The 123,531-nt window shown below is 39.9% G+C and overlaps 3 protein-coding genes across 3 annotated transcripts; 1 reads left to right on the top strand and 2 right to left on the bottom strand.

Moving 5' to 3' along the window:
• Positions 1–6,321: 6,321 nt before the first annotated feature.
• On the bottom strand, positions 6,322–11,998 carry LOC116722146 (annexin A13-like). The gene is made up of 11 exons (XM_032566327.1): positions 11,828–11,998; positions 11,163–11,238; positions 10,441–10,535; positions 10,176–10,346; positions 9,961–9,994; positions 9,666–9,745; positions 9,070–9,138; positions 8,495–8,596; positions 8,323–8,398; positions 8,131–8,243; positions 6,322–7,424 (listed from the first exon to the last, which is right to left on the bottom strand). Exons 1-11 carry the CDS (start codon positions 11,840–11,842, stop codon positions 7,305–7,307), a joined length of 951 nt encoding a protein of 316 aa, XP_032422218.1. The 5' UTR covers positions 11,843–11,998; the 3' UTR covers positions 6,322–7,304.
• An 8,657-nt stretch (positions 11,999–20,655) lies between these two features.
• Positions 20,656–99,630, bottom strand: gpr158b (G protein-coupled receptor 158b). The gene is made up of 13 exons (XM_032566265.1): positions 98,768–99,630; positions 88,961–89,066; positions 69,516–69,618; positions 63,555–63,766; positions 60,410–60,478; positions 47,168–47,277; positions 44,835–45,073; positions 38,251–38,389; positions 33,265–33,370; positions 27,198–27,344; positions 26,771–27,014; positions 25,024–25,580; positions 20,656–23,997 (listed from the first exon to the last, which is right to left on the bottom strand). The coding sequence occupies exons 1-13, from the start codon at positions 99,628–99,630 to the stop codon at positions 23,047–23,049; spliced, it is 3,846 nt and encodes a 1,281-aa protein (XP_032422156.1). The 3' UTR covers positions 20,656–23,046.
• Positions 99,631–105,819: 6,189 nt separating this feature from the next.
• dis3l2 (DIS3 like 3'-5' exoribonuclease 2) lies at positions 105,820–119,887 on the top strand. The gene is made up of 21 exons (XM_032566267.1): positions 105,820–105,923; positions 107,574–108,361; positions 108,464–108,588; positions 108,699–108,752; positions 108,868–108,969; positions 110,003–110,186; positions 110,297–110,361; positions 111,059–111,288; positions 111,396–111,569; positions 111,671–111,750; positions 112,581–112,693; positions 113,266–113,373; positions 113,470–113,703; positions 113,900–113,979; positions 114,104–114,287; positions 114,414–114,500; positions 115,172–115,319; positions 115,534–115,664; positions 116,323–116,427; positions 116,665–116,769; positions 118,617–119,887. The coding sequence occupies exons 2-21, from the start codon at positions 107,599–107,601 to the stop codon at positions 118,716–118,718; spliced, it is 3,174 nt and encodes a 1,057-aa protein (XP_032422158.1). The 5' UTR covers positions 105,820–105,923; positions 107,574–107,598; the 3' UTR covers positions 118,719–119,887.
• The last annotated feature ends 3,644 nt before the right edge of the window (positions 119,888–123,531 follow it).

Here is a 123,531-nt window from a genome sequence, read left to right on the forward strand (position 1 = left end):
AGAATGATTATTTTTTTAAGAAGGGGGAGAGAGAGAGGCATCCAGTCACCAGAAATTAAAAGCAATTAATTATTAAGGTCATAAATCACTCTATCGATTAAATTTTGACATATTGTGCTGTGGTAGCTGAAGGAGGAACAGCTTATCCTGCTCTCTCTCGTCCTTACTGATAACTTTGCCTGTGAGTTACTTTTTAAAGTGACAGTTTTTATAGTTATATTTACATTATCGACATGATAACTGGATTACTTCAAACCTACGGACTGGGGGATTTTCTTACTTTTACCTTTATTTTTTTTACCTTACTTTTCTTCATATCCAAGTTGAACCAGGGCAAAATGCCTCCAGCTAACCCCAAGGGACATTAGCAGTATTATACAACGACTTCAGTCTATAGAAATGAAGATCAAACAGCTGGAGGTGAACTTTGAGATCAACGCTACCTGTGGAAATCAGACAACTCTTCCTCAAATCAACGGAGAGGCCGTACGCCTCGCATCAAGCAGCTCACCCTGGAACGCTCTGGGTGCCAAGCCGAAGCAAAAGTCTCACACTGCAGATCCGTGGAGACAACTAACAGGGAGAAATCCCTCACCTGGACGAATCGGCGTGGCCGGCTCTGAGCCGAAACCCACCTTCAACTTCAACACCTGCTAAACCAAAAGAAAACAAACAAGCAGCTGCAACCAAAACGGTTCTACCGACCGCGCTCCCAAGGACAGAGCGACCCGCCGGGGCCTCAAGACATTCTGATTCTGTGGGAATCCCACTGAAAAACAGATTTTCTGCACTCCAGCCTGAGCCTCTGAGTGAAACCTCGCCTTCAAACATCAACAATGAGGCAATACCAACACATCCACCCCCCCAAACCCCAAAGGACAAAGCAGGTAAACCACCAGCTAAACGAAAAGTATCCCAAAAGTGCTTATTGTTGGAGATGAGGCAGTAAATGGAATCAGTCATGTTTGCAATCACAAGAAAATGAGAGTGATTTCTTCTCCTGGTGACACTGTATCTGATTTAACTCGCAAAGTTCTCTCTCTAACCGCTGATCAGCCAAATATTTATGTTACTTTAGTTGTGCATGTTGGAGCCAACAATCTGGCAAAGCAGAAACTTCTGAAAAAGGACTTTAATATTCTTCTGAACACTATGGGAAAGTTAAAAATGAAGTTATTTCTCAGTGGTCCAATTCCATCAGACAAAAAACACTCCAGGCTGGGCATGATAAACAAATGGCTGATTAAAACCTGCTCTGCCAGCTCAGTGACCTTCATCAATAACCTCTAGATCTATTGGCAGCGCTTTCACCTTTTTTGGAAGAGGCGGACGCAATCTTAATAAACATGGGACAAAGCTACTCACTGCAAATCCATCCATCCATCTTCTTCTGCTTATCCGGGATCGGGTCGCGGTGGTAGCAGCTTCAGAAGGGAGGCCCAGACTTCCCTCTCCCCAGCCACTTGTTCCAGCTCTCCCGGGGGAATCCCAAGGCGTTCCCAGGCCATAGTCATTGTTTATAGCCCCTCATATAGACATAGTCCCTCCAGCGTGTCCTGGTTCTTCCCTGGGGTCTCCTCCCGGTGGGACGTGCCCGAGCCACCTCACCAGGGAGGCATCCAGGAGGCATCCTGACCAGATGCCCGAGCCACCTCAACTGGCTCCTCTCGACGTGAAGCAGCAGCGGCTCTACTCTGAGTCCCTCCCGGATGACTGAGCTTCTCACCCTATCTCTAAGGGAGAGCCCAGCCACCCTACGGAGAAAACACATTTCGGCCGCTTGTATCCACGATCTCGTTCTTTCGGTCATGACCCAAAGCTCATGACCATAGATGAGGGTGGGAACGTAGATCAACCGGTAAATCGAGAGCTTCGCTTTTTGGCTCAGCTTTCTCTTCACCACGACGGACTGGTACAGCACCCGCTTAATGGCAGACGCTGTGCCAATCCACCTGTCGATCTCCCGCTCGCTTCTTCCCCCATTCGTGAACAAGATCCCGAGATACTTGAACTCCTCCACTTGGGGCAGGACAACGCCCCCCACCCCGACCCAAAGAAGGCACTCTACCCTTTTCCGGGGTAGAATCAGGCCATGATGAGAACCAATGTGCTCCTGGAACGGACACAGAAGACTTTAGAAATTAAAAGACAACCAGTTCCCTATCGTTCCCGACTCGTATATGTCCAGAAAAGTGCGCCCGATTCTCTGAAATATTGTTCTCTTTGGAGTTTCTTCCAACAACAAGATCTCATCCTCTGATTTTTTTGCTGTCCTGGATTTGGCTCTGTCCAGCTTCATTTTCAATACAACAATTTCTTTGTTAAGTTGATCATTTTCCCTTTCCAGCCATTCAATCTTTTCAGTCATCTTCCTCAGAGAATCCCGTGCGTTTTCTTTTATGGTTTTGTTTGTCCGTTCCTGGAGCACATTGGTTCTCATCACGGCCTCGTAGTCAGTTTGTAATCGTTGTGTCATATTCCTGGCTTCGTCCAAATCTGAATTGAGTCGTCTGATTTTATGTTCATAATGTTCATTGCGACATCGTAGCATCTCATTCACTGTTTGACAGTTTCTAACGTCGCTCTTGCTCTGGCTATGTTGGAGACACCCGATTTTTTTCCTCAACATTGCCACCATGTCTTTGAGCTGCTTGTTTTCGCGCTCGTATTTCATGCAGCTCCTCTCAAAACTGCTTGTTCTTTCCACCAGGAAAACGTTTCCTCCCATTGATGTAGTCTTTACTTTTGCCAAAAAATAATCCTTCTCTGCCATGGTACTTGTCTCTTCGTGTCGAACCTAAAACCGCAAATGAATTTTTCTGTGGAATCTGGGAATACAGAGACAGTGACCAGTGATGTCACAGACAGGATGAGTGACATCACTGCTTCACATCAAAGCCACAAGAAGTCTGTTGCGTGGGCGGGGGGGGGGGTGGGGGGGGAGGATGTTTTTTTTTAAACTTTATTCTCAGATACACTGTATAACGACAGAGTGAAACATTTGTTATGCCTCAAGAAAAACAAATACAGATAAACATATTCAAGAAAAAGCTAAGGGGCTTCGGTTCCCAACTCAAAGCAGTACAGATTTAAATTGTTTTAGTAGCTATTTTTTGTCAGAGTCTTTGATAGTCAGGATATAAAACTTAACTTCATTGTAAAATGCAGCAAGGCATGGCTTTCTTTACCTGGAACAATGAACATGATATTTAGCTAGTGGCAATAAAGGATTTATGAGAAACTCAGAATTGTTAAGCATGATTTTAGTGAGGCCAAGTAAGAAATCTTCCCATAACAGAATAAATTGTGCTTCTATGTTGTTGTGGATAAAGTCACACAGATTCTGCCAAAAGGCATCAACAAAGTTACAGCGCCAAAACAAGTGGACAACAGTTTAAGGATATGAATCACAAAATGTACAATTTACATCAAATTCTTTCTTGAATATAGAGTTCTCATAAAAGGATTAGTGCAAACATCTGCGATAGCTTTTCATTTTAAACGGGTAGGATATTCTGATGAAGTGATATTTTTGTGTTTTTGTCGTGTAAATTGTTCCAATGTTATGCTAAGCACAACTTCTAAGCTTCCACTTCAGTCTCGTCACATAAAGAAATGAGTGATCAGAAATGATCATATTTAACATTAAGACAGCCTGCTATAGTTTTCGTTTTGTAAACATCTTACACCGACTGAGCTATTTATCCCTGCTGCGGTAGGAAACGACGAGGCAGCACAGGTGGTCAGAACCACGGCTCATGTTAGATCCTTTTTTCTGGATACGGTGTGATTGATGATAAATTCTTGTTGAACTTCTGTCTTTTTTTTCTGTTTTGTTTTTTTTTTCCTCTTAAAATAGCCGAGGATTCTTCTGCAAGGCTGCTGGACGATTTGTTTCGCAACACTAAAACTGTTCCCTGCATTTACTGGCTGCCCTCACAGAGGAGCAGCTGAGAGACGCCACAGCTTTTACACTGATTTTAAATGGGTTTTTTTTCCTTTTTGTTGCCTTATAAACACAACCTTCAGCGTATTTTGTTTGAATTTTAATTAACATAATTGCAAAGTTTAAGCAGAAAGAATTTTTTGAACAGTTTTTCATTATAATTGTTTGAAAAGTGTGACATTCTAATATTCCAAAATAAAACTCAGCCAATTGCTTCTTTTTTTTTCTTTTCTTGATCTGTTAACATGTAATAAATGCACTGCAAAAACACAAACTCTGACCAAGTAGTTTTGGTCTAGTTTTTTAGTACATGAAGTAAGACAAAACTAACTTCATGTAGTTAGTTTTGTCTTACTAACTACAAGTTATTAAGACATTTTCATTTAAAAATGAATTTAAATTCATTTTTAAATTTTTTATTTAAAAATTATTTACTTTTCAAAGTAAATAATTCCTTAATATTAATTTTTAAAAAGTACTAGTTCCTCTGACGGATCAAACTTTTAACAAGATATTTTTCCCATAAGTGAAATAATCTGCCAGTCGAACTAATACTTCTTTAAAATCAATGCTAAGGAATTATTAACTTAAAACAATCTCCTCTGTTGTGTGTAAAAGTTACTTGTAACAGACAGAATACACATAAAAAGTAAAAGCAAAGTGCAGTACTAACTGGTGCATCAAACCAGAAGGATATCATAATTACCGGCAAAATAAAACACATTCAGATTTGTTCTATATAAAAAAAAAAGTTATTCAGAACTTGATTTAAATAACTGTAAATGTCCACATCTCGAATGAGTAAATCAAAAAGCTAATTTATTTCAATAATATTAAAAGTTGGCCTCCATATGGATTCCTTGCACACAATGTTATACATCTACAGCATTTATTTCTAATTATTTCACACCTGGGCTCCAACGCATGCCCCGATGAAGGAGGATTTGGTAACGTAATTAGATTAGATGTGTTGCCACCCCTTCGCCACTAGAGGCAGTAGCAGGCCCGAAAAGATGCGACTAAGGAGGAGATTTAGAAGTACACCGAAAGCTACACAATTTGTTAAAAAGTGTGAGCTCCTTCACCCGTTTCCATATAAGGTATGAGTCTGACAGTGGTCCGTCCCTGCCCCTTTCTGTTTGCTGCAGCGAGGTGTACTTGACGCTTTTAGCTCAAAATAGGTAGTACGATTAATCTGCATTATGCAACAGGAGCTGCTTTATATGCAAATGTCTGTAAAACCTTGTCAATTTGCCACTAATGTCGAAAAAACACAATTTGCATATGCGATGTTTCCATTAAATAAGGAATGGAATTAAAATCACATTGAAATGAGTTTGTTCAGTGATAAGTCATTAAAAAATATGCTGCGTGATCATCCTCCAACTACTTCCTGTTGTCTTCGTGGTTTCCACCAGCGACAACATCCTGCTGTTGATCATGTGACTGGTGTGATGCGAAAAATGTGTTTCCACTGCAGTTTTGCAAACTAAACCAATTTCGGTACGGTAAAAAAAAAAACATCATAGCGCCAAAACTATCGAAAAAAATGGTGTGGTTCCATTAAGTGAATTTATTTTCGAAATGTTAAATTGCACAATTATGGTAAATGGAAACGCAGCTACAGACGAGGTAAACGTTGTAGATTAATCACATGTGTTAGCACATAAACGTTGAAAGCTCGTTTTTAAACAAAAAGAACAGCAAAAGTGTTGATTCCCTTCAAAAAAACAAAGAATCCTGCACCAGACTGGTGTCTACAGACCCCGAACCTCTCTATTTATCTGCAGCCACATGTGGTGGGGCCAACACGTCTCAGCCAGACAAATAAATGGCCAGCCAGAGTCGGGGAGGCCACATATGGTGCACAGACTGGAAGCATATATACAGAAAGCACAGAAAACAGGTGCACACTGGTCTCTGAAACTGGTGAAATAAACCATGAGAAGTTTGGAGAGAAAGAGATGGGGGGGCGGGGGGAAATCTAGCGGCAGAGGGAGAGACACTGGCTGTTTATGTGACAGCGGCACATCTGGAATCATTTGATACTTGAATTTATTTTTTTTACTGTCCAGTTTCAACCCAGCCGGCAACATCACACAGGATTTTTACTCTGGTATAAATCAAAAGGTGATTGGGGTCAAACTTGTTGACGGAAACTTCTGTGCAAGCCTGAAATATAGACGTTAAACACACGTCACTTAGAAGAGCAACTAACATCATCTTCAAAACAATATTATCACCCTGTTATATTTTATATTACGTGGGGCTGAAAATATTTGACTTTACATCATTAGTGTCATTGGTTGTTTTTTTTCCCCCCCTCCATTACGGAAATGGTTCAACACTGCCCTCTACAGGAAAAATGAACTCAGTTCAGGTGGTTAAAATTTATTAATATCTATTACATACCAGTATTGTACAAACACTAACAGACATCAGCTAAATTTTGTTACATGTATACAGTTACATCAGTTATATTGTAATATGAAATATTTCAATTATGCCTCAAAGCGTTCGTACTAGTCTACTTAACAGAGCTCAGTCTCAGTGAGACTACTTTAGAACATTGCACTTCAAAAGTTACGTCCTGATCAGTGTCGTCTCAATCAACTAGGGCTATTTTTCAAGCAGTGAATGCAAGTACTCAATGCAACTCGGAAAAAAAAAAAAAATAGTCTAAGAGCGTCTAGAAATCTAACAAGGCAACATGTGAGCTTTTAAAAACGACTTGGAGCACTTGCACGTCTCGCTAGTCTTTTGAAATACGCGACCAAAAAGCCTGCAGCGAATCCCTTAAGCAACCGAGCCTTTCATAAAGACGTGCCAATATTTGAAGTTCTAAGAGAATGCTCAAATGTTTCCGGGTCTTAAAGGTAATCGGGCACTTCTGTGTTGCAGCGGAAAGTAACTTGCATCAATTAGTGACGTGAAGAATCGACGAGAGACGAACGCCCGTTATTCTGTTAGCAGACGCTTAACGATCGCAGCTGAAAGTAGAAAAACACCAGACGACGATGACTTCGCTGTAACTTTTAAGACGCACGAACGTGATGCTGTTGGTTCCGCTCTCCTGCCGTGTTGTTGAGTAACTGGGCAACAAGTTAAGCCGATTTTCTGAAAAGTCTCAAAGGTGTTAACAAAGCCTGTAAAAAAAAATTACCACACGCCGAAACACTGAACTGGATTACGTCGAGTTGGTTTTTTTTGGTCCGCGCTGTAAAGTGAACTCTCCGAGACGGAGAGAGGCTAGAGTAGAGAGTGAAGAGTGATAGAAAACAGAGCATGTAGTGGCATCCTGTTACGTCACAGCGGAATAAGGCCGGGTGAGGCGTGGACGTGAATGTAAATGTGTGATTCAGTGCAAGATCTCAATGAGCAGACGCTTAAAGTCTCCCCCACACTCCGAGTCCAGGGCGTCTTTCAGGGTGACGTCGTACTTCTCCAGGTACATGTCCTTCACCGTTTCCAGGTCGATCTGAGGGTTGGAAACAAGGACAGCGGTGCATACATAACATTTATATTCCATAATATTTATATTTTTATTGCTTGATGCATCATCAATGACTCAAAATACATAAATGTACCATCAAATGAATGGAAAATTCTTCAAGTCGGTGTAAAAAGTTATTGTCTTTTACTAGAGGGATGGCTAGAGAAGCCAAAAATTGTGCTCAAGTTCTACTTTAACTGTATTTTTACTCAAGTAAAAAGTAGCTGTCCAAGAAATGACTCAAGAGTAAAAATGCGTTTAGCAAAAAAGAAGAAAAAGAAGAAATCAAAGAATCAAACGTTTAATAATTAGAGATTACCTACCCTAGGCATGTATGACTAAAGTTCTGTACAGAAAGGCAGTAAACATTTATAGCACTGCACTTTTGCAAGAAGTGAAGCGTCGCAATCATACCTTTCACACACACACACGTTTGCGGGGCCATCTTTGTGGGGACTTTCCATTTACTTCCATTCATTTCTACAGCCTAAACCCTACCTGTATCCTAACCAAATCTCAATTCACAACTTGGTCCTAAATCTGACCCCTGACCCAAAAACAGCGTTTCCCCTTGTGGTGACCAGGCTTCGGTCCTCACAAAGAGCAGTTGGTCCCCACAACGTAGTATGTGTCAGGAAAATGGTCCCCATAAGGTATTACAAACAAACGCACACACACACACACACTTTACCTCGGAGCGGCCTACGATGATGCGTATGAGCGTGTCTTCATCAGTGCCAAGTCCCTTCATTGCAGCATTAAGGCGTCGAGCAAAATACAGCTGCGGGTTCTTGGCACACCTCACTGTCAGTCAAAACACACACACATGAAATCAGCAGGCGTCGGTCGTAATGAAATAAAGTGATCAAAAGCTTCTGCTTACCAAGAGTAACATAGCAATCCTTGAGGGTTCCCGTCGCCTCGGCGTCAATCGTGTCCAAAATGTCCGTCCCCGAAAGCTGCATGCGAACAAGGCAGCATGAACGTGCGTGAAATTGATGAAAGGAAGCGTACGGATTCTTTTTGGTGTAGGTGCGCTACGGTGCGGTACGTACGGACTCGTAGGCCTTAAAGGTGGCCTGAAGCTGCATGTAGTTCCTGTGCGTCAGGATGTAGGTGAAGGTCGACTCGTCCGTACCAAACCTGCCCTCACCTGCCTGTTGTGTACACAAAACGAAGACAATACGGCAACATATACGAGTGTCTGCAGTTGTATTGGATGTCTCTCTCGGACTGTTATTTGCTCACGGTTATTTGCTATCTCAGCCAGGCGTTGGAGAAATGAAGACATTATAGTTTTAGGAGTCTGGTTGTAAGTTCTTTGAGGACTAAGGAATGATCGTGAAGAGGTGATGAATTTCTATTTTTTTAAAAAGTAATGCATTTTTATGAAGAAGGAAAATTACACCGGCATCTGCCGAGTCGGTGACTTCTGAAAGCAGTTGGTGGAACCGGATTGTATTCAGGTGCGTCGGGGTTTGCGGGGGCCTAAATCTGATTGAATGCCTTTTGCTTTTCTGATTCTGTATTCGAAAGGAACTTTTGAAACCGTGAGCCCATTTCTTTCCACTTCACTCTCATGTTTTTCTTGAGCTGAATGTAACGTATATGAGTAGCCTGTGCTGGACACCTCAAAAAGAGACATGGCGTCCTGTTCGGCCAAACCCTCGTCCACCTCGTAGCCCTCGTCTCTGCTCGCCTGCGAAGGAAGACGTGGGAGAGCAAAGAGAGGGACGAGGATCAGAAAGATGGGTGGAAAGAGAAACAGAGAGAGAGAGAGAGAGAGAGCGTTAGGGGCAAGTCAAAGAGAGTGGACAACAAGAACAACACCAGGCGTTTAATGGGATAGCGGTCATCTGGAGCTCATAAATAGGAAACTGTTGGAGGCCACTGAAGTTCCCCAGAACGGCACTGCTGTAAAACGTGAGTCACTCTCTCTGTTTGTCCTGATTTTTATTTTTTTTAAATACCCGAGGGAAGGAAGGAAACAGACAGGAAGCCGAGTCGGAGGGGGCATGGAGGCCCGAGCGTGCCAAGCTATGTGACGAATGTGGCAGTGGGCGAGCCGAGGCACCGGCAATGACTCTGAGAAACAATCTGAGGGAGGAAGGACAAAAGCAGCGTTCTTCTCCCGCCTGGACTCTCCTTCCAGACTCAGGGGGGGCGGGACCGGAGGGAGCGCTTTCATTCGACAACCGAAACCCCAACAATGGTCGGTTTTTGTACCTGCAGCAGTGAGATCAGCAGGTTCCTAACGTCTCCGCTGGTATCGCCCTCTATGTCCGCCTCCAGGTCGCGCTCGTTCACTGAAAGGAAACAACACTTAGAAAACCAAACGCACGCTACCAAAAGACTTGAGCAGAAGTTCGCCTTCCAGCAGAATTTAGTTATTTATTTATTTTTGCTTTGTAGCAATTTTCGGAACCCAACCAAATGTGACAAAGTTCTTCCTGTCGTTAAGCTGGCTGTGTTTTTCAGAACAAACAGAAAACCAAAGCTGGTAGACAGTTTGAAAACCTACCCTGGACGTACGCCTCCTTGTAGCTCATGATATCCTGTGGGATAAACGAAGACGAGGCCGAGTGAAAGTCAACACCAACACACAGTTACAACACACCGGATCTCAGTTCTACAGTTTTGTTTGTTTTGTTGTTTTTTTTAATAAAAAAGGACAAAAGCTCAAACACAACGTACTCCTCCTTTTATTCAACACCACCAACCCAACTCGCTGCCCACCTCGTTCGTAGCCGTGCACAGGATCTCCACCAGGACAGCCTCGTCTGTTCCCGCCCCCTTCATCGCCTTCCTGAGCTCCTTGGCGAAGAACACCTGCGGCACGTCCAACATGGCCACCACGGCGTTTTCAAAGCTACCGGTGAGCTCCTTCTTCAGCACCTCCTCCAGCTCCTGACAGACAACACAGCTCAGCCGGGTTTGCGTCAGAGGGCAAACACACACACACACACACACAGAGCAGAACAGAGGAGGGCGGGGCACTCACATCGTCATACTTTTCAAAGTAGGCCTGTTTGATTGCCAGACGCTGAGCCGCAGAGCGGTTGGCCAGGATCTGGATGACAGCTTCCTCATCTGTGCCTGGAAAACATGAAGCAACACAGAAATTAGAAACTAGAGCGTCTCCCACGCAACTAATCATTAAAGGGGCGGTGTTATGGATTTTCCAGGCACAACGTGCTATTTTGTAGCACAATCAAGAAACTATGTTGCCTTCAGTTGTTATTTTTAAAAAAATGTTGTGAATATCGAACGAGACTTCAGGTCTCCGTCTCTTTAAGAAGCTCCTGCTCTGTCTGACGCTCCACCTTCAGGAAGTCGTCACAACGTTCCTCTTACATCGTTTACTTCGTTTTTACCAGCGTTTCACTGACAAGTAGCTCCTATAATGAGCTCAGCAGATGCTCATTTCCACCAGGTGTTTACTAATTGCTGCTGGCTAGTCTGAAGGAGCTCAGTGGGGAAGGCAGCCGCTCGTCTTCTGCATCCAGGGGAGATTAGTGGATTTCTCAAACATGCATGGAAGAGTCAAGGCAACACTGCTGGTGTGTTTTTGATGGGGGAATAAAAATATAACATGATATAAAGCTATAGAAAAGTTACTTTTATATAGTATTGCCCCTTTAGGAACGTTCCAGTTTTAAAAAGATTTTCTAACAATGTTCCTAAAGATTTTTTTTTTTTTTTTTTTGGTTTCTGTGTACTTACCTAAACCTTTACATGCTTTTCTAATGTCTTTGATGTCAGCCGTAACGTCAAAGTCCTCAAATGGGACTACGGTGGGCTGAGGGGAGAAAACACAGACAGATGATTGAAATATTTATTTGCAAAAAAAAAAAAAAAAAAAATCACAAAGTGACTACAGTTAAAAGGAGACGCTGCAGAGGATTTGTTATGGTGTTGCATCCAGGAAGTAGTCTCTCCCGCGGGAGCAGGGTGCTGCTGCCTGTGCTGAGTCATGGGCCAGCAGCAGCAGCAGCAGCAGCAGCAGCAGCCTCTTCCTCTGCTCTCTTCCTCCTCTCCTCTCCCTCCCTCTCGTCAACACAATGCAGCCTCATTGATCTGAAATTCCCTGATGTATCCGCTTCTGGCAGAGCACACTCCCTGTTTACTGCGCACTTGCGTTTCATGCGGTTTCCACTAATTGGAGAAAATGACAAAGCTGAGTTCTTTTTTTGTGTGAAATTTAGGCTTCTTATTTGTATTTTTACTCGTAAAACTGATCAAATTCCATTTTCTAAACAAACTATTAAAAAAAAAAAAAATCAAAAATGTTACTCCTCTCAAAGTAGTCACTTTAATTGGATTCTAACTCAGAGGTGCGTAAATTAGCAGAACAAGTTGGGGGATAAAAAAAAAAGATTACTACCTACCTGCACGTTGCCCATATTGTGCGCACGGATCCCTGCTGTGAAGCGGCTGGGGAATGAACTGGCTGCTTTTTGCGTCCTGATGTGTTGCTGCTGTGTGCTGTGATGTGTCACGCGTGGCGTGAGCAGCAGTCGGGATGGGCAGGACCGGACCGGACCGGACCGGACCGGGCTGGGCCGGATAGGGGCGGGGGCTGCCGAGGCGCAGCTCGGCAATGTCCGCTGGCTGGCTCAAGGATGGCGTCACATATGGAGGTATGTTAAAGTCACAATACTCAATATTCAAATTATGCTCCCGGCATAGAGGAGAAAATTTTATTTAAAAGATACAAAATTAGCTGAGAGGATTTAGTATGTATGTGTGTGCGAGTTTTTTTATTTTTTATTTTTTTGATTTGAAGATGTATAGTAAAAAAATTAATTTCTGAAGTTACATCTCCGTCCGGTTGATGGCGGTAATGCACAAAGTCTGTAAACTGCCATAAAACGCAACAGAAGAAGAAGAAGAAGATTTTTTTTTTGATTTTTAACAAAACATTTATTGCACAATATTTTAACAATAAAAACATTACATGATCAGGTCAAAGGACACTAAAACACCCAATAAATAGTTACAATAGCAGCTTATTATATTTTAGGTCTCCCTGATCGGAAATGGTGCACAGTACATTATGAAAACCCCACAGTTCTAAAAAACCCCTCAGATTCCTGGTGGCTCTGTAGAAACAAAACTCTAATCTCAACCTGGCCTTAATATTGACCTTCCACAGAGCCACCGCGTCGAGTTGAGGTCCAGCCTGCATTTTGTCTCGTCGAGTTATATAAATAGCCATTTTGGCTTCGGCTATTAAATAATTTAAAAGACGAGATTTAAAACTTGTGGATCGGCTGTGATGTACACCATTAATAAAAAGGGAATTGGTAAAAACCATGCCAAAAAGGCTAAAAACGCTCATTAAAAAATTAAAAAAACTAGTTAACCGTACACAATCTGTAAAAACATGAAACACACTCTCAGACAAACTGCAAAATGGACACTCGTTTAAAACCCCAGGACTGATGACCGATAAAAACGAGTTTGTGGCGATAGCGCCGTGCAAAATCCGCCACTGCAGATCACCAGTCCGTTTTTTGATTGGAGGCTTGTATAAAGTCCTCCATTGAGGTTTTTGTCCTCCGAGTCTGTCGCTCCACACGCTGACGGGTCTTTTGCAGAGAGTTCTCTTGTGTAGGATCTTTACACAGTATTTGTACAGCACTTTTGCGCTGCTGTTATTTAAGTCTGCCCCCGAGTCCGTAAAATGCAGCAAGGGACCACTGTCCTCCTCAACATCTGGGACCAGGGACACATCCGGGAACATGTCTTTTGAGTCAGGCAGGCACTCCTTCATGGCATACAGCTGCAACAGCCTCCTCTCCTCGGCCGTCATCCGCCCCTTTATCAGCTCCAGGAAGCGCTGTGTCAGTCTGGCGGACCGAACCCCAAGCAGCTGGCCGACTTCCTGGATGTTATTGAAGTCCGGTCCAGCCACCTCCACCAGCCGCCGCACGGTCACCGTCCCGGACCTGGACAGCACCTCAGCAAGGCCCGGCACGGTGCTATCCCGGACATCCATTTTTGCTCCACAGACCAACGGTTCCTCTAAAAGCCAATGCAGAGAATTATGCGTTTTCGATCTGTGCAGTTTAAAAAAAGCACACGATTTAAAAACACTCTGATAAAACTGAGGCAACCCTTTTAACTTTAAAAGACTAAAATCAGTTAAAAACAGAGCAGCATCCAACCCCATAGAATTCACACGTCTGAGGATGCAGCTGGCCACATCTTTCCATACAGGAGATCTTGTGAGAAACTTTTGCAGGAACTGTAAACGCACGGTAGCTGTTCTACTGGCCAGGTGGACAAGGCCCTGGCCCCCCTCCTCTCTCGGTAAAAATAAAACGGACTGTGGCACCCAGTGTCGACCATTCCAAAAAAAATCAACCATCTCTGACTGAATTTTTACCAGTAAGCCAGACGGTGGGTCTAAAACAGCGAGCTTGTGCCACAGCTGTGAAGCGACAAGGTTGTTTAATACCAACACTCTGCCCCGGTAGGACATTTGTGGGTGAAGCCACTTCCATTTTGACAGTTTATTTTTTATTTTTTGCTCAATGTCGTCCCAGTTCTTGTTCACAATATGTTTACTGCCTAAAAACACACCAAGATATTTAAAACCGTCCTTTTTCCATAAAAGACCCTGAGGGAGAACTGGGAGCCCTGCAGACCACTCGCCGACGGCCAGTGCTGCACTCTTTCCCCAGTTCACCCTCGCAGCAGACAGAGTAAAAAACTTTTCAGTGATCTTGGTTAAAACAGTGACATCTTGCTGATCTTTTACAAAAACAACAACATCGTCAGCGTAGGCAGATAAAACCATATTGTCTTTAAAACCAGGTAAAACCAGACCATAAACACTTGAGCGTATTTTCCGGAGGAGGGGTTCCAGGGAGAGTGCGTAGAGCATCCCCGAGAGCGCGCAGCCCTGTCGAACGCCTCTACACACCCTAAAAGGAGCACACAGGCTACCGTTGATCTTCAGCACACTCTCAATGCCACTGTACAGAGCCTGGATCTTGGCGATAAGACCCTCGCCGAACCCGAACCTCCTCATGGTTTCCCAGAGGAAGCCGTGTTCGACGCGGTCGAATGCCTTTTCTTGATCTAGTGAAATCAAGCCAATTTGCAAACCTAATGAACCGGAGACCTCCAAAACATCCCGAATTAGGTAGATGTTATCTACCATGGACCTGCTGGGGACGCAATAGGTCTGATCCCGGTGGATGACTTGCTCCATAGCCTTCCCCAGCCTCGTGGCCAGGGCCTTGGAGAGGATCTTATAGTCGGTGCAGAGGAGGGACACAGGGCGCCAGTTCTTTATCTCCTGCAAGTTCCCCTTCTTGGGCAGCAGGGTGATGACCGCCCTTCGGCAGGACAAGGGGAGTGAACCAGTGTGCAGACACTCGTTGTAGACGTCGAGCAAATCTTGGGCCAGAAGATCCCAGTAGGCCTTGTAAAACTCAACCGTGAGCCCGTCAATGCCCGGGGACTTCTGGCCCTGCATGCTGAGGAGGGCTGTGTGGAGTTCCTGGATCCCCAGGGGGCGCTCCAGGTCAGTGTTGGTCTCTTCGGAGACCTGAGGCAGTTCACAGCAGAACTCCTCTAAACGTTCCTCGTTCTCCTCATATTCGCTGTGGAACAGAGAACGGTAAAACTCCACAGCCCTCCTCCTGATCTGCACTGGTTCACTCAGTGGCTGCCCCGTGTCCGACAGCAGAGAGTGGATCTGCTTCCTCTGCCCGTGCTTCCTCTCCAAGCTGAAAAAGAAGCTAGAGGGAGCATCCATCTCCGTGATGTTCTGGACCCGGGACCTGACCAAAGCGCCTTGGACTTTATTCTCCAGCAGGTTTGCTAAAACTAGCCTTTTTGATCTGAGAGCTTCAATATACTCTCGATTTCCTGTGGATTCACTAAGTCGTTCTAATTCCACAATGTTCATCTCCAGATCTCTGATAGATCCGGTAATGTCACGGGTAACATTGAGAGTGTGCTGCTGACTCAGCAGTTTTATTTGAACTTTGCCATGGTCCCACCACTGTCTCAGACAAGTAAAATCAGCCTTTCTCTGTCTAAAACCAGTCCAAAAATAACCTAAAATCTCCTTAAAACCCTGATCATAAGTTAAAGCCGCGTTAAAATGCCAGTAAGCGCTCCTAGGTAAAATGTTTCTAATAAAAACACTACCTAAAAGCAAAGAGTGATCGGTAAAAGCCACCGGTAAAATCTGGCATGTTTTAAACACATTAAAATGGTGTTTAAAACAATAAAAACGATCAAGTCGAGCTAAAGAGATTCGGTTTTCTTTAATGTGGGACCATGTGTACTGCCTGGAGCCTGCATGCATCCTCCTCCATACGTCCACCAGGCCGTGAGATGAGACCAGCTGCCGCAGAGCATGTTGGGCCGCTGGATGCGGCTCTGCATGATTACGATCTAAAATCTCATTTTCTGTACAATTAAAATCCCCGCCTATAAAAACATAATCCTCAGACCCACAATCACCCAACCTTTCCCCAATTTGTTCAAAAAAACGCTTTTTCTCTGCATTGGTGGTCGGAGCATAAATATTAATAAAAACCAGACTAAAAATATCAAACTTTACTTTAACTAAAAGACACCTCCCTTGAACGACATGCTCTACTTCTGTGGAGTTCGGGGTGAAAGCCTTAGAGAACAGGAAGCCCACCCCTGCACTCTGGGAGGTGCCGTGGCTTAAAATGACCTCCCCCCTCCACTCTCTGCCCCAGTCCGTCTCAATTAAATGATCGCTATGAGTTTCCTGTAAATAAATAACATCGATTTTCTTTTGGTTCAGCGTTTGGTAAATCAAAGCCCGTTTCTCAGCCTCCCTCGCCCCGTTAAGATTCAAAGTTGCGATTTTAAAAGAATCCATATTGGGTAAGAAGCTAAAACCAACACACAAAAAGACTATAAAAAAAAAAAATAATAAAAATACTAAAAAATCACTGTGCATCATTTTTACTCAAAAAAGTTTTCTCGCTTTTGACATTGCTTTCTTTAATCTAAATATTTCCGTCTTTTCAAAACCCGATACCTCGTTGTTCCTAATATGATGTCTCGCAGAGGAGTAAAAGATTCTCAGATCTGGAAAATAACTTTCTATCTTTACTCCTTTCAGCCCTTTAGTTTGTTTTAAAAACGTTCTGTAAGACTCGACAGGGTATCTTGGTTCTTTACTACTTGTTTGAGTCACTGACGCCTCGCTGGCGTCAGAGAACCAGCTCTCAGCGTCGCTGCTGTCCGACACCTCCCTCCTCTCTCCAGCCAGCTTGCTGACCTGCCTGCTGGCCTGCACAGCAGCCACCACATTCCTCCTTTTGCTTCGCCTCTTTACCGGGGCAGAAGCCTCCACTTCCATCACCTCCTCTGTCTCTCCCTCCAATCCAGTTCCCAAAACCGACTCTACACTGTTCCTCCGTTCATTCTGTCCTCCTACCTCCACCTCACCTATCCCTCCCTGATCCCCACACACTAAATGCTCCTCACTGTCCTTCACCTCCTCCTCCTGTCCTACCTGCACACCGACATTCTCTCCATCCACACTTTCACCATTACCACCACTCACCCCTTCACCACACACCACCGTGCCCCCATCCTTTCTCACACACACACTCGTCACACTGTCCGCTACCGACACCTCCTCAACCAAACCATCTGCAGGCTCTTCCTCAGCGGGCTCTTCCGCATTGGCAGCGGATTCCTCCGCAGCGGCAGCGGGCTCCTCCGCAGCGGCAGCGGGCTCTTCCGCATTCGCCACCGCGGGTTCCTCCGCCGCTTCAGCCTCACTAGGTGGGTCCCCCACCTGCTTAGCAGCAGCGGGTTGCTGCTTCGCCGAGGCCGGCGGGGCCGGCCCGGCCCTGTCGGGACACATCTTTACGATATGGCCCTCCTTACCGCAACCAAAGCACTTCATGTTAGACGATGTGGCAAACAACATATAATCAAACTCATCTACCTTAACATGAAATCTTAGATTTAGCTCCTCGTCTTTACGATTTAAAATCATAAATAATTGTCTTCTATGAGAGACGACGTGTTTTAAAAGAGGTGACTTGCACCCCGTAGGAACTTTTCTTAATGGTGACACCACCTTACCGTGCCTCGACAGCTCTTTAACCAAGAAATCGTCGCTGATGAACGGTGGCACATTTGACAGCGTCACTTTAGTCGCTGGCAGTGTTAATGGCGACACTTGCAGAAACAACCCATTCACGGAAACGCCCGCCTCCACCAACTGTTGAGCCTGCTCAACCTTTTCAACAAACAACACCACCGCTCCATTCATTCGTGCCGCCGACCTAATATTCCCGTGCCCAATCACCTCACCCACAGCTAAACAAACTTCCTCCACGCTGCACGGAGAACCAGCACCCACCTTGATGCCGTTCTTCCGTGTCAGCGTGGAGAAAGACCCACCACCAACAACTACCATGGCGTCCTAAGACGCCGGCCTGACGGCCACACCCGAACCCACAAAAACCCCTTAAAACGCGACGAAGCTAACACGAAATTACAAATAAACAAGTAACACAAACACCCAGTGAAAAAAAACAGTAAGAAAAAAACAAAGATAGAAAAGATTCAATCACTCGCTCACTCGCTCTTCTTCCGCTCTTCCTCAAACACCCTCCTCTCACACGAAGAAGAAGAAGAAGAAGAAGAAGAAGAAGAAGAGGAGAAAATTCGCGGGGAACTTTTTTCTAGTTCTTGGACGTCATAGTCAATTTGAATGGAACATTTTAATACCAACGAGGCACCAGGAGCAATAAAGGGAATTTATGGAGCAACAGACAGTCAATTGAACGAGCAAACTGCGTTTTATTACCAACTAATCTGAGCTGATACTGATGTTTTAAGTTCCTTTAAATGAGTGTTTCTCAATCCGGTCCTCACGCCCTCCTGCCCTGCATGTTTTAGGTGTTTCCCTGCTGCCACACACCTGGATTGAATCTGTGGGTGATTAACAGGCTTCTGCAGAAGAAGGTCAAAAGGTCATTTGGATCAGCCGTTCTGGAATAGAGGCTCATCTAAAACACGCAGAACATGTGAAATCAAGGCTAAAAGCTCACCTGTTTGGAGTTCTTTTGAACCGTGATGAATGGAACATGGACCAACATGTTGTGACGCACTGATGATTTTGATGCTTAACAAAATGTAATGTTAGTTTCTCTATTTGTGACTGTGTGTTGTTTTTATGACATTTTATTATTTTTTTGTTTTCATGATGTAAAGCACGTTGACCTTGTTGCTAAATGTGCCATACAAATAAATCGATGTTGTTGTTTTTTTTTTAATTTAATGTCTTTAGCTGTAAGTTCAACCAAAATCAGATGGGGATTTACGGAAACTGGACATACATAAGACCCGATGATACATTCTGTCATCAGATAACTGATTAAGAAATACAATAAAGTTTGGATTAGTTTTTTGTTTCATTTTTTTAAAATTTTCATCTCTGTCCCTTTTTGTGTATATTGAAGAGGCAATTACACAAACTACTTTTTATTACAGGTGTCTCTTTACTATTTTTAAAAAAATCTTACTAAAGTACCAGTACCTTCACATAACTTTATATTTTCTCTGTTTATGTCATTTCCACAAACTAAATCAGAGCAGTACCGGCACATTAACACAGCACGGCGAGAATCAGACCACTAGAGGGAGCCATTTTTGTAGCACTCTTTAATCTAATTGTGGGTCCACAAGGCGAGGAAGGCCTTCTTGGAAGTTGTCCATAGTGACTGATGTGACTCTGTCCTTCAGTCTGACACGAGCTCTGTGCGTTCAGGTGCAGCAGAGTAGTGTTGTCTTTTTCAGGTCTGTTTCGTGCGAGGAATGAAACAGCTGTAGCTCCTGTCCTGGATCCTTCAGTAATCTTTCCACACGTTTTTATTCCCCATTAGTCTGCTTGTGTGCAGCATTGTCTGTGACTTACCCCGCTTGTACACAGAAACAGTGACTGTGACCCATGTGAAGTCAGCAGTTTTCACCATAATTGCACAGAACATGGACATGACATGTCTATTAAAAATCCTTTTAAAAACGAACACTGTCACAATCCTCTGGTGTTTGGGTTTCCGTTTTCTGCTGTGCTGCTATTCTGGTAATTTGCTGGGTGTTTACTTGTGTTCACTTTCTAAGTCGTTCTTGTGTTTCTTCTTCTTTTGGCTTTTATTGGCGGTTGGCAACCAACCTAGGGTGCACCGCCACCTATCGGACTGGAGTGTGGACATCGATGATAATCTTATTATATTGCTCTTGTCTGGGTTTTATTTCTCTTAAATTTGTGATGTTTTTTTTCCTGCTAGATTTACGGTGTCTTTAAATCCTTATTTTGCTCCCCTGTGTTAATTAATCAGTTACATTCAGCATCAGCTGTTAAACTTTAGCTTTTAATTAACCAAGATTCTTTGTCCAGCTCCTCCCTGCCCTGTAGGCTGAATTTCCCAGTTCCAGTTGCACTCGGAACTGGGAAATTCCGCCTTCCAAGTCAGAAAAATAAACTGGAAAATCTAACTAGGAGCAACTCTTACTACTCCCAGTTACGACTTACAAGGCGGACTTCACGTTTCAATATGGCCGCCTCTCGCATCAAGGGTAGTAAAATATTCTGCTACTTTTTCTTGCTGCTTGAAATATAAGCCTATCACTTTTTGCACCTAAAAATAAATGAGCTTTTCTCTTTTTTTAACCGAATTATTTAAATAAGTTCTTTTTAAATATGCAAACACCACTTTTACCTCATAACCAACATGTTTAAAAAGTACCTCATAAATCAATGTGATAACTAAATTCATCTTTGGTAAAGCGCCCCATCATTTTTACAGTAGAGTTCTGTCCCTTTAACAAATTATGAAATTCCGACTTTTAACTTACAAAATTATAAAAAATGAGTATTCAATGGACTTGCAGTTTTGGCAAGAGGGAACTTGCAAGTAAACAACATGCAATAAACCTGTTACACCACATGGTGGCAGTGTTGTCATGACAGTTCCAATTTAGTAGATTTAGTATATTTTATATAAAACAATTTTACTTGAAGAAGCAGCTTGAGCATGTAGTTTTGTACTGAGATATATATTTTTAACTCTGCGGCAAGCGACGGTTGTTTTAATTTTGAGTTTGTGATGGAGAAAGTCACATCCCAACGATGGCTAACTACAGATGCTTTACCATTACAGTCCTGAAAAGAGCTGAAAGTCGCTGCAAGTTGGCTTTTCTAGAAATCTTTAATTTCAAATTGAGAACATTATTTACTTTATTTACATGCAACACAATAAGAATACATTGTACAAATAACCGCATGTGGATGGCACAACCATTTTTAAGCTGCCGGAGCAACAATATACTGCATAAACAAGCATTAAATAACGTGTAGTGGGCAAACGATGGCATTCCGTTACAAAAAAAGGCCTCTGATTTATGAAGCCGTTCAGGTTACACATCAAAGTGCATGATAAATACAGTTAAAATTTAAATAAATGTGCTTGAAAGTATCCTTTTAAGTATTTTATAAGATATGCAATGATTATTTTATGCTTCCAGGGAACTTATGGGGTCATATTCTCACTGTCATGCACACACAACCGTCCTGAAGCTGAGCTGAATGCTGTGTGTGACACAGTGGCATGAGTTGTCAGTAGTGGGTGGCTGACCGCAGGACGGACAGGCTGACTGTTGTTGTTTATGTTGGAGACGATGCCAAAAATGATTAATTACTCTCTCTGTTAGAGAGAAAGAGAAAAAAATAGTCATGCGAAGGGATCTTAGCGACTGAATAAGTGTGCAGTTTTGAAGAGAGGTGCATCCAGGCAGATGAAATGAGCTAAGGAGGGGAGGAAATGTATTATTCACAACATCTGCGATAGGCAGATTCAGATTTGGTCCTTTTGTTTTTCACTGCATGTGTAGAAAAAGAACAAAAAAAAAACTACAGCCAATGATAGATAGAGTGTCTCTATCCATATAAAAATATGACACCCCAGCCAGGAGAGTAAACACCAAATAGATACCAACTTCAGTACTGCTCAACTTTAAACGGCATGCCATATGAAAATGCGGACTCTGACACAGCAATGCACGCCATTTCAAAAAGCATCGTGTGCTTTGTAAGTGGACAAATACCGGACGCAACAACATCGAAACACCCACTGTCATAGTTCACCAGTAAACATTTAGTTATTTGATGCTGGATAGTTTTACCACATGCGGTGGTTTTTGTAAAAATAAATAAATTAATGAATTAAGTAAAAAATAAAATAATACACAGAGCTTTGCAAAATGAATCATTCCCCTTGAGCATTTTCAGATTTTGTCATAAACTTTAATGCGTCTAATTATCTGGATTCTACATGACAGACCAACAGAAAGTAAGACATGTTTTTAAAGTGCAAGGGAAATGTATGGTTGAAATACTGACAGTTTTTTATTCATTATATACATTTTGCTGCATATTCAGCTTATTTGTATCTAGTTCTTCCTCTAGATACAAATAGGCTGATGTCTGAACAAAAGTTGACAGTTTTTCATTTAGGTTTAAATAAACCTTGGTGTCAGACGGTTTCAACAACTCAAATTTAAGACTTAAGACTATTTTGAATGGAATTTAAGACCTGTATCTCCACAGAAATGTATCAACTCTGTCCAACCAACAGCCAATAAATTTGCACTTATCCATGATAAATGCAAATAGGCTTGCTAGCTAGCAAGAGCTATGTCAGCAGCTAGCTAGCGGTATAGCCTCAACTGTCTTGAGTCACAGAAGGCAATGAAAAAGTCTGAGTGTGACTCGAACTTTTGCCTGACAGAAAAGTCTTGAGAGGGAAAAAAAACCAGTGATTACTAGATTTAAGACCAACTTACTTTTTAAATAAATTTAAGGTGTTTTAAGTCCTTAATTTAATTTAAGACTTGAATTTAAGACTTTTTAAAGATGCGCAGACACACTGATAAAGAAGGGCTAATACAAATGCATCAGTTTGTGGTAGTAACATGGAAAATGGTGAAAAAGTTTTAAGGGATATGACTAATTTTGCAAGGCGCTGTAAATGGAGAACCTTTGCCAAAAGACACAGCTTTCCTCATTTAGCTGTGCTGCAAACCTTTGTTATTCCCACGATTGGTTGATCGAACAGATCGTCTTCATGACATTAATTATGCATTCAGCCCAAAGACAAGCAGCTTTTCTCCTGCGTCTCAGAGCATCTCAGCCCATACTCTCCGTTCTTCTGAAGTTTATCTTTTTGTTCCTCGTGCGTCTTCGACATGCAGAGAACTCACTGGTGCATTCGTCTGCTGGGCTGGCCAGTGCAGGCGTGAATCGTTTACAAAATCTTCAAGATGTATTTAAAGGTGATAAAACATACAAACTCTCACAGATGTGTAAGCAGGTGTGCAGAGAAAACAAATGGCCTCTTAAAAGTGACAAGGTTGCATTCAGAGCGGCGTTATGGAAAGGGCTCCCAAAACCCTCTTCACCAAGACAACATGAAAGGGGAAAAGAAAAGCCTTTTACCAAACACACTGGTATATTTTTAGCCTCCCTTTGTTCTGCGAGCTTTCAGTCAGCGAGTACAAAAAGATCAAGTCGTACCAGCAGTCATCACGCCCTCTCCCCCGACTCCTTCTCTGGGAAGTCCCAGGGGCAAACGTCAACCATTTTTGCGCCACTTAGAACTGCGGGTTTGTAACTACTGCGCAAAGACTTCTCCTTCTTCTTTTCGGGGGATTTTTTAGTCTGAGCCAGGCCGCCATGCGAGTGCTCGGCGTCTCGGGAGAAAACCTCGGCGTCTCTGGTCGAGCTCCTCCGCCGCTCCATTGGCCCCCCGCCCTCCGACGACTGGCTGACCCGTCTCCTCTCCGACGGCGGCTTGCTGGACGAGCTCCGCCTCTCCCTGCTCTTCTCCCTCGCTCGGTCCTTGTCGGATTTGTGGTTCGACGAGGAGGAGCCCTTCCGTTTCTTCTTGTGTGTGGTGGGACTGTTGCAGGTCTTCTCCTGCTTGGGGGAAGGTGGCCCTCCGTAATCCCATGGGGAAATTTCTACCATGAGAGACGGGGGCTGGAGGAGGCTCCCTGTGGACTTGGAGTGGTCCGAATGGAGCCCTTTGGGTTTCCCATCAGTGGGGGTGACACTTTTCTTCCTCCTGATCCTGTCCGGAGAGATAGAGTCAGCATCTCCTCCCACCATGGGCTGTTCGTCGAACTCCCAGGGGCTCACGTCCGGCTTGAGAGGAAGAGGCGATTTGGGCGGCCGGGACTTCCTCGTTTCCCTACCGTCCTCTCTTTCTCCTCCTTTATCCTTGGAGCGCCGTCTGTTGGACGGAGACTGCCCGGGTTTCTGTCTCTGCTGAGACCGGCTGACTTTAGCCGTTCCCGAACTGCTGCTGCTGCCTCTCCGGCCAGCGGCGGGTTCTACCGGAGCGATGGACACGTGCTTTTGGGTCTTTGCCTCAGAAGGAGTCTGGGCCTCATCCAGCTCCCAGGGACAAACCTCAGACACGTCGTACAGACTCCTTCCTGTCTCAGAGCAAATGGACGGCTGGCTGCCACTCACCTGAAAAAACAAACAATCAAAGATGAGGAAACAATGAGATTGGTTTCTTAAACTGTTGAGCTTTTGGGGATTGGTGTATTGATGATTTTGATAATTTGACAAAATATAATGTTTATTACCTATTTCGCAACTGGTGACTATTTTTATTACATAACACACTTTAAACTGTCTTGTTGCTGAAATGTACTATAGAAATAAAATGACTTGACTAAAGTGCTTCTGAAGTAATACTGACCATTCAAAGCACATTATAGAGCCACATTTATCCAATTGTACCCAAACTCACACACATTTATATACTAATACACAAGTCAAGGGAACTGAGGGTTAAGTGCCTTGCCTAGAGTGCAACATATGAGGAAGAGACTGGAATCAAACCCACATCTTTCAGATATTGATAGAATTAAAATAATAAATAATGAGGACTGTTAGAATCTAATATGCTACCCATTGAGAAAAAGTCGTCCCCATGTAGCTGTAAGGAAAATCTCAGAGTTAATGTGGGGCTCTAAAACAGGGGATGTACAAACGTTTTGTCACATGGGCCAAAATAAAAATAAATAAATCTTTTAAAGATGTCAAACAAATTTTTATTTTGGACCACATCAGGATCATAAATGTCCACAAGGAGGCGGTTGTGGAAGAATGTATTGATAAAAGTAGCCGTTAAAAAAACCTGATATTTACTTAGTTACTTAATACTTTCTCTGCACTCGATGAGTACCTCTTCAAATTAAATATTTTAATTCTTTTCCCATTGTAATGTGGCAGCATACAAAGAAAAAATGATTCGACTTGAATATTAAGATAATATTCAAACACACAACTGTTATCTTGAAGAGATAATGAATTAGAGCTAAATTCATTTAGCCACATATTAATAGTCTTTTCACAGCCAAACAAAGCAGAAAGACAAATAGAAAGCAGGTCTGTCACAGAAAGTTCAAATAAAATGTACTGAGCTTTGTGACAAAACATGGCCCAGTTCAACATGCATCAGTTACCTGCACATATGCACAGATTTACCTGTTGTTTCATGATTCCCATCTTCATGGGAGTCTTTGAGTACTCCACCGATTGGCTGATGATCATTTTGGGAAAATGTTCGGGCGTCTCATCCACTTCTGACAGAGTCCTCTCCTCTGGCCCCTTCTGGCCCTTCTTACTGGCGTCTTCCACACTTTGCGTCTTGCTGGAAAGTCCCGGCATCTTCTCCTTGGCGCTCGTAATGACGCTCAGGGACTTCTGCATGATGGAGGTCCGCAGGTGGACGGGTTTCTTCTCGTGAGTGAGGTTGTGGGCGCTGGCCGACTTCCAGAAGAGCGGGACGGACTCTGTGGACTCGGCCGGCTCCAGCCTCGGCAGAGTGCTGGCCGGTTCCAGCTGCTTCTTGGTGTATCTGCGGCCGATGAGGGAACCCAGGAGAGAGCCGTCTCCGCCGCTTCCAACGGGAGTCATTTTGTCTCCTGGAACCGAGCCGGTTTGACTCGCTGTTTCTGCATCCTGCTCACAAACATGGTCAAAGCTGAGCGACTTCGTCAGACCGGTGAGTTTGTTCTTCAGGGAATCGTCTTGAAGTTTTCCTGAAGAAAAGTAGCGTAGAAAGTCACATTCTGTGATGTTAAATTAAGCAGGTACCTATTGTTCGTCAAAGATGGTTAGACTCACTGTCTGTCATTACTTTCCTTAGTTGCAGACAAAAAACCCACTTCCCTCATCATTGTAAGGATCCGTGTAATATGTGCACAAAACAGAAAGCATAAACTATGTGATATTCAGATTTTTATGCTGTAATTTAGGGTTTATCAGTGTTCAGATTTACCAGGTCATAACTCAATGTGTGCAGAATATATTAATTCAGCTTTTGGAAATTTAACCAGCCTTATCAGAAGTGATAGAGATTAGTTAAAAAGGCCAGGAATATTTCAGAAGCTTTCACTTTAGCCTTCTTTATTTAAGCCAAGTGTGTTTGTTCCTGCTGAACTAAGTGTTGATTAAATTACGTTGAAGAAACTGAAGGTAGTCCTACTTTATATCATCCATTTTGTGCAATTCACCAAAATAAGTTAAGTCGTGATAAAATAAACTTTTATCGTGACGCTACCAACACTTTCCAGATAGCTTCATTTGGTCTCTGACCACAGAACATTATTGCATAAAGTTTGTGGCATATTGGCAGGTGTATGTTTCTTTTATGTTTTAACATGTAAAGTTTGCAGCAGGGGCTTCGTTCTTTCTAGCTTCCCTCACGACAGTAACACTGGTATCCCAGCATCCTCCAGTTAATGATCTCCAGTGAGCTTTTGTGGTTCTTTGCTTCTTCCTGAACCTGATCAATTTCCTGACATCTGAAGGTGACAGAGTGGGTGAGATGATGGTCAAAACTATGAAACAATGACTAATGTTCTAAAAACGCACATAACTCGGATGAAAACTAGCTTAGTACTGGATAAAAATCATTGAATGTTGAAGTCACTAAGAACTGTTTATTTATTAATATGACATTCATGCTGATGGCGGCTGTGTGTAAATTGACTACCAGAACTGCATTTGAGAAGATCTGAGAAGTTTCCAGAAAATGGTGTTTCATTTCCAGAAGACTACTTAACATTACTCAAAGAAATTAAAGAGCATTTAATATATTTTTTTATCTGCTTTCCTGACAGATATGAAGCTAAAATCAAGTTTAAAAACAAGACATTAATTGAAAACCAGGTTGTGTTTCCTCCGTCCTGCTGCTAGCCTACATCCAGATTTGTATCTGTGAACTTACCTTGATGGCTCGCCTCCAGCTGGTTTCTCCTCAGGGTGCCCCGGTTGCTGCCATGTTCACTGCCGTCGTCTCGGCTGCACTGGCGGTGTAAGTGCATGGTCTCTGGGATCTCTGTTATCCGCTTCATCAGGGTGCGACCCAGGCCTTTCTTTGAGTTGCGCTTCTTTTGAAGGTGAGGGTTGTTGGCGAGCATCTTCTTCCTTTTGTGGACCTCCAGCTGGGCATACAGCTTCTTCAGCTCTTCCTGTATGAGAATTGTGTTAATGTCCTGTTACATTTATGCACCTGTACGATTAGATGCGAGTTTAAAAGGATTATTTCAAAATGACTTCTGAATGAAATCCAGTGCTTAAAGAAAATCCCGTTTTTTTTAAAAGCATTGAAAATCAAGTTTCATTTCTGGTCATGATTTTAAAAGCTGCGCCACCCGTATGTCCTCTGGGTCCAAGCTGTGCTCGCTCCAGGCGGACGTGATGCTGCTGTTCAGGTAAGAGCCAGATCTTCCCATGTCCAGCTCCTCTTCATAGGCCTCAGTGGCGATATCGTCTCGGGCCTGAGTGCTTTTGGTCAGGAACTAGACCAGATGGAAACAAAGTGTTAAGACTGAGTCCACAGTGGAATAACCGTGTACCGCCCCCCAACTTTCCCATTGGTTTAGGATAATATGCAGACTGAGCAGATGTATATTTTGCTCAAGGACCCCTTCATTTGTTACACTGCAGTTAGAAGCACAGATGAAGCAATGAAAATGTCCAGCTGAAATCACTATCATTTTAAAAGATTTCTTGTCATTTGTTAGCAATGGATACAACTGGAGAAGGTAAAGGTAATTTTATTGATATAGCACATTTTCAGCAACAAGGCAATACAAAGTGCTTTACAAGATTTAAAAGGAAATACAAACAAAATAACAAACCAAAAGAAAGAGCAAAAGAAGAAAAAGCTATACTGTTGATCCAAAGTAAATAAACTAGATGTTTCTATTCAGGGTTGGTAGATAAGTAGAAGTAAGTATCTTCTGGTCTAATTCCTTTTCTGGTTTGGAAGAATAGGAGTCTAAAAAGTAGTTGCTAAGGTAGTTAGAACAATGTAGACCCACCTTTGCAAAAACAATAGGGCCTCTTGTGTAAGGACACTTAAGAACATTACCTCTGAAAGCATAAATTTATACATCATCAATAACTTTAGGACCAGAGACTCAGTTGTCAGAAACACTTCAGGACGTTCACAACTACCCAGCAAGCTAGAGGAGAGCTCTACAGGTCCAAACTTGCCCAGTTTTGACTGGAAGTGAGTATGAGCCCTGCTAAACACATATTATGTCAAGGACTTTTGAACAATGGCCTTGTGACAAGAAAGGTAGCAAAAACTGTCTTCCCATTGACCATATTACTGTGCAATTTGACATTTTGAAAATAAATTTGCTTAATGGAAACACACCAATTTCGAAAAACCTGTCGATTTTTGATAAAAAGCTGGCTCTAGGTGCTTTGTATACCGCAACAAAATTGGTTTATTTCGCAAAACTGCAATCAAAAAACTTTTTTTGCAACACACAAGTCACAACTAGGTGTTACTACTGGTACAAACCACGAAGAAGACCACAACGGTAGGAAGTAGGTTGAAAATCGTGGTGCGACATGTTTTTATTTATGATTTATTATGTGAACAAACATATTCACATGTGATTTTAATTGCATTTCTTATTCAGTGGACACACCGCAATTGCAAAATTGTATTTCTTTTTTGTGCCCATTTGTAATTGAAACACCTCTACTGAAAGAAAAATTCTGTAAAAAAAAATAAAAATCTAGCACTTAGTGAAATTCTGCAAGAAGGAAAAAAACAGACAATGGTAAGCTGGTGAAAAATGTATGTCTTTTTTCTGAATGTTTGGAATATGGAGAAGTTAAGGTGACATCTACCATCAGATTGGCGTTGGACTCACGCTGTAGAATCCTGACACAGCTTATCTGTGAGGTGGATTTTCATCCAAGGCTGTGCATTCTCCAATGGCTGTGGCAAAAAGCACGCATGAATACAGAATAGATTGAAAATGTCCTCAAGGAGGAACTTCTTCCAACAGCCCAGACACAATCTGGTGAGGATCTCTGTATTTCAAGCATTATTGAGCATCGCGTAATGCAGCCGAAGAGATAACAAAGTGGCTCAAAGATTAAAACCCCAGCGAGAGCCGCTCACAAAGCAGGTGGCTGAACAACTCTAAGCACCGATAAGATGAGAATGAGTCACTATCAGTCAGGATCTGACCCAGGAGGTGAGTCGCAGCGTTCCAGACTGAGCTGCAGAAAGAAAAGCGAACAATGAAATGCTGAACCATCAAGTATATTTAATTCATCTCTCTGTTGTGATTAGTTTTTTTTTGTTGTAAAAACTCAATGTGTTTGCGAACAAAAGTCCTGAGAACTTGAAATGATTTGATGTTCTTTGGTAAACTTTTGAAACATGGAGAAAAACCAGAAAAACATTTTGTACTTCAAAAACCTTCAGCCATGAAAGTCAAGAGTTTCTCATTAACGTATAGGAGGACCCAAATGCAGGAAGGAGGATGTAAGAATCATAGAAAGCTTTGTTTTCATAAACTAAGTGCCAAGAAACAAGAATGGTGAAACAAAGGCATTGAAGAACCAAAACTAATACAATACCAGGCAAGACATGAAGCACAAAGCGAATTCAGACCACAAGACAGCAGGACAACAGGAGCAACAATAGGTTTGACAGAGGAAGGATCTGGCAAGGGAATGGCTCAATAGAGAGGCTTAAATGCCAGGGAGGGCCGATTGCTCAAATGCTGAGCAGGAGAGAGGCTGCTAACAGACTGCAGCTGTAGGGAAAAGCAGCGAGATAGAGAGAAATATAGAGACAGGCAGGGAAATGACACTAAATACGCAGGTATCAGTGACAGTGATCAGAATCCAAAACACAAGGACACCCTGAAAGCACCACGACTGAAAATGAAAGTGATTGACTAAAGTTCACAGAATCAGTAGAGACCTTTCATTAGGGACAGCACTGAACACGTCAAATCAATATAAAACCTAGATTTCATTTGCTAATACAATCTGGTATGTAAATACTTTTTGGTCTTTTCTTCTGTTTTGATGGATTAGAAGTGGAGAAGGACTTGGTCCTTCTCCAGTGGGGTCATAAAAATGTGCTGCATGCAGGAGTTACTTCATTAATCTGAATGGCGAGAGTTTACTGCTAGGTGGGCGTGGCTTCGTATGACCCCACAACAAAACACTTTACGGTTCACTTTTTGTTTTAAATCAGAATCTACAATCTCAAAGATGAAGGGGAATTCATGTACCAAATGGAAAAATCACAGATTTAATAGATTAATTCATTAAATAGAAGGTGACTATAAGCTAACTCTAAGCTGAATCGTCTCGCGGTCTTAAGAGACGGGGTCATTCAGACCCCACATTGGTTTTTACTGTGTGTACTGTCCGGCGGGGTCACACTGACAGAGGTTTTTTTTGTGTGTGTGTGGTTTCGGGAACTGACGGTCTAACGGTCCTTTACCATTAAGTGATGTTTTACTACTTACAAAGTTAATAGGGTTGCTGTCTTGGGGCAGGCGAACTGCAGTATGTTCTTTTCTGCACAGATATATAAAATCTGGTCTCATAACAAATGGAGGTGCATCAGAAAAGATGTCTGTGTTTATTTAGTTTTATCTTCTATTTAATGCTTTCCTGGTCTCTAAGTTATGTCTGTGGGATTGGAGGAACATTGAACTCTTAACTTTACCATCTTCCTGTTCATTTTTTTTATTTTGATACATCCAAAAACATTAGTATAGGTCTTAATGTGTGTTATAACTTTATATAAATCTAACTGTAATGATTGCACAATAAAACTGCTTTTTTTCCCCATAGATTTTTGCCTCCTCGACCAGTGCTGTTATTGCTAATACTCAGCAAATTACTTTTATCGCCCCGAGAGAATATGAACAGCAGGGTGTGAAAAATGCACACTGATGTTGGTATTTGTTTATTTAATATTTGAACAGATTTTTTTTTTCTGTCAATAAATACATCACAACTATGTATTTTCTCCCGTTTTAACTGCTTGAGGTCAAATATACCGCAGACGACGCAAGGTTTTCGAGCAACAGCAGAAAGGATGAGTATGTACAGTATCTCAATTTGACTTTCCGCGTTTGACTCTTTGCAAAAACTAGTGAAATTAAGAATGTTGAAAAGACAAAAAGCAAGATCAAACAAATTGTATTGGTAATAAACAAATTAAATAAAATAAGATTAATTTTCAGTAGGACTAACTTTCCAGGAAATGAGGAAACGGATCAAAATTAAAACAAAAAACAAAGATAAAAACTTTAAAACAAAAGAAATGTTAAAATGCTTTATGTCATGTATTTATTAATAATAAAATATGAAGCGATTCTTAACGTAAAGGATTGATTATTATTAAAAACCCCACTCTGTAGCGTTTGTTCAGGGTTTTTTTCCAAACTGTGCACAAGGCAATCAGATTTATGTAGAAATATAAACGACAACACAACAAACAGATATTAAATTTCCACCTTTGTTGGAATTACACATACGGGGACAGAGAGGATGTCCAAATATTTAGTCGGGCTCCACGAACAGATGCTCTATGAAATTAACGTCCTCCCATTGCGCTCAATTATCCCAGCGTGCTCAACTGGGTTGCGCTTCTGAGGAGCCTAATTAAGAAAGCATAAAAAAACAGGGAGAACATTTCTCACGCAGCAGGAGCAAGAAACGTTTCCCATCAGCCCTAAAGACACCCGCAGGAGTACTCAGCTAAATTACAATAACCACTTAAACAGTCTGATTGAGTTTAAGGTAATGATGGTAAATGAGCCAGTGTGGATCTGAGCGTCGCAGCTTGCTGATATCAAATGGACTTAGGCTGATGAATAACGCGCCGTAAATGGATATTTACAGCGCGTTAGTAGAACAGCCTCCTCGATGGAGATTTGTTTTTGAATGCTATCCATCCTCCAATACAGCGGCAACATTTTCTCAGTCCGATATTATTAGTTTATGAGCGGGCTGTTATGCAATTTGAGAGCAGGGTTTCACTTTGTTTTATTTATAAAAAGTAAGCACAAAGAGAAAGAAATTTGATTGTGTTCTCGTGTGGAAAAGACGGTTTTACCGCTACTAATTTGCACTTTTATGTAAAATCAATTGGACTTGTTTGATGTTTAGAAGGTCACCTACTAAACTTCAGTAGGTGTTTAGTTTTTTATATGGTTTGTAAATTACTATTTAATTGAAATAAACCTACAAAACTTCCACACTCATGCCTCTGCTGACATCACACGAGGCAAAGCGTCTTTAGAGAAAATTCATTTTTTATTTTCTTGTTTCCTCTTTATTTACATGTGTTTGTTTGTTTTTTAAATCAAATCCACTGTCCTAGAAAATAACTACTACATAACTATTTACAGTGATACACGGCGAATACCACGTTGACTTATTTTACAGGTGGTGAAGTTGCATTAAAATCTATTTAAAACATTTCTGAAGCCAATATTTCTCATCATTGGTATTTGCTAGAGCTTTGCTGTTAACAGCAGCTTTCATCTTTGCTTTAGGGTCATCAGAGGCAAACCCTGGGAGAGACACTTGAAAACGGATCCTTTGCAACTCAAATACAAATTAGATTTTTCTTATTTGGTGTAGAAATCTGTCAAAAGAAGCCTACTAATACAAAGTGATCAGATCAGTGCACAAAAGCTGCATTTGCTGAAATGCTGCAATATAAATCCATAAGTTATTACTGTCAGAGTACATTTGTTGGTGAAATAATAATAATAATAAAAAACACCTCCATAAAATAACAGAATTAAAACAGTTGCTTTGTAAACCATCGAAATATCAGGCATGAAAAGGGTGATAGTATTCATCAGTAGTCCTGCACTTAGTACTACATTTTTAAATATTCCCCCATAAATCTAAAGTTAAGAAAAAATACATTGAAAGATTTATTAGGCCATTCAAGTGACTGAAAATCAAAGTGAGTTTGTAAAAGAAAAAAATTAGAACATTTCTCACGCAGCAGGAGAAAGAAACGTTTCCCATCAGCCCTAAAGACACCCGCAGGAGTACTCAGCTAAATTACAATAACCACTTAAACAGTCTGATTGAGTTTAAGGTAATGATGGTAAATGGTAAATGTGTCGCTTTATTTCTTTCGTGTGTATGGTTCATGTAATTTTTTTAGCCTGTTTTATGCACCGACAGCAACAAAGCTCTCAATCCTTGGCAATTAGAGTAAAACAGAATTCCTTCACATTTGAATAAAGTTTTCTTTTGTATATTGCTTCACCACTGGAAAATATATCAAATTTAAAAGACTTAAAAATGTTTGGATTCATATAAAAACACAGTATAAATCTGGCCTCGCTGACAACATCAGAGTTGAGCCCCGACTCGGAACGGTAGTCGACATGTTTTGTAAAACCGTCTTGTTACCTTTGGAACGAGCAGCAGCCCCAGAGTTACAGTCACAGTCAGGTGAGTGTGAGCAAAGAACAGCATGAGCATCCAGTCCGGGTGAAGCCCTGCAGCCAGACAGAACCTGCAGGTAAACATCAAACCAAGAGCTTTTTATTTAAAACAGCAGCGTGATAATTATTCCTAATGCTATTCACATAACAGGACTGGTCAACTATTGCAGTTATAATAATGTTCACTGCTGATTCTTTTGAGGTTTGATGCTTAAGTCTCCTTTAAGCTTAATTTTTGATTTCAATAAGAGTAATGATTTTCACACCATGATTGTAAATATTTCTGAACAGCTACATGTTTTTTTTATTTTTTGTTATAAACTACGACAAAATGTCGCATGGCGGACAAAAAGCCAAGAACATAAAACCAAGAACATAAATATACAAAAAGTATATTTACAAGACAAACAACAGGTCTAAGATTTGTGGTATTCATTTTTATTTATTTGCTTGTGTTTTAATGTTTTTAAATGATCTAGTTTTCCATTATGTAGTTTGATTTTGATCTGCTTACATGGAAACTTTGTGGGTGAAACACTGAGTCCCAACTGGTCACATCTGGCGGCCTGTAACGAACCTGCAGCAGGTTCTTGTTTGTGTCACGTTCCAATTGTTAAAGCCCAATTAATTAAATGTTTGTAGTTTGCTTGGATTGCTTAAAAAAAGACTCTAAATGTCTGTAGTAATTCAAATATCCAGTAGAAAGGACTACCATGACTGATAAATTAAAAAGGTAACTTGTCCAGCTCTAGGCTGTGTCGTGACTACTAAGAAATAATGCGCGGTCTGAGATAAAAGAAAACATTAAAATAGACGATTCTGGCGTTAGTCTTTGATTTCACAGGAACAAACACATCCAGTCTTATCTCCGTTCTACAGCAGCTCAAATTAGTTAAAGTTTGGATTGTGCTGCTTTTAATTTCATCTGAAAGCAGCTTTTTATACGATATTCCCGCTGTTCAATGCCTGCACAGTGGAAGAGAATGTACAATTTTGTGAAAATTTAAACAAATGATCTTTTCCCTTCTGCCTGGCTGAGCTCAAAGCGGGTCACCAAAAAGAAAAGTCAATCACAGAAAGTTTTACAGCAGAATGTGTGACAAATGAAACCTATTTCCCAAGGCAACTAACTGCAAACAGCAGCTGAGGTTTTATTCCTGCTGTGACTCAGATGAAACATCCTTTGCTTTATAAATACTGCTGAAATTCAAGCCTTCTTCAGTCACGATTTTTCTAACTTCAAAGAGCCAACTCCCCTGTTTTCAAAGTTAAATAGACGAAGATCGCTGAGAAACACTGCGCTGCAGAGTAAGTGGATCACATTTATCACAAAATATTAAATTTTACATGACAGGGGTCTTTCTGTAAGTTCTCTCTCTGGGTACTCCAGGTCTCCAACAGAGACAATGCTAATATGTAGGGATGCACAATATTATCGGCATGGTATCAGTATCGGCCGATATTAGCTGTAAATTTTAATATCGGCCATTCCGTCGAAATAACTCCCCGATATAAAAGGCATTATTTTTATATGACAAACCAGTGACAATGGTGCCTGCAGCTCAGCACAACGTCAAATTCGCTCTGTTTCAGTGTCGTCATTGTCGTGGAGAATAATTTTTTTTTACATTGAATAAATTTGACACTAAACATAATGTAAGTTGAAAGTGTTGCATCATTTTCAGCCTCCTTTTGTAGCATATGTATTTGGTAGCAGGCTAAATTCTCAAAGACAATGCAGTATTTTATTTCCACGGTAGAAAAATCCAGATAGTTTCAGTAAGTATGTATAGGAAAAAATTTCGGTATCAGCCAAATGAGTTTTAATATATTGGACAATGACCAAAAATCCAAGATCGTGCATCCCTGCTAATATGAAATGTAGTCAAAGTTTTAATTGATATGTTTCTAACTTACCAGTTAGACTGGTACAACTGGCTACTAACAGGAAGTTAGAAGCTAGCTAACAGGACGTTCATTCTACGATGTGTGATTTTTTTAAATCTCTATGTCCTTTTGTCAAGGCACTGTAGTTTTGACTGCATCTTTGCATCTAAAATATAAATGTTCATCAGTGCTGCGTTACTGTTTCATTTTAATGCTTCTGCCTAACAGCAAGAACGCGCATCTATTTTTAATCTTATCAGTGCTCCCAAGTCCTCAGTTAGAAAACTTATTATTGTCTGTTCAAAAAATTACCCAGAAATCACTAAAAGACATCAAAACATAATTTGAATAATTTCCATTTGTCAACATGTTAGATATATGTTTTTAAATGTCACTACTCTAACGATCCTCTGTGTTTATCAAACTTTAGGATTTGCAAAAATGACATAAAGGTAACATAAGTTTTTTCTTTACTGACAGGCCTATATTCCTTTGCTTCCTTTATAAATTTTTGATTTTCTACTGGTTTTGTTTTTGATTTTACCTCTAACTCACCAACAATGTGGCATTTTATTATGTTTTGTAAACTGTCTACATCAACGATTTAAATGGATCAAGAAGATTCAAGAACAAAACCTCGTCAACAGCAATGTGTGAGACTGAAGCAAAAAGCATCAATGGCATCATTCAGCAACAGGTTTTATTCCCCACATCCGTGATTCATTTACGCCCACACTGTACTGAGAGGAGTTTGAAGTGTAGAGTCCTCAATAGAATCAGGAAAAAGATATGTTAAGAGTTTCTTTTCATTTTTTATTTAAGTCACTAAAGGTCAGAAAAGTTGCCAACAGTCAATATCACCCGAGGGTTTTATGTTTTATGTATGCTTTTCCAGTTTTACGCCTGGGTTTACCTCTGCTTCCTCCCACTGTCTCCAAAAAGATGCATCAAAGTGACTGATTGGCCACTGTAGATTGCAATTAGGTGTGAATATGTATGTATGAATTGTTATCTGTAACACTGTATTTTTCTTGCCCTGTGATGGACTGGCAACCGGCCCAAGAGGGACTCCACCTCTTGCCCCATGACCCAGGTCACTACTGCACCTCCAAACGAAATTAAGCTAGGATGGATGGCTGGATGATGCAAACGCTGCTTCAAAAATTGCTCATACAATATAAAAACAGAAGAGAAAAAAGAAAACTAAGACTGATAAATGTCTGAACAGTGAACCCAAGCATTTACTGAGGAATTCCACCTTGAATGTAACTTTACAACCACTGACAAGCCATTGCATCACAGTATCACTGTTTCTATCTATTGTGCAACTGAGTTTAAGGGGGAAAAAATCCCTTTAAGCCATGTTATCCTTTAGTCCCCGTAAACCCTCAGGAGAGCTCTTAAGACTGTTTGGTTTGAATAAACCTGAAGGTTTGATGCAGCGCTGGGAATTTGATGCATCATGAATCCAAATTCCCAGCTCTAGCAATCCGGTTCTGTGTTTTCCGGTTCTGTGTTTCACTGTGTTTCCTAAAATTAACAGCTAGCAATGTTTCACTAACCAGTCCTGGTTAGTGAAACATTGCTAACCAGTGTTTCACTAACCAGTCCTGGTTAGTGAAACATTGCTAGCTGTTAATTTTAGGAAAACTCTGACAAACTGGAAGGAGTATTTATACGACCTTAGTATTCAAATCCAGCATATAGCAGATTAGTTTTGATTAACCTACAACTTCAAAATAGTTATGTGCATACCTGATGAGCAGTGGAAGAACTACTGCTTAATTCAGTGCGACAGGGACTGACATCAACAAACAGCGTGTGAAAAACAGAGTTTATTTTAGTTTCTGGCACAGTACATCGCTGCTTTTTCTCTCCCCGAGGAAGATATAATTTATGCTATCCTTTAAACTGTCTCACCCTGTACTCTGCTGACTCTGTTCATTTCCCTGACGAAAGAGCTGCATAAAGATGTCTTCTTTTCCCCGAGATGATATGTGCCCGTACAGCTTCAACAAGAAGATATCTACATGTAAGTGGTTAAATATTAAATTTATAAAGATCTTGACATTATTGTACAAAGTTTGATTTTATTGTTTTATTATTAGTCATGTGTTTCTATTTTTTTAGTGTATTGAATTGTGGTAGCAGCTTTTATAAGGACAAGATGTCCAAGACAAATTTTCCCTATGGGGACAAAAACATATCTGTCAATCTGGCTAGTTATCTAGCTGTCCAGCTATCCATATAGATAGATATACTGTATAGATAGATAGTTAGACAGCTAGATAGACAGATGGATACATAGATGGGTACCTGTCTATCTAGCTAGATAAAGAGATATCTGGGTATATCTATCTAGTTAGCTAGCCGGGCGAGATACTGTCACATAAATTATCTGATAAGACCTAAAGCTGGGGTATGTAAATTTACAAATATAAAAATATGTAAATACATATTTTTAAATTATTTTGTGACAGTATAATACTAATAAATAATCGGTGAAAAGATCAAGGTCCTCCGCATCCTTCCAGTGCTCTTATTGTCATCTGCAGAAATGCACCGCTCCCAGTCAAAATCAACCAATCAGAGCCAGGAGGCATGTCTTAGTGCTGTCAATCACACTCATGTATGTGCTGCTAAATTGTGATAATGGCTGAAAAACAACTTACTGTTCCAGGAAAACAGCTAATCCGCAGTCATTGGTGGTAAAGCTAACTAGCCTTAGCGTCCATGTCTGTCTGTTCTGTGGTGAACCGGTTGTAGCATAGCAGCGAGCAAAGAGGAAGCTGTGAGCAGAGCATTCAAGCGTGATTGACAACACTAAGAGCCGCCTCCTGGCTCTGATTGGTTGTTTCTGATAGAGCTGTGTATTTGTTCAGATGACAACAGGAGTATAGGGGGACAATTTCATTCGCAGGTTATCTGTCTCATATTACAGTGTTACAACGTAGTGATACAAATATGCAAAAAAACCCCACATTGTTTATAAAAGTTACATACTCCAGCTTGAAGCACACGTAATGAAGAGGGAATAGTTTGATGATCCATCACATTGACCCACCTGATGATGTGGAAGATGGCTGATATGAGGAGCTCGTTGTAGATGGCTACAGCAATGTACCGCGGCTCGTGGAAAGCAGAAGGGATGGTGCGGACGGCATAGCACAGGTACACACCCCACAGTAGGAACAGGAACTCAGCTGAAACAAAGACAGGCCAGCTGGTAAAGGTTCACCAGATTTGAAGTTGTTTGAATGTCAAATGCATTACTGTACTCATTTTCTAAATTAAAAAAAGATAAATAAATAAATATCTAGCGTGGATCTGCTTGATGTCCACCGGATGTGTTTTTTTCTTTATCTCAGTACAAATCCAGATGTTCTGTAAAGGTTCATTAGAGAATATTTTTGTGCTTTAACATCAACCTGCCACTGGGACTAGAAATGGAAATGAGCCACCTGGCTATAATCTTTTGTATTTACACGTATATTATTACGTATTGTCCCAATTTAAAACTTAAACTTGAACTTAACAAACAGGCATCATGAAGACTGAGAAACACAGCAGACAGTCAGGGAAGGGAAGTTGTGGAAAAGTTTATGACAGTGTTATAAAAACACATGGTCTTATGGGGTATGCTAATTTTTTCACAATCTTAGATACTTTTCAGAAAACATGAACTGATAACTGACATTTGTCGATGCCTTCATTGTATCTTTCAGATGTTTTCCGCTTCCAAAGTTCAACATTCACTTTGATTGACTTCAGTTTTTTGCCACAAAGTATAAGAAATGAAAACATCACAGAGCTGATTACCTGTTATCTGCCGTTGCAAACCACTGTGCTCTTCATAAAGCCCTTTTTGCTAACTATTCCCAGGATGAACTTTGAGGCCAAACAAGAAAAAGCCTTTTCCATTAGTGACCATATTGTATATAATTCTCTGAGTAGTTGCAGGCATTCTGTCACCTACCTTTAACTCCCTCCATGAAATAGTCATCTTTGTGAAAGCCTCTGCAATATGTGCCTTTCAGGAAAACATTGTATCCATTGTGCTTGTAATGAGCCGTCCACAGTCCTTATATCAGACAGCTGTGGTCGTGTTACTGGGATTATTCTTTAGCTCTCCTAACATGAAGGACATCAGGAATACTGGAAATGTAGCGCCACATTAGTGAGGAGAATAGTTTCCAAACACCTGAAACAATTCACAATCAAATGCTACAGGTGAAGTAACCACATGCACTTAACCTTAAAGGGGCGGTGTTATGTATTTTCCGGGCACATAGTGTCCTATTACAGAGCATTGAAGTAACTATGTTACCTTCGGTTATAAAAATGCTGCACATATCAAATACGACTTAAAAGACATTCGTTTGACTAAGAAATCACACATTAATAAGTTTGTCCATCTGATGTCATTATAAAAAAAAAAGGCGCCATCATCCTCCAACTACTTCCTGTCTTCTTTGTGGTTTGCACCAGTGGCAACGTCTGGTTGCTGATCATGTGACTTGTGTGACGTGCAAAAATGTTTCCAGTGTAGGTTTGTGAAATAGACCAATTTCAATATGGCCCAAAATGGTGGTATTTGTGAAAAACGATATAAAAAAAGCACATCCTACTAAAAAACATTGAAATTGACGGGTGTAAAAGTAAAAAGAAAAAAGTTTAAAGGGTATGAATAGTCCTTCACACAGCAATATACTGCTTTAAATACGGTTAAACTTTCAACCCCTCCTCCAAATCCTATTATAAAGCAATAAAGAATTATAAATTAATCCTCTTCCCATGACGGCAGTGTTTGTTATCCTCTTATCATGGAGCCGAGTTATAAAATAGGGTAATTTACAGAGAGGACGTTGAGAAGAGACGCCTGCCTTCATTGTTACAGGACAATATTTCAGAACAGGCGATCCAGTGTGTGGCTGCAAATTTGCTCATTATCACCTAATGAAATTTTAAAGTATCAAAAAATCTAACGTAATTATTGTAGCGTGCAAAGCAACGGAGTCTGTCTCTGCACCGTGAAATTATGTTCTGGATCAATAGAGTATGATCCCCAAAGATTAGCACAAACATAAAAGCATCATCTATCACTGGCAGAAACAGAGTCATTTGAAATATAAATGTAATTTTGCACACCCTTTTTGTGAACTTTCCAATAAGGCTCAAAGTGATTCACTGACTTTTTTTAGATAATGTTTTTTTTTCTATTTTTCTGTTTGTCACTGTAACAAATTTTGCTGGACAATACAGAAAAAATGGTCTCAAAAGAACACAACACTGGGGCTGGAAAACATTTTAAATAACAAAAACAACAAATGGATTGTGAAGTCTCGGAAAGCAAAACTGCACTTCAAATAATAATAACCATTCAGTTTGCACAAGAAAAACAGGCAAAGGTGCCAGAAAGTGCAAACTGACTACTTTGTACTGGGTGACAAATGTTTCTGAAAATGGCGGCTTTGCAAAAATATTAGAAGGAATGTCGCTTTAACAATTGTTGTCCATATAAAAATGTGTGTGCTCATTTTAATTTATCATGTGGTTGTTGTTTTTTTTTTTGCTTATTGTGACAGGTTGAGGAATTAAATCTCAACCTTATTTTTAATTAATATTTAGGAATATCCACAGTCTTTAAATCATCACTAACTACACAGAAAGTATTCATGTGTCAAAACATGATGATGCAAGAACCCACACACACACACACACACACCCGCAGTGCACGCCCACACACATATATTTCTGTTTGCTATTCTACAATGGCTGATGTAAATCTGGGCTGCAACTAATGATTATTTTAGTTATCAATTAATCAAGTATCCTGACGATTAATCAGTTAATCGGGTAAAAAAAATTTTTAACACATTCTACAGAAATATCACCTAACCACTTAAGCCTGTTTATGCTATATTAAAATACATTAAAGGATACAAATGAACAAAAACAATCAATTCTCTTTTTAACAAGAAAGTAAATATTTTATTGCCTGAAATGCAAAACCGTTGCATTCCTGTAGTAAATCTGATCCGGGTAAAGCTACAGCTATAACGCCTGGAGAGTTTTGGTCTTTAAGTCTTTAAGTCATATAAATATATATATATATATATATTTCAGGAAGAAATAACTATTGCATCATGCAGGTACATACAGATCATCCACACAAACATTTTTTTCTTTTACAAAAAGGGCTTTTCTACAACACTTGTCAACATTAAAAAGCAAGAAAAAACAGGAAGAGAAACAGGACTGCTTTTCAAAAACGGGGTGTCATGCAGCATTGATGAAATGCTCCGCAGCTGCTTCAGAAGGTGCTCCCTGTCCCTCTGCAGCCTCCGCAGCACGTCGGCGCGTTCTCTCCGGCTGTCAGAGCAAACAGCAGGGCTTCCTCTTTTCCTAGCTTGTCTACACACATTCAGAGGAACAACCGGAGGGATTCCTGTGCGCGCTTCGTTTCGGAGTGCGCACATTTGTTTGAAGATGTCGGCGGTTTGCAGAAGCACACACACACCCCCACACACCCCCACACACACACACACACACACACACACACACACCCCCACACACACACACTTCCTCTCTGTAGATACTTTGTGCCGTCTCCAGAGTGTCCTTAGCTGTTCTCCCTCCACATGCTTGTCTTTCTGAAGTTCTGGTGGTAGAAATGTCTCTCCGCATCGATGGCTACTACCCACCAGCATTTCCCCTCCCTCACTCCGTCTTTTCTTTCCCTGCCACCTCCAGTCTCTCAGTCTGCATGTCTGTCAGTTTTCAGTAGGATCTCTGAGGGATTCATCGTTTTTCCCTTTCCAAACAGGATTAGTGTCCCCTGCTGCCAGACTGGCTCCAGTGAGGTGCACATCGCTGCCTCCTGCCTCTAGAATCAGTCACCGAAGAACAAGCACTGTAACACAAGCTGAAGGCCATCTGGGTCATCTTGAACAGAAACACTGCAGGGTTCCAAGAATTATTGCAATTTATGATGAGAGCGGTGTGGTTTAGGGAGAAAGGTACGAACTCAGGAATCTTTACCCACACAATCCAGGACAACAATGAGGCCCTGACGATTTTATTTGGTACATGTTCTCCGCAGTTCTCCTAAATATGTATGTGCGTTGGTGATAAGATGGTAAGCAAGCTTTCAAAAAAGTGGTTATATAAGAAGAGTTATGGTCTGAAATTCTCTATACGCACTTCTTATGAAACGAAAACAATGCCATTTGTCAAAACATCAATAGTACACGAACACGCACACATACGGTATATACGTATATATTTCTGTTTCCTCTGTTACGATTGTTGCTGTAAATCTGGGCTGCAGCTATAGATTATTTTAGTTAGTATTTAACCGGCTATTCTGACGATTAATCGGGAAAAACAATAAACACTTCCTAGAGATTTTTCACTTAACCACTTAATCCTTTTTATGCACTATTCAAAACACATAAAAATACAAATGAACGAAAAATTTAATTCTTTTGTTAAATAAGAAAATAAACATTAGGTTTTTTTCTAAAATGCAAAACTGCAAAATTCCTTTACTAAATCTGAACTGGGTACAACTAAACCTATACCACTAGAGGAGTTTTAGCTAGTTTTTATCTTAAATCCAAAATATATACATTTTAATTAGTTGACAATTATTTCAATAATCGATTAATCATGGTTATTTCGATTAATCATTTGAGCCCAATGTAAACTGTGAAGCACTTTGGCTTCATAGTTGACTTTAAATGTGCTATACAAAAAATTTGAGATTGACAAACATGCTTCTGTCCATCTGCAGTTAAAAATTCATCCTTACTTTTTTTTTCTTTGATCAATAGTGGATTTCTTTTGCTATTTCATATTTATATTGTTTAAATACAAATGTTTCTTTTATGATTTATTTGGGGGGGACAAATCTAGACTTTTTCCAGATTGAGGGGTCCTGTGCTCCTGGGATTTTCACCCAAACAGCAGACGGTGCTGCAGATAAAATCTGCCTAAATTCAACATCTGATATCAAACAGTCTAAAGCAGACGTGCATTCCTAATTGAGCGCTAATCACAAAGTTTGCCGTCCATAGTGAAGCATTTTAGCCATTTGTGTAAGTATGTTAACTATAAATACTTGTGTTTACCTATGAGAATTCCCTCTGTGTTTATAATACATTTTTCCTTTCTGCTCTACTTGTTTGCTGTGTGCCACTTATGCAGCATGTGAACTGTGAGCTGGACCAGCATCCTGATTAACAGTCCAGCTCTGCTCTTCAGGGCGAAAGAGCCCTGAAAGGATTACTCCATCATATAACAATTATTAAGAGACTTGTGCGGAGAAAAGGTAAATTGTACTCCCGAAATATATAATTTTATATTCAATTTTGAAATTGTGAAAGTGCTCTGAATTACAGCCTGAAATTGTCAGTTTTGAAAGAGGTAGTAGGTTTTGGAGCCCTTTGAGTCTTTCTTAAATAAAAAGCTCTTTTTTATCTACAAAAGGAAACACATGAAAGCAGAGAGGTTTATCAGATTTAGAGGAGGTCACGATGGTACCCGTTAATGTCTGCTGCATTTGAACAAGACTCCAATTTGTAAAGTTTTGCAGGTAATTAGAAGAAGTCAAACTAAAGTGTCACCTGTAAGTGTGACTATATGCTGGGATGTTTGGTTTTGGAATCATCACCTCCACATAATAAGTGACGACATCATGTTTACAACAAATATGAAGGAAACAGAGTAGAAGACCTATAAAAAGGCAAATGACTGACATTACTACAGGTAATTTATACCACCAATTCCAACAGTAACCTCAGTCAGAGGGCGGCGCCAAACACACAACAGATCACACATACGAGAAGAGGAAAGGCAACAATGAAACTAGGCATTACGGGAGTGATCAGATTATTTTATATCTCACGTGCACGTATACCAAATTCTGGTGAAAAATTTTTTTTTGTTTTTCTCTTGAACATGGGAGTGATCGAAACGACTGAAAAATGTTTGCATCCTTTAGTGAGTAAATATGCCAGCTATGTGGAGCAGGTGATTTAATTCACTTTTGCCTTTTGCCAACACATATCCACATCTCTATTTCATCCCTTCCTGCCACTTTTTCATTCCTGAAAATAAACCATTTTTTATCTACATGGCAAAAGCTTGTACTAAACTGCCTTATTTATGGAGAAAAATGGTCACTAAATTGCACAATTCTCAAGTTCTATCATCTGAAAAAATTGTATTACCTTCTATTATTATTCTAATTATATCGTTACACCTCCTTACCGCAGGTGGTGAGTAGATTAAAGAAAATGTATTTAAATTGTTGCTTGTCAAAGCGGATATGAAAGAAGCCCACTGGCAGGTACAAATCGATTCACAGTGGACACAAAACCTGAAAACCTGAGGTACAAACATAAATAAACATAAACATAAATAAAACACAAATAATACTCCTTGACTTTTTCTATTAGATTTATATTTCTCCAAACATTTCTCAGCTGAACTCCCATGACAAAGCAGTTGTTTGTAAAGTAACGAGATTACAATTGACTCGCAGGCATGGAAGTCAGGGTCACGGATTTGACCCAATCAATGACTTTCCTCTTGACCAAACTGCCAAAAAAAAAAAATTAAAAAAAATCCCACACACACACTCACCCACTCCCATCATGTAGTCCCATCGGTCCAGCAGGCACATGCTGAACTGCATTCCCTCTGGTGTGAAGCCTGCGACTATCAGACTGCGACTCAGCTCCGGGCTCTGGCACACAGCCGAGGTCCAGGCCACCAGGAACCACAGCACAATGAGGAGAATCACCGCCAGCAGCCGCAGGACGCGCCAGCTGGTCATGTAAGGCGTCCTCTGGGCCGTGCGGGAGAGGAACACCTTCAGGACCCTGGGGGAAGGAAACACGGTCTGAATCTGGAAAAACTCCAAGATTATTTCCCAAAGCTGAGAAGTAGATGTTTTATCCGACATTTTCAGTTTACTTGAACTGAAAATGTATTATTAGATTGTTGCTTCGGTCGACATTCCCACATGAACAGAAACATATCCATTTCGGTTTTATGTATTTAAGTCTATCTAGCGTGCTGTGCTCCTGTACGGGATGAAGTGGAAAGCAAGAGGAAGAAATGTTCTTGTTCATAAAATATAAAATACAACAATCTGAATCTGTTTTTAGTACAAATTCGCTACCCATGTGTTTGGAACAATGCATGGGTGGTTTATTTATAAGACGTCAGGTCTTGGTGGATTTGCCCGTGAGAAATTCCCACACATGACTCACGCATGTTGCTCCGGTGAGTGCTGCAGTCGTAACCCACACTGGTTTCGGTTCCACAATCCCAGCCGTTCGCTCTGAAAGCTCACACGGCCCAGGAGCTCTGCGACGTTACTTGTATGAAACGAAGGGGGAAGGAAATTATCCACAGTGGTGGATTTGTGGTTGGATGGTAATTGTGGAGCTGCTGTCGGAAAGGAATCGTTTGCTTTGTACTTTGCATTGATTGACAACCTACAAACAGCGCTTCTTACAGCTGCAGTAAGTAACTTTAATAAAAAAATATTTTACAGATTTGTTAAAACTGGGTCATGACAGTTTGGTATGAGATGGATAATCTGTGAAAGAATCAAGCTCCTCTGCTGTTTCCCTGCGCTAACTAGAAATAACTAATCAGAGCAAGGAGGAGGGTCTTAGTGCTGCCAATCAAGCTTGTATACATGCTGCTCACACCCTCCCTCTCGCTCTCTGCTATGCTACAGCGTCTCCCCTTCAGCAGAGCCTGTCGTGAACGCTAAGGCGAGTTAGCATGGCCACAGATGATGAAAAACTGTTTTCCTGGAACGATAATTGTTTCTCCGCCATTAGAACATTTAGCAAAAGCACACAAGCATGATTGACAGCACTAAGACCGTCCCCCTGCCTCTGATTTTGACCAGGAGCCGGTGCATTTCTTCAGACATCAACTGTAGCACTGGGAGGAGGTGGAGGAACTCAAACTTTTCACAGATTATCTGTCTTATATTTTACTGTCTGTACATGGAAACTGTTTTAACAAATATGTTAAAAAAACAAAACAACATTTCTTTCTAAAAGTCACACACTGCAGCTTTAAGGCTTTTGTCTTGCCACATTTCGACAAAGGCCAGATTTATGAATTGCAAATCTCATAGTTCTACTACGGACAGATCCGGAGTTGAACCTCAACCTGAGCTGTAAATCTCTGCAGTTTCTCTTTCGAGCTTTTCTGACTGACTTTCTCCAGTCCAGCTACAGTGAACCTCCAAGCCTTGGTGGGTTTGCAAGTGTACTTTTTCATTTATGTATTATTTTCTTATACAGTTTTGCATAACTTTGTGTCGGCCTGCATCTCAAAATTTCAATGCCTTTAATCAGCAGTGAAGTTTGAAAAATATGTCATTCTCTGTTTATAATGCTCCTCATTGGCAGTCCGGACTGTGACAAATCCGTTTCATCTGATATCCAGTTTTGCCGCTCAGGCTGTAAGAGTTTTTCCCCCTGAGGCACACTTTCCATCTAACAAGCTCGCAAAAAGAAATAATAAAAAAAAAAGTCAAATTGGTAATTTTGCCAAGAGAACTTTCTGGCCAATCTTTGACCTCCTTCTCCCATCTCAGTAATACTCGCTCCAAGCTGCAGATTAGGAAGCCAGAGTGGGGCTGTGTGTGTGTATGTGAGTATGAATGCAGGCAGACGCGCAAAGATCAGACCTGATGTGAAATTTAAATGTCCGTACGGGCCAAAAAAAGCACGCAATCTTTGAGAGGGAGCTGAATTATTGAAACAGAGAAAGGAGCGGAGAAGATGGTAGGATAGGAGACGTCGAGTGAGAAGTGGGGTTTGCCTATTTTTAGTTTTTGCTTTCAATTTAATATCCCCATCAGAATAATTCATAGAAAAAGAAAGGAAAAAGAGAAACATCTCAGATACAGATTACGCTCTTTGTTGTCGTTAACTCAGCCGTACCTGTACAGCTTGAGGATGATGGTGCCGTACGCGATGGCGAATCCCAGGAGGCGAACCCACCTGAGGAGGATGCATCGAAACACGCTGGGGCTGAAGTACAGGATCATCACCTGGAGCGAGAGACAAACACACCAGCATTATGGGTCATGCCGGGGTTTCTGCAAAAACGCTAAATCTTCAGAGTATTTTTGGTTTAGTTTCAAATTCTGGTTTAGATTAGGAGTTACCAAACTTTTTCATGCCACGCCCCCTCCTAACAGCACTAGCTTTTGTTCAGGAACCCCTTAAGCAAGCCCACAGACAATGCTACAAAATCCGTAAAGAAACCCAAACTTTAAGTTTAACTTTGTTTTCTTTATTCACTATTCAACAATTATTACAATTGTTTAGCATAAATGCTGCCTCATTCTGAATTTCAATGGCCACAAATTCTGTGGCTCAAAATTTTATTATCAGATTATATACTATAACTTTACCAGATAATACAAGCTTTCATCAAAATCCTCTGAAATTAACATCAAATTGTACTTTATTCCCACAGTTCTTATGGATTTTTGCAGCTATATGTCCTTCGCAGCTGAGCTCCTTCAGTCTCTTTCTTGTCAGAAACTTTTCCATTTGTTGAGAAGCAAAGCAGCTCAATGACTTTAACCGGCAGCCAATCAGAAGATAAGCGTCAGAAGTAAGACTGAAATAAGCTACTTTAACTTACATTTCATTTTAAAAAAGAAAGAAAAAATATTTTAGAATAGAAAAAATATATATAATGAAAAATGGATTTAAAAATTTTTAAGAATTCAGTTTTGTTTTTTATTTTTGCTTTTTTTATTCTTCAATTTCCCTCCAACATAACGCCCTCTGACTACCCCCACTTTGAAAAACACTTAAAATAAGACTAAACTAACTTAAAAGTACATTTCCAGAGAGATCAGGGTACTTGTTTTAAGTCAATAATTCCTTAACATTGATTTTTTTTAAAGTGCTACTTCCACTGGCAGATTATTTCACTTACAACATGGAAAAAATGTCTCGTTATAAGATAAATAATCTGAAATAATCTTTTTCAACAAGTAATGTTGTTTAAAACTAGTGCTGGTTTTAAGCAACTAGTTCAAAACAATAGTATACTATTGCAAATGTAATAAGATAATTACACTAGAAACTAGACCAGAAAATGTTGGGTTTTTGCAGTGATATAATGTCACACATATCACATTTCTCTGTAGTTCACAAAAAAAATCCAAAACAAACAGAAACTCAGTCTTCACTAAGAGAGAAGCAGAGCTGGAGGCAGACCTGGCATCACAGAGAGCTCACGCCTCCACAGCTCACATCGACTGAAAGCAGCATGTGGGTTATATGTAGGGCACGACATTAAATCTCACTCAAAATTCTGCGTTTTCTTCTCTTTTTCTTCTGTTTTTCCAGAAATAAATATTGATGTTCTGACCTGATCCAGTCTCGAATCGTCTCTCCAGTTTGTCACAAAGCTTTGAATTTGGTGACAGTTCATAAATTATTGCTTCACCTTTTTCTATTCGGATGTGAAGATTTTTTTCCCCCCAGCAACTATTACCTGAAGTAGGGTGCGATGGAGGCTAATGGAGGCAAGTCTGGCATACCGAGAAAAATCACAGCTTCCCTTTGCACTTCTGCATTTCACTTCATTAGCGTGCAGCTCAGCAGGACGCCATGTATTAAATCTCCAGCGGCCACCATTCTGAACTAAATGAAGCTTGGATCAGCCACTTAATTGGTACGCCCCCCCTCCTGACCGTTTATGCATGACCCTTTCAGGAATTTGCATTATTTTTGCTGTTTAGGGGAGTCTGAAGAAGATTACCACGCCCTTTTCCTCCCCCTGAGGCAATGTTTGGAAGGAAGTTGGTGATTGTTAAAGTTTCTGTAGGAGATCACAGAGTCCGGAGGTAAATGTAAGGTAACTTGGAGCAAAGTTTGAGAGCTGGAAAAGAAAAAAAACTTTTGATTTAGAAAGTTTAGCCAGAAAAACAGAATACAGCATTGGTCTTGGTGCTGTAAAGACTCCATAGCTACTCACAAGCTAGCTTGGCCGTTGCCTTCCTATGCAGTTCTGCTTGATTCTCATCTCCCTTCACTGCTCTGTCTTGTATTTCTCCCATTGACTTGGATTTCTCTGGTACAATTTCAACCAATCAGTGAAAAGGATAAGTTGTGAACGATGAGGTCAATTTTCTGTACTCTGACTGTAGTTTTAGAAATGACAGTAGAAGAAATTAACAAAGCCGTTCAGCTCATGTTGGCCATGTTTTAAAAATATTAAATGAACATCGGCACCCATCTTGTTTGGCTCGGCACGTCTCTCTTCGCAGTGGAAGACGGTTGTTTACAGGACAGAAAATTTCTGGTAAGCTTCATAGCACTAATTAGCGCATTAGGAACTCAACAGCCAAAAGTTAGCCATTGGGTAAAGTTTAAAATAATACACAGTGCATTACACCTTTTTAATGTACCACAAATTTAACAATTTAACCCAGTGCATCCTCTTTCCAGAATAATAATTTAGTAAAAGTGTTTACAATCAGAAGCTTCTTCCAATTTGCTGCATCACAGATTGCGACAGGAGACACTTCCTGCCCACGGCCTCCTCTTTGGAGAAAGTTAGATAGCGGGAGTTACTTCAACAACTCCCTTCTCTTTAGGAGTAATATTTTTTATTTTCTTTTTCGGGGATCAGTCAAGGCAGAAACGATATTCCCTGACGGCTGTCGACTCTGTTTGGAAAACACACACCCTGCCAGAAACCTAAAATGCTTCAGAAACAGCATCCACTTTGAAGTGTTGCTCTCCAAATTCTCCCCATCTCAGTCCAGTTGTGCATCTGTGGGATGTGCTGTGCAAACAGACGTGATGCATGAAGGGCATCCAGCTTACAGGACATGAAACATTCGCCACTAAATCTCCGTCAGGATTCTAGAAAGATCCATGCCTCAACCAATCAGTAGTATTTAGTAGTTTTATTATTATTGTGTCTTATATGTATTGATTCTATTTTCTTTCTAGTGTTTCTACAATTTATGTTGATGCTACTGGATCTGTGAATTTCCCTCTTCGGGATAAATAAAGTATCTAATTTGAAAGGAGACCAGCCTACTATTCATAATATAATGGTCATAATATAGACTGTGTTAATTGTAGGCAGCGGTGACTATAACAAATTTCACTGGATGATAAATTGTCCCAGAAGTTATTGCAATAAATTATAACGTTGTTTTGAGACCATTTTCAAGTAATATAGTGGTAGTGGCGTAATAATACAAGAACACATTCTCAAAGATCAGTAAACATTAAGTTGTAATGAAGATTTCACCGATGGAAATGGGAAACATTTTAATATAATTCACCCCTTCATTCAAAAGTCAATTCAGCATGCCATAAACAACTAAAGTACAATGAACCATCCACACAGTTTTATATTTAAACACAAAACAGGCAATCTGTATATATAAAAATAATGATAACAAAGAAGAAAACAACATATATTATCTCTGTAATGATACAGCACTTTACTGAATCGATATACTTCATTATACCGAGATAGAAAATTATATTTTATCATTTTCCTCTAAGTAAAAATGGATCTACTCTCTTTGGTATCGTTACAAGATTTGTTCCACAAACAGAAATTTAGCATTTCATTCGTTTAGTTCTGACTTTTTTTATTTACTTATATTTTAATTAGTGTGAGGAGGGCCGGCCCAAGACATGTGTGTGTTAAGCAGCTGCTTAGGGCCCCCGCACCACCACTGGCCCCCAAGAGCCCCAAGCTAGCATAATAAAAAAATATATTTATATTTAAAACAACACTGAATAATACAAACTAAATGCTATTTCACATGGAAAAGCAATTTCTATACAGTGAACCCTCGCTATATCGCTGTTCACCTTTCACGGTCTCGCTGCTTCACGGATTTGCATCGTGCATTGTGTTCTGCATTCTGATTGGCTAAACAGTCTCTCTGCTTCTTCTCTACCTGTGTGTCTTAACAACGTTGCGGTTTAATATGTACACGTACGTAAAACAGCTTGCCAAATTTAACATAATCGATGGTGGCATGTCGGTTTATAAGAATCTTTTTGCCCAGAAGAAAAAAGAGCGACAACAACTACCGATAATTATGTTCTTCTCTCGAAAAAACACACCTGCACCGCGGGCTTTAGAAGAAAAAAACAGAGCGGAGTCAGGATGCAGCGGCTCAGTCAAAAAAGCAGTGAAATACACGTGAGTCACTAATTGTCCTGCTGTATTTTGGTTTTTTTGTCATAATCATTTTTCATTTTCTCCTGTTCTAATTTAAATGACTCGTGTCGCGGTGGGGCGGCGCTGATCTCCGCAATTTGAAGCCTTCAGTTCGTATTGATGATTAAAATTATTATTTTACAGTGCAATAGTTACTTGTAAAAAAAAAAAAACGTTTATACAGTATTTTTATTTGTTAAACAAATGCTTGGGCCTGTAAAAAGGTTTTGTTCTTTGGTTTCAATGTACTATTGAGTATTTTATTGTACAGTATAATAATTGTAAAAAAAAAAAAAAGGTTACTACTTCACGGATTTCGCCTATCTCGGGTTCTTTTTGGAACGTAACCCCCACGAAAAACGAGGGTTCACTGTATTGTTACTACAGTTCTTACACTAATAATGGTTAATTTCTTCCTTTGGATGGTTGCTGCCACTTTGGGGGAAATAAAAGATATGAAACTTGTTCATTTGTTTACTGTAAATGCATTGTTTATCAGTTGATGTTATGTTCAAATAGTTGAAATAATATGGTTCACTTAAATACCACTCTGCGTTTCAAAAATCCAAATCATTATTTTTAGTTTATTAATCAATAGCCATTATAAACACTGGCATGATGTAAGCTAATTACAAATTACTCTAATCGGTATCTTTCACACAGAGAGTAGCTTTGGAATGATAAAGCATCTTGTATTGACATGTTGGTATAGGGGGACCGGCTAGTAAAAATCTGCTTAGGGCCCCAAAAAGACTTAGGCTGGCCTTGATCGTACGGTCGGATTTTTCCACCGAATGTCACATTTTGCAGAAACCCGAAGTCACGACTGCAGCAACATCAGCAGCAGCACGAACTGCACAGAATAAAGTGAGAAATGAAAGAACTGGAAAATCTCCGCTCCCCTCCTGTCTTGGCATTCAAGAGACGCCGAGCATACTGTGTAATGAGGCTTAAGTAACACCAACACCTGTAAGCTGTTTTTCCGCTGAAAAGAAGCAGAACATGTGTGACAAATTCAACAAAATAGGGAGCCAGTCTTGGGAGAGCAACAGTCTGGCTGAGAGATGCATTAGGACACAAGGGGAGCTAATGCGAGATAAGGAACATGAATCACCGCGCGCGCTCCATCGGGCCGACGGGAGGGCGGCTCAGAGACCGTGGGATGAAGACAAAAATGATGAAATGAAAAAAATATTAAATCTGACAAGATATTATGCAGCTACGGAGGATGTTACGAGTAAAAGATGACTCAAAGCAAATGTCACAGGATCGTGAGCGGTGAACTAATCCAAAGCTTATTTCCTCCTCGTTATCGTCGTGGAATTGGCGGGATGGATTTCACACATGCTGCCAAAGTGTAGATCAGCGAGCAGTTAGACTGTCATAACAATATTGCTTGTTTGAGTCGTCGGCGTGTTCGCTCCAAGTTCGGCTCCGACACGCCGGCGCTGCTCCTCAGCAGGAGCGTGACAGAGTCAAAGCTGCTGGAACTGGTACAACAATAAGAAACTGGAACATCATAAAATGAGTCTCATAAAATGATCTCCTAATATTTCAAAGTCAGACTTTACAGTGGAGAGGAAAGTACACCAAGGCGATCGCAGCTTCTCTGACACTAAGAATTAAATTAGCTTCTCTTTGGACCTGAAAGGAACAACACAGAGTCAGCACACGCCTTCAATTATCACAGCTATAAACAAGTGACCAGGCTCCAAATCTGGGTGTAGTGATGAACTCTGACCTGGACCTTCAGAGTCACATAAAGACAGTTACAAGAAGCAGCATTAAGATTTTATGCTCCTTCAATCTGGAACAAACTTTCAGAAAACTGCAAAACAGGCGAAACATTGCGTTCCTTTAAATCAAGGCTAAAACCCCCCTGATTGTTGCCTCTGATTAATAATAGCTAGAAAATATTTTAATTCATTTTATGTATGTGAGTTTGCTGATGGCATTTAACAAAATGTATGTTTTATTGCTCGTTGCATAATTGATGTTTTCAAATTGATGTTTTTACTACGTAAAGCACTTTGAACTGCCTTGTTGTTGAAATGTGCCATACAAATTAACTCATTTTTTTTTTCCATTTTTAATTTTAAAAAGGTGAGCCTGAAAAGTGACGTGCTTAAACTAATGAGCATCACTCAAAGTGCTGCTAATTAAAATGGCTCCCACCTTTAGCAGCTAAAGGATTACAATGTTTTAATTACACAGCACTTAGAGTATGCCTCAGTGATTGTGCGCGGTCATTGTGTGGCAAGCTAATATAAACCCAAATGACAAGATTTTGAAAGCATGAAATTTACTTATTGCTTGACTTTGATATACTTTTGTCATTTGTTGTTGCTGTTACAATCAAAATCAAACTTGACAAAGCAAGAAAATAGGATGGTAATATCATTATCTTCACTGCTGTGAAATATTGTTTTTTACTTTTAAAAATTGCCACTAATTTTAACAGCATCATTTGTGGGAATAGGAAATAAATTTTTAAAATTTTGATTGTATTTATTACAGAAAGGGTTATCTAAATCACATGAAAACCTTTAGTTGTGTCTCTGAATCAATTAGTTCATTAGCAGGACTCTGAAGTTCCTGTTTCCATGCTGAGGAGGCAACCTTGTCCTTTGAGTCTGTATGTTAAACCAGAAATAAATCTAAAACAAATCATTTCAGAAAGCAAATTTCTAATTTTGACATTTTCTTTACGAAATCTGTAGTAAGGAAGCATTGTGCTTATTTTCTTTGCTCTTAGCCATTGTTTATTTCTGCTTTTACCATTTGATGCCAGTCAACTCATCTGAACTTACATATGTAACGCCTTCGATTTGTTTCCAAAACACACACACAGATATTTGGTCCCAAGCCCGATCAAACCCTTCATTACTACGAGCCAGGATGCTGAAACGGCAGACAGCTTCTTTTTTTTTTTTTTTTTAATATCATCTAGTAGAGGAGGTGGCTGTCTTGGTTTGCCTCCAACCTCTGAAGCCTCCTCCATCAATTAATCAGCAGGGGTATTTTTAAAACAAGTTGTGCCAGAACTTGATGGACTGTTTAAAAATGCATTGAGCACCGGAGTGGTACAGCTACAGCTGAGAAGACTTGTAGCGGCAGAGGGAAAGAAGTAGGAGGGAAAAAAAGGAGAAGGAAATAAGCTCTGGCAACAAATGTCGAGACTGGAGGATGAGGACGCAGAGAGAAAAGGAACATGCAAACGAGGTTATAAAAGAGAAACACGGAGGACGTGAAGGGCAGGGATAAGCTTGAGACAAGCAGGGAAGATGCTGCGAAGTACAGCAAAAAAAAAGATGGTGAGATATAGCGGGGAGGAGATAACACTCGACTGTGTGAACATAACAGTGGCAGGAAATTTTAGTGCAGCTATTTTTGGGACTGGAGGTATCCTTGGGGTGCAGAGAGAAAAGGATAAGTAGGTGGATTTAAAAAAAACAAAACAAGATAGGTTTGATCTCATAAGGATGAACCTACCTTCACCGATGACTTCATAACAAACACCCAAACATACACCTGAAGTTTGGCTGCTTGTTTGGGGGTAGTGCCATTCCAATGCCACTATGAAATAGAGTTAAGATCGGGTCGAAAAAATCCAACTTTACCTAAACCTACAGGCAATGTATCCTAGCCCATTCCAACCCTACTAAATCACTTTAGTATTATGTTATTTTAATTAAAATTTTGCATTTTGTTTTTAGATGTTCATTTAAAGGGGCAGTATTAAGTGTTTTCCAGCCACACAGTATCACTTTATAGCGCAATCAAGTAACTGTGTTATCTTCAGTTGTATATATCAAATGTAGATTAATAGGGATTTGGCTACGTAATTTAACACCTTGAAATTGGGCCTCTGTCTCTGTAAGAAACTTTTGCTCTTTCTGAAACTCCGCCTTCAGGAAGTCAACACATCAACATTTTTACCAGCATTGCACTGGGAAGGAGGTTGTACAACGAGCTAAGTAGATGTGCAGTTCCACCAGACATTTGCTAATTGTTGATGACTAGTCTGAAGGAGCTGAGTGGGGAAGTCGTGGGGGAGACAGGCTCTGTGAGGCAGAAACTTGATAGCTTGAAAACTTAGCTCTGAGGTGGAGCTTCATCCATGAAGGCGGTGCTAGGTCCCTCCATGTGTTTTGTACAGCCAAATGGTTGCCATGGGAGATTCAAGGATTTCTCAAACATGCATGAAAGAATCAAAGTAGCACTACAGGTTTGTTTGATGAGGAAATAACATAACATGATGTAAAACTCAAAAAAGCAGATTTCACATGATGCAGCTCCTTTAAGGAAGCAGTGTAACTTCTCCCGTTTCTACCTTTTGGTTCATATCTTCCAGCTCCACTTTGTGGCTTGTTGCAACCACATGATGAATCAAATACAAATTTTCTGGAATGTGTGATTGAAAGGATCCTAGCAGAGCGGAGTTGTGTGTGCACGCAGTTCACTGAGCTTGTCGCAGTCTACTCACTTTATGTTTCTTTGGTTAAACTACTAACCTGTTACGTCTATACTTAGACTATAATGATTAGATTAATACAACTTTATATTGCACATTCTCATTTGGTTTTTCCTTTGCTGTATGTATTGCAGGCTTATACAACACAAAAGCCCAACACCAGCCGACCTTCGAGCAAATAATTTTTGATGGATTTGGGTTGGGCTCGGACCATAAATCTAAACTCTACTATGAAACACATAAGAACCTTGACTGTAACTTTTTTCAATAGAACAAAACAAATATCACGAAGCTCTTTTCTCAAAGGATTTACCATTTTTCCTTCAAATGGCTGACATCCAGCCAATAAGCTTTCTGTTGGTAGACAGGAGAGCTCTCTGATAAGGAGAGTGAATTCCCTCACTGTTAACACGACACACAGGTTTCTTCCATCTGTTTCCCTTCTAAAGATGAGCTTCTGATTCAGCACAGCAGGTGCTCTGTGGGCACAACGGTAAATACACACACACACACACACAGCACAATGGCACCCACCCACCACAAAGCCTGGCTAAGCCACGCACAAAGTGAGGAACACTCATAGCTAAGCTGCCCTGCTCTTTGTTATTGTCCAGACAGACATTGAGCACATGGATAGTGGGCCGCAGCTCAAGAAGGCAGGTCTTTTTGAATAAGTGACATTTTGTCAGAGAGTGACCAAACATATCAATCTATGAATTGTATGCGATAGATCAACCAAAGTGATGAAGCTAAACAGAACGAGCAAGTCAAAGTTCACACTCAAATCCAACAATCTTTGGCGAGACTTCCACACTGACGCACCCAGACACTCTCTGTCCAATCCGACTGAGTTTGGGATATTTTCCAAAGAAGAGAAAAAGTTGTAGACTCTAGTCTCAATGCATGAGACTTTTCAGATTCTTATTCTAAACAATTTCCTTTCTACTTCACAACTATGCGGTACATTGTCTTCATTTCAGCTTTTCTCTCTTTTATGACTGCAGTATTTATGCACTATTAATTTTATTCTGTTTTCATACACCATTTCTCTTTGTGACTCTCTTCGCGATTCAATACTCCAACATTGTTGTTCTACTGCCCGTTATATGTTTGCACACTGACAGTAAAGATTTGCCTTTTCCTTTCGTATTAAGTCCCATAAAAACCGAATAAAATAAATTACATTTGTTATTGTTACATAAGAGAATCTGAAAATTTTTTAAGGCCATGAAAACTTTTCTAACGCACTGGACTTTGAATTAGTTTTTCATGAGCAATGGCGACACACTTGATTTTATTGGCCGTGTCCCACCTGAGGTCAGCACCCCACAGTCCTTTCTCTTTATCACTAGTTACACAAGTTGTGCTTTTTTAACCGACTGTGCAACATGATGCTTATCTTCCAGCAGATTTTTGTGTTAAATATAAACCCATTTCCATGTTTTTGTCTTTCTCAGCTCCATAGGGGATTGTCTTTTGTTCAAATGCCCGGAGTGTCAGTTTAGATCAGCAATGGTTATGTAATAGTATGAAGCAAAAACTCCACATTTGGTTTTCCCCACAATTAGCTCTCATCACAGTACAAGTATGTATAAAACAAACCTATTGTTATTTGCCATCTACAATGAAGCAGTTTATGTTTGACAATACCGGTAAAGATTTCTTATCTTCTTTGCCATTAAACGATTTTACTTATATATGGTTAGTATGTGGATGCTACCCATCACCATCCACAAACCTGCATATCCAGACAGATTATCTTGACTAAAATAAACGTTTTCCATTAAATGGTAAGGTTGACTTGATCATTTTGATGTCAATTCTATCTGAAGAAATCTTGCTAAATTGTTTTACATCTACAAAATGTCTGAACTTCTTACAATAATAAAATGTACTGATGTGTATTTCGCTCTGGGGTGTATTGTACAACATATGAGTATGCAAGAACTTTTTGCCATGGGGGTCAAAATTTCTGTTTTTCCCCATACTTAATGATAGGCAACTGTTTAATCCTCTGCACACACATTGTGAGAGGCCAGGACAAATCTTCATCAATGTAGACAGAGAGTCTGCATAAGTTAGAATCAGATCAGGTCTCATTTACGTAGCAGTGGAGCTTATGAGCTGCACTGTATACTGTATGTGGCATAAACTGCAACGCTCATGCTAGAGAAAGGGTGATACTGAAGGTTTGTTTAGTTAAAGTCACATAGAAACTGAAGATATAGTTTACACATTAGTGTTTCTCAAGTATGAGACTCATGGGCTAGAGATGAAACGATCTGATATTAACATCAACATCGGCCCTGAAATTTAAAAAAATTCTAGATCGGGTTTCGGTGAGAATGTGCCCGATCCATAACGGCAGATCTATTTGGTCTAATTCTATATTTTGTGCGCTGAGTGAGGTCATGCTTTATTTTTTATTTTACATTATATTTATAATTCCAAATTGAACTTTCTCAACCTTGTGAAAGAAGGTTTGCAGCAGATTATTTTTACACATTTGACCAAGATAGTCAACCTATTGTCTTTGTCAGTTTCTTTCTCATTTGTTTTACAATATTTGTTTTACTCCTAATTGCACTGACTAAACAAATCAGGTTGTTAAGTTATTGGTGTATTTAACTGTGCTGTACTGGTGCAGGGTTATTAAATAAATTTGTAATAAAGTACATTATGTCTGTGTTTTAAAAAAGAAATGTTTTAAGTCAATTCAGCACTGTTTTTCTGTTTGATCGCTGTCGGCCCATACTAACCCTCAGATACCTACAGTATATCGGTATCAGAAGTGAAAAAAGTGGATCGGTGCACAAAAAACAAAAGTGCTGTAGGACCCGAAGTACTTTGTAGCATCAAGTGAAACAAAACAGAAATGAAGAAAAACAACACAGAAGACAAAGTAACAGTGAAGTCAGCAGCGACATTCTGCTATATCCTCCCACTCGTCTCCCACACAAACCTAACAAAAACACACAAACAAGTCGTTTAAGAACTGCATTAGCTAGAATGTGACATGAGTCACCTTGTCCCACATCTCAAACTGCGTCCGTTTCCAACTCGGCTTATCCGCTCAGCATTCACTAGATTGTCAAGTAAAAAACATGTCAATTTTTTTCACAATAGCTTTAGCAAAAGTTGAAAAGCGGCCTAGTTACATGTCAGCCAAATCTAAAATCATAGACGATTCATCACAGCAACGCTCCATATCTGCTGCTACTTCATGCCACATGTAAGAGATCTGATGAGTGATTCTGTGGGTGGTGCTTCTGATTCAGCTGGTTGCATCCACACTGTGCTGTTCTTGTACTTTCCATGCTATACGCAGGCTCCTCGGCCTACTTAGTTGTTTGTCTGTACTTTGAAGAAGTTAATGGATTCAGGCAGCAGTACATGAGGTGTTTTATGATTATAGAATCATCCATATCAGAAGCAATGGATGTGATACCTCTGACAAAGAGGCTACTTCCAGGGTTAACCATAAAGCTGATCTGATCTGACTGACAGGCTCCAGGTCAAAAACAAAGTAAAACCTGCCCAACTTGTCTTTTGAAACATGAAGTTGCGCTGGGATGTTTCCTTTGACTGGTGTGATGTGCTCTATCTTCCTGGTTTTAGTGAGCAGCAGCGTTCTGGATCAGCTGCAGCTGTCTGGTTGTTTTTTTTCAGCAGACCTGTGAGGACACTGTTGCAGTAATCAATAAGACTAAAGTTAATCTCATGGATAAGTTTATCTAGATCTTGCTGCGACATTAGTCCTTTAATCCTGGAAATGTTCCTCAGGAGATAGAAGACCGACTTTCTAATTATCTCTATGTGACTCCGAACATTCAGAGATGCATAAAGGCACCATCCTGTGTTTCCTGTTTCCTTTACATGAACTGAGGCAAACAGATGTCTTTGAACAATGACTTCCCACTTACCTTGCTTTCAGAAAGGTCAAATTTGTTAAATCCATGACTAAATCTTGTCCTGTTTACAGATTTCTCCTCCTGAGCTTTGAATTTTTGTAGCATATGTAGAGTTGCCAAGGACATCTTTGCTGATTCTCTGACTAAAGCTAGACGTGACCTGTTAGTAAATGCATAACCACATCTTTTAAGATTTTGGTGGCGCTATGTTCAAACGGTTCTATTTGTGGGTGATAAAAGCTTGTGATCTTAATTTATAACTTAATCCTGCTTCCAAAACGTTTTTTTCTCTTTATGCTGCTGTTTGTTCGATAGACTGCACCGGATTTCATTTAGGAGTACCAGTACTAAGGGGATGCAAGCTTCAGATTTTGAATTTTTATCAGTAAAATGTATTCCAAACAATTTATGATATTACTTGCACTTTAGTATTAGGCATAATTTTGTCTTGGTCCATAACATAAAATCAAAAAAATACACTAAGTTTGTGCTTCTAATGTGCCAAAATATTCCCAAATTCAAAGGGTTTGGATACTTCTGCAAGGTCGGGTCCCATTAAGATCAAACCAGAGACTTACTGGGAAGTACAGCAGCAACGCCCCAAACAAGATGGCTTCCAGCAGGATGAGACCAGAAGTACGGATGCTCTGTTGTAAAGGAAGAACAAAACGAATGTTCATTAGCACATGATGGGAGACAGTGAACGTTTGAGTACTCTGCAGCATGAGAAGTCTCAAGAGACTAATCCTGTTTGCAGAGTCTCTAATCTAGCTCTTTTGTTTTTGCAGAAAAACAACGGATTTTTTACAAACATTTTCATATTTAACCCAGTGTACGGGCTTCAGTGTTTTGCACATTCAACAACTTAATTCTTAAACTGTGCTGTCTAAAATCAAACCCTCCGATTCAGCCGTAATGAGTACCGATTTGCATTTCAGTTTCTTTCCAGGCAAAAGCAAAAAAAAAAAAAAACCAAAAAGACAAACAAAATAATTGCCTGTTTCAAAGCAAACAACAGAATAAGGAGGGTTTCAGAATATATATTTATTTAACGTCTTGTGTTATCTTGAAGCAGCACGGGGAAGGGAGTCGGGGGGGAAAATGAATTTTTCTGGGTTGCATTTAATTATCCATATAAAACTCACTGAGGACTTTGCTGCTGTGTGATTCTAAAAGCCCTCAGGGGCGTTTTTTTTTGTGTGTGTATGTGGGTTTGTTTTTTTTGCGAATTGAAAGTAAACTGGGAGATTCTGAGGGAATAACACAGATGATCTATAATTAGCTTACTTATAAAAGTTCCAGCTCATATTTGCCTGAAGGCTGGTTGGAGTCGAGCTACACTGGGAGGATCTAGTGTTTAATTCATTTCTGCTACCAAAGAGCATCTTATGCAACAACTTGAAACAAGGCCTTATGTGCAGTGGAAGTTAAATATTTGTGGATTAGAATAATATTAAAAGTACTTCATAAAGACCCTTTGTTCTTTAGGCTAAGGATAAAGCATTAAACACACTTGGCTAATTGTATATTCGTTTCAAACTACAGTCATTGCTGTTTCCTGCTCACCTCTATGTCTTGATTTGACCTGCAATTAGTCATTTTTGATTGCCCTTAGTAGTTTTTGGCACTTAGGAAAGTGGGAGGTTGATGAGCAGCAGAATGAGAGCAGATTTGGAAACTTTAATCACAACTCTTAAAAAAAAAAAAAAAAAGAACAAGTAGGAAAAGGTAGATTTCTGATGTAGAAATAAGTGTTAGCATTTGTTCTGATTAGCCTCTGTTTGCTTGAAAAGTAAGGAGAAGTTATGAGTAGAGGCAGGAAGAGATGCACAGAGAAATCAGCCGGTCACTGCAAGTGGCTGATTTTCAGCTTGATTGACCAGCTGTTAGACAGAGGGGGGAAAAGTGACTAAATGGTAAAATGTTTAAAGTAATGTCGCAGGATGCATGGCATTACATAAAACCACTAAAAGGGAAACTGTATTTTCTAGTTTGCTGTTTCTTCAGGCTGTGAGAGAAAGCAAGACTTTCAACAGATAACAGCAAGGCTGAATGGCGTGAAGCAAAGTTGCTCTTTTTTATATATATTTTGTTCCTTTTAAGCTCTCAGCCTCTGTCTGTCATGAGACATTTTAGATTCAGAATTGTCTGGAAACGTCTGTGGTAAGGTAAGGATCTATAATTAGAGTGTCCAAAGTGCAGCTGGGTGACTGTTTGCAGTCCTTGGAACAATTTTCATTCAGTGAAGACACAGATTTGTCCCCCAACAAATGCAGATGGATACTTTTTTGCTATTTTCTCGGGCGAGATTAAAACAGAAAATGTAAAATGCTGAAAAAAGGTATTTGTCTTTTTCATTTTACTTTCATTGTATAGGTCCACAAAAGTCCAGTATTGCTTCTCAGTGATTGAGAACCAGACCTATTTATTACACCTGGTTAAATACAAGAGTGATCCATATATAGTCTTTTTGCAGAAATTAGCTTAATTTTTTTTAAAAAATAGAACACATTCAACCCCCCAAAATTAGGAATCTGTCCGCTTTCCTTAAAAAAGGGAAGAAACCCTCAAAGACCCTTCGTAGCTCTTCTCTATAAGGATTTACAGATGACTTGTCTGCCTAAATCAGGCTACTTTGTTTCAATTAAATAATTTTTTTTGGTAAGAAGGTGAAAAAATAGGAGTTTTTATGATCTTCTAATTTTTTTCCTCTCTGATACTTTTCAATTTGACCCATGTGACAAAATATTTGGACTACTCCAATGATCTACACTTTGCATAATGAACACAGACGCAGAAACTACTATTTATGTAATGCTAGCTAACTTAGCCTGGCCATTGCCTTCCAAAGCAATATTACTCGATTCTCATCTCCCTTCATTGCTCCATCTACACTTTCTCCCATTGACTTCTTCAGGTGGAATTTCAAAGAATCAGCGATCAGACGGAGAAGTGGTGAACGATGATTTCAATTTTCTGTGCTGTTTTTAATTGTAGTCTGCCTGTGGCGGAGGAAGTGAACAAAGTTGTTCAGTCCATGTTGGCCATGCCTCCAAATTTTGAATCAACATTAACAGCCACCTCATTTGGATTGGCATAGGCCATTTCCAGTAAGCTTCATAAAGTCCAACTGGCACATTACATACATCACAGACAAACCTTAGTGATTGGGTACATTTTAAAACCTCAACAGAATCCACACCTATAGCAAGCAATCGTTTCTTAATAGCCTAAAGTCCAGACACTCTAGCAAAAACATAGAACAAGGCCGCTGTTTTTTACCAGGCTAACGCTAATCGTGACAATCACTAAGATAAGATTGTAAAAATAACTAGAAATATGAACTCTTTATTCTATTGTCTATGATTGCTCTTGATGTTCGTCTGCTCCTAATAGAAATACTTAATGCAACTCACCGCAGCAAGGCTAGGAAACAAACAAATCCAAATTTATTTCATCATAACTGGCAGATCAAACTTTGATCATGGAGCCTAAAGTTGTAAACCCAAAGTCTGCTCTTTGACTGTATCTAAGTTTAGCTAAATAACCCAAAGCAACATCTGAAACAAGTGAAACAAATGAAAGTGTAAATGGTATAGTGTTTATCAAGACTGAGGACTCCAAAGCACTTTCCAATGTAATCATTCACAGCCCAAAAGAGTCGCATTACGAATCAAAGTGAACTTCCAGCTTTCTTCCCCGACGCCCTGCTGTCCCACTCACCTTGTTCCTCCTGAAGTGGTAGACCACCAACATGCTCGCCAGGTCCAGCATCATGCACAGGCCCTGGAAGGAGGCCACGGCGAGCCGCAGTCCGCCGTCCTCCTGCACCAGGCAGGGGGTGTCGTCTTGGCAGTACTTGCAGCCCTCTCTGCACGGCAGACACTTGTTGGACACGTCAGACGTCTCGTCTCTGTAGGAGCTGTGCTCCCGGTCTGAGGGAGGGAGGACACGTTGATCATTTCCTTTAAATCTCGACAGCTTTACTGCACACATGCTAACGAGGGTCATATTCTACCACGTCTCATGGCTAATATACAGTAGGATTTCCGAGGATTATTAGTGCGCTTATTCTCATTCCACTGTGACTTTTTCTAACTGCTCGGTTTATCAGTGTAGGAGATTAAAAATCATTAGCCCAATAAGTCCCAGAGCCTTGGGCGATGATTAAAAGAGTTCCGTTTTTAATTAAGCAGACAAGGTAACAATGAATGAAAAGAAGATAAAACACGATGAAACTGTCCTCGTCATCCTGCTGCTTTTAATAACCTTTCTTAAACCAGCACCTGTCATTTTTAAATTTGTTAACCAGCTCTACCTGCAGACAATATTGTTGCATTTCACGTCCTCGTGGTTGAGTATTTTGAGCCCTGGATTTAATAAAGAACATTTAAAGACACAGAAAAAACATTTATAAAACTGATCCTAATTCAAGAACTCCCACTGTAACTTTGGCGGAGAATTGCTCCATGAGAATGTGTTCAACATCAAGACATAATCAATACCCTTGGCTCAGTTGTTTTTTTTTTGCAAGAGACAATTTATTAATTTAACAAAGTGATTTGATTCTTGCAGAGAGCGTGACTGAGTCTAAGACTTTTGTAAAGGAGAGGGCAGAAGGTAATCGTAATGAAAAATCGGCACCATTTTTGCTGCAAATCAATGAGATTGTTTATCTCTAGCCCTCGCTTCTCCAGAGAGTTTAATTTGTGCCAGTTGCAATCTGTATAGCGCTTCAGACTGCATGTGAATATCAGATATAGAAAACTGTCCTGTCTATACATTACTTTTTTAATTTTTTGCACAAAAAGGCTTTTCTGCCAATGAGAATAATTTAGGTCCAGCCCAGAAAAACAATTAAATATTTCAAGTAATATTTAATCAATGGGGGTTGCACAGTGGTGCAGTTGGTAGAGCTGTTGCCTTGCAGCAAGAAGGTTCGATTCCCAGCCTGGGGTCTTTTTGCATGGAGTTTGCTTGTTCTCCCTGTGCATACGTGGGTTCTCTGTGTGTACTCTCTGGGTACTCCGGCTTTCTCCCACAGTCCAAAAACATGACTGTCAGGTTAATTGGTCTCTCTAAAATTCTCCCTAGGTGTGAGTGTGTGTGTGTGCATGGTTGTGGGTCCTGTCTGTCTCTGTGTTGCCCTGCGACAGACTGGTAACCTGTCCAGGGTGACCCCGCTTCTCGACCCCACTAGGGACCAAGGTGTACAGAAAAGGAATGAATTGATTTAATCAGTGGAAGAATAAGAAAGCAGTTGTGTAAACAGTAGAGGTATGTTTGGAAAAATGTGCACTGGAAATGTAAATAGTCCTGTGTTTGTGTGAAAATATAAAAGAAAAAAGCGTCTGGGGCTAACTTCCTCCAATAGTGGGACTGAAAGCAACTTTTAGTTCAGAAAAGAATTATAATTTATACCTTTGTTAAAAATCTTTGTTTATACCTTTGTTAAAATCCTAATCTCACCACATTGTATGCCTGAACAATATAAAGCATATCTTTGGCCAGAGAATATGATTCAGATTGTTGAATAGTTGTATGGAGGTTTTGTTGGAATCAATAAATACAGTTCAAGCAGGAATTGGCGAGAATTCAGGTTGGTATCAGAATTTGCAGATTTTATAGTTTTGGATTTTGTTTACTGAGAGAGTCTACAGATTCTTGAAAAGTCTTAATTTCATGTATCTAAAATGAATCCATTAAAATGACTTCAATTTAGAAAAAAAATGTGATGTAGCCTTAAATACATTAATGACAGGTCTTACATTTGGTCGAGGCAGGACTATCTAATCTTGTTTAAGTAGTTTTTATCTGTCAGGCTAAAGTTGAGTCAGCTCAGACCTGTTCATTGAGTTCTGACTTGAGCCAGGTGAGGCTACCACTAAGTAGCTGCTAATATACCCTTGCTAGCTAGCTAGCTTTTCTGCATCTATTATGGGCAAGTGCAAATTTATCGCCAGTTGGGCTAAAACTTTCGTTTTTGTCACTGACTCACTTCTGTTGCCACCCGCACTCAAGAACAGCATCAAGACCTGCAGTGTGAACGTAGCTTTGGTGCAGTAATCCTGTTGAGCATGCAAGCAATACCAGCAGCAAACATCTGCTCATATATCAGCCGTTAAGGTCAGCTGCCCTGCAACTTTTAGATGTGTTCCTGGGTCTGACACACCTGAATCAGATGGCAAAATTACCTAGCCATCTGTCAAGTTCTCCAGAGTCCTGTTAATGACCTCATTATTTGACAGATGTGTTGAAGGAGAGACGCTTTTAAAGTTGCAGGACACCTGCTCTTAAAAATTGGAGCTTCAGACTCCTGGGAATATAAAACTGTGGTTCTTCTGCACGACTGTATTGGTAAAAAGTTAAAAGAAATGGAAAAGTCTTGCCTTCTGCTATCAAACAATCTGGTAAATGGGTCCTGACATTTTGTCACTTTCCAATTATGCTAGCAGTGAGTGCTTTAGAGTGAATCGAAACAGTGTGGAAAAAATCAAAGAGAAAATCCAAAAGCCACCTGATAAATGTTTAAGAAACAGTGAGGCCTCATGTGCGTGCAATGACAGAGGTGATGAACAGCCAAGCTGACAAATGGCAGGATGATGAATAAAGTACAGACACGGGGACCAATGCGATGACAGGAAATAATTTAAAGCCAGCGTCGAGGCAATGTCTGAACGAAAAGCACAATAAGGAAGGAAAAGAACTCACAAGGGACTCAAGGAGACCAGAAAATACAAGAGAAAGTCATTAAAAGACAGAAACGGAAAATACACAGAGCAAACGAGACTTGAGAGCAAAGCACCATGAACAAACTAAAAGCGAGTGAAGCAGCTCTATCCTCAACTGAGCCTCTAACTGCTAAAAAACATGATAAAACTGACTGAGTTACATCTCCATGATAAGATGTTCTGGTAAATTTAAGACAGAAGTCAGTGAAGAAGCTAAATTATGTCAAAAACATCCTTTTTGTTCTGAATCTAAAGATCTGCTGAGCTCACCTTTCATCAGCAATGTTTTAAAAGGGCTGCATTGTGTGTTTTTCAGCCACATAGTGGCATTTAATAGCACAACCAAGTAACTATGTTACCTTCAGGTGTTATAAAAATCCTATATGTATCAAATATGACTCAAAAGAAATTTGACTTTGTAATTTATCGCCTTGAAATTGAATTGAGCCTCTGTCTCTTTAAGAAGCTCCTGCTCTTTCTGAAACTCCGCCTCAACTTCATCTATACTTCCTGGAGGCGGAAGTTGAGATGACTTGAGAAAACAAAGCACACAAACAAAGTGTGTGTGCTTTGTTTTTTACATCAGAGGAATATTAACAAAGTTTTGTGCACATTTATATAGGAACTGAAGCTCTGAGGAGGAGCTTCATCCTTGTAGGTGGAGCTAGGTCCACACAGATGTTTTGCACAGCTGAATGGTTGCCATGGAGATTAAAGGTTTTCTAAAACATGCATGAAAGAATTAAGGCAAGACTCCAGGTATGTTTTGATGAGGGAATAACATTACAACATGATATAATGTTAAAATAAGTCAATCTTAAATAATACTATCCCTTTAAATGAACTCTAACTTTCAAGACATTGCAAAGAAAGACAGAGGGAAGGTTATCCATAGACACCCCCTGTTTCTTTCAGTTTGTTGCCAGGGAACAACATAAAACCTGTTCCCACTTTGATCTACTTTTTTCTTTTGCAAAGAATAAAACTCAGGTTTCAGGCAGGAAAATCAAAGTTGCTATCAGCTGTGAACAAGAGACGGTCTGCATGGGGGTTTGGAAAATGACTGTCTTCCCACACGCAGTCTCTTGACTACTCGCCTCATCAAAAGGCATTATAATAAACTTCAGCTTAGCATATTAACCTCCCATAGGCGCCGCATGTTGGAGTCGGGAGTGTGAACCAATCAGAACTGCCTGATAATTTTTTCCTCATCAAGGCCAACCTTTCTGCCCGACCACACGACCCCGCTCTCAGTCAGCTTCTTAGAATGAAGATGTTTGAATGCAATGCATGATTCGGGACAAATCGGTTTCGTTTTTACAGCGCAGTGTGTGTGCGCGCAGCTGAAATCAGAAATTAACATACAGCATATAAAAAGACATAACCTTTTGTTCCCTGCCACTGTCTGACATTAAATCAAACTAAACCTCTCCTGCTCTACATCGGCTACAACTTACAAAATCTATTGCTAAAAAAATGAGAGACAATTGGATTAAAATGAGGACTTTGTAGTGACCACCCCAAATTATTGTAACTTTCTGGCTGTTTGGACTTTTCATATAATTGTTTGAACATATAAATGGGACAATATTTTTTAGAATGTTGGGTTTTTTGCCGTATCAAAATTGGTTTATTTTTCAAAATTGCAATGGAAACAATTTTCTTGCATCACACAGTCACATGATCAACAGTCGAATGTTGTCCGGAAAAGACGAAGAAGACGACAGGAAGTGCTGGGAAGATTATGATGCCGCGTGTTTCTTAATTACTTATGGCGTGAACAAACTTATTTACGTGTGATTTTAATTCCGTTTTTTATCAACTGCAAAACTGTGTGTACTTTGCTTTTTACATCAGTAGAATATTAACAAAGTTTTGTGCACATTTATAGTGGAAAAGCTGCTTTTGAGGCACTGCCTTATCAAACTAGAGGTAGCCTCAGTTTAATTCAAATGTTGCTAATTAATTTATCATAAGCATACCATTTTATCTTGGTGTTCTGAGGATTTAGAAATAATAATAATGAAAAGGAAAATTATTAAATTTGACGACTTTCTGAAGCAGAAGTGATAGATAGAATGTTGACCCAGAACATTTCTGAGCGTCATAACATTTAGCAAATAGAGGTAATTTAACCTCAAACAGGAAAAGTTTACTTTAACGTTGGATATTGAGAGAAAACAAAACACTGTAACAGAGTGTGTGTAAATATCTGGTTTTACTTGTGCTTGTTTAATACACCTGACTGCAACAGGACGATTGCCCGTCTGTACTAAGGTGGGTCACAAACTCGTCTTGCCAATGTGAAAATTGATGCTACTAGTGGGAAAATCCACAAGTAAATTTCTATTTAAACATTTGCAATAATTTAACCCACTGAGATTAATTTTTTCCACAGTTAGTCACATAAAAACCACAAAGTTTTAAGATTTTCTATGGAATCGTATGCTGTAAATCACAAATAATTCATGACTGTCAAGTGGGAGTAAAAGGATATTAGGTTTTTTAAATAAATAAAAATCAAACTAAACATTTTATATATAAATATATATAAAATTCAGTGTCACAAAATAGTCAGCAATCATTGCACTGACAAAATTAAGGACATGAAGGTTGTGGTTGTAACAGGGAATATGGTGGACGAGGTATGAGTTAAATGTCACTTATTCCCCTTTGAGAGTCCAGACCAACTCATGGTGCAATACCACAGTAAGCAAAGTCACAACCCTTTTTCACTTTGAAGTTTCCCAGCTGTAGAAGCCGAGTACACACTTTAAGCTTTGAAAAGAACATCAGATAAAGGGTATACTGTACCTGTCAGCTATACAGGGGGATTGTTTCTTTTCTGAGTTACAATCAGTCTTTTGTTCTGGCAGCAAATTGCACAATCCAGTTTTTTAAAATTATTATTATTATTCTTTATTTTTATAATACAACGAGATTTGTAACCTACTTTTAAAGCCATTGAGTGCCACTCGGCTCGGATGGTAAAATCCTTTCCTGCACAGGCACTTGTACTTGTCCAGCACAAATCCGTGGCCGCCAACGGGAGTGCACTGGAAGAACAAAGACAGAGAGAGAAACACAGCGGATCAAAATGCTGTCATGAGAAAGCGTGTCACAGGAGGGAGCAGGGATGAGGGTAAGTTTGGGGTGATGTTTTGATAAGAAGGTTAGAAATCCATGCTCTTAATGCAGCAGTGCTGCCTCCGTATAGCAGCCTCCAGCAGAATATTTGTCTGCTGCATGGGGTGCAGCGGTTCGGATGACGGTGTGCTCTCGTCTCGGCCTTGAGCAAGTTTGGAAGCAAGAAACAACGATTTACCTCACTGACTGAGCCAGTCCTCCATATGCCGGCAGAGAGAGAAGAAAGAATCCACTCAGCTTCTAAGTGTTTCTGATTTAAAGAACGGCGTCTTCTTTAATGTGCTTTTCCTCAAAGAAGGAACATAGTTATCCACATACACCTTATAGCTTTATATAGAGAAAATGTATATAGCAACCAGTCTTCATAAAAGCAATAAGTAGCAGCACTAAACAAAACAAGGGTTAAAACGATTAATCGGATTAATCGTCATGAATTGTGATTAATTGATTATTAAAAATAGTCGTCAACTAACTTAGTAATTGATTGATCGTTTATCTGCAGTATACAGAGTCAAAAAAGATCATTTGCTGAAAAAAATAACACAACACGTCAAAGCAGCCAAAACTGTAAAGAATACATGTATATTTTGCATTTAAGATGCATTTGTAAATATGTTTCAGCCAAAACTCCTCAAGTGGCAGATTTAGCTTCATTTGGTTCAAAATGACCAAGGGAATACTGTTATTGCATTTTAGGCAAACATTTTTATATGATAACCATCAAAATAATCAATACATTAATTGCTTGTTAAACTATTTGCAGCCTTACAACATATCATGTATTGTTTGTTGTTTGTGCGGTTTTCTATTGGTTGTCAGTTAAAATGACAAATTAATCATGGTCATGATCAAGGGTTGGTCAGGTCTGGCCTCTGCAACATTATGACGCCAACGCATCAGCTGACTGCCTGAATAAAATTCAGCTCCATCAGTGAACGTTTTCTTCCCTGACATCTACAGGCATATCTGCAGATGTTAATGCGAGGAGTCATCGAGCTTAAATTGTACAGGAGTGGTTCAAGGAGCATTGGACATGACTTTCACACATGGATTATCCACCACAGCCCAATCTTTAACCCCATGAAAATTACTGGAGAGAGTTGGTCCGTAGCGGTATAACTCTCCCATCACCTCTACAACATGTTGATGGAAAACGAAGGCAAATCTGGACGGGACATAAGGTTAACGTAATGGCTACAGAGTGGATGCACGCCATAACAAAATCTGAAGGCAGTCCAGTGAAATATGAGAGGGTGTATTATTTTTGTCATCGCTCACTAACGACGTCGTTCATGGGTCTGGATGCTACGTATAATGGAGGGAAGAAGGAAGTCAGCAACTTTCAGTGTTAGAAAGGTTTGAAAATGATCTCGTTGTGATTCGGTGAGTCTGGATGGATTACGAATGGCTTTGTCACACTTTTCTGACTAACACATGACAATAACAATAGATAATAAAGATATGAGTCAATGATATTGCTTCTGCTCTATTCTTAGATTGGGACATGAAATGGTACTTTTTAAGATATCTTAGCTGGCTTCATGATTTTAGAAAGATTTAGAATAGAAGAATAGAATAGAATTCAACTTTACTGTCATTGCACTGTCACAAGTACAAGCAATTTATTTTTTGTTGTTAAATGATTTCTTGATTCTACATATCAGTATGGAAGAAGATTAGAGTCACTGAAAAAAACGACTTTTTTCTCACAATTCTAAATTTAATCTTATGAGATTAAAGTCACAATTCTATTTTTTTTTTTCAGTGGCCCTATTCCTCTTCCAAAGGTCAGAGGTGAAATTGGACCAAAAATATGCCTAATTACAGTTGATTTATGATTGAATAATGAAGACAATTGGGTTTTTTTCTCAAAGACAATGTTGGTTTGGATAACTTTTTCCCTTTAACAAATCAAATAACTGTTTGAAAACGGATTTTTGGATTTTCTCCGTTTAGCTTTGCGTTTAATGTGTTTAATGCCATAAATCATTGTTTTGTTACAAAAAAAAGGAACTAAAACTGTGGAACTCTACCCATACAATGCAGGCTGCAAGCTTTCTCTCTTCTCAATGAAGTGAAAAATTCACACTTGACAGCAAAGGGCGCCACATATCTCACATAACACTGAATAACCAAAGCTCCGTCCACACTGATGATTGTGATCTTTTTTCCCACTGCAGTGTTTAGTCTCAGTAATGAGCTTGTTTCAGGCATGTTATTGATTTTCCTGCATCTTTCTACACGCTCCTCTGCAGAGCAAAAGCTGCAGACATGTTTGCAAGCGGGGCACTTGCAAACATGCCCGACATCAGGGGAAATCACTGGGCTTTGACAAGGAACCGGGAAACTAATTAATATCTAAATTAGGAATTAGGGGTTGTTTGCGGATTTTTAGTGCGGCAGTAAAAATTCCGGCTTGAGTCGACAACCGGGGGAGCTACTTAAGCTTGCTGACCATCTGGATCGTAAACATGACCACATTCGCACACAGTACAGAAACAAACTGTGGACCTGCATGACAAAGCATTGTGACTAAATAATTCATTAAACATTTTCAATGAATGTTCTTAAATGGTGCATTTCATTCCACACTTCGTTGATAACGACAGAATGTAACTTTTACAAAAATATGTTTTTTACATATTTGTTAAAACTGTCAATCTGTTGTGACACTATAATATGAGATGGGTAATCTGTGGAAAGATGAGCAATTAAAACAATCCAATCAGAGCCTGACGGCGAGTCTATCATCCTTGTGCATGTGCTGCTTAATGTGCTAATGGCCTAGCTAGCTTTAGCATTGGTGACAGACTCCTGTTGTGGTAAACCAGCAGTAGCCTGATTGGCAGCATTAAGTCCCTCCTCCTTGCTCTGATTGGTTGTTTTCTGACAGAGCGGTGTATTTGTTCAGATGACAGCCGGACCATAGGGAGAAGCTTGATCTTTTCACAGGTTATCTGTCTCATACTATACTTTCAAATATATATATGTATATATATATATAAAACATAATTTTAAAAAAATAAGTCACATACTGCTGCTATAAGTGGTGGTCTCCACAAGAGAAGCTGGTGTAGAACATCACTGAGTCCCAGAACAGAATAGAAGTAAACATCTATCACTAATTAATTCAGCTTAAGGGCACAAATATGTGAGTTATTCTAGAGACTTCTTCTCCCTTCATCTTCCATTTAGAAAAATACATACTGGTAGATTTGTGTCCACGAAGAACTCTGCATGCTGAAGCTCCCTGCAGAATGTCTGCACAGATCATTTCCCAAAGCTGACAAACAGCCTCTTATCTCCAAACTGGGAAGCAGCAAGCGAGAAGGAGGTGCTGCAGAGGGTGTAAATGCCTGGTCTGGAGAGTAAACAGTTGTCAGGATAAACTGCAAATCAGTGCTTGATTGTCACATGAGATAGGGAAGGCAGACATGAGAGTTACGATGCATCCATTCATCCTTTTTCTAACACCCTTGTCCCTATTGGGGTCGAGAGGTGCTGGTTCCTATCTCCAGCTACTTTCCGGGCGAGAAGCGGGGTTCACCCTGGACAGGTCACCAGTCTGTCGCAGGGCAACACAGAGACAGACAGGCCACACAACCATGCACGCACACACTTACACCTAGGGAGCATTTAGAGAGACCAACCTGACAGTCATGTTTTTGGACTGCGGGAGGAAGCCAGAGAACCCGGAGAGAACCCACGCATGCACAGGGAGAACATGTAAACTCCGTGCAGAAAGACCCCGGGCCGGGAATCGAACCCAGGACCTTCTTGCTGCGAGGGAACAGCTCTACCAAAGGTGCCATGATGCCTCCATTATTTCCATTTTTGCAAGAAAACACGCCATGCCATTACCCTAAAAAATATTGCTGAGCTAGGTCTTCACATCAATACGCAATGAATGTTTGAAATGTAAGAATAATCCAGTAGTCCTTTGTAAGGGAACTTTTTTTATCTTCTCGTTAGCATATTAGTAATATTTTCACATAAACAGTGTAAAAGGCTAAATCTTCATGCTGGGTGAAAGTGAGGATGGATTGAGTGACAATGAGAGAGAAACTAAATGCCATGTATCAAGTTGCCAAACAGTGACGTTGTCATAAACAGTTGTGGGGAAAAAAAGGACACCCTAGAATGCCTATATGTTGTGATATGTGGATTTTTAATATCACTTCTGGAGAAATAGTGATAGAAAAAGGAATTTAGTGAAAATCTTCTGTAAAAAATATATTCTAAAACTGAATTATTTAGGCATGGAGAGGACGTGTGTGACAGAAACCACATAAAGCAGTACGGGAAAAGAATGTTAGACTGGGTATGAAGCACGGGGGTGGAAGTGGCATGGTATGGAGATGCTTTGCTGCAGCAAGATTCTACTGAATATGGGTGCGTTATAGGAAAAATGTAAAATCACCTCAAATAAAAATCTAATCTGAAGCAGAACAGGATCCTGCAACATGACAATGACCCAAAAACGTACCAGTAAATTCATCAAGGACTGGACAAGAATTGAGATGGATGAGAATTAAGAAAGACAAAGTCTGAGTCAAAGTGCAGATTTTAATCTCACTGAGATGTTTGAGGTAACTGAGAGAAAGAGCTGAATGAAAGGAGTCAGGGATAGCTGCAAGAAGAAACCTGGGATGCCTGCGTGCAAAACACATGGCATCTTTAGCTTACAACAAAGTTTCAGCAATTCAGCTGAATTTAAACTGTATATTAAAAGTGAAATTTAAAATTTCCTTCGACTTCAAAGCGAGCGTTGTTGGAGCAAAACTAGCACAGGACTCCATCTGATAAGTGATATTGAAACTAAAAGATTGTCTTCAGTGCTATTCTAAAATCACTTCAAAACTAAACACATTTTCTAATTGAGAATTTATCTGAGGGAGACTCAGAGAAGCACACCAGAATTTATTATGAACATCATCTTCTGCTTACTTCAAAGAAAGAGAGGACTCATTAATAAGACATGCCCAGGGATTCTGGGGTGGGCAAAAAATGATATATGAGGTTTATTTTAAGACTTTATTGCGCCCCATGCTTCCAAGGAAACACTATCACTTTATTTCCTTCTTTCTTTTTTTTGGACTCAAACTACCTGCTACAAACACAGATATCTGAAATTGGTTTCCAAACACAAATACAAATGAAATACAGAAAACACCAACGTGACGCTTTAAGACGTGGGCTTTGACTCGGATTAATTCAACCTTTGGCTCTCCACTGTCGGTTCAAGTGTGGTTTCACCAGTGTCACTTTTCCAGCAGAAAACCCAATTAACCATGTAGCAACCCACAAAGAGGCACTTGTAAAGGGCAGCAATTAAGCAACACAAGGCCAGCCTGTTTTTTTTTCTTAGCAAGTATGAAAGGGCAATGAAACAGTCGTTTGACACGTCTCAGGGTGATGGATTACGACAGGTTCAAGGCGAGAGGAGCATTTTCCTTTCAAAGAATGGTTAGGGTTACATTTACTGCAATCCCCTAGTTTGACAGAGTTCAGGGCATTCAGAGGAAGCTAAAATGCTTGATATATTTGTACAATATAAAAGCAGTCAGGTTCATATTTTTCCCCCTCCATAAAAGAAACTCCATGTCTCAGAAATGAAAGCTGAGCTTTTCATGATGACCTGTTTACTTACAGTAGATCTGAACAAGTACTTCTCCTGTTCGCTTCCATTATTTATAAGAGAAAACAGTCAGTCACTGAAGATCTCTCAGTCTCCAAGTGAGAAGTCAAACCTTTTGACCCTTTTGCCCTAACCGTTTGAATATTACAAAGTCTGCACTATGTGGAGAATGAACCGTTCTCTATGCTGAGTTCTTGATGCAGGGGCGCCGCCAGGAATCTTGGTCCCCTTGACAAAAAATTTTATTGGGCCCCCCCAGGTCAGGAGCGATGTGGACTAGAGCTGCTGCTGACTAACTCATCTGTTGTTAAGTGGTAAAAGGTACAAGGGACAAATTAAATATATGAATACCTGGGTAATTTTTTTCCTTAATTCATTTAATGCTTGTGAAAAGGAGGCAAACAATAGTCTGTAGCTAAGCTAACTATGCTAAATGGTTGATAATCTCACACAGTCTGCCCACCTCTCTTGGAGAAAAACTGGGTTATAAATTGACACTCTTCCTTTTTCTCTTTCTATATTTTATTTATTTATTTTTAAATCCTGACTTTATAATTTTTCTAGGCAGCATAGTAACAGCCACAGTCGTTCTTGTCTTCTACTGGATGCTGCTGAACACCGTGACGGTCAAGTGCGCCAAGCAGGAACGAACCATTTCATGCAGATCCAGGGGGGTTCAGGGCAAATGTGTGTTTTTTGGTCTGGGAGTGAGAACATTAAATTTTTACAGCTAAAAACAATTGTAGAAAACACAATATGATTAATTTTGTAATTGACAGGGTCCCAATTTTTTTTTTATTTCTATGAACAAAAAATAAATAAATAAATTGTGGAGGGCCACCTAGGAATTGTCCTAACTTTTCCCCCCTATACGGCGCCCTGTCTTGATGTATGAATTCATGAATTCCATTTATTAATACCAAAATACAGCTGGTCCATTTCACATGCCACCTTTAAGAGGAAGCAAGTCAAAATGGTCCCCCAGAAGGGGTTGTGATCTCCTTTGTTAGCCTCTACGTAAGTTACGCCCCAAAGAGGGCGTTCCCTTGCTTCTAGTATTCTGTAATCTTATCTTTGAGGGTGTTTTCTAACATGTCATTTCTTTTAGCTTTAGCATAGCTTTAGCTTAGCAACTAGCTCACAGAGATAGAAGGAAAACACAGAATTATTTATTCTCAACAGCTATGAAAGGACCACACAAATTATTGCTAAAGCGAAGGCGCTATATTTTCAATTGTAGAAACACAGCCTGATGAATCATCCCCCTGCATCTCTGCTGCATAAAATTACCTGGGCTGTTCACAGGTTGACCTTGGCCGTGACAGCCTAATGTCACCACCTGTCATCTACTCCACCAAACTCACCGCAGCCAATTTTATTGTGGCGGTAGCAGTGAAAAGGTAGGTGGTTGCTATGAACAACAAGTACTCACAAGGAATTGGAGTGGAGAAAGTTTGAATATCTCTCAGGATAAACTGAAGCTAATAATCATTATAATAATAATCTTTATTGTCTATAAATGCCAGTGGGAATGTGCCTTTGTCTTTGCAAGGCGGTTAAAAAAAACACAATACATAATTAAAAAGATCACAAGCTTTCAAACCAGCAATGGACACAACTTCAGAAATGAACCCAGAACCAAGTGCTAGTGGCCACTTATTTAAGTCTGAAGTGGCAACGTGGAGCTGGGAATGATACCAAACCAAAGAAATAGCAGGATTTCTCCCAGTGTATTATAAGCCTGGTGGGCCACCAGGCTGAGTGTCATTTGTATACTTTAGATAGGGTTTTTTCGCCCCACACCATCAGGAAAGACAGATCAAGCTAGATTGATAGTTGATGCATTGGGGGAGTGCAAACCAATTGCGCTGTTTCTGCACCTGCCCGTTGGCCTCACAGACTGTTATTTCCAAATTATGAAGCCTGCTCATATGCCTCCAAATTTTTGTAGCTTGTAGCCACTGGTGGACTGCCCTAGAGCTCACTACCATCGGATGTAGCAGGTTTTCTGGGGGAAACCCTAAAATAATGTTCTTTGTGATGGTAAATAGCAGTTCTATTAGCAATACAAGCTGAAAACAATGTAATTTGATGGATTCCAAACATATCGTCAGACCTTTCTAAAGTAGTGGCCAAAGTCAGTTTTACCAAAAGTGATTTTTTTTTTTTTTTTTGCCTGAATCATCTTTTGGCACTAAAAGTAGTGTTGTTTTGCTTTGTTTTGTTTTTCCTCAAAATCACTTTTGGAAAAAAATTATTTTGGTCATCATTTTAGGAAGGTCATGATCTTATGATCTTCACTTAATTACTACATTTCAACCAGATGTCTACATACATTGTAAAAAACCCCCCAAAAAAACAGAAAATGTAACCTTTATTTTCTCACTGTTTCAAGTTTAAGTTTTCCTATTTTAGGTCAGTTGGTTTGCCAAAATTATTTATATTTGCTAAATTCCAAAAGAATAACCTCAAAAGAACATTGTATTATTTCCTTCAAATTGTCTTCAGTTCAGCTGAGAGGACGTGGTTAGAGAAGCCTATCATAAAGTAGAGCTTCTTCAGTGACAGTCTGCTGCATCCTAGGTGCACAAATAAGCGTTACGAGACCCTTCCATCCCAGCAGCTGTAAGACTCTATAACCACCACAGGTACCAACAATAATAATAATTAATAATTTTACAGTAATATTTTTCTTATGTTGTAAATTATGTCAAAACTTTTTAATCAGAAGAAAACAGCCAACATATCAGAAGGAGAGTTATGGACGCCACAGCAGCGTACAGCCGTCACACAGGAAAAAATACAGATTCTGTATTCCAGAGACGAACTAAAAGTGCAACATCAGATGTTGGAAATACTTGAAGAAATGATCAAAGCAGATAAATCAAAGTCAGATACCAAACCAAAGCTATACTTTAGCTCCGGTTAAAGTATAGCTTTAGCTAGAGCAACCTGTCTGATTAAACTCTGCAGAGTTTAATGGCTGCAAAGGTAAAATTAAACTCTTTCTGCGTTAGACCTTCACAGCAGATTTGATCATCCATCTTACCGCTCAAGAAATATAGCACTTTAAATCTTGCTCAAGAAACGGCCATACATTTTTACAGGGCCCTGAAAAAACACCAGTGAGTTTCTCATATGGGAAGTGTAATAAATATTGTACGATATCTGGTTTCTTTTGCCAGAAGCAATCTGCAATTGAAAAAATAAACCATCTTTACATTTATTAGAGAACACCTTTATTTTTGCTTTGCAGTCTGACGTGCCTGTTTTTGACATTTTTCCTCACCATGAAGTTGTGAACATGACACAATAGGTGGCAGCTAGAAAGAGAGAAAAAGAGGCAGAGAATGAGAGCGGCACCCTTTGGAGATCTATAAATACACTGGAAGCAATAAACCCTAAAAGCATTACAATCACTCCGTCTCCAGTGTACATGAAGCTGCCTGCTGTTGTTTCACAGAGAGTCTACTGAGCACTGAAACACTGGAGGACAGAAGACCTTGGTCGGTCTGGAATATCCCTAGCTGAGCTTTCATTACAAACGTGCACAAAACGTTGATAATATTCCGCTAATGTTAAAAAACATAATTTCGCAATTGCGGTGTTTCCAGTATTATAAATCACTTTAATAAGTTTGTTCACGTGATAAGTCATTAAAAAATATGCCACCATCCTTCCACTTCCTGTTGTTTTCTTCGTGTTTTCTGACTGCAGTAACGGACGGTTGTTGACCATGTGACTCATGGGATGCGGAAAAAATGTTTCCGTTGTAGTTTTGCAAGATACGCACATTTTCATACAGCTCAAAAACTACCTCATTCTAGTGCAAAAACATTTTTTTTTTCAATTAACCAAATTTATTTTTGTAATTCCAATTTGTGCAGGTTCAAGATAATGACTGGAAACGCTGGGTTTCCTACCCTAGTCACGTTGTTAGTTTTTACACATTTTGGGTTGTAATTTTGAACTTATTTAAAAAGATGTTCCACGAAATGAGCTGCCAGAAAAACATGACAGGAGTGAAATGTTAAACTGAGGATGCTGTGGTGGCGCAGGTGTAAAACACAACCCACATATGCCTTAGTCCTCGACGTGGCTGTTGCAGGTTTGATTCCTCGCCTGGCGCGAGCGACCTTTGCCGCATGTCTTCCCCCTTCTCCCATTTTCCACTTTCCTGTCAAATAAAGGCCACTGGAGCCAATAAAATCTTTAAAACAAAGAAATGTTAAGCTGAGTGTTGGGTGATGTAGCCTAAAAATAAAGTCTCTGACATTTTTTCATTCTAATTTAAAATCTTAATAGATGTTTTTTTTTTCTCTCCTTTCTTTTTAAATTACAAATGACAGAAAATATTTTTGTTTATATTTCAATCATCCCTTCTAGGAGTTGACCTGAATTCAACTCCTAGAAGTTGAATTCAGGAGTTGTTTTGAATTCTATAAGAATTCTATATTCTATATTCTTATAGCTCCATTCCATAAGAATGGAGCTATAAGAATAGCTCCATTCTTATACGAGCTATAAAGCATGACTCTAAAGCAAGATGTTAGGTAATGGGTGTGCTGACATCACTCTGAATTACTGAAACCCAAGGAGTCAATTGGTGATTTAAAAAAAAAAACACATTTCCCAAAAATTAAATCTTCAAAAACAGAAAATTTGATTAATCGATTAAGTTGATATATTGCCCTGCCCTGGTTAAACGAATGTAGGACTTTAAAACTTATCAGATGGGCTGCAGATATCTGGCTGGGCGGTCCCTGCAGCTCTTCACATCGCACTGAGCTGGAGGGTCTCTCTTAGTAAAGATCTGACGGTTGCTATAGAGTTGACAGCCTTTCATTGGCAGCCATTAAGCTGCAGGCGTTAGATTAGAAAGTGAATAGTGTATGTTTATGGAGCAGGAAACCTCCTTGGTGACTGTGACTCTCATACTCACACATTTTTCCTTCTACTTCAGCCTAATTAAAGATTACCAGTAGATGGGGGGGAAATGCTAGATTTGGAATACTGTTCTGAGTTTTATATGGACATTTAAAAACAGCAAAGAAATAATTTAACATTAACAAAAAATGTAAAGTAAAGTAAAGTCTTTATTGTCATTGTACATTTCACAAGCACAACCAAACTGGGCGGCAGTTCTCCCCTCAGTGCAATTACATCAAATAATCAATAAATAACAAAACTAATATAAATTATAAACTTTCAAACAAATAAGAGTCTTTTATAATGGCTTCTTTCTAATAGAGAAATAAAGTGAGAATATCAACCAAAAATCAATCAGAAAAATGACTTCCAAGTAATTTCTTGCCACTCTGGGCGATAATGAGCGACACCATGATGAGTTGATGACAACTGGCAATAACTTTTTTACAATGATGCGGAGGAATTATGTCCCATACGTCTTGCCAGAGTCGCTTAAATTCAGCTTCTTTAGAAGACTTTAGAGCACAGGCGTTCTGTTTTAGGTCACTGCATCACAATCCCATTTAAGTCCAGACTACCACCAGCCATCGACGCAGCTTTCTCTCCCTTTATTCCCCTTCCTGTCTTCTTCTGAATTGCACTCAGGCCAGCGCTCCACAACAGGAATGTTTAGATAAATACTGAAAGATTTAGCCAATTTTTGCTCCACTGGGCGACAACAGTGTGTTTTTGAGAACCATTTTTCATTCTTATCATCTCAGCCATCAGTAGCATTTACATTCAAAGCTGCACCAAACTGCAGCAAACTGCTGAAACTTAATTATTTTCCTATTTAATTCAATGTGCCGGCCGTCTAGAGAGTTTAACCATTACTCTGCAGCATATTGTAGGATGGATTCTCTGTCAGGGAATGCAGGGCGCATGGTGACAGTTTGACATGATTTAACTCTGGTATCATTTTAAAATATTGGCAAGTATTGCTACATCCTTAACAAACAGGATTCATTTGATAGTGTAATTGTTTTGAATACATTATTTCAATGATAATATGACCTTCGTTTTACACTGATCCACAATCTAGCTCTCTATAAAGATATATGTATTTGATCATTTGGCTACTTCATTCACAAATAAGGCACGATTTCAACACAGAACAAGAATAAAACTGTAGTTATTAATGCATTTTTACGTTGATGTATAAATGATGAAGTCAATTATTCAAAAAGAGAGAGAAAATGGTTTTCATCCCGTTTGGCAGTTTCTATTCTTTGAGGGATATATTGATGTTCTTCATCACAGAAGCTCCTGCATTCTCATAAAGTAGTTCGCAGATTCAGTTTGCAAGACATGATGGCCTGTTTCGGCCCATTTTGCACCAGTTTTAGACCGTGTCGTTTAACTTGAAGTCTTTCCTGCCTTTGGTGGCTCTTTGGTTGGTGGGAAGTGGGAAGAAGGCTTTATTACCCTGACAAACATCCTCGGCATCACAAAAACTCTCTCTCTCTCTTGGCAGAGCGAGAAAGGTGGACAGAATTTCCGCATTTATCTGTGCAACATCTAAACAGCTACTGCTCTGCTCAAAAGCTTATATACACTCATCACAGGCATGATTGCCATTTATTTGGAGCATTTAAAAAATAATCTGAACCTGTCAGTTTCAAAGGACTTATTATGCTACCTAAAACTGCAAGGGTTTTTTTCTTTCATTAGCCTCTTAAGAAAGAAACAATGAAGTAAAGTAAACTTTACTTTGCTTTACCAGATGGGGACTAAATAGTTATTTTCATCACTATATTCATGTTCTAAATTGGCTTTTTCTTAGATCGTCATCCATTCTTGTTTTAAAACGGAACCAAGGCAACATCTACTTGTTTCCCAGTCCAACATTGCTGAATTTCGTCAAAAATTGCCTAAAGTTGTTTTCAAGTCCCAGCACCCTTGTTAAAGTAATCTGAGCAGAATCTAAATTATCGTTCTTTCTCTTTCTGTTATCAACAATACGCTGAGCTCACAGGTTCAGAATAGGAAAGTAAAAAAGAATGACGAAGACCGATTACATAACAATCGCTTGAGGTTCATGTGACTATTTCATGTGCAAAGCTGGCAGAAGTGAGATGATGCTATGTTAGCAGATGGGGTGATAATCTCCTTCTGGTCTTTATTTACCCCTCAGAGGAGTTTATTTGCTTCAAGAAATTTGATTCTCAGATAAGAAGCAAGGCTTTGAAGGTAGAAAAAAAATGGAAGCAGAGAGAGTTTATAGAAGGCCAATGAAAGAAGGAGAAGAAGAAAAACACCTAAACATAAACAGAGGGCAAAGGGAAGAGACAGAGGGGTAACCCTCTTTGGCTGTGGCAGGATTTTACGCTCATTAACAGAGCTCTGGCTTTGAAGTCCCGCTATCTCCATCGGCACATTTCACACGACCGGCTCCAAAAAACACCACACATGAAGACTGAGCGACTACTCAGTACTACTCTAAGACACTCACATATACAGAAAAAATAAATAAATTACATAAACCTACTAAGATGCATCAAGTCAAAAATCACCCACGCCAATCATCATCCTCGCGTCTTCGTCTAATTATATAAGCAGCGGATCCTTATGTAAGAATCTTCCCCCTACCACTGACTGCATCCATAATGCATGAGGTTTTGTATTTGGTAGGACACATCCTACCTTCCTTCCCGTTCCCTCTGTATCTGGGCACAACGTGAAACAGTCCAGGAAGACGGCGAACGATGCGTACGATGCGGAAAGCTGCGTACAGACGCGCTGAAACGATGGTGGTGGTGCGGGGAATAAAGGTTCGGGGTCCATTAGGACGTTTTAGTGGGGCTTCGGAAAGTTGGAGGGAAGATGAGAAAACAAAAATCACAAATAAAAGAATTTAATCTAATATTTATTTTAGTCATGAATTTTTAACAACCTTTGTTTAATCATAAAATCTAATCTGCTTTACAATCATAATTATGAAATATAAGTTAAAATTATAAGATAGGTTTTGTGAATAAAGGTGAGGAAAAAGTCAATGTGTCATACTGTATTTCATAGCATTGTCTGTGGGTTTTCTAAGAGGGTCCCCAGCCAGAGGCTAATGGTGTTTGGGAGGCCATGGCATGGAAATGTTTTGGAGCCGATGCCTAACAGTCAGTGCAAATGATAAAATAGCATTTGAATAGCAAAAGCTACCTTTAAGCGTTCATACGAACTGAAAAGGAGCCAAATTTAATACTTTACACTGGGAAGACTTAAAAAGCAGCACATTGTGAAAGCCTCCCAGTCCTCTGCTGGTTTAGAAAAGCAACATCTTTACCAAGCAGAGCTCATGTTGCTAAAAACAGAATTTCAAGTTAAATGTACTGCAGCCGCCGCACTGGGCGATGTCAGCTCTGAGAGGAAGAGCAGCGAATTCAGGAGATCACATGAGGCTCCTTCACATTACTAAAATCTCATTATGATGTTTCTCTTCCCCTGAGCCTCGGGGTATGTTTGTACTGCTGGAGAGAAGGCAATGAGCCTCACATTGACTTTCCACAGCTCATTTCCCCAAAAAAACAACAAAAAAACTGTAGATAACAACGCTCTGAAATGATCTGTCTTATGTGCGCCTGTGGTCTGCTGACAGACTGTTTTAGCAAAAAATAAGGAAACAACTGGACTGTTCAGGCTCAGATTGCTATAGGAAAACACTGGTAAGGTCCCAAAGCAGCACATTAAAGTATGGGTAATAGGCTGGCTAAACAGCAGAACTCAGAGAATGATCACGCAAAGCAGCGAACAAGTTGAGGAAAGAAATGGAAGCAGTGAAGCACAAAGGGAGAGATGGAATCAAAAATGCAAAGAGAAGGGAAGAAATGAAAGCCTGGACCTTTCTCTTGCTTTAAAAGAGAAAAGCAAAAGCCATACTGAGTGGTAGTAACCAGCTTTAAAGAGCTCTTTGTTGTGTAATGTAACATTTCTGATCTTCCAATTTAATCTCCCATTTCTTTCCTGTCTCCACTAAACCAACTATCATATCCTCTGCTATTTATTATGCTGGTTTCTTCCAGAACTTTCTGCCATTGTCAGCCAAGAGGACGCTGTTTGAGCAGCAAAACAAATACTAATTTCTGCTCCCACTTTAAAACCATCACCATCCGGCTGTTTAAACACAGCGAACATCTGGTGTGGACTAATTAGCTAAGTACCAGAAACAGTTGTTGCTCTTATTGCTTACTGAGTGAATATGAATCTGGTCGTAATTCTCTAGGTTTTTCCGGGTTTCATTTTCTGCTCATGTTGGCTTTTGTTTGACCGTGTTTTCTAAAGTGGCAATCAGAGAACAGTAGTGAATGTTACTCTACTACACCATCTAAAACTGAATCGTCTGAAGTTTTTCTATTCACATTTGGAGAAGCACGATTTTGTTTTTTGAGAAATGATTCATCTACAAATATGCATATTCCATACACAAATAGAGCTGCATCTCAGAAACTTAGAATGTTGTCAAAAAGCTAATTTATTTCAATTAAAAATGAAATGATTCATTACACACATAGTAACAAATTTCAAGTATTTATAGTGGTTAATTTAGCTAATAATGGATTCCAGGCAGTGATAGTCTAAAAACGCATGCTGTATTGCAACAGTAAAAACAGTTCTCACATATGAGAGGCTAAATTTTATCAGCTGAAATCCATATCGCTGTGCAGAATGACTATACGTAAATATGAGTATCTATTTTGTACTAAATTACAAAAATAAATAAACTTTTTGGTGATATTCAAATTTATTAACCTCCACCTAATAAAGACAGTGCAAAACATTGTGTAAATAAGTCACAAGTAATCAAATTAAGTTTATCCAAATTAATGTCTTAACTTTAAACACAAAAAGTAAATTTGATTAACTTTATTATTTTTTTATTACTCGTGACCAATTAATGCATTTTTTAGTTTTACAGTGTATGTCAGCCGACAGGAAACACAACCTGTAGTTGGGGCTTGCATAAATATGAGCTGTGCTCGTTGCTTTTACCAAAGAAAACAAATAGACACCTTTTGTCATAGTTACAAAAAAAACATGTCACTATGAGATTATGAGATAAGGTGTCTATTATTTTTTCTTTGCTGAATGCAATGTGCTACTCAGACTGGGTTTGGTGAAAAGAGAAGAACAATAAGAAGAAGAAAAAGAAGAAGAAAATAAAGCCTTTATTTTGAGCTCCCTGTGATGAGGACAGAAGATGCCATACAAACAGAAGCACCATCTGTGCAGCAGAAGCAGCACCCGTCATATTGGAGCAGACAGCTGCCACCAGCTGAGAGTGGCTTATAAAAATTTAAACAATGCAGGGGGTCAAACATTAAAAAACCCTCCCATCAACCGTCTAACTACATACAAACATGGGTATGTGGGGGGTCCACATACCAAGAACGTGGTTAATTATTCAGCTCATCTCTCTGCAATCCGTTACGCTGCATGCATTATACATCCTAATGCCAGCAACATGCCTGCACAGCCCCTCTCCCCTGCATCGCCTCATCCAGAACCAGCGCTGTGCTGCAGACACGCTGCAGCGAAGGTGAGGGCGAATCCGCTCGCATATAAACAGCCTGGAGCCGCTCCTCCAGCGCGCCAAACATGCACATCCATCTCCCCCGTTATGTCGTTCTGTCATCAGTCAATGTGGCAAAACGTGATGTATGCCTGCCGCTGGTTCCAGCTCAGCGGTTACGCTGAAAGCGGCTCTTATTTACACCAGCCCTCCTTGACAACACGTGTTCTTCATCGTAACCCCCATGGAGGGGCCGTCCACGTCCAGCGCCTAATGACAGTATTCACACCTCAAGATTGTTTCAAATAGTCGGGTAGAGAGACATTTTTATGTATTTTATAGGTATTTCTATTATCTTTGCGGTGATCAAAGTCTAAAAAAGTGTGTCATTTTGTATTGAGTCTCACTTAGCCAATACCATTAGAAAGAAATGCATGTAATCATTGATTCTGGTCTTTTTTTGGGTAATATCTCTGCCAGCTGGATCAGACTATAGAAAGGGTTCACAAGGGAAGTAGCCCAGGGCCCGGATTTTTGGGAGCGGGCCCAAAGATATATTTTTTTAATGCATATATTGCAAATATTTTACTTAGTATAAAACTACTAAATTAGGTGAGTTTTATTAATATTTTTTGGGATTTGTACTACTATAAACAATATTTAAATATTTGAAAATTATAATGTTATAGTAAATTTCTTTGGGAACAACATGGAGTTATTGGCTACCTATTTCTATATGCTGATGTGGAAGACTACCTGTAATCTGCTTCAGTAAAATCATTTTTCCTTAGTGCACAAGGCACCAAAACTCAAAACTGGCTCCGGCCCAGGGGCCCACATTGTTTTAAGTCCGGCCCTGTCAGCCAGCTTTGCACATCCAGAGTCGGAAATGTTATTCGTTCTGATTTAGAAAATAGCTCAGTCAGATCAGATGGTAATCATCTGTGACCATCAATTCTCAAATCTTGCTAAAGATTCAAAATTTTATTTTGATCTGGTCTTGATCTGTGTTCAAGATTATTCATAGCATTGGCTTTATTCCAGATACTGAATAGTGTTTTTATGCATTCTACTCTTTTAATTAGGCCCAGTTTTATTATTTTTTATCATCTTTTATTTATTTTTTTTTTGCAAATTGGCGCTATTAAAATAAACTGAACAAAATGACCCTCCCACTTTACTACAATGCCTCGTTTTGCTTTATGCTGTCAGATAAAATGCCAATAAAACGCATTTTGTTTGCTTTTGTAATGTGATCAAATGAAAAAACAGTTCATGCCCATATTGGCTCTGTGTATGCCAAAAATAATGAATTCAGGTAATGAATAATAATGAATAATGACTTATTAAGACATCACAACTTTTAACTTGGTATTTTGTTAGTTTCTTAAGTGGGGAGGGCACACCCTCCAGTGAAGCACCTTTCAGAGAATATTGTGTCAGAAAAACACCTTCTTGATTAAATCAAAACACGGTGTTAATTATTAAAATACTTCAGGAGCGCATCTTAAAACTCTTTAAAGCCTCCATCCTACCCAGCCTTTCATGGATTCACATTTTACGTCAGCAGAATGATGGCTTTGCTCTCTCAGCTGGTGCTCTCAAAGTGAGCAAAGTGGTGTGAAGCAACAAAAAAATAATCATTTAAAAAGCTACAGCCAGATGTCTTTTTTAAGCTTTTGCTCAATAAATTGGACTTTTCTGAATCATAGCATCATGTACAGGCCGTCTTGATCAAAAGTGACTGAGCACGAATAAAAAAAGATCCAATATTATGACAAATTGATCTGGCTCAAAGTGGCTCAAAGTATTTATATCCCCTGAAAAAAAAATCTGAAAGGTGTGCCGTGAATTTGTATTCAACCTCCATTTACATTGGTACTTCAGATGTCATATAATGTGTGCAAAGCCATTAGAATTGATTTGAAGGTAGAGAAATTGAATACAGGATGGTAGATAGCCTGTTAAATCCTGCAGAAGAGCCAGGCTCGTAGCAGGACAACAAGGTGCAGCATGTTACTGTAAAAGTATTTCAAGTGCGGATACAAGCATAAAAACTAGCGTGATTACTCCTCAGGTTGTATTTTTTTCATATTTCCCATTTGAGAATTGAATTTCAAAGTGACAGCCATTTTTCAAGATTGCCACAATTTGAGCCTTTTAAACCAATTATTGACATAAAAGGTTGCCCATTTTCATAATCTGGATGAATTTTATGCCATATATGTGTTCAGCTGTGGTCATTCTATTCATACAGCTTTAAAGGAATAATATGTAACAAAAGCAGAAACTGAGAGCTTTCCTCTTTGCAAGTCTCACACCAGTCGCCAGCTGGAAGGAGATGAATATGTGACAGAAATAGACATCTTAGTGGTTAGCATTAGCTTCTATTTGATGTGCTAATACTTAGCAATTTAGCAGGGGTGGAGCTCATTTTTTATGTTTTCCGACTTAGCATTACCAACTTCTGCTAATTTTATGTGTTTAGCTGTTTAGTATGGATAAGATTTTTATTTAGTCCATTAGTGGTTAGTAAACCTAACTTTTTTCTAGGATTCTATTTCAAACATATGTTCTCCATTACAACCATTGTGGCCATTTTGAAAAATGTCCACCAGAAAATGGGAGCAAAAGATCAAGAAAATACATATGATTTATATTGCTCAAAATATGTAAGCTATGATTATGACACCATTATTATTATGTAATATGATTTGACATGAAACACATCCATCTAATAGGTGATGTTAGGGCAAACTTATTTTTCCATGACAACCATGGTGGCCATCTTGGAAAATTATAAAAGTATCTGTAAATATAACTACTATGGGTTGAATAATGTGGGATTCTACACCAAAAGTATTCATCTGTGGCAAATATTGGCAAATTTAACACAAGAATATATTTTCTTTGATGACCACGGCAGCCATCTTGAATTTTTCAGTGGCTAGCGTTTTGTTTTTGTTTTTTTTCCCCCAAAAAAGCAAGCCTATGCTAAGTTAGGTTTCAGTATCCACACGTGAAAGGTTTAGCTAAAATATTCAACTATCTAAGCACACAACCAGAGCTACATTGTAGTGGTGTAGAGCAAGAAAATGTGAAACAAAGAATCCCTCCTGCTTTTTGTTTTGCGGACACTGACCTCCATGCTGGTGAGATTACAGCGATGAGTCCCGGCAAACCAGCCACTGCTGGAACACTGGTCAATATCCACATCCTGAAGGTTCACATCCACACGAATAACCCCCCTGTTGGTGAAAAAAATAAAAAACAGAACAGGAAGAGAGAAGAAAAAGGAAATGTAAATCACTGCATGGAAATCAGTGGGGAGTTGGACAAAAGGACATATAAAAATGAAAATGAGAATGCTGAATTAGATTAATGTTGTAAGAGTAAAAAAAAAATAAAATAAAAGATGAGACGGGAAATAATTGAGGTACATGAGAGGGTAGACGGGGAAAAGGACCCAAGTGAACCATGGGAGACAAAGAAGAGCCGACAAAATTGCTTTAGATTAGATAAATCACAAGAGGGACAAGAGGCCAGAGGAAAACGCAGAGACTCGGGAGGCTGGAATGAAAGACAAGGAAATTAACAAGAAGAGCCGTTCTCAGAGGAAGTCAGGCCAAATCTGTTGGAGGCAGCAATAATTGAAAGAAGTGGATCGAAATTGGAAAGAAATGCAGAGCGATGGAGATGAAGATGACGAAGAGCAGAGATAAACATTCCAGAATAAAAACCGGAGTCAGATTAAATTTGATTTTCCGCTAGGTAATCTTCTGATGTAACTAACAATGACTAACTGTAATCACTTTGAAATGATTTAGAAACGTCTTTGCTGTGAATGTTTTGTGTGTTTTTGCTAAAAAATATTATGTTTTTTATGGGATTGGTGTCTATGGGGCGTTAAACTACTAATGTGATGAGCATGCTTTGTCAATTAATGCAAAATGTCTAATTGTGCAAACTGATTGTTCCTACACATTTCCTCCTTGTATTTTTCTCTGCGAAACATCAATGTGGGCTTTTTAAAGATGCACATCTTTAGTGAAATTTTGGGCTTTGATTTATTCAACCCATTTCTTTTCCAAGGTGCAGTGATTGTGTAACACACAACCTCAAGGATTTTTGCAGAGAAAAGAGAATTGGGTGTGGGCCAGTTTTAATTTATTGTGGGTTTTTCTGATCCACACAAAGTCACAATGATCTATAGTGGCTAAAATATATGGAAATATAAGCCGAGATGTAAATACAGTGTAAAATAAAATATGTTTTTTCACACTACTAGGCATTTACTTTCTGCTTTAGGCCAAATAGAGATACTAAATGTTTTGATAAATCATTTTAAATAAATTTTCTCAATTTAGGGCTACCTTTTAAACTACATAACATAGGTCAACATAGGTCAAATGTTTTGGGTATGATCCTACAAGCAACAGTTTGCTTACATTCCAACATAAGCAACTCAGATCAGAGTTTTGTGTTTTCTACTCAAAAGCATTGCCTTTGTTGCCCTTACGTCACTTTGTAGCTAATCTGGTGGTATGCTTAAGGTCGTTTTCCACTTCGAAGACCCTCTACATCCAAACCTTTACTTCCTGGCTTCCAAATTTATGCATAATATTCTTTCTTCATAATGCCATCTAATTTGTGAAGCGCACCAGTCCCTCCTAAAGCGAAACGTCTACTCAAAATAAAGATGCCACCTTCTATGCCTCACAGTTTGGGATGCTGTTCAACCTTTTTCATCCAGTGTCTCCAAACATGAAAACCAAACTGAAATTGAATTGAACTGAATTAGCACAATTTCAGATTTAATTGTGTAGTATCATGCATTTTCCACTCACATACTGCCGTTTTATAGTACAATCAAGTAATTATGTTACCTTCAATTGTTATAAAAATGCTGTGTGTCAAAGATAACTTAAAAGGCATTTGACTTTGCAGTTTGACACCTTGAAATTGGACTCTGTCTCTTGAAGAAGTGCCTGTTTGTTTCCGACACTCCGTCTTCAGCACGTTATCACAACAATGCTCCTCCATGATGCCGTTTACAACTGTTCGTAGGAGCGTTGGACTAAGAATGTGTTTCTATGACGAGCTCAGCAGGCCTGCTAATTGCTGCTGTCGCTAGTCTGGAGGAGCTGAAATAGCGTGCAGGCACCCTCCAATGGTTGCCATGGGAGATTGAAGGATTTCTCAAAGATGCATGAAAGAATCAAAGTAACACTCTTTGCATGCTTCTGATGACGGAATAACATAGTGTGAAATAAAGCTCAAAAAGTTGATTTTACACAATTCCTCACATACAAAGTCTCTGTTAGTCCTGTTTCCTAGATCTCAGCACAATGTAACAAGTATTTCTGGACACAGAGGCTGAAAACCTTTGCAACAGAGAGTCTTAATGTGAAATGCATGGGCTTGAACTCTCCCAAAAAGCTTGAGCGATACACCTCGGCCTGCTTATATAACCGATTGAGTTTAGTTCAGCTTAACGTTTTCCGTCTAACCTGCTGGGTTTGGAGCCGAGCCCGGTTTCTATATCCGTCCGTGACTGTCTCTCTCTCTCCGTCTTTCTCTTTCTTCACACACAAACATTTATTCAGGAGGCTCAATCTTCTGTGATTACACTCTGCTGTCTCCTTCTCCATCACAAAGAAAGGCTGCACAATCACACACACTCTCGCTATCCTTTACTGTGATGTGGAGCCTGACACCTGTTATCTCCATCTGCCTGCTGGGAAGAGGAACAAACAACCATGGCAAGACGCGATAGTCACTATCTTTCATCGAGAAAGACAAAAAAACGTGTTGATATCGGACGGTAAAATACTGCACAAGTTTCAGGAAGTACGGCCGTACGAGTCTCTGCAGAACATGTTAGGCCTTCCATTGGTTTGCTCTTTATTATTTCGCTGCTCGTCCAACTTTACCAAGTCTGTCAGAGACACATTTGCTGTATTTTACTCAAAGGTCTGAGCTACGTTTCGCTTCTGAAAGAGCCGTGATTGCTGTTTGTTGCACCTTTCCAGTCAGCTCCGGCACTTGGCAGAGAGCCTGAAGGAAGCAATCATTTCAACCTTCAACAGCGCTCCTGAATGTTGAGTAATCTGTGTTAAGCAGCCGCCTCGAGGCACTCTCCCTTCCTCACGGTAATGCCTCCACATTTCGCAACAAACCCAAACGTCTCCGCTTGAATTTTGATCGGCTTTACGGAGCCTTAAGGTCTGTCCGTGTGAAGCCGACTCAGAGGGAGGCTGATTCGGGGTGGAGAAGACGTGGTGGAATTAGGCAACGGCTCGTGATGTTCCGTCCGAACCCGACTTTGCTTCTATTTTTAGGAGCTTCATCTCAAGACTAGGGATTGGCGCGGAGGAAGCTGCAGAGACCAATGGATTACAGAAAGTCAAGAGAGGATGGGAGTGTGGCACTTTTGGCAACTTCTTTGCACTGAACTCAATTTGTCTTGGTGTGCTTTTTCCCCGCTTGGCTACTGACCTTACAGCTTATTCTGAGAGCTCTTAAACACATGAATCTTTCTGTGTTGAATTTTGCAAAGGAAACACAGCCCAATGATTCACCTCACTTCTGTGTTTTATTTATTTTTTTGTTTTGCCAATGTTTGCTTGCCTTGAAAGGTTACATCCTAATCTTTTCAGTTTGAAGGGTGTTTTTACACCTGATAGACCCGGTTCGATTTGTTATATTTTCAGCTGGTGCGGTTTGCTTTCACACTACACTGTCCAACAAACCGAACCAATTGAAAAACCTATAAATCCCCCTCGCCTGTGGGGTTCGCTGCACCAAGAATCACTGGACTAGAAATAATTTCAGTAATTTTAACTGACCTAAAACAAGATAAGTTTGATCTAATTTCCTGTTAGTGAAACAAAAAAGGTTTGAGTCTTTTTATCTGGTGTATGTAAACTTCTGGTTTCAACTGTATGCTCATAAGGACATCTTAAAACAACAAATAATGTGTTGTTTAAAGATGACCCAAACGCAGAGAGGCAGAGGCATTGAGCAGATGATGATGACTTAATGAAATAAAATTGACGAACAAAAGAACTTCACAGGGAACACAGGGAGCCAGAGTCAGACAAAAACAAGAATCCAGAACAAAAAGCCAGCAGTATAATCCAGGGAAGTAACGAGGTTCAACAGGAGAAATCAGTGAGGAGGAATGAGAGAGGTGATTAAATACTGGGAGTGTGAATACTGAAACAATAGACCAGACTAATTCACGAACAAGTTGCAGGTGTGAGGAGAGAGAGAGATGGAGAGAGAGAAAGAAAATGGCACAATAGGGGAACTAGGAAAATTAATCTAACATAAAAGACTAACAGGACTCAGTAAACATAATTAAACTAAGAGTAAAAAAGAATAACTAGTCACAAGAAATAGACATAAACTAGAATCATTAAGAAAGGACTGAACTAAAGTAAAAACAGAAATAAGACTGATCTACTGAAAATCACAAACTAAGGCACACAGAAACAAACACTAAAATAACTCAAAAAATCCCAGATCCTGACAATCTCCTCAATGTTCCAATGCTCCAAAATGCTGCAAAAAAGTTAATGTTTAACTTTTTCCTCACATTTTTCCATATAATGGAAAAAAGAAACCCTTTCTCTTCAAAATCCCCCCATTAAAAATGCAGCGTCTTACTACATTACTGCTCTATATAGCTGCACTCTCTCTACACTGACCTGGAACTATACAAATTAGATTTAATGCCTGACTTTTCTGCTTCTAAATGCCAGCTTGTGTAATGCCAAAATCATTTAAACCCACCCAGCCCTTTCTTGGCAGAGGCAAAACAAGTCGATTGATTTAATAATGAATTTGTTCGCTTCATGTACTTAATCACCCTGTTTTTCCAGATGTCTTCGGGATAAAATAAAGCAAGCAGGTTGTTCACATCTCCCAGCATAATAAACACCCTCGCTGCAGTCCCTCGATTGTTTTATTTGTGCGACGTCCCAGACAGGCTGCTCATAATTTGCGGGGACGAGCAGAAACATCACAGTGAGGCACAACTGCTGCAGCCAGTTTAAAACCGCATGTGGGCTTCGAGAAAGATGCTTAACTCATAAGTAGCGGTCAGAACAGAGCTTTAAGCTTTTTGGTTTTAGCATCCCCCAAAAAGCTAAAACCGGTGGTTTCGCAAAGATACTTAAACCACAAGTTGGCTGTGACTCCCTCACATATCTTGTCTTCTGCAGCTGCAGTTAAGATTTCACTAGCCATCTTGTCGGAACTGTGGTCATTTATGTTTTGTTAAGAATATATTTTTTTAAAATAGTTGTTTAAACTGTGACTATGTTGTCAGAGCATGGTAGGAAATAATCTGAGAAAAAAATTTAGCTTCTCTGCCCGCTTTTCATTAAAGGACTTTAATGAAATGACTTTTCATTAAAGTCCTCTTCTTTAACGAAAAGAGAAAGACTTTCTTTTCATTAAGAAAAGAAACTACTTTCTTTTCTTAATGATTCCCAGCGCTTCTCTGGAAGCGCTGGGAAGCTAACTTGAAACAACCAATCAGAGTCACGGGGCGGGGCTTAGAGCTGTCAATCACAATCTCGTAATCACCCTCGCCCTGCCATCTCTCTGCTCCCTGCTCTCTGTTACCGCTACAGCTTTTCAAATCCTGTTGTGAATGCTAAGGCTAGTTAGCATACCCACTGATGACGGCAGATGAACCGTCATCAGTTTATCCACCGTTAGCACATTTAGCAGTGAGTACATGAGATTGATTGACAGCATTAAGAACCTCCTCCTGGCTCTGACTGGTTGTTTTTATAACAACATGGTGACAAAAAAAAAACATGTTCTTTATAAACGTTACATACCGCAATTGAAATTGTCATATCACTGGAGCTTTTTTACCTTTTGGTTCTGTAGGAAATTTTCTGGGCAACACAAAAGGCTGCATAATTATAAACTAGAATGAAAATGAAAAACACTATTTTCAGGTTATTTTACAGTTAAATATGTGATGTGTTTTTGTATTCAATCCCCTACATCAGTAATTAGTCGAACCACGATTCACTGAAATTACAACCGTTTCAGGGTATGTACGAACTCCTGCCTGGATCAATGGAAAAAAACCCTTCTCAAGAGTCGGAATAACCTTTACATTATCTGAATGTCCCTAATCAAGCATGTTACTCACCTACTTTGTAGAACACGGCACTGTGGAGATAAAGTAAGACGATGCTTGCAGCTTGATAATTCAGATAATGTTCTGCTGAGAAACCCGAGGCTCTGCTTTTTAGATGGATGTTAACAATGTCAAGCATCCCTTAACTTTACAGAGACTGTATTCCCTGATGGCAGGGAGCTCTGTCAGCAGAATAAAACTCTCTTGTTGAGGAAGGAGTGGAGATCAACTCGTTCAGTTTGATCTTTTATTATTCCAGGGTTTAATCCAAGTAAGCATTTTTGGGATCTGCTAAACGGACGGACGGACGGATCTACTGTTGCCTAGACGTGAAACAGAACTTCCTGGTTTGAATGTTTCTCCAAAGTAAAGACTAGTTTGTGTGTATGAGAGTTAATTAGGTTTAACGTTGATTTGAAAAGATTTGCGAACATCTCAGAGGCGTGTGATGTTGCGACAGAGCGGATGTTATGCGTTGGTCCTCAATGTGTTAGGTATGATCCATTGGTGTCACTTGTGTCCATATTTTAATCAAAAGTTTATTGGGGTTTTTTTCATTATGGGAGATCTTAACGTACCCCAGGTGTCAGTTCAGTTAGTCTGATTGTGTTTTGGATTTGTTTGTTTATATTAGTATTTCTTTCTGTTGACTGGTACATTAGATCAGGTTTCATTTCACCTTTGCATCCTGCTGGATTGGCTTATTTTTCACCTCAGCCTTCCAGTGTGCTCCCTTTCCCAGCTGTTAATCTCTTCCTCATTTGCCTCTACCTGCTCCTTTCTCCAGCTGCATCCACTAACTTGTCACTCGCTCGTCTGGTTATGTCCACTCTCTAATCAGTATATTTAAGGACTAAAGTTACATTAGCGGCATTTTCATTAAAAAGGTGCACAAATCTTTGTCGATATTCTGCGAATGTCAAAACTTAAAACAATTTGGCAATTGCTGTGTTTCCATTAAATAAAAAGAGAAATTAAAATCACACATGAATAAGCTTAATTCGATTCTATTCTATTCTATTCTATTCTATTCTATTGTTCATGCAATATTTCATCAAAAATCATGGCAGCGATAGATGTAAACACTTACATGAAATATATTCATATTTCAGCCATCAGAGGAAACGTTGGTGTCTTATTCAGGCGTTGGAGTGACAATTGCCTTATTCTTTGGAGCGGCTATGTATGCAAGTGTAGTCTGTGATTTTACAGAAGAGCTATGGATTCAACACGTTCAAATGACACACAACATTTTGTGAGAGCTCTGCTGGAGCCAGCTGCACATTGTCCAAAAAAAACGAAAACAAACCATCATCCACCTATTATTTCCTGTTGTCTCCTTCATCATTTTCACCAGTAGTAACATCCGGCTGTTGATCAGATGACTTGTGAAAAAGGTGTTTCCAAAAGAGTTTTGCTAAATATATCTATTTCAACACGGCTGAAAAGCCATCTCATTATAGCGCAACAACTTTTTATCAAAAAACTTTAGCTTTTTTTTTCCAGAATTGGCATGTTTCCATTAAGCAAATTTATTGTTTGTAATTTCAACTCACGCAATTTTGTGGTAAATTGAAACAAAGCTCTTCCACTGGTCTCTCAATTGAACTCCAGTTGGCTCCATGTCATCCTGTTTCTCCACCTTCACTACCATTTTGTATGTTTTTTCTTCAATTATAAAATCTATGACCATTCTGTCTTCTTGTCTGCATTTTGATTTTGATTTGACTCGACTCCTGACATTTGCCACATTTCTTCCTCTCTTCTAAGGATGCAGCCATATAAAAATTTTGGTCGATATTGATATGTGATTTTAATATTGTTCTTACGGCCGATAACCAGTATTTACCAATATTGTGTATATTTCACTACCCTTTTTGACAACTTGTGGAAAAAACAACCACACTGCCCTCTTCACCATCGCTTTTCTGCTTCACTTAAACTACCCACAATCCTCTGCTGCATCACTATAGTTTTTACTTTCACTGTCCACAACAAGGTGGTAAAAGATATCGATTGTTAATATTGGCCAAAATTTATCTTTTCTTTGCCTGTTTTCTGTCTGAAACACCAAAAAACAGGCCACTACTGCCACAATAATCTTTAATACTTATCAAAGTATTTGGCCGAGATTACTTTGTAACTAATCATAAATTATTATACTGACACAGACAAGTGAAGGATACACCTCTGCTCACTGATGCAGCAGACAGTGGCTCTGAATTGCTGATATTTCATCGTTTATTCATGATTGTATCGATTGTTTCAAGACGCTCTTAGACTGGCGGCTTGAAATACGAGCCAGTTGTGTGTAAGTGCTGCCCTCCCTCTTCTGCTCTTCCTCCCCGTCGTCCACAACCAGCTAAGCTTGACGCCTTCATAAAGACACGCTGTATAAATCCTCTAGTGTTCATCAAATTATAGGCAGCACAGTTGTGCTTTGACAGGTAGGAATGTTAAATGAAGAGGGTCTACTGGCGTCTGGGAAGATGTCTTTACTCCCATCTGTTAACAGGGCTAAAAACCTGCAGGGTCGTGTCTGCATCGACTGTCATTATTTATTGTCGCATATGCAATGAGTTACACGTTCAGAGTCCCTGGGCTCATTCTATCATGTTACTATCCGGAAATAATCTTGGAGAAGCGGCTCAGGTGGGAGAATCTGTCAACAGGATAACTATGCAGCAAAATTGAGGCCATCAAATTTGTTTAAAGGGGCAGCACTATGTGTTTTCCAGCCACATAGTGGCATTTTATAGCACAATCAAGTAACTATGTTACATTCAGATGTTCTAAAATAAATTCTGTATGTATCAAATATGACTTAAACAAAATTTGACATCGTATTTAATGCCTTTAAATTGAGCCTCTGTCTCTTTAAGAAACTTCTGGCCTTTCAACACTACGCCTTTAGGAAGTCAACACAACATTTCTCCTCTATTAACCCTTTAACAATGTTTTTACCAGTGTTGCGCTGAAATGTAGCTCATATAATGAGCTCAGCAGATCCGCAATTCCACCAGGTGTTTGCTAATTGCTGCTGGCTAGTCTGAAGGAGCTGAGTGGGGCAGTCGCGGAGGAGGGTTGCTCTGTGAGGCAGAAGATCAGAAGCTCTGAGGATGAGGATCATCTTTCTACCGCTGAATGGTTGCCATGGGAGATTCAAGGATTTCTCAAACAAGCACGAAAGAATCAAGGTAAAACTCCACGTACAGTTTTGATAAGGTAATAACATTCTAATATAATGTAAATTTTAAAAAATCGATTTAAAAAAATTATGCTAAAAACATATTTAAAACTGAAAAAATTTGAAACTAAATGAAATTTTGAACCTTAAGAGACAACATGGGGGGGGGGGGGGGGTTGTGTGCATATTTTCTCTTTTAAACGACATTTCCAATTCCCACGGCTCCTTAATGCAACGTATGGAAATGGTTTGTCCAGACCCTGTGGTGTGTGTTGATTCCACACCACACCACGCCACACTTTTCAGGTTGTTTGGTGTTAAAGCTTTTGAAAACAACATCTAATTTTCTTCCTACTTTGCAATTTCTTAAACTACTTTGTGTTGATTTCTCACATAAAAAGAGTCCTAATAAAATATAACTAGTGTGTGCTTAAAGCGCCGGAAAGTTAACAAGTCCAAGTGGTGTGAAAACTTTTGCGACATGTTACATTTGGCAGTGTGTTCATTAAGTGTCGCACGTCTTCCCTAGTCTAGAATAATAGTACCAGTAATATTGCTACTACTAATAAAACAATATTTTTGCATTTTTCTCTCACCTGAATTCTGGCGCCGAGTTGCTTTTCAGTCCATAAAACCCAGCCGACAAAGTGAGCAGCCAGTACGGAACGAAAGCCCCGTGCTCACACTCCAGGTAAGGTGCGGACCATTTGATCTGGCTCTTGTTCAGTAGGTAACTCCCGCCGCCGGAGCCCGAGCCCTCGGGGACGCCGCTGTGCGCCTGCGGTCTCCTCCCGTCCCTGAAGTCGTGGAACCAGTCGGACTCCGGGCTCCTGTTCTTCAGGCGGCGGTGCGCGGACCCGGAGAGGTCCTGCAGCACCACCTCGTTTCCGGTCCTGGTCGCCTGGAGGAAAACGTGGGGGCCGGGGGTCGTCGGCGCGTCCGCGTGCAGGGTCACCACCGCCCGGTGGATCTTCGGGTCCCCCTCGAGGATGCTCTGAACCAGCGCGTGGTACCAGCCCGTGTCCCCGCGGAAGGTTCGCTCGCGGGACCTGTTGGTTTGCAGGATCATGTTGAGGAAGTTGGTCGCGTGCGCCACCGTGTCCAGGACGCTGTGCAGGGAGTAGTGGGAGGCGACGTGGAGGCCGCCGCGCAGGCTGCTCAGCTCATACCGCCGAGAGCAGTTGACCTGCCTCAGCGCCGAGGAGTCTCCCGTGTGCAGGAAAGCCGTCACCACCCGGGGGAGATCCTCCTCGATTTTGTGCGCGACCACCGCGCGCTCCGTCGGCTGGAGCGGGTGCGGAGTGGGACGGTGGGGCGGCTCCTTGTTGACGCTCTGCGTGCTGAACGCCGCCGGCGGGTGCTTCTCGTCCCTGTCGTTATCCGACCACTCCACGTAGCCGTAGTTTGATCCCAGAACGAGCCCGGTGTGCAGAAGCAGCGCGAAGAGGATGAGAGCCATGGTGGTTCCTCACAGGCGCAGAGGAGACACCGCGGGCACCTGGCAAGCTGCGCTCATCGCCAAATCCCCTCTCTCTCTCTGCCTCTCTTTTTCTCTCGGTGTCTCTCAATGCTGCTATTAGAAAGTCTTTGTCGAACACAAACCACAGAAGGTCCTGAATTTTATAGCCATTACGTCGCCAGTTACGACAGGAATCCCCGTCACCACCACTTCTAATCTGGGGCTTCAAAGGAAAGCGTAGACTTTCATAAAGAGGCTGTCCGAAAAAAGAGAAGAAGAAAAAAAAATCCTCGGAACTCCGTTAAATCTACGAACACTTCTCCCCGGGAGCGGAGTGGTGCCGTGGAAGAGAGGAGCGGCACCGAAATGTTCCCGAACTTCAGTCCCCTCCCAATAAAAACAACCTAGCGATGCTAAGCGTCGCCCACGGTGCGCGCGCGCGCGCGCCGTCTTATGTGTGTGGTTGTTTCTCAGCGCGCGTCTGCAGGAGAGGTGGGCGGGGCGTGGGAACACAGTGGGAGCTGTCCGGTGCTGAGAGTAGACCGCTTCCCTGAGGGGGAAGACAGGAGGAGGCTGTTGTTGGTGGAGAACCGGAGACAAATAGAAACAGGAATTCATTTTCAAACTGAATGAAGTGAAGTGAGATGCTCAAGACTGTCTTTTTTTAAGTTGGAGCTCCATTCTCTTTCAATAAAACTATTGTAATTGTATCTCTAGGTAAGTGATTTGGACCATTGTCTTCTGGTCTAGGTAAATCTATGCCCCAGTCTCAGTTTCCCCTCCAAGTTTCCTCTGTATTCTGCTTCCAATTACTCTGAACATCTGCCTCCCTGCTAAAGAAAAGTCTGGCCTTGAGCTCAGTGGTGCCAACACGATGCCAACACAATGGGCCGGGTTTGTTTTCTGCCTCACACGGGGATGTGCACGGAGGCCAGAGCATTCAGCTTTCATCAAAGCACCTCATATTCCACATGGTCGTCAAGCAGAGCTCTGTGAGAGCTCCGACGTCTGTGATGTTGTTTTTATGACCTGACCCTGCTTCAGACCTCTCCCCTGTCTGCTGTGTTCCTCTGTCTTTTGGATGCAATTTGTTCTCCATTGTCCTCCAACAAACCTCTGAGGCCTTCACAGAACAGCAGATTTCTTTTTTTCTTCCTGCGATTAAATTACTCAAATGGGACTGCTGGTTTCTTTCTGGCTTTTTTGTTTTTTTATCTTTTGCATTTTAAGCAGTTATTGTGGATCTGCGTTTTATAGTAACTTAAAGACACAGTATGTGTTATTATAGATGGTCTTGTTTTTATATAGTTGTTTAAACTATAACTATGTCATGACATGTCATGTGAAAAAAAAAAACCCACAATCTCCTCTGCCTCCTCACCGTGCTTCTTCTATCATCCACATAAATATACTGCTTCGGGTGAGAAAGAACCAATCAAAGCCAAGAGGAGGGTCTTAGTGCTGTCAATCATGCTTGTGTAGCGTAGCTCACAACCTTCCCCCTTTCTCTCTGCTGGTTTACCACAACCGAGCCTGCCACGAATGCTAAATTTAGTTAGCATGGCCACCGATAATCAGTTTTCCTGTTTCTCCGCCATTAGCACATTATACAACATGTTCACAAGGATGATTGACAGCGCTAAGACACTCCTTCTGGATCTGATTGGTTGATGCTGACCAGAAGATGGAGGCGGTAGAGGAACTTCTTTTTTAACTGAGGTTTCACACAGGTTTTAAATTACTGCCTCTTCGCTAGGACTCTTTTTGAAAAAGAAGTTTTTAATCTAGCTGAGACTCTCCTGGTTAAATAAAGGTAATAATAACAACAATAAACTTAAGGACAATTTGTTCTAGATTGAAAAACAAAACAGCACACACAAATTAAGTTACGTTCACTTTTGCATTGAATTCCTGATTTGATTTGAGGTGAAGATGAGATTTCTTGCGTCAGTTACTAAAATGACAGTTTGACACTCAATAATCCACATCGGAAGTCAAATCATTTTTTTCGTCCATAACACGATAATATGATTTTGAGGTCCTTTTTAGGAAAAAAACAAATCAAAAACAAAAAAAAAAACAGGCATATTAAGCAGTGTGCTGCTTTAGTGTCCTATTAATATTATTATTTTAATTTACTACAGGGTGGAAAAATTTTCTCTTTTCAAAATGTCCTTTAAAATATGACGCTGTGTCCGGATGCGTAATGTCTCTATTAAGACAATTACATCAAATTACGGCCACATATTACCACAGCAGCTATTCAGTGCATAAACAGCTACACTGATGTAATTTATACACACAGAAGTGGTCGGTGGAAGTTATGTGATTAGCCATTTATTTATTTGCCACATGATAGTAGAGATGCCAATCTGTGTTGCCTATTTCTGTCCCAACACACACACACACACCACCTGACTGTCTGCCTGACAGAAAACCGAGACAGTGTTATCTCTAGTTGTGTGCGTGCGTGTGTGTGTGTCTCTGCATGCACACATCAATCTCACGGTGCTCCAACGCTCTCTGGGTTGCTGATGATCAGAAGTCAGCCCTTGATTGTGAATTGGCGTTAAAGAGCGCAGCTCGCCCGGGGTGACTTGCAGGCCGTTGCCATGGCACTGGAAGGTGATGGCACGGAGTCCTCGCTGCACCATGGGCTCGAGCCTCTCTGGGCATGTGAGTCTACTGCTGCCTACAATTACAGCATATGATAGTGTGATTAAAAATACGTGAGCCAGACATGTTTTTTTGTTTTGTTTTTTGGTTGTTCCTTTTTTTAACCAGGTAACTATGATGAATGTTTTTGCAAAATCCTTTTTTTTTTTGTGCAGATTGCCTAAAATCTGCACTTTTACAGAAATATATATATTTTTTCTTTTATTAAACATAATTGTCAAAACTGTCACTATGTCATGACAGTATAATATTAGTCAGATAATCTGTAAAAATCAAGCACCTCGACTTCCTCCCTTATACTATTGCTAAAGAAATGCACCGCTCCAGATCAAAATCAACCAATCAGAGCCAGGAGGAGGGTCTTAGTGAAGTCAATAAACCTCATGTACTCTCTGCTAAATGTGCTAATGGCAGAGAAGCAACTTACCTTTCCAGGAAAATCGTTTAGCCGACATCAGTGGTTATGCTAACTAGCATGCTAACTAGCATTGGTATTTGGAGAAGCAGGAGGAGCTTTAAGTGACTCTATGCAGCTCAACAAGTGTTAATAAATTTACAAGGCACTGCATTTGTTAAATCATGTACTTTTGAAGGATTTTAAAAACATCCACCATTACTTGAAGACTTTGAAGGCTGATGGACCAAATAAAACCTAAAAGTGACTCTATGCAGGTTTTTACCATTTATCAGACTACATGAACTCGAGCCAGTACTGCATACACAAACAATGTAAACGTTGAAAAACTACAAAACATTCTCTGATATTATATTTACAGACTTAAAATGTGTGAAGACTTAGCCACTTTCAGCAACCTGATGATTACAATGCAGTGAGGAGTTTTTTACTGCTACGAATGCCTGCTAGCATTCTTAGCATAGCATAGAGCAGAGGTCTCAAACTCCAGTCCTCGAGGGCCGCAGTCCTGCAACTTTTAGATGTACCTCTGCTGCACCACACCTGAACAGAATAATTAGGTCATTAAGGCTCTGGAGAACTGATTTACACAAGGAGGAGGTCATTAAGTCATTTCATTCCAGTGTTTTGTACCTGTGGCACATCTAAAAACTGCAGGACTGCGGCCCTCGAGGCCTGGAGTTTGAGACCCCTGGCATAGAGGAATGGGACGGGGTGAGAATGAGAGTGATTGACAGCACTAAGACCCTCCTCCTGGCTGTGATTGGTTGTTTCTGACTGAGTGGTGTATTTCTGCAGTTGGTATGGGGAGGAGGAGGAGGAGCTTTTTTTCACAGATTAAATGTAACATGCCATAAAGAGAATTTTAATAAATATGTAAAAACACATATTTTTAATAAAAGTTACACTCCCCAGCTCTAAATAGTCAATCATCTTCTAATGGATAATAATACAAAGGTTTAGAGAGAACATAGTTTTGGTGAGGAAGAGTGCAAAGTGACAGCCCCTGCTTCCCATTTTATCTTCTTTTTTTTAAGGCTTTGCTGCCTCCCCTGGCTTGATAAATATTTGATGGGAATTTGCTGCTTCATCTGCATGTGTTCCAACTTTTGCCCATACGAGCGCAACACTTGCAGAGGCGGCCGTTCTTTCACCCACGTTCTCCCAGAGGTTCTTTTAGCTTTGCTCAGAAGAGGGGCAGAGCACATTCCTTGTTCCTGCGACACTTTGTTTTCCTGCACGCAGCAGCCATGTTTCACTGGTGTATCCGTGCAGTGAGCTGCAGCGGAACATCGACGAACCAAGCTCAGACACGCTGTTTTAAACCTCCAGATCTCACAAAGTTGTGTTTTGTTCACCAAACGTAGACTTTTCATGATTTTAAAGTTTCAGAGTTTCAGTCTCTGCGGTAAAACATGACACAAAATTATCTCTGTGTGTGCTCACAAAGCTGAACTTAAGGTGAATGAATGATATTCAATGAGATTTTTTTTTCCCCCCTTAGGATGCACTAGACCATAAAATATGAAGATAGAGCAAAATTTTAAAAAATTTAAAAATGAGGTGTTTACCAAACTACTTTAGACTACTTTTGCTTAACAAGAGCAAAAAGGACATCAAGAAATAATGGAAAAACAAAGAAAAAAAGATTAAAATGATTTCCTTTCAGTTTTCTCTAAAGCAATTCACTTTTTTTTTGCTCACATTAACTCGAAATCTCTATCTATCTATCTATCTATCTATCTATCTATCTATCTATCTATCTATCTATCTATCTATCTATCTATCTATCTATCTATCTATTCTAGCTAGCTATCTAGCTGTGATAAACTGAGAAAAAGTTAAGCTAGCTATCTAGCTAGCTGTGATCTAGCTAGATAGCTAGCTAGCTGTGATAAACTGAGAAATAGTTAAGCTAGCTAGCTAGCTAGATAGATAGATCTATTCGCTAGCTAGCTAGCTTCACTTTTTCTCAGTTTATCACAGAAAATGTCAATAAAGCACACTAAAGTTGTGAAGTGTAAGGGGTAATGTTATGTTGGTAAGACATTGTGTGTTACTGAAAAAAATGTTAGTTTAGAAGGAAGGAGTAAACACAAGTCATTTTAAAACTACAAACGCTAATATGTCAAATGGTCAGTGTCCATCACCAGCATATTATAAGGTGCCAAATTATGTTTTTTTCCCCTTTATTGGTTGTATTTGTAAGGCCTTTTTTGTTGTTTGTGGATTTCTTTTCTCTCACTTTACTTCAGTACAAATATCTGTAATACCAATTCTTAATTTGAAGCTCATTTATACAATACATGTTAGCTATTGTGAACAGATGTAGATGCAGAATGAATCTAATGCTGCAATACATAGTGAGTGGGATTTCAAATATCACGAATTAAAAGAAGAGGATGAAAAAGAAAGATCACCCGTGTGTGTAAATGTTTTTGTGTGGGCTTTCCAAGCATTTCTGGGTCTCTTTTAAAGTTACAAGATGGGATTCTGATTCACATAATACTCACAGATGGCTCATCTGATTCCACACATACACCTAGTTCGTGTTTACTCAAAAGCACACCCACGCTGACAGCCTTCAAAGTTGCCTCGTACGATGAAGGAGGAACAGTCACGCGTGGAAGGTGCTCGCCAGAACAAAGCTGGAATCTCCCATTTTTAATATGGCGATAAACTTAGAAGACTCTGCGGATTTCACCACCCATTCAACTTTAACACAAAGACATTTCTGATATGATAATATTCCTGGCATTTGTTTTCATTCAGTTCGTTTGCTTCAAATCACACGATATGCTGTTTACACAACCAACTCGCACAAATTACTATATTTTCCTCCAATTTCTGACCGTCAAATAATTACTTGCTGCCATCTAGAGGTTAATGACGTATACCACAGGGAGACTCATTGAAGTCATTGTCCTGAAGGTATTAATATTAACTGCTTTTTCAAAACCTATATACCAGATATCTAACGACTAGATAGCCCTAAATGCAGTTGAGTTTTTCCGTTTGCTTTGCAGCAGGTACTGGTCGCACAATAAATGTGACGTTCGCGACTGTTCCTACATTTTCCAAAGCACTCAAATGCAGCGCGTATGTAACCAACCAATGACGACGGAGGAAGTGAGTGCACGGTATTGTAACGTTCTAGCGACAAACGCTAGCTTCATATAACCTACATCACAGTCAGCGAGAGGTAATATCTTTATCAGACACGTTGACAGTCGTTACATTGTTTCGCTTCTTGTTTACTGCAAAGCGTGTCATTTTCTCTCAGACAAGAGACGTCGGCAGTGAAGGTTTAAGCAACAATTTGACGTTTAAAGCAGCTCATTCACTGCTAACTGTTAGCAAAGGCTAGTTCTAACAGAGCCATTTAAACCGGAGTTAGTCAAATGGTGAATGTTTCGTGTTATCTGCGATTAAAACGTAGTGTTTACTGGCTCTTATTGGGTCCAGTGTCCATGTTTAACTATTTTTTTAAATGTGTTTTCTTGAATTTAAATATGACAAATGAATAGCAGGTGTTCACAAGCTTCATTGTGCCCAAGTTACAAAAGCAAGCCAAACAGCTGCTGCCATTTTCCCTGAATGAAGGTTAAATAATGACCTGCATGTCTTCCACATCATTCAGGAGGGCTTTTATATCACACTGAGGTTTGCTCAATTTTACTGAATGCACAGCCCTCTAGTGCCTCACCACAGCATTTTAATCAAGTTTAGTTTTGGGCTTTGACTGGGCCACTTTCATTGTCATGTTGATGACCCGATTTCACCAGTAGGAGAAATGGCTCCTACATTTGGCTCTACTGGACTTTGCTCTACCTATAAGGTCGTGATTGTCTCAAGTGTGGGCAAAACAATGGCAAATTATCACCGTGCTGACGGTTGCTTTGAGGTGTTTTTGTGGTCCAATCTTAAGCCACACATTTCACTCTACTTTTGCTAAATTTGTCAGTGGAATTACAGGGGGGAAAAAATCATAAATGTTTATTTTACCAGCTGTATTAACTTGTAACAACCCTCAAAATCAACCTTGCTTAATGGCATCATGTTTTTTGTTTGTTAACTATAAAATTTTTCTGTTATGCCCTTTGCTTTTCTGTCATCACATCTTCACCTTCGTAGCACATCAATAATTTTTGAATGAGAAGTTTACGCTGCTCCACAATGCATCTCGGCTGAATGAGCGCTATTAAGGTGAAACTCAAGGAACTTGAGTGTTTATGTTTCCCAAACCGACTCTGTTTGGACCAGTTTCTCTTTCCCGTTCTGGAATGGCATGGCACCGCCATCTTTGCGGTAGATGTCAGATTGGACATGTATCCTGTCAGACCGTCACTTCCCGAAACCACACACACACAAAAATAATAAAAAGCTTGCAAGGTCCAATTGACCTGGTCTTTTAAGAGCACCAGAGGGTTCTATTGGAACAAATTTTAATCTAATAAACCATTAATCAACAATTAATAGTAAGTCGATTGTTTGCAATCCTAGTCACATTGCATTAGATATTAAATTGTTTTGACAATATCAATAAAATACCACCGATTTTAGGTGCAACAGGCACATCCGACAAGCATATCGGTTTGACAATGACAAGTTAGATTTGAATAATTATTTACTTTAAAATAATATCTTAATTTACTGGCATTATTATCAATTGTCTTCAAGAAAGTAATCTTCATTTACCCTTGTTTTGTGGTTATTTATGTTTTTCTGGCGTAAATGTCTTTGCCCTTTTTTAAATATTTTTATCTCCTGTATTGTTTTTTAAACTTTATTTTAATTTTTTGCTCGACATCTACCAAGATATCAACTGTTCATTGTTTTCATGTCGTGGCAGAAAAAGCCCCTTTAAGGACTGTCTTATGGATCCTGCTCAGCAGTCCAACAAGACCAAGCGGCATCGAGGGATGAGGCGCAGCCAGAATCAGTCGGCGGCGACTCCTCCAAAAGATGCCTACGCCAGGCTGCTGAGCCAGCACCGCAGCAGTATGTTCACTTCCTATCTAGCACAGTACGCACAGGACTCGTTAACTCAAAAAGAGGAAAACGACTCCAGCGCGTCGCTCCAAGCACACAGCGACAGGCTTAACTTGCCACAACAAAAAAAGGACCATGTGCTGATCGAGTTCCCCGACTCAAGCGACTTCTCTCCGTCCTCCTCAAAAAAGAAAGGGGAAGAGAGCTCACTGTCCTTATATATGGAGAAGTTAAGCAGTCATAGTGACCAGCAGGAGTGCGAAAGGAAGCCAGGTGTGAGTGAGCGACGACGACGGGGCCAGAGGAGGGACACCACCACCAGCCAGGACGGAGACATCGAATCCGGCGAGGAGCTTGCCGGTTCGCGAAGCAACGGCCCAAAGAAACAGCAGAAACAGCAAAAGAAAAGGGATGATCCAAACAAAAACGCTGGCCTCAAGGCAGCCGAGGTCTATGCCGGGCCTCAGACCCCAACAACGAACGCTGGTGCAAGCGAGCAGGAGCAAGAGAAAGGGAGGAAGTCGAAGAAAAAAAACCAACCGAAGAAACCAGAGGAGGAGAAAAACAGGGAGGCAGTTTTAAAATTATCCGCTGATCCTCAAACACCGAGTCCTAAACCAAAACAGGGTAAACCTCAGCAGCCTGCAGGTTAGTTCTAGGAGACTTCTTGGTCCTTCTTGCTTAAAAGAAAAATCTTCTTTGTCACTATTAGGTCAGTATGTCCCTGAGTGAAATCTTTTTCGGCTACAGGAGTAAATTCTCTAGGCGCGAAAGGTAAGAACAAAGGAGACGGGAGATCAAAGAAGCAGGTGTTTGAGTCCTACATGAGCTTGGAGGAGGTTTCCCATGGCCTGAAAAGAGGAGAGCTTTACCAGGTATGAGCCGCAAAAAGGTGGCACTATCGCCCCACTGCATTTCTTCTCAACTAGAGATTATTTATCTCTAACTGATGTGCTTGAGTAATTTCTTTCTATTTCCTCTCCAGGGACAATTAAGAATCAATCCCAAGAATTACAATGAAGCCTTTATTCCGTCTCCTGTAAGTTCAAATGCAAACCTCTTCATAGTACGACCCCGAACTACAGTGTAGTTTGGATCCTTTATGTTTAAACGAAGGCGGTTAGAAAACCAGCGCCATGTTTTTATGTTTCCAGGACGACGCGCGTGATCTATTCCTGGACGGAGTCGTTGCCCGCAACAGGGCGCTTAACGGAGACATAGTGGTGATTCAGATTCTCCCTCGGGAACAGTGGAAGGTGAAACCTCAAGTGACTAACAGTGATCCTTTTACTATTTAAAAAATGTAGATGGTCATTGGGGTGATTGTGCGATTAAAATGTTGATTTATGGTTGATTTTTGTTTGACTCAGAACATGGTTTTGATGGAGGATGATTGAATTTAATAAACTTGTGAGTTTGTTTTTCACCAGCTGAACTTATCAGGGTGTCTGCGCATCCTTAAAAAGTTTAAAATTGATCTAAAATGAATTTTTTATGTTGACCTTTAATACGTCAATCATAGCTGTTACATTTTGTTGTGACGGAACTATTTAATCTCTTATATACTCGTCGTTTTCTGGGGAGCTTCTTCTCGCGGGACTTTTCTGTCAGGCAGACATCTTCATTGCGTTCTGTGACTCAAGGCGGTTGCGCTAAGTAGCTGCTAATATTTATTGTTTTCATCACGGGTTAGTTAAAGTACTGTAAAACATTTTTTTACAAAATTAATCTCTGTATTTATTGTACATTTGTTGTGATTCAGGTCTTACATTTCATTCACAATGGTCCAACAAGGTGTTAAATTTGAGTTGGTGAATCCTGCAGAAACCGTGTGTTTATCATAAGCCACTTCAATCACAACACGACCAAAGTGGTTGCATGCACTGATGGCTAAGCTAACTAGGCTATGAATCTGAAATGAGGATACAGATATAATTTTACATCAGTTGGGTCCTAATTTCCACCACTGACACATTGAATACGATCAGCAGTAGTTAGTATTACACAAAATATCGACTTCTTTGGTTGAAAAACACAATGGTTAATTGGTTAAAAGTTGGTAAGGAGATTTACCTCAATAAATATTTTATGATGTTACAAAACTAGCTAGAAAGCGCAATAAATATGGAATATAAAAGTTACTAAATGTTATTCTTTTATAACTTTGCCACAGCCCCACATTTTTTCATAAATTTCAACAGCACATTAAGGTTTTAACATCCTCCAGTGTTCGGTTAAACACTCCAGTCCATTCCATTGCTGAAAAAGGTTGAACACTTGTCTCTGCAGGTGGTGAAGTCTGACACCGACTGCGACGGCACCAGTGAGTCGGACACACAGATGGAGCATGTGCTGCGAACGGCCCAGAAGAGCGCAGGGCACGGCCCGAGTCCTAATGTCAGAGCCGAGGACCAGTCGAACGACCCGGAGGAACTGCTTAGGAACCGTCCTGATGTCTCTTGCGCTGACACCGGTACTGTGGAGAAGTGGGATCATGTGCAAATCAGCTGCAGTAAAAGAAATAATGTGTCTGTTGTAAGCGTGTACTACGACACTCGTACTAGTACTTTCATCTTGTCTCAGGGGAACATCTGGAAGATCCTTCAACATCCCGAGCCAACGCTGATATCCTCCAAAAGACGGCTAAAGTACGTCGGGTTTCCTACATTGGCTTCTTTCTTCGTGTTTTAGTTCCTCCCAAGAGAACAAACATTCCCTTTGCAAAGACTTTTATTTTCAGTCCTGATTCCTGGGTTCTCCTCTACACTGGGCTCAAAGGCTTGGGAACTTGCCCACAGGATCATAAATCCTCCACTGTACCTTTCAGTTGGCAGGAGGAGTTTTCTTTATGTCTATGCTTTGTTTTATGCCATAATCACCTGGAGTCCAAAGCTGCTTTCCTGCATATACAGCGTCTAATGGTTGCTATGTTGACTATGGAGGAGTTCTCTCACAGTGAGCTCTGGATCTTTTTACCTCCCTTATCATCCTCGTCATTAGCTGCGTTTTCAGCAGCTAGTGACTGTGCAAATTGGAATCACAAGAATAAATTTGCTTAATGGAAATACGAGAATAATTTTTTAAAAAAGCACACTTTTTTTTGACAAGGGATTTTGTGCTAAATGAGGTGATTTTTGTCTTTCAGTTGTATCAAAGTTAGTTAGTTAGTTGTTTTTTGACATTAGCAGAATTTTGACAGTATTTTGTGCACATTTGTATTGGAAACTCGCATCATTGTGTGTCTTAAAGAGATGAATTTGCTTCTTCTGGCAGGTGGCCAACATTTACCCAAGGTCAGTAAAGTTGTAGTTTATTAATTCAGAGTCCTGTACCTTTATCTACCAGGTGGTTTACATCGTTGAGAGAAAACACTCCCGAGCCGTCACAGGCCATCTGAAGTTCCTACCAGACAAGCCCTTCGCCATGTTCTCTCCCGTAGACCACCGGGTGCCACGAATAAACGTCAAACTCGACGACTGTCCCGCAGAGTTCAGAGCCAACCCGGGCGACTTCGCCAAGACCCTGTTGATCTGCCAGATCACCGACTGGGCAGCCGACAGCAACTTTGCCGAAGGGTGAGGAATCACTTTGAGATGATGGCAAGGAACTTGTTGGTATTCGAAAGCTCTACCTACTATTTTTTTAATCTTTTTGTTTTCGTTCTTTTATTCTCTCCTTTTAGCCGACTTGCTAAGACCCTGGGTCAAGCAGGAGAGATTGAGCCGGAGACGGAAGGAATCATGATCGAGTACAACGTGGATTTTTCAGAGTTCCCACAAGAGGTGTTGGACTGTCTTCCTAAGACGCTCCCGTGGACCATCCCACCAGAGGAGATTGAAAAGAGGAGGGACCTCCGGTAGAACCCCAAATTCTGTTTTCATTGGGAATATGACTCATGATGTTGAATACATACATGTATATTACTTGTATATAAATATATATATATATATTTTTTAGGAAGGAGTGTATCTTCACGATCGATCCTGCCACTGCCAGAGACCTGGACGACGCCCTGTCTTGTAAACAACTCCCAGACGGTACGCTGCTGCCCATCACACTCTGTTAGCCCCTTTAAGAGGAAACTACAGTTTCAATCTGTTTGCTTTAGACTATTTATTATTATACAATTCAGTCACAGATGGACAGATGTGACCTATTGCATAGAAGTAAGCTGAAAAGAGTAAAATGTTTCTCATAATAATAACCAGGCATGAGTCAATATGAGATTCTCACTGTAAGATGAGCTTCAGTAAACATGCCAGGTTTTCATGGTATGATGGCATTTACCAAAATTAAGCCCTTTTTTTTTTTAAAGAGACAGTTTTATGTATTTTTAGGCACATTTTATAGCACTATCAAGAAGCTTTTACCTTGAATTGTTATAAAAATGCTATATAGCAAACACGACTTTTTGAAACTCTACTTTCAGGAAGTCATCACAACATGGTTCCTCTATCAACCGTTTAGCAACGTTTTTACCAGCATTGCACTGAGAAGTAGCTCCTATAATGAACTCAGCAGATGTTCAGTTCTACCAGGTGTTTACTAATTGCTGCTGGCTAGTCTGAAGGAGCTGAGTGGGGGAGTCGCATGAGAGGGGAAGCTTGGAAACTGCAGCTCCGAGAACTTAAATATGTTCATCTTAATAAAATGTGAAATATCCTTGTATTTTTTTTTTATGACACCAATTGAAGCACAACGTTATAAATTCCACGCTACACCATATTTGAAGGCTGATTACCAGAGAAAGATTAGCATTTTTGCTCTTTCACAAACTCTCTCAGTTCTCCTCCACTTATCTACTTTCTGTCCAGCTTGTGTGTGATACTGAAAGCACGCAGAGTTAAAAGGCAATTTTTAATCCCAGGCAACTTTGAGGTCGGAGTTCACATCGCTGACGTCAGCTATTTTGTGAAGGAAGGCACCTCGCTTGACAACATGGCCTCCCAAAGAGCCACCAGCGTTTATCTCGTTCAAATGGTTAGTATGCAGTGAACCCAGGTCCGTCAGAGACATTGGTTGTGTATTTGTTGGAGTGAGATGGTTTTACTGGACTTTTTTATTCTTTGATTTATTTATTTTTTTTAAATTCTCTATTCTATTTGAGGTTTTGGTGTAGAGGTGGGCGATATGGACTTATGACTTTTATCACGATATTTTGTGACACTATTGCAATAATTATAAAAATTGCAAGAAAAAACAATTTACTACTTTTTTTTTTAGGTAACCGCTTAGCGACACAAATACTGTTCCTGAAAAAACATTTCCATTTGAAATAGGCTTCTTCAGGATGCCACTTATTAAGGCAGTGTGATTTAAATTGCACATTATAACCCGGGTTTAATCAAAATTTCAAATTAACTGACATTTATTGACGCTCTTATGGAAGCGATGAAAATAGTAAAAGTAACATTTCTGATAACACCGTCAGGTTCTTTTTTATTTATGTAACATTAATTTAAATTTTATTCAGAAAACGGTTAAGCAAAATTCTTCCCACGATGTAGAAATTTTTCACGCTAAACGACAAACGACAACTGACTTTGCTTAAGGTGGTGCCCATGCTGCCCAGGCTGCTGTGCGAGGAGCTGTGCAGCCTGAATCCTCTCACCGACAGACTCACCTTCTCCGTCATCTGGAAACTCACACCCGAGGGAAAGGTATGCGTGAACGAAAACATGGTTCCTGCCTCGGTTAAAAACAAAAGTGCGTTTTTGACAATGTTAAATTAAACCAAACGTAACCTGCGACTTTAGATCCTGGACGAGTGGTTCGGCCGCTCGGTCATGCACTCCTGCGTGAAGCTGAGCTACGACGACGCTCAGCGATTGATCGAGGCTCCCGAGAGGTTATTCCCTCCCGACGAGCTTCCGCCCATCGACGCCGAGCACACCGTCGACGAGATCCACCACGCCGTGCTCCACCTGCACTCTATTGCCAAGAACCTTCGAGCTCAACGCTTTCTAGGGGGCGCTCTTAGACTGGACCAGGTCAGCGCATTTCACTGTTGGCTTCAACAGTAGCCATGTGGAGCAAGAACATTCTCAACCCTTGATGTTTTTTGTCCCAGCTCTAATCTCCCAAGAAATTTCTTTATGCAGTTAAATAAAGCGACCCATTATTGAGGCAGAAGTCAATCATCCAAACCCAGATCCAACTGTGTGTTTCATGTTCTGTTTGTTTCAGCCGAAACTTTCTTTCACACTTGACAAAGAGACCATGACGCCCCAAGGTTGTTACATTTACGAATACAGAGACTGCAACAAGTGAGAATCCTCTATTGAACTCATTGTTCAAACATCACAAATTGTTTTTCTCCTCATATTTGGAAAATTGTAATTTTTTTTTTTGGAGAGACATCTCTGAATTAGTCTTGTTTTGTTGCTTTAGGCTGGTGGAGGAGTTCATGCTGCTGGCTAACATGGCCACAGCGACCCACATTTACAGAGCGTTCCCTACGCTGGCGCTGCTGCGGCGCCACCCGCCGCCCAAAGCCAAGCTGGTGAAGGAGCTGGAGGTTCTGTGCAACCAGCTGGGCCTGAACATGGACTTCACCTCTGCAGGAACCATACACGTCAGTAGCTTTGCTTTTTAAATAAGAATTGGTGAAAACCTATTCGGTTGTTTAATTTTTTCTGAATGAGCTAAATCTGTCTGATGATGGTCAGTAAAATGTCTCCGGTGTTTCTCCACCCAACAGAAGAGCCTCTGTGCCATTTATGGAGATGACGAGTACTCGGTTTACAGGAGACAAGTCCTTAATAACATGTGCTCCAGACCCATGCAGGTCAGAACAAATCACCATTCTTCTTTCATTTAAGTGTTTTATTATTGGCATAAACAAGCAGCTTCATTCCAAAGGCTACTTTATAGGAAAACTTGAACCAAAGCACACAAACTCCATGTTTTACATTTGTGATGGTAGGACAGAAAAAAAAATTTTTTTTTAATTTTCCCAGCATTGCTCTGTGACAACCGCTCGGTATTGATGGCAGGTATTGGTTGCTATGGAGAGTTGCTGCCCTCCAAAAGTCCGCGCCTAGATGCAACAGTGAGCTTTATAGATTGATTTTTTTTTTTTTTTATCTAAAGATGAATATGAATCACTTCCAGACATGAAAGAGATGGACCCATCTGTGTCACGTAATATTTAGACCCAAGTGAAACTGAAAGTCTCAGATTATTAACTAGAACATCGATTCACTAACAATTTAAAGCTTCAATTAACAGATGCTTCAGTTAGATTCATGTAAGGCTGTCACAAGTACCCAAAATTGTTACTTTAAAAAAAAAACACTGATTTTAAAAGGGAGGAAAAACATTTTGTGTAATGAAAAATGAGTATTTCATTAAGTGTTTTTGCTCTAAATGAACATTTCTCCAACATGGCTCCATCACCATTAACATTACTGATAAAAAGGAAGACGCAGTAATGATGTGTGCTGTTTGTGTCCTCAGCTGGCCTTGTACTTCTGTACCGGTACGAGGCTGCAGAGGGAACATTTTCAGCACTACGCTCTCAACGTTCCCCTCTACACACACTTCACATCGCCCATCAGGCGCTACCCTGACATCATCGTGCACCGGCTGCTGGCGGCGTCTCTGAGTACGTCCCACAAACGACGCAAAGAAAAATATATGAATGGCTGCCTCTGTTGTCTGAAGGAGGGACAGAAAAACACACCCAGACCTCCAGATCACCCGATGCATTTGTTTTGTTTTCTGTCTGCCACTGTTTCTCCTTTATCGTCTTCACGTGCTTTTCCCTTATCCGCCTTGTTTGTAATGTTTGTTTTTCATTGCTGAACGTTTGCACACAGACCTCGGGCCTCGTTTGGGCCTGTCGACAGAGGAAGTCCAAATACGGGCGTTGCACTGCAACGACAAGAAGACTTTGTCCAAGAAAGTGCAGGAGCTCAGCTCTGAGCTTTACTTCGGAGTGTTTGTGAAGGTGGGCGACGTGAAGTTTTTGATTTCCATTAAAGAAACGATAATCAAAAAATTATTGTACTTCAAACTTCAAAACTGAAATTTTGAGAATAAAATCATAATTTTACAAGAGTAAAGTCATAGAGTTATGAGAATGAAGTCATAATAATACGACATTCTTCTGGTTTCAACTTTATTCTTGAAACATTGACTTTACTCTCGTAATATTATGACTCTCTTCTCATGATGTTACGGCTTTTTGACTTTTTTTAGCACGGCCACAATTTCCGTCTTAATTTTTTTTTTTATTGAATTGAGTTAAATATTTAAACTATTTTGTGCAAAACATCAGGACCACTGGCAGTGCAACACATTAACAGCATGATAATGATACCATGCATTCCGCCACCATGCTTATCAAATAGCCCAGTACACTAAGGTGGACCTTCTGTAGCCAATATAATCATTATTCGGGAAGATAAAATGGAGTCCAGCATACATCCTATGGCGCTTTAGGGCAAATTCAGGCACGACCTAATAATGTTTTCAATTATTTTCACTCTTCAGCCCAAATGCTTCATCGATCCCTGCAGTGTGCTGATGTAAAGCAGTGAAATGGGTGTTAAAATAAATGTCCTCATGTCCATGCGTTGTAAGTATTTTGTTGTTTTGCTCCACAGGAGTGTGGCCCACTGGAGTCCAACGCCATGGTGATGGGTGTGCTGGATAAGTCCTTTGACGTTCTGGTTATCAAATACGGAGTCCAGAAACGCATCTACTGCAAGGTCAGCTCAAACAACATCACTCATACTGGTTTAATCCCAATTTTTAAAAAATGTGCTTTTGCTGCGTATTATTTTTAAGTCCAGATTTCACTTTCTTTAAACTTTTTTTTTTTTTTTGAGATGGTATTACGACCATTTCTTTCACACATTGCCTGTAAAACCTTCCAGCGAGTCATTTTTACAGTAATAAGTGGTGTTTTATGGAGCGGTTTTTAAATCATTTCTCTTCTCTGTCAGTCCATCGCGGGCTTGGACTCGTACCGCTACCGGAAGGTGGAGAAGGTCCCGCAGCTCGTGCTGGTCTGGACGAGTGACGATGAAGAAAGTCCCCCTGTAGAGCAGGTGAGAACCACACAGACACATTTAGAGTTTCTAATATCATCGGTTTTCTGGTTGTCAGTGAAATATACTCTGTCAACAAAATATTTGCTGACTCAACTTGAGTCAGTCTAGTTTCCTTGTTGCTGCTTCAACTCTGTTAAGTTAGATCAACTTTAACTGTCAAGTTAAAAAATATTAAACTATTGCTGCAACTTTAGATAAGTTGAACTAACTGTCTTTAGGAATTAGATTAGATAAGAAACAGTAAAAAAGAAAAAAAGTTGTTTATTATTTAAGTTTTTACATTATTACGCTATTTAACATAACATTTTATATTTTTGTATTCGCAGTGTCAGTAACACGACTCATTTTAAGAAGTTTGAACAAATGTTCAGATTGTTGGCTCATAATTTTCACTCTTTAACTCTGTAATGTTCATATTTTACTTCATGATTTCTTTTTATTTACATCTTTAAGATGTTGATTGTTTTATTACAAATTATGTTAGAGTTTAGATATCCACTAAAGATTTTTATGGCTTTTACCTTCCGATGCCAATTTTTGATTATTTGAATTTCTCTTCTTTTAATATGAAGATGATAAAAGCATGATTAAATACTTCAGTAAAATAATTATAGAGCTTTGTCTCTTATATTGACAGTTAACGTGCTTAGCATTAGTAAACCCGCATAGAAAACTGCAAATGGTAGGTTATTAGGCGTCGTGTTCAAAGGTTCAAATCTGATTTCTTGATGAGGTTAAAGGTCCAAAGGAACGAATGATGAGAAAATCCATTTTTATTAAATCTACACCCTGTTATTTACATTTGTAAGCAAAGAAATGGCACTTTTAGCCTTGAACTGTTTCAGGACCCTGACAAATTGTACATTTTGACAGCTTATAAATGAGCAATATTGTGTGGCACTAATGTGATAATGATAAAAGTAATGATAAAAACAGTATTTATAGCTACTTTGCATTCTTTCTAGGTAACTGTACGACTGCAATCATATGACACAGCAATCATAGCCCCATAAACACAAATATTGCTCTTGAACAACATATAGGCTTCTTCAGGAAACCAGTTACATAAAGGAGTGTGATTCTTTTTTTTATTTTTTTTATCTGCATTTAATTTAAAAAAAATGTGATTCTTTCATGGAGCAAACAGTGATGTTTTCATTAAAATGCACCGATCCGATTTTAGTATTTGTATCGATCCGATATTAATATCGATATTGTTCCAGATACTGAAAGGAATTGTAGATCGGGTATTGGTGACAATGTGTCCGATCCATAAGGGCAAATCTATTCAGTCTAATTCTATGCATTTTGCTCTGAGCGACGTCATGCTTTATTACTTATTTTACACTATATTTGCAATTCCTAATTTAACTTTCTGAACCATTTGAAAGAAAGTTTGTTGCAGTTTATTTTTACGTTTCATGATTATGTAACCGACTGTCAGTTTCAGTTTCTTTATTATTTATTTTACATTGGCGGTTCTACTCCTAATTGCACTGACTGAACAAATTAAAGTTGTTTTTACGTGTTTGACCAAACTTGTGAAGCTGTTGGAGTATTTAAGCGTCCTGTTCTGGTGCAGGGTTATTAAATTAATTTGGGATTTATTACATATGTATGTCTGCTTAAAAGAAACTTAAGTCAAGTCAATTTCGAGTTGTTTTTCTGTGTCAGATCGGTTTCGGCCGATACTAAACTTCAGTTATCGCATCGGAAGTGAAAAAAGTCGATCGGTGCGTGACGTCTTTTCATTTTATCTTGTATTTGAGTCAGTTGGCGTAAAAGCAAAGATGCATCAAGATTACATGGAAGCAAATCGATGGTATTGTTTTTTTTCTCCCCAGGTAATTTCCATCTTCTCTGTGGTGGACGTGCAGCTCAAGACGGACGAAGTGCCTCTGAAATACAGCGCGTTGCTCAAGAGGCCAGAAAAGATTGCTTCATAAAACAACACCTTGCAGAAAATTGAGACTTGCACATTTTGGTTTTGTTCAGAAGGAGTGTGATTGTGAGCTTAGATGTGGCACTGCGTTGTAGCCGCCGTCCTATCAGAGTCGAACCTCAGCACAATTCCTGTGAAAGGAAAAGATTTCATGAAGGTTTAGTTTTTAGTCTTTTTAACTGACCTCACTCAGCAGCTGCCCACTCTCCAAGGTCGTAGGCTCCTAGAAAACGTTTCCATCACCATATAGCATAAATATTTCAATGTTCAGCTCTCTTTACATCGGACAAACGGCATTTATGTTGTTTATTTCACTAGATTATTTTTTAAAAGATTCAGAATCTGCCAGTTAGTGTTCTGGAAAATGGGCAGCTGCAGTGTGAATCTTACTAAAAGGTGTTAAGTGTTTCTGTGTACATGGAAGATTCAAACACTTTTCTGGAACTTTCTGAATATGGCAGAAAGGATCTTTAATTATTTTTTTGACCGGATTAGGTCAGTTTTGACGTGCTATGATTTTAGTTCAGTTTCGTTTATGAAACCAGATTTTGAAACCTTGTTTCAGTTTGACATTGGTGACATTTTTCTATAAAAAAGGGAGGAAAAAAGCTTTTGTGTTAGACGCACCCTCACAAGAACCCTCGTTGTATTACACTCTACCAGCTTTTGCGCTCGGACGAATTTTGACCAGCATGACTCAAATAGTGAAACGATAGCAAACTTGTAGCATATTATTTGCTCTTTCATCTGGACGTCGACGTTGACATGTGGTACCAATCAGAAGTTTACATACACGAGCAAATGTTTGGTATATTTGATACCATGTACAAATTAAATTACTTTTTTTTTTCCTTTTAAAACAGAAGTTAGCATTTCCTTCAAAATACAAATTTACTCAAACTGGATCAAATGTATTCATACACACCCTTCAGTATTTGCTTTAAAACCCTTTTGGACTTTGTAGAAAATCTATCAGGTGCAAGTCTGGATGGATATTTTTCCACTCTTACCAGATTCATTTAAAATAGTTGGTTTCCTGGTCCAGACATAGCTTTTGCACTTTTGCAAGTATTTCTGGTGTAGTTTCTAGTGCTAATATCTGATTGCACTTAAAATAAGACAAAACTCACTTACAAGTAACTTTTCATCAAGAAATAGGAGCTTGTTTTAAGTCAATAATTCCTTAATACTGTTGAAAACACATTTCTTTCACTGGCAGATTGTTTCACCTATAAAATGGGGAAAAAAATATCTTGTTACAAGTCAAATAATCTGTCAATGAAACTAGAACTTTTTCATCAATATTAAGGAATTATTTACTTGAATCAAGCTCCTGTTTCTGGCTGAAAAGTCACATGTAAGTGAGTTTTGTCTTATTTCAATAACACCAAGATATTTGCACCAGGAACTACACCAAACAACACTAGGTTTATGAGCAGTGTAGATGCTAAAATATTGAAAAACGAGAGCTTACAGTCAACTTTGACCTCTGTAGTTCCTGGGTTTCTCCTGAACATTGTGACCTATTTTTCCGCCGCCTGACTCTGGTCCTTCAGGACAAAGATCAGGCTGTAAAAATTTCCCCCGACTGCAACTCTTCTCTTTTCTCTTCCTTTTTTCTTTTGAGTAATATGTGCTGGAAACCAATTCTAGTGCTATTTCTGATGAGAGGATTCGTTTAAGACGGGGGTGTCCAAAGTGCGGCCCATGTACCCCTTGTGACTCTTGGACTGATTTTGTGCGTTCCCCCAACTGAAGTTCAAAAATGATACGAATTTGGCCGGTAGATGCAGATGGAGACTTTTAATTTGTAATCAGGGTAAAAATTGTTACCAACATAATTTTCTTACACAGGAAAATGTAACGTATAACACAAAGTATTTGTCTTCTTATGACTATGTTTTAACAAAAGATAAAACCAAGTTATTATTATTTTACTAAAAAGCCAACTTCACTGCACACAAACCAGCTTTTATTTTGTCGTAAGCTTGGCTACACATAGCAAGCATTTTGAAAGAAAGCGGCCCAAACTCTGTTCTAATTCTTGAAAATAAATTTATTTGATCAAGCCCAATAGAAAATTAAAACTATACGTCTTTCTTTTAGTGCAGCAAACTTGCACAATTAAAGTAATAGAAAGTAATACATTTATGCCAGAAAGAAGACTTTTTGAGAATAATCTCTACAAAAATCTTGGATTTCTTTTGAAATTTTTTCTAGAATAAATTTTTTTCCTGTCTACAATGGCCCTAATACACCGTCATAAAAATTGCTTTCACGTTTTGAATCTATTATGAATTTGGGGCTTCTTTTATTTGCCTGATTTTAGGTTGGGGTTTTTTGTTTTTTTTGATCCGCGACTACTTTTAAATCTACAATGTTGACACACTTGGCAAATAGTTTGGACACCCCACCCAGAATTATGCCACAAGCCACAGTGTCTCTGCAGTGTGCCAAGGGTTATTTATCCTTATCTTAGTGGGAGTGGGCTTTAAATCAACCGTATAAATACTTCTCTAAATTCCCACTCATTCACCCAGTTGTTGTCTGCAGAAGAATTGAAGTTGGATATTGTACTATGAATTCAATACAAGTAGAAAGTTTCAGATAAACTCTGAAGTGAATGTGAAAATCCTACCAGCAATGAGTGGAAGTTAACTTCTGAGAGGAGCTATACACTGATATGTATGGAGTCCTATTAGAATTTATAATGAATAGTTAATAGTATTAATAATAATAATAATAATAATACAGCATTTTTGGTTTGTTTTTAAAGAGTCACTTTTAGCTTTCAAACCCCTAAGAGTTTCTGTTTACATTTTATGTGTTATTGTTCTGAAGAAAAGAGGATCTCTGCAGGTGTCTGTTTAGAAGCTCACAGGACTTTTATTTCAGTTACTAAAAAAATAAAATAAAATAGGATCTGACGTGTTGTTGCCGTCTAAACAAAACTTCACGCTCTCTTGGTTCAGCGTGCCAGTCAAGCCAAAGCTGAAACTCCTTGGAATGACTTGAATGTGAAAGCTGCTAAAACGCGGGTGGCCTTTGAGGCCTTAATGAATTTCTTCTTTGCAAGCGTGCTTCCAGCTGCGACTGCTTTCTTCTCCTCTTTTTTTTTTCTCTTTTTTTTGCTCTAACAGATTTACAGATTAGATTTCTGCAGCAGCAATGCACTTGTCCTTAATCAAACATTAATTTGAGTCTTAAACAAATGATTAAATCAGGAGAGACTGGGCACCACAGACTACTGTTTTTGCCTCTTTTTTTTTTATCATTGTGACTTTTTTTTTTTTTTAAGAACTACCTGGATGATTTTCAATTGTTAATTTTACATAAGTGACGGTAGAAAATTGTGATTTAGTCACAGGAGAAAATAAAATCCAAAAGCGGATTTTTGTAAACCTTTTGAAAGCGTTGTCTTGTCATTTATAACCTAGATGTTCAGCATTTAATGTTTGTGCACTCTGTCTCCCAAAGATTGTATTCAAATGTCTTTTTGTTTGTGGCTTCAGAACAATACACTTATTAACCCAAACTGTGTTGTTTTATTTAGGTTTCACTTGTCTTTGGCGGAGTCGCTGAAGAGAGGGAGGGGGATACAATGTCTAATCCAGGACAGGGAGAACATCCAGTCATCAGTTCTGCTCAGTTCTGCCAACAAGCTGGCACACATACTTATGCTGTTTACTTAAAGCGGATAAACAGATAAGACCCATGTTTGTTTCCAAGGTGTGTCTCCTATCAATTAGCGATAAATGCCGTGGTGCAGTATCACTCTGATAATGGGGAGGGACCAATATTAATGTACAATGATGAGGGACTTCACCAATAAGCCGGACAGAAACTGCTGCTGTAGTTTGGGTGTGTTGGTTAAGATACTGACAGCTACAGCAGCCACCAGAATACTTCAAGTAAACATTTTGTTGTTGTTGTTGTTAGCATGTTAGGACATTCAGGGCTGTGTTTACAGATGCCCGACTTCCTGGGAGTTCTTCATCAGAGCCTGATCACAGTGACGCTGGTGAATAATCGGTAATAAAAATAAAAAAAATTAAAAATAAACTCCTTCCTTAGCACGTTATTGAGTAGGAATCATTTTCCATCATTGTTTTGGCGCCCCCTGTAGAGCAGTGGGTATGCCTTGCGTAGTGCATACCCACTTTTTGTGCCACATAAGAAGTCATGAAAAAACTTAAATGGTCTTAAACATGCTGATCACAAATCTTAAACACGTCGTGGCGGCACAATTTAATCTCGCATATTCTCCCAAAGTTTTATGTCAGGGAAAAGTCTGAGTCACGCGCAGACATCTTCACTCTTGTTCTGTGACACGAGGCGGCTGCGGCTGCTGGTCGCTAGCTGCTAATATACATACACTTCCCAGCTGGCTTTTTTCTTTTTTTTGTCTGTTATGGGTAAGTACACATTTATAGCCAGTTGCCTGAGCGACGTTACGAAGTTATGCGCATACATAAAACAACTTTTAAGCTTGGCATTAGGGGGTTAAGGCTGTAAAGAAACATACCGTCACATTCATAAAGATAATGGCCCCGAGTAATATTTTTTCGCCAATTTTTTTTTTTTTTTTTTGCCTAAAAAATCTTGTGGAAAAAAAAGAGGTGGTGATTTATTTATTTATTTATTGCCCAAATTATTTTTGGTAAAAAAATAATAAAAAATGACGTAAGCCATTATTTTAGAAAGGTGACGACACACCGTGTGAGAAGCACAAAGCCTCGGGAGCCACAAACATACTACAGAAATGTATCAATATATGCCATGCTTGATTGTAATCCAACCATCTCCTATGTTTATAT

Source organism: Xiphophorus hellerii, chromosome 6 (genome assembly GCF_003331165.1).
Source record: "Xiphophorus hellerii strain 12219 chromosome 6, Xiphophorus_hellerii-4.1, whole genome shotgun sequence".
Taxonomy (NCBI): domain Eukaryota; kingdom Metazoa; phylum Chordata; class Actinopteri; order Cyprinodontiformes; family Poeciliidae; genus Xiphophorus; species Xiphophorus hellerii.

Coding starts and splice junctions, on each gene's coding strand:
- LOC116722146 (XM_032566327.1), bottom strand. Junction 9,139..9,665: donor TGCTGATCTCACTGCTGCAG/GTACAAAAACCG, acceptor CTTCCTTCGCAG/GCGAGCAGAGACGAGGGCTA. Junction 7,425..8,130: donor TCATCGTAGGCCGCTCCGAG/GTAAAGTGTGTG, acceptor TCCAACCCTCAG/ATCGACCTGGAAACGGTGAA.
- gpr158b (XM_032566265.1), bottom strand. CDS start 99,630: ATGGCTCTCATCCTCTTCGCGCTGCTTCTGCACACCGGGCTCGTTCTG. Junction 63,767..69,515: donor GGCACTCAATGGCTTTAAAA/GTAGGTTACAAA, acceptor TCCCTCCCTCAG/ACCGGGAGCACAGCTCCTAC. Junction 25,581..26,770: donor GCTGGAGGCGAGCCATCAAG/GTAAGTTCACAG, acceptor ACTTTTCTTCAG/GAAAACTTCAAGACGATTCC.
- dis3l2 (XM_032566267.1), top strand. CDS start 107,599: ATGGATCCTGCTCAGCAGTCCAACAAGACCAAGCGGCATCGAGGGATG. Junction 108,362..108,463: donor TAAACCTCAGCAGCCTGCAG/GTTAGTTCTAGG, acceptor TTTCGGCTACAG/GAGTAAATTCTCTAGGCGCG. Junction 110,362..111,058: donor TCCTCCAAAAGACGGCTAAA/GTACGTCGGGTT, acceptor TTTATCTACCAG/GTGGTTTACATCGTTGAGAG.